Source organism: Vicia villosa, linkage group LG6 (genome assembly GCF_029867415.1).
Source record: "Vicia villosa cultivar HV-30 ecotype Madison, WI linkage group LG6, Vvil1.0, whole genome shotgun sequence".
Classification (NCBI taxonomy): domain Eukaryota; kingdom Viridiplantae; phylum Streptophyta; class Magnoliopsida; order Fabales; family Fabaceae; genus Vicia; species Vicia villosa.
In genome coordinates, this window is record NC_081185.1 from 18,551,507 (window position 1) to 18,675,280 (window position 123,774).

The window sequence follows — 123,774 nt, forward strand, 5'->3', positions numbered from 1 at the left end:
GGATCATGATGTGACTGTTGACCATTTTGATGGGATAATAGCCAACATAACAGCTTGCAACAATTTAAGCTTCTGTGATGAAGAACTCCCCGAGGAGGGCAGAAATCACAACCTTGCTCTACACATTTCTATGAACTGTCAGTCAAACTCTTTGTCCAATGTGTTGGTAGACACTGGATCTTCCTTGAATGTGATGCCAAAGACGACTCTTGCTCGCTTGTCTTACCAAGGAATGCCTATGAAGTTCAGTGGTGTAGTTGTCAAAGCATTTGATGGATCGCGAAAATCCGTCACTGGTGAAGTCAACCTTCCCATGATAATTGGTCCACATACATTTCAAATCACCTTCCAAGTCATGGACATTCAAGCTGCTTATAGCTGTCTGTTAGGATGACCATGGATCCATGAAGCAGGGGCAGTAACTTCTACGCTTCATCAAAAGTTAAAATTAATAACAAATGGAAAATTGGTAACAATAAGTGGAGAACAAGCCTTGATGGTGAGCCACTTATCCACTTTCTCTTTCATTAGTGCTGATAATGTGGAAGGAACGCAATTCCAATGTCTCTCTTTAGAAGACGAATCTTCCAAAAAGAAAGCATCAATCTCTTCTTACAAAGAGGCAGTAAAAGTAGTAAAAGATGGAACTACCACTGGCTGGGGGCAAGTTGTGATCCCTACCAAGAATGAAACTAGAGCAGGGCTCGAATGTTCACCAACATTCTCAAACTGCATCAAGAAGGATGAAACCCTTCGTCCGATCAAAGAAACATTCATTAGTGGAGGATTCCTTAACCCAATTCCTCAAGAGGTTAATGTCCTTATCGAAGAATGCATCGAAGAAGGTCTACCTAATCCTGAGGAAGAATGGAAATGTTATCTCAATGACTCGGGATACATATCTCAGGAAGAACCGTATGCACCGTTCTATCCTCCTTCAGAGAAATCCAAAGGCAAAGAAACTGAGTCTATTCCTGCAGAGATCTGGGACACCTTGGGACAACCAAGTGGCAAATATGATTATATGGTGAAGTACACTGCACCTGAAAGTTCAAAGATTGCGATTGAAGATATCCAACCAACTGGATAGGGAGATTCCTTTGAATATAATAGTCAACCAGAAGAGGTTTATCAGCCCTCTCAATTTTCTCAGCAGCCTGAAATTACTGAAGGTTTCGGCTTCAATGCATCTACCAAGATCTATAATCCTGATGATGGTTATCACATAAATGCCATTTTTGAAGATGAAGGGGAAGATGGCCCCGCAGTTGACTCGGAAAGTGTCTCTGACAATGAGTCTGTTCATCCTGAAGACTGGGAATTACATCCTGAACATTCTGAAGATTGTGACTCATCTTATGCTCTTCAAGAAGTAGAAGAAGACCATTTCAACTCTACAAAGAACAAGAGTGACAAACCAGGACCTTCAAATCCTGCTCGACCAGCGGTCAATGTCAATACTGAAAATAATTCTGAGGGGAATTTTCCTGAATACATAATACACAGAGGAGTTCGTTGCTACTGGAAAGCTGTCGACGTTCCGAATGTTGTTCGCCGCTCAAAGTAATCACCTCGCTGTTATTTTGACCTCCTGCCTTGCCCAAAGCAGAGAGATGTTTTATAGGGCTTTGCTTTTAAATGTTCTGCCCAAATAAGTTTGTGTATAGGGCTTTGTTTTAAAAGTTTCCCTCTTTGTCCTGCCCAAGACAAATGAGTTTGTCTTTAGGGCTTTGTTTTAAAAATGAATCATAAATAAAGTGTCATTTTGAATTTCTTACATTATATGTTTTATTTTTGCTTTTTTCTGGAAATGGTAATCCTAAAAAACCCAAAATAAAAAAAAAACTTTTTCAAAAAAAATCTGCATACACTTTTGCATTCATAAATTTTCTGAAATAAATATAAATCACATGTGCAGATTTACTATTGATAAATCCATTGAATGCAATAACCCTATGCCCTCTCCCAACTTTGAGTTTCCTGTGTTCGAAGCCGAAGAAGAGGAAGAAGAGGAGATCCCGGACGAGATCCCTCGATTACTTAAGCACGAGGAAAGATCCATTTTGCCTCACAAAGAGCCTCTAGAAAAGATCAACTTGGGTTCTGAAGAAGACAAAAAAGAAGTGACCATTGGATCGCTGCTTGATGCTGATATCAAGAGTAAGTTGACGGACCTTCTCAAAGAATATGTTGATGTGTTTGCCTGGTCCTACCAAGACATGCCTGGGTTGGATACCAATATCGTTCAGCATTACTTACCATTAAAGCCAGAATGTCCGCCAGTTAAGCAGAAATTGCGAAGGACTCACCCTGATATGGCTAACAAGATCAAAGTGGAAGTTCAAAAACAGCTCGACGCAGGTTTTCTAGTCACCTCAGAGTATCCTCAATGGTTGGCCAACATAGTGCTAGTTCCGAAGAAAGATGGCAAAGTCAGAATGTGTGTTGACTATCGTGACTTGAACAAGGCCAGTCCAAAAGATGACTTTCCATTACCACATATTGACATGCTGGTTGATAACACCGCTAAGTTCAATGTCTTTTCCTTCATGGACGGGTTCTCCGGTTATAATCAGATCAAGATGGCTCCTGAAGACATGGAGAAGACATCTTTCATCACCCCATGGGGTACCTTTTGCTACAAAGTGATGCCGTTTGGATTAAAGAATGCAGGCGCAACTTACCAAAGGGCAATGACTACTCTCTTTCATGACATGATGCATAAAGAAATTGAAGTTTATGTGGACGACATGATAGCCAAGTCCAGCACAGAAGAAGAACATATTGAATACCTTTTGAAGTTGTTTCAACGACTAAGGAAATATCAACTTCGCTTGAATCCTAACAAATGTACTTTTGGGGTTAGATCTGGAAAACTCTTGGGTTTCATTGTCAGCCAAAGAGGTATTGAAGTAGATCCCGACAAAGTCAGAGCTATTCAAGAGATGCCTGCACCAAAAACTGAAAAGCAAGTAAGAGGATTTCTCGGACGATTGAACTATATCTCCAGATTTATCTCTCAAATGACTGCTACTTGTGGGCCAATTTTCAAGCTTCTCCGCAAAGATCAAGGGGTTGTATGGACTGAAGATTGCTAGAAAGCGTTCGGCAGTATCAAAGAATACCTGTTAGAACCACCAATATTGATTCCTCTAGTTGAAGGAAGACCACTAATCATGTACCTTACCGTGTTGGAAGAATCCATGGGTTGTATGCTTGGACAGCAAGATGAAACCGGTAAGAAGGAGCATTCCATCTATTACTTGAGTAAGAAATTCATAGACTGTGAGTCTCGTTACTCCATGCTCGAAAAAACATGTTGTGCTTTGGCTTGGGCTTCAAAACGTCTCCGCCAATATATGATCAACAATACTACTTGGTTAATATCCAAAATGGATCCGATCAAGTACGTCTTTGAAAAGCCTGCCTTAACAGGAAGGATTTCCCGATGGCAAATGCTGTTATCCGAATATGACATCGAGTACCGTGCTCAAAAAGCGGTCAAAGGAAGCATTCTCGCCGATCACTTGGCGCATCAACCAATTAATGAATATCAATCTCTCAAGTTTGACTTTCCTGATGAAGATGTCTTGTACTTGAAGATGAAAGATTATGACGAACTGTTACCTGAAGAAGGTCCTGATCCTGGATCAAGATGGGGCCTAATTTTCGATGGAGCAGTAAACGCTTTTGGCAATGGAATTGGGGCAATCATCATCACTCCCAAGGGTACTCATATCCCATTCTCTGCCAGATTGCTATTTGATTGTACCAACAACATCGCAGAATATGAAGCTTGTATCATGGGTCTTGAAGAAGCCATTGACTTAAGGATCAAGATCCTCGACATATATGGAGATTCAACCTTTGTGATCAACCAAATCAAAGACAAATGGGAAACTTACCACCCTGGCTTGATTCCTTACAGAGATTATGCAAGACGTCTGTTGACTTTCTTTAACAAGGTTGAATTGCATCATATACCTCGAGATCAGAATCGAATGGCAGACGCCTTGGCTACTATATCTTCCATGTTCAAAGTCAGTCATTGGAACGATATGCCTAAAGTCAGAATTACACGCCTTGAAAGGCCCGCCTATGTGTTTGCAACTGAAGCAGTCATCGATGATAAACCGTGGTTCCACGACATCAAACGCTTCCTTCAAACTCAAGAGTACCCGCTTGGGGCATCAAGCAAATATAAGAAAACTCTAAGGAGGCTTTCTGGCAGTTTCTTCCTGAACGAAGATGTGCTATACAAAAGAAACTTCGACATGGTTTTGCTCAGATGCGTGGATAGACACGAAGCAAACATGTTAATGCATGAAGTGCATGAAGGGTCCTTTGGAACTCATTCAGATGGGCATGCAATGTCCAAGAAGATCTTAAGAGCAGGATACTATTGGTTGACAATGGAATCAGACTGTTACAAACACGTGAAGAGATGTCACAAGTTCCAGATCTACGCAGATAAGATCCATGTGCCACTGACTCTAGTCAACGTTCTCTCATCTCCGTGGCCTTTTTCCATGTGGGGTATCGACATGATTGGAATGATCGAACCAAAAGCTTCAAACGGTCATCGTTTCATCTTGGTAACTATTGATTACTTCACCAAATGGGTCGAAGCAGCATCTTACGCCAATGTTACAAGACAAGTGGTTGTGAGGTTTATCAAGAATAACATCATTTACCGATATGGTATTCCCAGCAAGATCATTACTAACAATCGTTCAAACTTGAACAACAAGATGATGAAAGAATTGTGTGAGGAATTCAAGATTGAGCATCATAACTCTTCTCCTTACAGACCAAAAATGAATGGCGCCATTGAAGCTGCTAACAAGAACATTAAGAAGATCGTCCAGAAAATGGTCGTCACTTACAAAGATTGGCACGAGATGCTGCCATTTGCTTTACATGGGTACCGTACTTCAGTGCGTACTTCAACAGGGGCAACCCCTTTCTCTCTAGTATACGGCATGGAAGTTGTGCTCCCCGTAGAAGTTGAAATCCCATAAACGAGAGTCCTCATGGAGACTAAGTTATCAGAGGCTGAATGGTGTCAAAGCAGATACGATTAGTTGAACTTAATCGAAGAAAAGCGTATGACTGCTCTATGCCATGGACAGTTATATCAAGCAAGGATGAAACAAGCATTCAACAAAAAGGTTCGACCTCGTGAATTTCGAGAAAGCGACATCGTGCTTAAAAAGATCTTGTCTTTTCAACCAGATTCTAGGGGAAAATGGTCTCCCAATTACGAAGGCCCGTATGTTGTCAAAAGAACATTTTCTGGCGGCGCCATGACTCTTGCAACCATGGATGGTGATGAACTCCCACATCCTGTGAATGCTGATGCAGTCAAGAAATACTTTGTCTAAAAAAGACAAAAGAAAAGCTCGGTAAGTCGAAAACCCGCAAAGGGCGACTTAGGCAAAAATGAGCGTCTCGGTGGACTGAAAACCCGAAAGGGCGGTCCAGGCAAGAATTAGAGACAATAAACAAAAAAATTCATCCTGGTAGATTGAAAACCTGAAAGGGAAATCTAGGAAAAAATTAAGGATTTATGACTAAGTAACTGCATCAGTCCATACTTCGTCACCTGAGGAGTCTTTTTCATCAAAGGATCTTCAATCAAATCATCGCCAATCTGAAGCGACAAGCACAGTTGGAACTCAAAGTTGTTAGGGGGAATAGTGGTTATTGCTTTCAATTAGCCTTTTCCGCATAATTACCATTTCCAACTTTTGTAAATACTCCATGGAATCACGCCTTTAGCTGATTTCCATCCTATTAAATAAATTTGAGCCTTGTGCCCATTTGTTTGCAATTATTGATCTTTTCTAGCTTGCAAAATGACGCTTTAATTATGTTATTCACTTTTGAAAGAAAAAAGAAAAAAGTTTTAAATGAATTTACTTTTCTTTTTCAAAATAAAAGCGAAACTTTCCTTTGAGTTGTGAACAACAGAAGGAACACCAACAACTATCTCCATAGGATGAACAAAAGGATCCTCCCTGAGAAGTTGCTCTCTTCCACAAAAGAGATGATGAGACAACGGTATTCTTGTCACAAGAAATTCCTGAACCAATTACCCCTCGTGGTAGAAAAGGTTCTTCTATCCCCAATGAAGAAGGTCTTTTATCCCCAGTGACGAAGATTTTCCATCTCCAGTGAAGAGGTTCTTCCATCTCAATAAGAAAAGATGCTTATCTTCCTCAGAGAAGTTTAAAGCATGCAACACCATTCATCACCCGTGTTATCTACACCGTGTTGAAAAAAACATTTGCCGAGTATCTGGTTACATTGCGACATCAGTCCCTCTCCAGTATATACTTCCCTGTCTATCAGTATCGTTAGCATGCATGCGACATTCATGACATTCATCATTCATACATATTTGCATCATTTATGCATTCTTGCATTTTTCAATGTTTGCTTCAAAATCACTTGTTTAGGATATATCTATCCCAAAAAAAAAACAAAGAGAAAAAAAAGAAGAAGAGGTATGGGCGTGTCATCTCTCCAAATAGATTGTCACCCGTAAGCAGAAAGAACATCTTCTTTCTCCAGTTCCCCACTGAGATCATTCCTCGTGGAAGAAGGTTGCTTTAGTTTCTCCTCTCAAAACGAAGGAGAAAATCCCGTTGAGTTCATTCCTCATGGGTACAAAGTCTTATTTGACTATTTCTTTCCAATTCATTCATGGATAGAACCTTGTCTTTACCAGAGATTCAAATTCCGACTCCTCAAATAGAGTCGAGAAAAGTTGAACCATAAACAATAGCCTCATCATCTGAGCAGTTTATGTTTCTTTCAAAAGATTTTTCCTCTCTAGGAAATCAATCATGAAGACCATGTGACAGTCAGGGCCTTATTACTGTTCATAAGGCTGAATAACCAGTAATTTCCCTAATTAAGTCTCCAGAGTCATTTTATCACTCGGCTGATAATTGATCATGTCTTCAAAACCGCTATCACGAGGCTGGTAGTCGGTAACCTTTTGTTCTGGTTATATTATTTAACATGTCTATCACAAGGCTGATAGTCGGTAATATTAACCAAACCTTTGAAACTCTTTTTACCATATCAAGTCTATCACCATGCTGATAGTCGGTAATACGGTTTCACACCTTTCACCTTCGCAATATTAACAAGTCTATCCCCATGCTGATAGTCGATAATGTCGATAGGTAAGCTTTTCTTACAAAGCTATCATTCCCCGGTGAAGCATACACTTGCTTTCCCGAAAAGAAAAACGGATTCTCTTCCTAAAAACGGATTGAGACATCCTTCCCAATCTCTTGTCCCCAGTGGAGTCGGTTTTGATATCCCTCGGTAAAGATATCCTTGCATCATTCACAATTTTGGTATCTTAGGTCCAAAATTTGCGTCTTCTGATATTTAAGTCTCTTCCACCCTATCAAAACGAAGATTTTCAATCTTCATGTCTCAGGTTGAAGAAACTTAAATAGGGGCATCTGTCATACCCCAATTTTTGACCTAAGATACCACCTCATATCATTGCGTATACATCATTTGTATCTCTAACAAACTGCATAGCTTGTGTTTGCTACTTGTGACTCAGCAGGGTTTAATCAAGAAGTCACTCATCAGTACAAGCAACAATCAATTAGGGTTTTGTTCTCCCTTCATCTCAAATGGACTATCTTCATCAACAATCAACATTTGATCCTCAAAGATTCATTTCAACAAGCTCAAAGGCTCTGAATCCACCAGATTAGGGTTTTAACTAAAGATAGCATACTCCTGACTTTTGCTCAGGATTTGGCCTAATGACTTGGGACATGACCTCAAGACCACAAGTACATCATTTTGACCTAATCCATTGGCTCTAGACATCTCCTACACCAAGATTGATCAACAGTGAAATTTCAAATCATCAGATTAGGGTTTTGAACTATCAGGGACTGAAATCAGGGATCACATTTGGGAAACCCTAAAAAGCTCCAGGGGACCACTCAAAGGTTTCAATCATCTTCAAATGATCCCTATGACAATATCCAATGGAAATTACATCTCAATTCAAGACCCACAGTCATCAATTTCATCAGGTCGACAATTAGGGTTTTTGACCTAATTCACTTGAACAACTGACTTTTTAATCAGAACATGATGCCACAACTTAAACTATGGCTCAAGATCCTCCAATAACTCAATATGATCCATTCATACCACTCATTTGGTGAGGATAGCCTGGTTCATTTGAAATCTCCAGAAACGCGATTCGTCTGAAAAAGTCAACTGTACAAGATCACCATTGACTTTTGGGGAATTTTGGTCAACCATGACTTTTGAAGTTTTGAATCATCAATATATGATATATGAAGTCATTTGATCAAGAAAAATCAAGAAAATCAATCAAGAATCAAAAAGTCAAAAGTTTGACTTTTATACTTAGAAAAATTTCTAAGTGTTTTTCAATGGTTTTTTCCAAACTTTGGAAGGGAATAACTCAAAATTTCACCTACAAACTGAAAAAAACTTCCAACATGAAAGTTGTAGATTTTGATCCAATAAACAACTTTGTCACATAAAATGATTTTCCAAAAGATCAACCATTTAAGAGATATGGAGCTCCAAAGTTGGTATCTTTTGAAAATTTCACTTAAAATCTCATTTTCTTCAAAGTTCATGGATCTTTTTCACCCATTTCCTTAAAGGTCTTGAAGAAACTTTCAACTAGGGTTTTGAAGTGTGTAACATGAGCTTTCCAAAATGTCCAAGAGCATGAAAAAATATGGAGCATGGCTATGGTTTTGAATTTTGTCATTAGAGGTCATTATGCATGAAATTCCAAGCCATTTTCACTAAGTTTCAACACTATATGGTCTATGATCCAAGTAATGATGCATAGAGGCAATAATTGAGAGATATTTTCTGATTTGAAGATCAGAATGGAAGGAGATAAGAAGCTTGGAAATTTAACCATGTTTTAGTCACTTTAACCATTATGCATTAAATGTAAAGATTCCATTTTATCTCCAAATGCCAAATCACCATTCTTTGATCAACTTGCAAAGCTCTGCATTCAGAATCCTTGGCCTATAAATAGAGATCATTTCCACTCTTCAAATTACACCAAAACCTCATAATCATAGGTTTTCTCTCTTCTTTCTTAAGTTGCAAGTTTCATGAGTTTCAAAGAGGAAGAATTGCAATTTCCATCTCTTGCAATTTCTGAGCAAAGTGTTGCTTGTAACACTTCCTAAACATCATATGGAAGTTGTTTGATCCACTCACATACCCCAAAAACACCTAAATCTCATAATCACTACCTCACTTCCCAAATATGCATAACACTAGCCTTATCATGCCAATTTTCATTCTAGCTCATTTCTGTCCAAGTTAATCATCCAAACACATCCCATATACCATATATGAGCTATCCCAATCATCATCCCTGACCTGTAACTCCAAAATCACCAAGCTCGATCCTCACTTGAGCCCTACTGCAGATCGGGTATCACCAATTGATCCAGAGATTTTCAATTCATTCCAAGAATCCAGACATGTTCCTTAAGGTCCATTGAAGCTGTTCAGATCAAGAAACAACATCTGGAACCTCTCATTTGCAGAATTCGATTCTCAGTTTTGGTATTATTAATGTAAGCTCTCTTGAACTTCAAACTCTATCATACACACATCATAAATGAAATATGGACATACCATCTTGTTTCTGCACCTATGAGGATCATTAACCCTCAATCAATTGCATCATATCATGATCATACACGATTTCACAATGATTTGTCATATTAGGGTTCTTCGTGTTCATCACAAAATTGATCACCTTAGGGCAAAAATAAATGAATTATGAGGGCACCATCATGATCCTTGTGAAAAACCGAGTGAGATAGACCATTCACTTGATCAATTTGGTCCAGTTTTCAGAAAATTCAAATTCAAATGGGGATGGTGTTCTTGGCGCCATTTTTTGCGAAGGAAATTTGAAAAATGAGTTTGTAATATAATTTGTTCATTGCAAATGATAAACAGACCACGCGCGTGGTCCAGTTGGCTAAGTTTTTGAGTGGTAAACCTCCAGGTCGTGGGTTCAACACCCTTAGGGACCAAAACCTCTTTTTATCACTATTTTTCTTCATTTTTCTTCACAACTTCTTCAATTATTTTGACCAATCAAATTAACTCATTTTCACTTCATTTTTTGTACACTTATTTTTTAACACATATATTTTATGAATATTCAAAAAAATCACAAAAATATATTTATTTAATACATTTTTAAATAGATTTAAAATGACATGTTTTTAAGTGTTTTAAAATACTTTAAAAATTGTTTTTCATTTGATTTTTTAAAAATTAACTACTTGTAATTATTTTGTGATCAAAACCCTAATCATTTAGGTATTAATTAAGTATAATCTTTGCTTTTATTAAATTGACTTCTTTCAAAATTTCAAAACTTCAAAACAAACGATCGTCGTTTTTCAAAACAAATCGCTTTCAAAAACCATTTCTTTTTGGTTCTCCTTTCAAAAACTCTTGATTAAATCTTTTTGGATTAATCAATTGATTTTCAAAACACTGGGCATCCCTTATGGTATAAGTCCCATTCCTTTGTATAAATTTAGGTTTTTCATTGTATATATACCTACCTTTTATACTTCGATCGAATTGATTTAAACCCTCGAATAACAAGATCAAAATTAGGGTTTTTTCTTCAAAATCAATTTGGGCCTCCATGTAGGTATAAGTCCCATTCCTTTACATGAAATTAGGTATTTCATTGTACATACACCTTTTTGTACATACCTCGATCAGTTTGTTTTTTAACTTCGAATAACAAATCAAAAATGAAGGTTTTCTTTAAATCTTCCCAAAAATACCATGGGCCTCCATGTAGGTATAAGTCCCAACCCCCTTTGTAAATATTTGTTTACATAGCTTTTGAATGAACTCAAGTGGGCCTCTCCCCGAGTATAAGTCCCGAGCCCCCGTGTATACAAATGGATCATGCTTACAGGTATATTTCCTTCATAAACTCCATTATATACACACACTTTGACATATAGATGTAATTGTTCATACTTGTTCATGTTTGTTCATATTTGTTCATACTTGTTCATACTTGTGATTGTGTTATATATACTTGTTCAACTTAGTACAACACTAGGTTCCCCATAGCCTCCTATTGGGCTTCGTGCAAAGAATCTCCCTAGTTTAGGTTAGGACATAGAGTATGGTTTCCCGGTGAAATCGCTCTAAGAGCTCAAACCAACTATACCATGCCTCCCCTTGGGCTTTGTACAAACGACTTGTCCCTCCCATAGCCTCCTCTTGGGCTTACAATGCAAGGACCCTCGATTGTCTCTCCCATAGCCTCCTCTTGGGCTTACAATGCAAGGACCCTCGGATAGCCTCATCTTGGGCTTCGTACAAGGACCCACGGGCTTCTTATAAGCATCCCCATAATCCAAATCAAATACCCTAGGATATTAGACATTTTTCATTTCTATGATCGGAGTATCTCTTCTATATCATCACAAACAATCAATCAATCAAACTTTTTTTGCCACAAGGCTGGCTAATCAATCAAACCGTTTTGCCACCATACTGGCTGATTAATCAAAGTTTTTGTCACAAGGCTGTCTTCATTGAAACTTTTGCCACAAGGCTGGCTGATTAATCAAAACTTTTTGTCACAAGGCTGACTTCATAGAAAGTTTTTGCCACAAGGCTGGTTAAACAAAAAAACATCTTTATCATTCTAAGCGCCATAAGTGGCACAACCCAGGGCTTATAATGAAAAGATTTTCAAACAAAAATCAAAGATGTATGTGATGATATAGATTAGATACATCGAACATTAAGATGACATTTGTCTCTTATCCTTTGCTTCCACTAGCATAAGTGGGAACTACGATTGCTCTGACTTTCTCAACATCCCTTTGAGAATACGTAGGCACAAGGTCGTATCCTTGGCGAGCAAAACTTCTCCCTCAAACCACTCAAACCTTAGCACCTATAGACCCCGAGCTACAGATGCTCTGATTCCCTCTAAGTGATATGTATGCAGAGGACTGCGATGATCTTTGCGAGCATAATCAAACAAACACCTTAGGTCCCACCTATTTCACAAGAACCTCCACCATAACATAGAATGAAATAAACAAAACAAAGAAACCTATAGAGTACTATAGATACGTTGGGTGCTAATACCTTCCCTTCGTATAAACAACCCTCTTACCCAGAATCTCTCCGCCACTTTTGCATTGCTTTTAGTTTTGGGCTTTGCATCTGTTTTTAGGTTATTGCAACTTTTTTCCTTTTCCTACTTTGGAAACAATACAAAGTTTGGTCGAAACAAAAGAAAAATCATTTTTTTAGCACTCGAGCCCAAAGAAGGCATCAGGTGTCTCATCCCGAAAAAGATACGATTTTTCCCCGCGACAGATGGCTAGGGAGTGGTATCAAAAAACTCATCATTGCATATGGATCTTTCTCACATTTCTTCATAGCCAAGAAGACAAGTTAACCTCATTAAGCAAAGCTCACTCTCTGAAAACACACTGAACTCTTTGCCTATAAATAAGAGAGCATACCTCAGTAATTAGACACACCAAAGCAACCGAATTCTTACTTTATCTTTTCTCTCTTCATACTTAGATTTTTCAAAGGTTCTTTGGCAAGAAGACTTGGATTCTTCAAACCAAGGCTCTTCCTTTGAAAGTAAGTATTCAAACACATCAAGAGAGGTATTTAGAGGTGATCCAAACCTCTGTAACACTTATGTACGTGGAGAATCATTATCTCCACCCCTCATTTGGAGCCATATCAGTTGGGGTCGAGCAAGGGGTTCTGGGCAGTTTCAATCCAAGTTTAACATCTCAACACCTTCCAAAGGGATCACTGAAGCTATCTGGATCATTGCAGCAACTCTGTAGCACACTTTGATCAGAGCTAAATCTCCATTTTTAAGGTAAGTTTTAAGATCTTCAAACTCCATAATTCACGCACGATGAATTAAAAATGAAGTTACCAGTTGGTTTCTGCATCTTCAAGGATCATTAACCCTCAATCGATTGCATCAAATCATGCATATACAGTATTTCATGTTTAATTTCAGTTTTAGAGTTCTTCGTGTTCATGCGTGTGAATTTTGAATCATACTAAAAATAAATAAAATCAAAGGATACCATCATGATCCTCGTCCAAAAATGAGCAAAATCCATTTTACATCTTTAAGTTTGGTTGAGAAACGAAGGAGATAGCAAATTCAAAAATTTGAAGCTTGAGGTTGAAGATGAAGATGGTGGCGCCATTTTTTCAAATTTCCCAGGAATGAGTTTATTTTATTTTGAATGATAGGAGTATCATTTACGAATTCATCGTAATGTCACAATGGCTACAACGCGCGTCCAAAGTCTCTTTCTCTCTTGCCTTAGGTCTGGGGTTCGATCCCCCCCCCCTCAGACCTTTTGTTCATTTTATTTCTCAAACCACTTTTATGTTTTGCTTTCAAATATAATCATATGGATGCCTTTCCTAAACAGGCCACGCGCGTGGCCCAGTTGGTATTTGTTTTGTTTGATAACCTATAGGGCGTGGGTTCAACCCTTGGCAAGACCGAACCTTTTTTTACCACTATTTTCTTCATTTTTATTTTACAAGCTTCATATAATTGATTTACTTATCAAATTAAATCATTTCCTCTTGATTTTTTTCTACACTTTCTTCATTTAATATATCTATTTTATGAATAATAAAAAAAAATCAGAAAAATACATATATTTTTAAATATATTTTATTTAGGTTTAAAATTATATGTTTTAAGTATGTTTGATACTTTTGAATATAGTTTTCTCTTGATTTTTCAAAACCTAATTTCTTGTAAATATCCTTGTGATGAAACCCTAATCATTTGGGACTTAATTAGGTATAGACTCTGTCTTTACCCTAATTAAGTTGACTGTTGGCAATATTTCAAACTGTTTTCTAACTCTGATTTAAATCGATGATCGAGGTTTTTAGACACCAAAACCTTGTATGACTTCAAATCGTTTTAAACAACTGTTTCTTATAAACAGTAAATATTTTTCTTTGGGCCTCTAATGGAGTGTAAGTCCCAACCCCTTTTCATTTCATACAGACAATAAAAACTGTTTTAACAACAGTATTTTAATCATTTTCAAAAAACTGTTTCTCTTGAACAGTAAATAAATCTTTGGGCCTCTAATAGAGTGTAAGTCCCAGCATCTTTTTCTTTTCATAGTTTGTTTTCAAAAACTGTATTTACAAAATCTTCTCTTTGTTTTCAAAATACTCTTCTGGTATTTGAAAGGCATTATTCCCGGTGAAACTCTTCACATACCTATGTGACATTTGTCCATCTTCACTTCTTCTGTTTTCCAAAACCCTTAACTGTTCATCATAAATATTCAAACTGTTATCAATAAAATTTCTGGTAAGGCTTTGTACATACATCTTCAAAGGCCTCCACTCCATCCAGGTTAGGCTTTACAAGCTTTCAATTTACCGTCTTTATTTAAATTACTGTCAAATATAGAACTGTTTATATATTGCTTAGAATTACATCAGAGTGTAAACCTTAGGACAATTAAACTATATATATATATTAGGAATATGGCCTGGGACTGAGAATGTCTTCCCGGTGAAGGCTCTTTCCTAATTAGAGATCTATAGTTCAAAACCCTCAAGATGAATTATTCCCGCTGAAACATCTTGAAAAAAACCTTAGAACCCAAACTAGGACACATCCATCCAAAGAGGAATTATTCTCGGTGAAACCTCTTACCCATTTGCTTAAAATCCAAAATAAGTTCAAAACCACATAGCTTTCTCTTGTGCTATAACAAGGACCCTCGATTAGCCTCCTCTTGGGCTTTGTACAAGGACCCACGGGCTTCTCAAAAGCATTTCTTGCTTACTCTTGAGCTTGTATACAAGGACCCGTCAGGTTTCTTATAAACATAGGAACAGGTCTTTAGTCACCTCCTAGCCTATCCTGGTGAGTTTCTTCCATTCTTTAAACTAGATTTCAAACAAGCTAAGATTGTCTCAATCTCATATTGAGTACACCTTTTGGAATGAGAGACATGGACGGTCTCTGTCACCCTGATCTTCATTAATTTCCTTAGCAGAATCTAGGACCCATAGTTATCTGTCCTCGGTCAGTGTCAGCCTTCATCTTGGGCTTTAAACAAGAAGTCTCTATTAGACAATATTTCTGCTATCATTCAAAATACCTAGAAAGGGTTAGCCTCCAAAAATCAGTCTTTTAATAGATAAATCCTCCAGTAGAGTAAAACTCCCCAAAAAGTCAGCCTTAACCTTGGGTCTCATACAAGGCATGAAATAAAAACTTCCCCAGTCAAGAGTTAGCCACAACCTTGGGCTTCATACAAGGCACAAAATAGAGTCTCCCTAAGTAGAGTCAGCCATAATTTTTTGCTTTGTACAAGACACTAAATAAAAATCCATCAAATAAATGCTCTCTAGCTAGAGTCAGCCACAATTCTGGGCTTTGTACAGAACACCATAACCTTTAAGTTAATCCCCAGTGGAGTCATCTCTCAGAGTCAATCATATCAATCAATCAAAAAGCCTCAAGCTTGGGCCTCATACAAGCCAGCTAAAGTCAAGTCTTTTATACAGTAGATAGATGTAGCTTATCTCTATAAAGAGATCTTTCTCCTATCTCACCACATTCAAACAAACAAACATTACATTACATTTCCATTTTTATCAAGTCTCCCATTTAGGATTTTGAAAGGAATGCTCTGGCAGTAAAACCCAAGCATGTGGTAACTTTCCCTAATTTGGATGAGCATTTTTCTTTCATTCAAGACGCAGTTGACTGGTATACTTGCACATACACAAGTAAGGTCCCCCTCTTGAATGAAATGAATTCAGTTATTCTGTCACTCTTTTTAATGTTTGTGGTGGAATAATAGAAATACCTCTCTGTAAAGATGATTTCATGTTTCTTTACTGTAAACATAGATTTAATTCAAGCTTCAACCTTGAGCTTTAAGCAAGACACCAAAAATAATTAATTTCCCTAATTAGTTCTCCGAACTACAAAAAGCTCCAACTTCCATTAGGGATATGTAGGCATGAGGTTCACAAGGAATCTCAGCGAGCTAATAAAATACCAAAAAATAGTCAGTCAGTCTGTCTTCTTTTCAATTCAATTCAATTCTCTCTCCTAACACAAAGGAGAAACTTTCCCAATAATAAGCAACAAACACAAACACATAGACACAGAGAAGGTTCCCGTAAAGTACTACGAATATGTAGGGTGCTTAAACTCTTTCCTATGTATAACCGACCCCCCGGACTCCAGAATTTCTAGTCTAGGTGAATCCCCACACTTAGCAAACTCCTAGGGTTTATTTGAGATCTTTTTCCCCTTTCCTACTCGTAGGACAATTAAAAAGTTCGTGTGATATCGTAGGAAGAACTGAAACAAAATTCCTCCCGCCTCGGGCGCTCCCTCCTTCCAAATTTCGCGTAAAGGGTCCAGCGTGCCGTCCTCCCAAGTGAAACGGGGAGGTAAACCAAACGACGTGCCACAGAAAAATGGCGACTCTTCTGGGGACCTGTTAAAAACCTTGGTTTTTCATCCAAACCAATGGTTGACCTGTGTTGGTCCAGCCCCCAATGAGGAATTAGGGATGCCAAATTCCCCCTCAAACAAGAGATGTCCTGCCTAACCTCTGTGTCGTTTCATGTGATTGTTGCATATATATTTGTTTATTTTGTTTTTTAAGTATCGGGAAAGGGCTTGATTCCCCCTTGTGGTGAGAAATCCTATACCCAAATTTGAGTGCAACATAAGATAGGATGGAGGATGTCTTCTCGGTGAAGGCCCTCTAATCTTGGTTCCCAAATCTACTCTTGGGATTTGCCTGGCTAGTTGTAATTAACTGGATCAATGCATTCCGAGACTGATTTGTACCAGGAGGACCTAGAAACACATTAACCCCTCTTAAAGCCTTTTTTAGGACGTAGGGCGGTGATTACGAAAATCCTTATCCTTAGTTTACCTTGGGGAGAGGTTTGCGTTGTGACTTCATGACCACTATACCCTTCTACGCCATGTTTGTTTAAAAACTCTTGTGTGTGCATTCATGCATTCATGCATTCATCATAATAATTAAAACCAAAAAGAGTCTTTTTCGAGTCGTTTTTCAAGGAAACTAAATAATGAACGTTTTGAAATTCATAGAAAGAGAGAAACGGAGAAAGGACTTAAGGATCTATACCATGGATTACGGAAGAAAGAGAGCTAGGAAATACACCTTCAAAATTCCTAAGGTCGAGGAATTGGAAAATCTCGGAAAACTGGTGGTCAACCCCCAGGCTTTCAAGGAGAATTATGGAAAACTTCTGCCTCTTCTCAGCACTAGCATTGTGGATGGGATCCTTCCCACATTGGTACTGTTTTACGATCCAACGTATCACTACTTCACCTTTCCAGATTATCAACTCATGCCTACGTTGGAGGAGTACTCTCGTCTGATTAGAATACCCGTGTACGCGCAAGATCCGTACTCCGGTTTGGAAAAGAATCCTGACGACATTATCATTGCTGCAACTACTCCTTTGAACGTAGTCGACATCAGAACTCATATGGGGAGTAAAGGAGGAATTCAAGGATTTCCCTCCAAGTTCTTGTTGGATCAAGCTCGGTATTTCGTCAGCATCCAAGATATGAGCGCATTTGAGGAAATCTTGGCCTTGCTTATCTACCGTGTTTTTGTTTCCTAACATTAACGACTTCGTCGACATCAATGCAATTAAGATCTTATTGATTGGAAATCCAGTTCCAACCTTGCTTGCAGATGCTTATCACTCTGCGCATTCAAGAAACCTGCAGCGAGGAGGATTAATCACATGTTGCGTACCGTTGCTATACGAATTGTTCGTCTCACACCTACCAAAGACTAGCACTTTCTAGAATATGAGGGATTGCCTTTACTGATCAGAGAAAATCATGTCTCTCACTCATTCAGGCATTGATTGGTGTAGTCCTGACAACAACGAAACCATGATCATTTTCAGTTGCGAAAATTATCCCAACGTACCCCTTATTGGAACTAAGGGAGGGATCAGTTATAATCCAGCTTTAGCCCGTCGTCAATACGGCTATCCCATGAAAAATATACCAAGTAATATTCAATTGGAGGGTCTGTTCTTTAAGAACATCGACGATCATGGTAACATGCTGAAGAAGGAAATTGTCCAAACCTGGCGTTTTGTTCACAGCAAAGGGAGAAGATTGTTAGGAAAACATCTTTGCATCTCCTTGGATCCTTACCTTCAGTGGGTACGTGTCAGGGCATTCAAGCTCAGGATGCCATATCAACATCAAGAACCTATTCCCCTAAGGGAACCAATATTCCTTTTCTCCACCGATGTTGAAAAACTGCAAGCAGCATTAACCAAAGTATGTGAAGAAAGGAATGCTTGGAAGAACAAGTATCGAATCGTCAACACGGAAAATGTTGAGATTCAGAACATCCTAAGAAGGAAGGATGAGTTAATTGAAGTACTTGATCGACGAGTGACACAATCATCACTTTCTCATCATATCCCTCCTGCTTTCTAGATCATTGATCAACTCACGTCAGAGAACGCTCAGCTCAAGAAACAGAAGAAGATGTTAGAATGTGAAGTCGGCTCTTCATCAAAGTTTTAGAGTCCTTTCTCTCAGTTTTCTCTGTATTTCCTTTTTTTTAAAGTGTGTAAAAGACGGCGTTTTCACTTAATTAATAAAATTTGATGTTTCATAACATAGTTATGGTGTTTCCTTGAAAAATATTAATTTAATTACACATCATGCATCACTTTAGTTATATGCACTGACACGAGAATTGTTGCGGATCTAATAGTCACTTTCCTTTCTCCAGAAAGAGAGGAGGAGAAGGAGGTGAACAAAGGCATTCAAGCTGTCTCATCCATACAACACTCGTTCAAGTCGCAAGAAAAGAATGGAAGACTTTGAGCAAGAGAATGGGGAACTCAGAGAAGAGGTTACTACTCTCAAAGACATTGTTGAAAGGCTCAGTAGTATGGTAGAAGCCCTGGTAGTTGCGCAGAATCGACCAACGCCAGAAGAACCACAAAGGACTGTGGTTTCCGAGATTGTTTCTACTCCTATTCTTTAGTATACCATGCCGCCCGACCGACCTTGGGGCATGCCGTATAACTTTACTCCAGAAGGGTACATACCTCCAACTTCTGAAGTTCTAAGAGCCACAATGGATATGTGTTAGGAGTGAATTAATGGTAATTTCATGTGTTAAATTAACTGCCTTTTGAGCTAAAAGCGAATAGATCTTGTGAATTTTACGGATTTTATAGTTAGAATTAAACTTTCAAGGTTCGAAGCTAATCTTAGAACAACTTGCATCACTTTGGGTGTTATTTGTGCTGATATTGAAGCTAAGAGGCAAAGACTAGGAAACACGCCGGCGTAGAGCTCTAGAGAGGAAGAATCACAAAGAAGAAAGAAGAATTAAAGGGCGAGCCGCGCCAATAAAGGGGCGAGACACGCGAAACCCCTCTGTTTGGGTTCGCGTCGCGCCATTGCGTGCCGAGGCGCGGTGGCTGCGTTACAAAGTTAAAATATTATAAATAGAAGCCCTAAGCCTCATAAGAAGGGATCCTTGGTGAACGAAATTAGGAGAGCACTCTGAGTTTGCAGCCAAGAACAATCAATTAAAGGCCAAATCTTTACCAATCGAAGACATTCCATTGATGAAGATGAATCCCTCTATTAATTCTTGTGTGTTCTTCATGTCTATGGAGAGCTAAATCCCTCGTGTTGAGTTTAAGGTAGTAATTAACCTATGAATATACAATATCATTGATTCTTTCCTATGAACAATTGTTTGAATTTATTATCAATAAGAAACCTTGCTTTTATATTAAATTATCGTGGAGTTTTTGATCGAAAGAAAAGATTCTAACTTTTGCCCTAGGTTACTATATTGATTCAATCTCAATTTGCAGAGATGGAATTGTGATTGAGTTTTCATAATTATCGTTCCTTATTACTATTATCGGTATTGATATTTGGAGAGATCGAATCTCATACCGGTAAAAGTCTATCTAATTTGATTTGCAGACATGGAATCATATTTGAGGATAAGTGAAGATAGTAATTCAAAAGATTGTTCAATTGTGAATTAATTGATAAATTGTATAGGAATAGGTTGATGAACCTAAAGCTCAACATATTTCCTTAATCGTTAACAAACGTTCAGTATTTGCATTTACATTATTGTTTACATTTGATAGTATTATAATCATAAAACAAATCCAATTAACTTTTCTCACTCAAAATAATCAACTATAGAACGACAGTGATATTAAACCAATCCCTGTGGATACGATATATTACCGAAAATATTTACCCACAAATACTTTCAACAATATGCGTCCCCCGGAGGGTTACAGACCTCTGGAAATTGAAGTTCCAAGAGCAACGACAATGGGTTTCACACAACAAAATGCTGAGATTCTAAGATCTGTTGTCATGGCTTCTCCACGACCATTTGTGCATACTTTTCCTCCACCGGGTGGACAAGTATATCATCACATTCCAAGCGAGGACGCTGGCGTATATGAAAGATTGGACGAGTTCCAGGAACAATTTCTGCAAATGCAGAAGGAACTCAAGAGTCTCCGAGGACAAGATCTATTTGGAAAGAATGTTGCAGACCTCTGTTTAGTTCCAAATGTTAAGATTCCTCACAAATTAAAAGTACCAGATTTCGAGAAGTACAAAGGGAATTCATGCCCACAAAGTCACCTCATGATGTACGCTCGAAGGATGTCAACTCAGACTGATAATCAACAATTGCTCATTCATTACTTTCAAGACAGCCTGACTGGTGCTGCACTCAAATTGTATATGAACTTGGATAGTTCGGAGATTCGTAATTTTCGAGACCTCGGAGAGGCCTTCATCAAATAGTATAAGTACAATCTGGATATGGCTCCCGACAGAGATCAACTTCGGGCCATGACTCAAAAGGATAGAGAAAGCTTCAAGGAATACGCTCAGAGATGGCGTGAAGTTGCTGCTTAAATATGTTCTCCACTTGAAGAAAAAGAAATGACAAAAATCTATCTCAAGACTTTGATTCCATTTTACTACGGACGAATGGTTGCAAGTGCACCAAGTGACTTTACCGAGATGGTAAACATAGGTGTACGTTTAGAAGAAGCAGTTCGAGAAGGATGTTTGAACAAAGAACCAGAATCTTTTATTGGTCCTAGGAAGTATGGAAGTTCTTTCCAGAAGAAAAAGGATCAAGATGTCTGCAATGTCTTGCACAAAGCAAAGAAGAAGTTTCCACCTCAAGTTGCTACAATAACTCCGGTTGTTAACTCAGCGCCAACTTATCAACCTCAGATTTCGCAACAACCATTTCAACAAAGGCCGCAGCAACCTCAGCAGCAGGTTCGACCTCCAAATTTCAACAACAATCGGGCACCGAGGTATTTTACCTTTGACCCCGTACCAATGCCGTATGCGGAATTGTTTTCAACTCTACTGGAAAAAGGACTCATTCAGACAAGGAGTCCTCCAAATCCGGCGAACAGTTCTTCACCATGGTTCAAGGCTGACCAATCTTGTCCCTATCATCAGGGGGCACCAGGTCACAACATTGAGAACTGTCTCCCTTTCAAGACCGACGTTCAAAGATTAGTGAAGAGCGGAATGCTATCCTTCAAAGATACTAATCCTAACGTCCAAGCAAATCCTTTTCCGCTGCACAAAAAAGCTTCAGTAAATCTGATAGATCAATACCCCAATGTCATTTAAATCTACGACATTCGTCAGATAGGGGAAAATCTTATAAAAATGCACGCTGATGTTTCACTGCCAGGGGACCAATGTTATGTTTCGTTGCCAGGGGACTAATGTGATGTTTCACTTCCAGGGGACTAATGTGATGGGAGTTTGATAGGAATGATTATAAGAACGAATCTTTGTCTGGATTGTTTTTGGAGAAGAAAACCTGCTCGTTAGAGTTGATAAGTTATTTGATGACATTCGTCCACTTAGGAACTTACTTGAAAAACAAAGTTAGCAGCATGCAATTGTCATGATGCGTGGTATGCAGTTATGTAATGATTGATTATGAATAATGTATTTATGCAACATGTTGTCAATGATGATAGTAGATCGTAGCATCGTCTGAAGTAAAAACAAATCCTCGACTGTTGTGCAGAATACAAAGTATAAGTCTTCTGTTTTCGTAGGAACTCCTGCTCCATGCTCGAGGATGCTCAGCTGGGGATTTATGATTTATGCTTGGGGATGAGAGCCATTTGAGTGATTGATCTTGATGTACCCTGATTGGGGATAAGAGAGTTGGATGATTCTGAAAAGAGAAGTGTTGGAGAATATATGATGTCAAATATATACACTCCGCTGGGGGACTAAAGATCCTGTTAGGGAGAGATCATTTGAATATATCTTCTCGAGGATTACTCTGTGGGGATATGATCTTGTGAAACCGGCTCTGTGGGAAACATGGATTCTTTGAACATTGCCCCCGATGGTTATAACAACTGTCATTCCTGAACTTGTATTGATTGGGACATAACAATGAGTATTGATCGAGGTGTCAAACAGGCTTTGCATAGCTTTTCCCCAGCTGGTAGGTACTCTGGAGAGATTCGCCTTGTGAAGACCTTATGAGATATATACTATGGGTGACCTGCCCCTAGTAATCATAAATTGAGGATGATGCCCCTGACTGATCAAAAGGTAGCTTCAGACCCACTTGGGTGCATGCCCCTGATTGTTTGACATTCTTGAGAGATTCTTGGAATCTTGACTTAATTGCCCCAGATTGATTGGACAAAGCATGTCATGCCCTTTGTATACATTGCTCAAGGAGTGATATTGTCTGCCGGGATAACTGTTAGTCATTAGTCGTGCCCTGTGCAGATTCTTCCTGTTGCTAACATTTGAAATTAAGTAGCACAATATGTTTAATAATGAATTCATGAGATGCAATGCATATGTCTGTCTTGATTTTTTGAAAAACATTAAAATAGGAGATGTAAAAGCGTGATACTTATAAAAATGTGATGTTTGTAAAAACAAAATATCAACTCAACATTTTTGGTAAACCTTAAGGAGTCGGGATACCCTTTTGGTGACAGTATGCTTTCGAACTAACCATGCTTCAGTTAGGACTTTCAAGGGTTGTAACGTTGCTTGGTTCACGGTTTAAGAAACAAAGGATAATGGCTCAAATTTTATTTGTAACCATCCCAATCTTCATGATGTTCTTCGATCCTACGCTCAGTTATCTTTGCATTTAATTTCTAGCAAGTCTTGAGGCTGTAACATTGACATTTGATGTTGTTTAAAGTACTGGAAGTTTATTTGGACAGGCGGTCATCCCTTTTTTTAATATTTTCTTTTGTCGAGGATTTGTATTGATCTCTTCTTTTGACTTTGTTATCCCTAACTTTTTCTTGAACTGTTTATTTTGAGATTACAGTCAGTGGGATGTTTTGATTTTTGATTAGTCTCCTTCATAGGTTTTGACTTAACATTTTTTCTTTTTGGTGGATATTGACTGCCTGACTTAATGGTTGCAGGGACCCATCATTATTTGTGTAAACAACGGCTAGTATAATTGAGTTAACTGAGTAACTATCCTGCCCCAAGTTATGATTAAAGGGTTTTAAATTGCATATGAAAGAAGACTTTTACTCCTTAGGCTCAAAAGGGTTTACGAGGGATTAACATCCTTATATCTCCACTGTTTAGGAATTTGAAACAATGCTTGTACATCGTCAGCATAGTCTGTTCAAAAGCATACTGTCTGTGTTCATGGTATCATTTTTGTCATCCTCCCTCAAAAGGCTTACAGCTTAGCAGAAGTCGAACATCACGAAACATAAATAAAGTAAAGACACAGTTTAAATGAGTGAAAGCGAAATGATTTATTCAAGACAAACATATGCAATACACTAATGATGATTATTAAAACAGACAATGTCTATCATAAGTCGAATGTTTAAACAAACAGAATAGATATTGCAAATGAAAGTAAAACTAATGATATGAAAGTCCATCCTTCTAGCCATCCACAACATTAGAAATCTTGTTGTGATTAGGAATGGGAGTAGTGATCACGTAAGGGGTCGCAGGAGGGTCGAACTCGATTTCACCAGCATCGATCATGTCTTGGATCTTAATCTTCAGTTCCTATAAGCTATTGGTATCGTGCCCAGGACTATTAGAATGATAGGCACATCGCATGTTTGGATTGTGCTTAGCAGAGGAAGTGTTGATGTGCTAAGGAGGATCCCTCACAATAATCATTCCTGCTTTCAACAGATATTGCAGTGCCTGATCTAATGACATGTTAATTTTGGTGAATTGACGCTTAGGTGCATCTGGCTTGCGTCGTTGTTATGGAACTGTCCCAACCGACAGGTTGCGTTCATAACTACTTTTCTGGTTGTACACAACATTGACTTCATTCTTCCCATTATATGGCTTTTTTGTAGCACTAGGGGAAGTATCCACTTGAATCTTACCACTTCGGATTCCTCTTTCTGTGCGCTCTCTAGTTAGTATCAGATCAGTGAAACCAGATGATGAACTTCCCAGCAGATGACTATAGAAAGGACAAGCCAGTGTACTCATATATATGTCGACCAACTCTCTGTTAGCTAACAGATGTTGCACTCTTCCAGCCAGGTCTCTCCATTTTTGAGCATATTCTTTGAAGCTTTCGTTAGAACCCATAGACATGCTTTGTAGTTGCATGCGGGTTAGCGCGAGATCAACATTGTACTGGTATTTCTTGTAGAAAGCACCGGCCAATTCTTCCCATGTATGAATGTTGGTACCCTCTAGTTGATAGTACCACTTGAATTGGGTTCCATATAAGCTCTCATGGAAAAAGTGGATCCACAGCTTCTTATCAGTAGTATGAGGCTGAATCTTCCTTACATAAGACTTCAAGTGCAGTTTCGGACAAGAGACCCCATCATATTTAGCAAAGGTGGGAGTCTTGAACTTCGGAGGGATAACAACTCTAGAGATGAGTCCTAGTTCCTCAAAATCTAGCCCAAGTACCTTCTGAATTTCCATGGCTTTCATTCGTTCTTCCACCAGCTTATATTTGTAATCAGGATGTTCGTCCTCATATTAATAGTCCTCTTCTTCCTTAGAGGGTTTGACATAATCGTGGCTGCTTTTTGCATAACTTTTGTATCATCGTCTTGTTCATTGTCGTCCTCTTTAGAAACCTTGACATCTTCAGCTTTCTTGAGTGGTCCTCGGAATCTTCTTCCCATGTTAAGGAAACCCACAGATCTTCTATGCTTTTTCTTCTTCTTGGTCAAGAGGGTTTTCAGCTCGTCTTGCCCCTTGGCCAAATTTGAAATCAAAGCTTGGAACTGGGTGTTCTGAGCCTGAAGGTCTTTGACTGATTGCTCGAGATCCATTTGTGCTGAAATAAACAGCGAGGAAGGATGAGAAACCCGTCATAGGAAACCTGTTATGCGATGTTATGAATGGAGATGCAATGCTTTCAAGAATCTTTAAGGAATTGAGTTAGCGACATTAGATTGTAGCTTTCTTGAAGAACTTTCATTTTTGGTCTTTGAACGCCCTTCTTTGAGAATCAAGCTCACCATATCCAGTAGATCATAGCCTTTGATTTGGGATACTGTGGTTGTCGTTTTTTTTACCTCCCCGTTTCACTTGGGAGGACGACACGCTAGACCCTTCACGCGAAATTTGGAAGGAGAATGCGCCCGGGATGGGATGAATTTTATTTCAGTTCTTCCTACGATATCACACGAACTTTCTTATTGTCCTACGAGTAGGAAAGGGAAAAAAAGATCTCAACTAAACCCTAAGAGTTTGCTAAGTGTGGGGATTTCACCTAGACTAGAAATTCTGGAGTCCGGGGGGTCGGTTATATATAGGGAAGTGTTTAAACACCCTACATATCTGTAGTACTCTACAAAAACCTTCTCTGTGTCATTGTGATTGTATTTGCTGCTAATGATTGGGAAAGTTTCTCCTTTGTGTTAGGAGAAGGAATTGAATTGAATAAAAGACAGACAGACAGACAAACTGACTATTTTTGGTATTTTATTAGCTCGCTGAGATTCCTTGTGAACCTCATGCCTAGATATCCCTAGTGGAAGTTAGAGCTTAATGTAGTTCGGGGAACTAACTAGGGAAATTAATTGTTTTTGGTACCTTGCTTGAAGCTCAAGGTTGAAGCTTGAATTAAATCTCTGTTTACAATAAAGAGACATGAAATCATCTTTACATAGAGGTATTTGTACTATTCTACCACAAACATTTTGAAAGAGTGACAGAATAACTGGATTCATTTCATTAAGAGAGTGACCTTACTTGTGTGTTTGCAAGTATGCTAGTATCTTTTGAATGAAAGAAAGATGCTCGTCCAAATTAGGGAAACTGTACAAGTCTGGGGATGTGCCAGAGCATGTCTTTCAGAGTCCTAAATGGGAGAATTTGATTGAAATTGAAATTGAAATTGAAATGTTGAAATGTCTGTTTGTTTGAATGTGGTAGAGTAGTAAAAATATCTCTCTATAGAGATAAGCTATGTCTGTCTACTGTATGAAAGATTTGACTTTAGCTGGCTTGCATGAGGCCCAAGCTTGAGGCTTTTTGATTTATTTATTGACGTATTGAAATGATAACTCTACTGGGGAGAAATTGAACTAAGGAGTTTTTTGGTGTTCTGTACAAAGCCCAGAATTGAGGCTGACTCTTTTTAGGGGTCTTGACTTAGCTGGAGAAATTGTCTATTAAAAGACTGATTTTTGTCATGTTTTTGGAGACTGACCCTTTCTAGGGATTTTTAATCTTTTGGGGAAATTATCTCCTAAGAGAATGAATCTTTGATTTTTGAAGGACTGATTTTGGAGGCTAACCCTTTCCAGGGGTTTTGTTAAAAAATGAAAGAATGAATTGGAAGCTAACCCTTTCCAGGGATTTTGTTAAAAATGATAGAATGTGTGGAGGCTAACCCTTTCCAGGGATTTTTATTAAAATGAAAGAATGAATTGGAGGCTAACCCTTTCCACGGATTTTTATTAAAATGAATGGCAGAAAGATTATCTAGTGGAGACTTCTTGTTTAAAGCCCAAGATGAAGGCTGACTCTTGCTGAGGATAAGCAAGCATGGATCCTAGACTCTGCTAAGGAAAATTGATGAAGATAAGGGTGACAGAGACTGTCCATGTCTCTCATTCCAAAAATGTACTCAATGTGAGATTGAGGCAATCTTAGCTTGTTTAAAGTCTGGTTTAAATTGGAAGAAACTCACCAGGGTAGGCTAAAAGGTGACTAAAGACCTGTTCCTATGTTTATAAGAAACCTGATGGGTCCTTGTATACAAGCTCAAGAGGAAGCTGGAAATGCTTTTAAGAAGCCTGTGGGTCCTTGTACAAAGCCCAAGAGGAGGCTAATCGAGGGTCCTTGTTATAGCACAAGAGAAAGCTATGTGGTTTTGAACTTATTTTGGCTCTAAGCAAATGGGTAAGAGGTTTCACCGGGAATAATTCCTCTTTGGGTGGATGTGTCCTATTTTTTGTTCTAAAGTTTTTGCCAAGATGTTTCACCGGGAATAATTCATCTTGGGGGTTTGAACTACAAATCTCTAATTAGGAAAGAGCCTTCACCGGGAAGACATTCTCAATCCTAGGCCATATTCCTATAATATATATATATATAGTTTAACTGTCCTAGGGTTTACACTCAAACGTAGTTCTAAACAAATATATGCACAATTTATATTTGACAGTAATTTAAACAAAGACTGTAAATTGAAAGCTTGTAAAGCCTAACCTGGATGGAGTGGAGGCCTTTGAAGAAGTATGTACAAAGCCTTACCAGTAATTTTTGTTGTTTTGTTGATAACAGTTGAATATTTATTATAAACAGTTAAAGGTTTTGAAAACAGAAGAAGTGAAGATGGACAAAGGTCACATAGGTATTTGAAGAGTTTCACCGGGAATAATGCCCTTCAAATACCAGAAGAATGTTTTGAAAACAGAAAGGAGATTTTGTAAATACAGTTTTGGAAAACAAACTATGAAAAGAAAGAAGGTGTTGGGTCTTACACTCTAATAGAGGCCCAGAGATTATTTACTGTTTGTGAAGCAGTGAAAATGAAGATTGGAATGATGTAAGTTTTTGTTGTTTGAAAACCTTAATCATCTTGTTTAATCGGAGATTGAAAACAATTTTGAAAATTGAAAAAAGTCAACTTAATTAAGGTAAAGATAAAGATCTTTACCTAATTAAGACCTAAATAATTAGGGTTTTATCATAAAATTATCCACAAAATAATTAGGTTAAAACAAAATGAGTATATACATTTAAAGTATTTAAGAAAACACTTAAAAAACATACTATTTTAAACCTAATAAAAATATATGAAATAAATAATATTTTTATGATTTTTTTGATTATTCACAAAATAGATATATTAAATAACAAGTGTGTGAAAAATGAAGTGAAAATGACTTAATTTGATAGGTGAATTAATTGTGTGAAGTTTGTGAGAAATATGAAAGAAAATGGGTGTTAAAAAATAGTTTTGGCCCTTGGAGGATTTGAACCCACGCCCTCTAGGTCACACACCCAAAACAAACATCACTGAGCCAACGCGCGTGTGGTGATAGTAAGCTGGTTTCAATGCAATTCATATAGTGTTCAAGTGTATAGAAGCAAAAAAGAAAATAAAATCAAAAGGTCTGAGGCGAGGGGGATTCGAACCTCAGACCTTGGGCATGAGGGAAATTTGCAAATATCTCTTATGCAATGATGAGAATTTTGATTCCATTTGATCAATCCCCTAGCCCTCGATTTTGCTTGATCTTAGGGGACAATTCTGAGACAGAAATGAGCTCTAATTGGTTGGTGAGAAGATTCCTTGGGTGATTCATCAATTTGCCATAAATTCCCAAATGTAATCATTACATAATCACATGTTCTTGTTTTGGGAATCTTCCTCAATTCTTATGCTATGGTGAAAATGAATGCATGGCATGTTTTCAGATGTGGTATGGGTCGTGTAGCATCCATAAGTGAGGTCATGTGCACAAAATTTCAAAGTTCCAAAATGAGGCATGACCTATAATTTCACTTCATGAGGCCAACTTTGAACAAGCATAACTCTTAGCTCAAAATGAATTTGGAGAAGGTTGAACACAATTTGGAAAGCCCTAAACATCTACTTCAAATCATTAGTTTATGGTTCCTTCAGAATCATTTGGGAAATTTGTGAAAAATGAGCCCAAAGTTGGATGAAAACTAGGTTAAAAACACTTAGAAAAATTTCTAAGTTTTTATAACCTAAAGCTTCAAAATTCCGAAACTCTTAAATGGTTGATCTTTTGAAAAAAGTTCCTATGTAAGATGTTGCTTTATTTTGCAAGATCTACAACTTTTATGTTGGAAGTTTTTTGAGTTGTGTAGGTGAAATTTTGAGTTCCCACAATGCCCTCAAAAACCCTAATTCCCGACTTTTTGCTCCTTGGTGAATCTCTTTGAATTTCTTTGGTCAAATGACTTTAATATCCATATATTGATGATATTGATCTTTGAAAGTCATGGTTTGACCAAAAATCTTAAAAGTCAAAGGTGAACCCATACAGTTGACTTTTCCCTAATAAAGTGAAAATTTTGACTTTTGTGTAGAATCAAGATCTTCTCCTCAAATGAGTGATGTAAATGGGTTATATTGAGGTAGTAGAGGTTCTTGAATCATGTCTTGAGTTTTGGATCCATGCCCTGATTAAAAGTCAACTATCCTGGTGAATTAGGTCAAAAACCCTAATTGTCGACCATATGAAAATAATGACTGTAGACTTTGAATTGAGGTGTGATGTCCAGTAGATCTTGTCATATGAGCTATTTGAAGATGATTGATGTCTTTGAATGATCCCCTGGGGCTTTTTAGGGTTTCCCAAAGGTGATCCCTGATTTTAGTCCTTGATAGGCTCAAAAACCCTAGTCTGGTGACCTGAGTAAACCTGTACTCAGATGACTGGGTGTCTAATCAATCATAGGTGAATATAAAAATGAAGTTCTTGAGTCCTATGATTGTGTTAGAGACTAATCCTTCTAATGATTGATCCTTTGCCTGAGTTTTCTTGTCTTTGAACATCCTCGATTAAATGCCAGATGAAGAAGGGACTGCTCTGGGTATTTGCTTTGACCTGATGAAAATCCTGAAGATATGTCATCTCAGGGGGGTCAAAAATTAGGGTATGACAGATACCTATGAATTTGAAGGTATATGGTTAGAGGAAAATAAATCCTCTTGCCCCTTGATAGGTATTGAGTCTCTGATTCGGAAGACATATGGTCAGAGGAAAATAAATCCTCTTGCCCCTTGATTAGGAATCTAGTCCTTGATAAGAGTACCTGAAATTGTACGCCCTAAATCCCTAATATCCTTGGAAGGGTTAGTTAACATGCAACGTTATGATGTTATGATGTCATGAAGATGTAATGCGTTAGGAAAAACGTAAGGTAATAAGGACAAACTAGTCCTACAAGGAAAACCTGCAAGGAAACCAAAGGGTTAGTAGCACACACAAACAAGTCACACAAGTGTCCTTAGGTTTAGAGGCTTGCATGAAGTTCGTAGGTAAGTACCCTCCCCACTGAAGTTTAGTTGGTTCAACCTGTTCTAGATAAAGATCGGGTTCTAGGGAATATCATCTCGACGATCGTTCTCGAAAGCATTATCTCAATCAGGGCTTAGGTGGCTAACCGAAAACATCTTGAAAGATTGATCACAATGAGTGTAGCTTCGAGTATCAACCAGCGTCAGTCAAGGTCCAAAGCCGGCCATCTCGCTACTTCTTAATAGGCCAAAGTCATGTTCAACTAGGGTTCTAAGGGCAAATTAGTGCTTCACGACACTACATGGTAGCCTAATGTCTCCTCGATCATGTTTAAGGGCCATCAGAACCTACCAAAGTGTCACACTAACGGTGGCCACCAGATCAACCATATCGGGACGAGCCGTACAGTCTCCTTGGTCTATTGCCACATACCTAAGGTACACTAGATCTAAGTGTAGGATCTTTCACACATCAGAATACCCAAAACAACCTTTAAAGATTAAGCCGACAAATCAAACAATTGAAAACATTTAAGTGAATCCTAAACTTTAAGGTAACCCCTCTTTTTTTAAGTATATTGATCGGTCACCAATTTTACTTACTTTCCATCGATTATTTGGTAAGAAATCGCTCATTCCGGTAACATCATGGTTTAGTTTTCAATCGCTTTATTTAGTTTTCTTCACATTTTGCAAATGAGTTCTTGTTTATTTTTATTGCTAATTAGATGCTTTTAAGACTTGTTTTGGTAGTGTTTATTGATTTCAGGAAATAGGAAAGTTTCTAAGAGAATTAGAACAAGAGTGGAAGACAATGTGGACAGCCAGTGTCGTTTGACGCAGCCAGTGTCATTTGACACGGGCAGAAGCTGAAGAAGAATGGCATGGGCAGAAGCTGACACGGGCAGCCAGTGTCATTTGACACGGCCAGTGTCATTTGACACAGCCAGTGTCATTTGACACGGGCAGAAACAGCAAGAGAAGGGCGTGGGCAGAAGCTGACACGGGCAGCCCGTGTCATTTGACACGGCCGTGTCAGCGTGGATTTGAGGCATTAGAGCCTTTTTTGCTGATTTTTACTTTGGACTCATTAAGGGCAATTTTGTCATTCTGCACCAGATGGAAACATAGTATCACTACTTAAACCTATTTTTCATGAGAAGAGGGCATCTTTTGGAAATTGAATTTTTATTTTCACGTACAATTTGGGAGAAGAGCAGATACATGCAATTGTTGGGAAAACGGAGATCTCTCAACCGCGGAAGCTATTGAAGATCAAAGTCATCCTAATTATATTGTAATGATTTTCTCTTTCACTATGTTTGTTTTTAATTTCATGAACATGAGAGGCTAAACCCCCCAATGCTAGGGGGGTGTCCCTGATTTCCTATTGTAATGACAATTTGCTTATTTTATAAGTAATTTCATAACTTTTTCATTATCATCTTTTTATATAGTGTTCTTAATGCAAACCATTATTGGAAAATAAGGTTTTGATTTATGGTTAATGTTAGGTTGGAAAACCAAGGTTAATGCTTTTGTATAAAAATATAAATCTGTATAATCAAGGAATTGAGATATAGATTTGTAACCGTAAGTTTTCTGTTGAAACAAAGAGATTAGTATTCTTATTATACCACAAAGGAATTTGGGTATAAAAGAAATATTAAATGATTTTCTTTAAAGGAATTTTGGAAAGTCTCACTCAAAATTTGGTGATGATATGAATTAGTGATGATCTGACTAATTTTAAGAGTATTGTTATTATAAGGAATTTCATACACAATCCCCTAGCATTACTTTACTATTTGTCTAATACAAGTTTATTTCGTTATTAATCTTTAATTCATATTTTATAATTTTGCAAACAACATTGAAACAAACCAAGGAGTTTTTGTTCAATTGAATTTGTTAAAACACTTAAGTTTCTGCGCAGTCCTCAAGAGATCGACACTGGGGATAACCCCAATTATTACTACATCGAGAAAATAGTGCACTTGCTATGATTTTCCGATCAAGTTTTTGGCGCCGTTGCCGGGGACTGCCAAAATACAAGTGATTAATTATTCAATTGAAATTTTGTTGCTCTACAACCAAAATTTTATTTTCTGCATTCCTATTTGTTGAAGTTTTGTTCCCAACTAACTATCGTCTAATCTTTTTATGCGAGGTAAGACCTCAGCTGAATTTCTTTTTGACGCAGAACCTAAAAGATCATTGCGAGCAAGACTCCGGAAGATTAGACAAGAAAGACTAGCGGCAAACGAAGAAATACCCATAGTTTCGGAATCTGAAAACGAAGAGACAAAATCTATTCCTTTTGAGCAGTCAGATTCAGAATCTGAAACTATGGCGGCTGACCCACCTCCCGTTGAAAGACTTTTAGGTGATTATGGAGGAGCGAATGCACCACTTGGCCGGATGACAATAGTTAATCAACCGGTCAACGTCGACCACTTTCAGTTGCATCCTTCAACTATCCCACAACTCGAAAGAAGACCTTTCTCTGGAAAAATCAATGAAGATGCAAATAAGCATCTACAGAGATTTCTGACCATGACTACGTCCCTAAAAATTGAGGGGCATTCTGAAGAAGCCAAAAAGTTAGTGATGTTTCCATTTACACTATCAGAGGATGCTGAAGAGTGGTTCTACTCTTTACCTGCTGGGAGCATTACTACTTGGCAGCAAATGGAGACTACTTTCCTCAACGAGTATTTTCCCGCTTCTGTGTACATCCGCAAGCGGTACGACATAGTTAATTTTAAACAGAAGGAAGGGGAGTCACTTGGGGACGCTTATAAAAGGTACAAAAGATTGTTGGTTGCGTGTCCTACACACAATATGGATGCAACTGAACAAATGCAAAATTTCGTGAATGGCCTAAGAATTAAGACTAAGCAACTCATCGACACAGCTGCTGGTGGCTCAACAAATTTTACAACAGCCACTGGTATTAAGAAGATTATAGAAGCCATTGCTGCAAATGAACACTTGGAGTTATATGACCGTAGTGTGAGCCAACCAGAAGGAATCATCGATCTGAAGTTGGCAAATCAAGTGGTTAAGATGGAGGATCAAATTACAGCTGAAGTAGAAAGAAGACTGAAGAAGATAGCCCTGGATACTCAAACGGTAGCACAGGTTCAACCAGTTCAACCGATTCAAGCAGTGAATTGTGATATTTGTGGGGGACCTCATTTTGCTATACATTGTGTTGCAACCGCACAACAAGTAGAAGAGATCAATTTTCTGAAGCAAAATAATCCTTACTCAAATACTTACAATCCGGGATGGAAAAATCACCCGAATTTTTCTTGGAAAGATCAACAAGGGAATGACCAAAAGCAAGGGATCGTACCATACCAACCTCAGCAACAACAGTATCGGCCACCACAACAGCAACCATATCAACAACCTCCACAACAACAATTCCAACAACAGGTACCCAGAAAAGCAGATTGGGAACTTGCCATTGAAAAGATGGCCGCTCAAAGCTCCCAATTCCAAGAAGAAACAAGGAGTAATTTTCGAAACACGGGTGCATCCATCAAAAATCTTGAGGTTCAGATGAGTCAGATAGCACAACAACTCGCCAATGCTCAACCACAAGGTGCCTTACCAAGTGCAACTGTTACAAACCCAAGGGAGCATCAGAATGTGAATGTCATCTCAACAAGAAGTCAGAGGAGATCAAAACCAGAAGAAAAAAATGAAATCGAGTATGATGATATCATCGAAGTAGATATTGAAGTGCATGAAAATAAGAAAGTGCCAGAGGAGGTGATACAACCTGTGAAGCCAACTGAAGAGAGAAGGAAAAAAGAGCCGACACCATTGATTAAGTTGCCGTATCCTTCTCGAGTAGCAAAGAAGGACCAAAAAGAGAAAGACTTGGAGAAGTTTGCCACATACTTCAAAAAGTTAGATATCAATACTCCATTCTTTGATGCACTCGAGAAGATGCCAATGTATAGGAAATTCATGAAGGAAGTGATATCTAAAAAGAAACCAACAAGGGGTGAAGGGGTAGTTAAGAAGGAGAAATGTTGTGCAATCTCACCAGAGAAGAGAATACCAATCAAGCAGAAAGATCCTGGATCAGTTGCAATACCGTGCACGATAAAAAACAGAACTTTCATGAAGGTTCTAATTGATTCGGGTGCTAGTGTGAGCTTAATGCCATTATCTATCTTCAAAAAGCTCGGTATTGAAAAGGTGAATGAAAGAGGAACAGAGTTGAAATTTGCAGATCACACCATGAAGAGGTCATATGGGGTGGCAGAAGATGTATTGGTAGAAATTGACAAATTTGTTTTTCCAGTTGATTTTGAAATAATGGATATCCCTGAAGATGAAGAGACCCCTATTATTCTGGGTCGACCTTTCTTGCGCACTAGTCGGTGCAATTTCGATATTGAAAAAGGTACTCTGACTTTGAAATCTTTTGATGAAGAAATAACTCTGAAAGTGTTAGACACCAAGAAGCAAGGTGAAAGTGGAGATAATCAATCTTCAGTTGGAATGATCCACATAGTAGGCAAAAGCAAAAGATCGGAACCAACCCCAAAAAGGGTCTCAAGCATAATCTCTCAGGTGGCAACATCTCATATAAAAACTCCAAAGTCCAATAAAGAAATCAAGGAAAGAAAGAAAAGGGAACATCAAGACAAGGAGATGGAAGTTGAAATGACTTGAGGCAAAAAGTGGCCCATCCTTTAAATCTAGATGAGTTCTGGGTTGCGGAAAGGACAAGCAACATGGTGTGGAAGAGGAAGTATCCCCCATAATAGAAGGGAATGGACCGTCGAGCCATGCGACGTTAAACGAAGCGCTTTGTGGGAGGCAACCCACGGTTTTAATAATGCGGTTTACTTTTTGTTTTGTTTTTCAGGAAATAAAGAAAAGTGGGTCTCTCTGGTGAAAGCTAGGAAGCGGAAGCTGGAGTCGCAGTACCCTCTGTGAGTTCACCCTTGCTATCTCGAATTGAAACATTGAGGTCAATGTTTCTTTCAAGTGTGGGGGGGTTTTATTGCGTTCTGTTTTTTTATTTTGAGTAGTTATTTTTCCTAGTATTTCTATGCTATTATGTTTACCAAGTGTTACAGATTGATGAGATTTACCGGATGGTTGATGGAGTGGTAGTAAAAGGATGAAAGATCCAACCCAAACTTGCATCCCAGGCATCCCTGGAAGTTGATTCAACCAAGAATTATTGTGGGACGCAACTTAACAACACCGGACTGAGATTGAAAGTTGGCATCCATGAACCGAAAAAGAAGCAACATTACACAAGAAGTATTGTGGATCCTGTAAGTTATGCCCAACATTGTGAGAGCACAGAAAGCCACAAATATATCATCATGAGAGAATAGTCAGGTATGACTTTACCACTTTGAATTTGCGTATGTTCTACTCATATGACACTACACATTGACACACACTGAGGCACGTTGTTTGTGTTAACATTGAGCCTTTCCAGCCACCCTGTATTATGTTTATCCTTTGCAAACCCCTTTGAGCCTGTATCCTTTGTTTGTGTTAACCACATCTATTAACCCTTGGCCAAAAAGAAAAAAATATATATCTTTAAATTCAATTTCTTTTCCTACCCTGCTCTGCATAAGTGTTTGATGTTGTTGTTAAATCAGTGCAAAATCATAAGTTTGGGGTAGTACGCCTAAAAGAAAGGCGAGTGCGAAAAAAAAAATATATGTGTTGAAAAAAAAAAGAGAAGAAAAAGAGTTGAGACATCAAAATGCATATGAAAAAAAAAGAGAGAGGAATTGGAATTAGCACTCGCCAAAGCATACGCTCAAAGCAACAATTGAGTGAAGAAAAAGAGTAGAAATGGTGTGATTGAATCCCATGATGCTAAACGAAGCACTAAAACAAGAACAACAACAACACGAATGTTGAGCCTACACCACTTGCATATCCTATTCCTTGTTTATCCCACCTGTCTTAAGCCCCGTTTCGACCCAAAGACCTCAAAAAGTGTGTGCAAAGTGTTTGTGTATGAAAGTAGAATGTATTCGAATTTAAAAGTTGGTATTGCATATTATGAACTTGTGAGTGAATTTTTATTCTGAACCCCGAGAGAATTGGTGAGATGTGTGATAAAGCTTACAGGTGAAGTGGTAATTTGATGTGATAGTGAAGCGGGCGATTCGGGTTGTGAAATCGACAAGATTGACCGGAATGGTGAAAGTTGAGTTGCGAAAAGCACGGTTGTATTGTGGTAAGCTTAATTCAGGGGTGACCTCAGTTTTGTCTATTCATGCATTGCGTGAGGACAAGCAATGAGATAAGTTTGGGGTTGTGATCGGTCACCAATTTTACTTACTTTCCATCGATTATTTGGTAAGAAATCGCTCATTCCGGTAACATCATGGTTTAGTTTTCAATCGCTTTATTTAGTTTTCTTCACATTTTGCAAATGAGTTCTTGTTTATTTTTATTGCTAATTAGATGCTTTTAAGACTTGTTTTGGTAGTGTTTATTGATTTCAGGAAATAGGAAAGTTTCTAAGAGAATTAGAACAAGAGTGGAAGACAATGTGGAAAGCCAGTGTCGTTTGACGCGGCCAGTGTCATTTGACACGGGCAGAAGCTGAAGAAGAATGGCATGGGCAGAAGCTGACACGGGCAGCCAGTGTCATTTGACACGGCCAGTGTCATTTGACACAGCCAGTGTCATTTGACACGGGCAGAAACAGCAAGAGAAGGGCGTGGGCAGAAGCTGACACGGGCAGCCCGTGTCATTTGACACGGCCGTGTCAGCGTGGATTTGAGGCATTAGAGCCTTTTTTGCTGATTTTTACTTTGGACTCATTAAGGGCAATTTTGTCATTCTGCACCAGATGGAAACATAGTATCACTACTTAAACCTATTTTTCATGAGAAGAGGGCATCTTTTGGAAATTGAATTTTTATTTTCACGTACAATTTGGGAGAAGAGCAGATACATGCAATTGTTGGGAAAACAGAGATCTCTCAACCGCGGAAGCTATTGAAGATCAAAGTCATCCTAATTATATTGTAATGATTTTCTCTTTCACTATGTTTGTTTTTAATTTCATGAACATGAGAGGCTAAACCCCCCAATGCTAGGGGGGTGTCCCTGATTTCCTATTGTAATGACAATTTGCTTATTTTATTAGTAATTTCATAACTTTTTCATTATCATCTTTTTATATAGTGTTCTTAATGCAAACCATTATTGGAAAATAAGGTTTTGATTTATGGTTAATGTTAGGTTGGAAAACCAAGGTTAATGCTTTTGTATAAAAATATAAATCTGTATAATCAAGGAATTGAGATATAGATTTGTAACCGTAAGTTTTCTGTTGAAACAAAGAGATTAGTATTCTTATTATACCACGAAGGAATTTGGGTATAAAAGAAATATTAAATGATTTTCTTTAAAGGAATTTTGGAAAGTCTCACTCAAAATTTGGTGATGATATGAATTAGTGATGATCTGACTAATTTTAAGAGTATTGTTATTATAAGGAATTTCATACACAATCCCCTAGCATTACTTTACTATTTGTCTAATACAAGTTTATTTCGTTATTAATCTTTAATTCATATTTTATAATTTTGCAAACAACATTGAAACAAACCAAGGAGTTTTTGTTCAATTGAATTTGTTAAAACACTTAAGTTTCTGCGCAGTCCTCAAGAGATCGACACTGGGGATAACCCCAATTATTACTACATCGAGAAAATAGTGCACTTGCTATAATTTTCCGATCATATATCCCTAGAAGAGTCGCCAGTTTTGTAATACAGTGGGAGAACTGACTTTTTTGAATGTTGCGGATAGCAAGATTCGCCACCGACTTTTATTTTATCCAATATATAGAAAGGCTAAAAGAACGGAAAAAAACCTTTTAAAAGAGATTGAGTTCGGGGGGTAAGTTATACAAAGGGAAGGTGTAAGCACCCTTTGTATCCATGGTTATCCATGGACTCTTAATTGCTTAGTTCGCTTGTTTGTTTGAATTATTTGAAAAGTGTCGTGTGTGAATTGAAAAGATTTTTGAATAAAGAATTTAGCTTGTAAATAAGCGTAGCCTTTTAGAAAGTAGTTTTGAAAAGAAGTGGGAAAAAAGAGTTTGAATTTAAATCAGAGCAAGCAATTAGTAGCAACTACCCTAATTTTTAGATTTTTGTTCTTTCAGCTTTTCAGTTTGAAAGGGCTATCCATACTATAGGAGGGCAGGTAGTCGTTTCATTGGATGTATCGGGTCATCGAGGATTATCGTTCGTCATAAGACTGACCCTGCCATAAAGAGGGCAGGTAGTCTTTACGGAAGGATAAAATAGTCATTTAGGCAATAAGCGAGGATACCTTAGCAATTGGGACGATCACCGTGTTTGTTTTCCGAGGCAGCATCGAGGAACTAGATCTCATATGATGATTTCAATGATTAAGGCAACCTTTGCTTTAGGTATCCTCAGAATCAATGGACTTGACTATCTTGTAATAATAATAAAAGGCAACAAAGTAATAAGGCAACAAGGCAACAAGAGAGGTTACCCTAAAGGTGTGGCACAATCACGTGGTTAAATTCATTTATTTTATCTTGTAATTAGTTATTCTAGGATAATTAAAGGCTTGCACTCCCTAAGATTACTAACCACGCAGTTTAAAAATACAGAAATTAAAGGCAGAATTAAAAAGTCCTATGCTATTATAATAAACACCTATGGGAAGAAAAAATAAAGGCAAGAATTATAAACCTAAACTGTTACAATAAACACCTGCAGGGAAATAGAGGCAAAATATAGAAGAAATAAAATAAGCCATTACAAGCTTTGGGGCAAATGCAAAATTAGGAAAATATAATAAAGGTAAACCCCAAATGGGGGAACAAGTTAACCAGGTTAATAGAATAAATAAAGGCAAGGCAAACAGTATAAGGTAAACAAAATGTTTTGAAAAGAGGGTAAACCCTGATTTTAAGAAAAGGTTTTCAGAGATGAAAAAGAAAAGATTAAAAAAAGGTTAAGGGCAAACCCTGATTTTTTAGGGAACAAGGTTTTATGAGAAAAATGACACATTAATTAATGGACAACACCTACCTAAAAATACCTAAGGCTACTAGGGTTTTAAATTAATCGAGGCTAACAAACCCTAAAAATTAATTACTGGTTTTTTAACCTAATTAATTTAAAAATCGGCTAATCCTGATTAAATTAACTCTAAGTTATTTAACCTAATCGCTTAACCTAATTCAAATTAATCATCTAATTATTTAACCTAACTTATTTAATTAAATTAATTAAGTCCTAAATTAAAATATTTAATTATTACCTAAAATCAATCACATATTTATTATTAAAAACTAAGTTAATTTTTAAGGTTAATTACTATTAAAAAAATAAATTATTTAAATAAACAAATTTTACTAAAAAAAAGGTTTGAAGTTATATAAAAAAATGTTTAGAAAAGAAAATAATAGGTTAAAAAGTTAATAAGAACATTAAAAGAAATAAAAATATAAAAGAACTAAAAAACCTGGCGCATATGATCTCATGTGGGCGGCTGGACGGTCCATGATATAGATGTGCGTTCCTGAATGTCTGATTTGGAGGAGATTCGATCCTATGGTCAGAATAAGGAGCGTATCATACGCGTGTGGGACTGAAGACACTGGATTCACATATTCAAAGAATCTTTCGCGCGCGTGAGTAGTCCAATGAGGAAGTGCCACGCCATCATCTTCTTTCCCCCACCGTCGTTTTAGACCTGTAACAACCCTGTAGCCACAGACAAACCAGTGCTATAGACTTTAGCAACGGTTTCCAAGTGTAGCCGTAGCACCTGCACTTCTCAAATTAAAATATATGCATAAAAAATTTACAAGGGGGCCATGGATCGACTGCAAATTTCCTTACGAATTCATTGGTGTTATTGGTTTGGGTCAATTTTTCCTGCAAATCGAAGCCCTAAAACGGAGCTTCTAAAACCTAACAATGGTAAAACACCATACATGCACTTGAACCACGATTAAAAAATCTAGAACGCATCATAACATCGTTGTAAACATAAATATGCTGTTAAATTACATTAATGGGGCGTGAATAATTGAAACCGAGTTTGAAATTTGGAGAACAAACCTTGGCTTAGTACTTACAATTCTGCACGCTGTAGACCTGGGGATTGATTCTGTAGCAACCTGCCCTAAAAATTAAGCTTTTAGAGTCGCCACCTATTCTGAAGGGAGAATAGGAAACCCTACGCAGTTTAGAGATCAGGGTAAGTTATTATAATCAGGTTGAGGGAAGGTGTTAGACACCCTCAACCCTTTCCTATTGGCTTTGAATCTAAGGGTCAAGTTTTATGGCTAAAAGTTAAGGTTAATAGCTAAGGAATTGAATAGGGGAAAAATTGAGATTTTAGGGAGGGGGACTCGCCTTGGTTATTGATAACACGATTTTATATCGTATATTTAGCTTGAAATCCGTAGATATTTATAGCATTTTCCGTTTATTATATTGTTTTATTATGATATAATGCGAGTATTTGCTTTGTTTCAGGTTTTACTCTCTTATTGAGACTATTTGTGAAAAGGAGAGGAAATGGAGCTAAAACGACTACTAATTGTGCCTAAAAGATGAAAAATGGGTGCTGAAGTGAAAAGGAGGTGCAAATAAGGCCCAAATGTGCAAAGTACAAGTCCAGCCCACGAAGATACAAATCTGCACGTGGCCCAAATCACACAAGCAAGAGGAGACGCACGTCTCCAACTACTTCCTGCCACGTCACCAAGTGGAGACGCACGTCTCCAATCCTCCTAAATCTTCTCCACTTGAGACGCACGTCTCAAGTCGTTCAAAGGAGTCCCTCAAAAAGTGGAGACTCACGTCTCCAAGTCCCAGTCAAGAAACGTCCCTCATTTCACGGACTCCAACTGCAAAGGCTCGCCTATAAATAGAGGCAGATACTTCACTTCAACCTGTCCGATTTTCTGCTAACGAAGTGCTGCCGAAATTGTTTCGCGATCACTATTTTCTTCCTGCTTTCAATTAAACATTCTTATTTTCTCACAGCAATTTCTACACCGGAAATTGTTGTGAACCTTTTATAAATCTAGCCTTACGTTAGATTTATCCTTTTATTTCCTTGTTTTAAATTTCTGTCCGTTTAATTCCGAAGAACGATCCAGCCAACCTGTGGTGGAAGTTCGGTACTTCAAGATTCAATTGCAATTTATTTTATTCAGGTTTATCATTTACCGCTTTATTTATTATCCTTATTGCATGATATATTATATGCCATTTAACATGCCTTTTATTATAAACCAAATTAATTTATGCATGCTTAACCGTATTAGTATGTCTGGCTAATTAACTAAGATATCGGTATGTAAAGTAAGTTAACCGTGGGATCCGAAATAAATTGGCTTAATTATATTTTATTAAATATCACTTGTTTTTGGTTTGTATGTCTAATTTAATTAGTAAGTCTTAAAACCAATAGAGCGAAAATTTGAGGGGTTAAGACGGTCAAAGGTTAAAATCAATAGAGCGAAAGTTTGAGATCTTTAACTGGATAGTAGACATAGGACATTAGTTTTAAGGATGGCGAAAGCGTATTAAAACTAATTAGAACTTATGTATTTTCAAAAAATGTTTTTACACCCGAGCGGGATGGCGAAAGCATACGTTAGGAATATTAGCATGTTCCGAGTCAATAGAGCGAAAGTTTGAGATTAGGGGATTTAAATAGATAACAACTTCATAAAGCAAGCATTTTATTAATTACGTTGTTTCCAAAAAGATTTTCTAAAATCTATTGGGATGGCGAAAGCGTACATTACGAGTTAGGATAGTAGTCTAAATCAACAGAGCGAAAGTTTGAGAGGAGGACTTTTAATCAATTGAATTAATAAAGATTTTTAATCGAATTATGCATTAGCCAATGGACCTTCGGATCACCTAAAGTTAAACGAAATACATACTGATATCCGTCTATTATTATATTTCTTAATATTCACAATCACTTTCCCTTAGGAACAATCAAAATATTAGCAGCCTTAGCTTTACATAGTAACCTTAGATAACGGTAGATCGATTCATAGTCCATGTGGATTCGATATCTTTTAAAAATACACGGCACGACTGTGCACTTGCAGTCATAAGATTAATAGACACGTAAAGTTGCGATCAAGTTTTTGGCGCCGTTGCCGGGGACTATTTAAGTCGATATCGTAACTCACTGTTACACCGTAGAGACTAGGGCAATTCTTTCCTTTCTTTCTGGACGATTGTATGCCAAATACTCGTTCACAAGGAGGAGATTTAATACATCGAATCAACGAGATCGAATGTTTCATTAACGTCAAACTTCGAGCTCGCAACCTTCCCGAAGTAGCACCAATTCCGATTAATCAGGAATTGACCTTTACTGATCAAATCAACCAAATTACCCCGAAGTTAGAGATGGCTGCTATTCGTCCTCTTAGAGACTATGCCGCTCCTTCACGCGTTGAACCGCAATCAAGTATCACACCACCTGCGATTGAGGCGAACAATTTCGAACCGAAACCTTCGTTGGTATAAGCTGTTCAACAGAATCAATTCTCTGGAAGCCCTGCAGACGACCCCAACCTCCATTTATCTGTGTTCGTGCAATATGCTGACACTGTCAAAGCTAACAACGTTAGTTCCGAAGCTATTCGATTACGTCTCTTTCCTTTCTCTTTGAGAGATAGAGCTAGAGCGTGGCTTCAATCCCTACCTTCTAATTCCATAACTACATGGGACGAATTGAAGAGAGTATTTTTAGCAAGATACTTTCCGCCTAGCAAAACTGCTATGCTAAGAGGTCAAATCAATGGATTTACCCAGAAAGATAACGAATCACTCTTCGAGGCTTGGGAACGATACAAGGACATGCTTAGACTATGCCCTCATCATGGACTCGAACCATGGCTGATCATCCATACTTTCTATGGTGGTCTCCTTTATAACACTAAAATGACTATAGATGCCGCTGCTGGCGGAGCACTAATGGACAAACCCCATGATGAAGCATACAACCTCATAGAGAACATGGCACAAAACCATTACCAATGGGGTGGAGAACGAGCCGCTCTACAGAAGACCCAAACCAAAGGAGGAATGTACGAAGTAAGTGGTATAGACCGCGTTAATGCTAAAGTAGACGCTTTAACTCAAAAGATCGAAAACTTAACCATCACTCCTTCAGCCACCGCTGCTGCCGTAGCACCTAACTGCGAGATTTGTGGATTAACTGGACACGCAGTTGCCGAATGTCAACTCTTGACTGGTATCCCATCTGATCAAGTAAATTATGCCCAAGGAAACCCTTATTCTAACACGTATAACCCTGGATGGAAAAACCACCCAAACTTTTCGTTTAAGAACAACAATGCGTTGTACGCGCCTGGACAAGCACCTGTTGTCCCTCCTGGCTAAAAAGCGCCTATAGCTGCTCAAAACGCCCCTAGGAAGTCGAATCTAGAAATCATGATGGAAAACTTTATAGCTTCCCAACAACAAACCAATAAGGACTTCCTAAATCAAAACATCCACAATAGCGAGCAACTAAAACAATTATCGAACAAAGTAGATGCCTTAGCTACGCATAACAAAATGTTAGAAACTCAAATTTCACAAGTAGCTCAACAACAAGCACCTACTACTGCCCCTGCTGGCATGTTTCCTGCTCAACCACAACCTAATCCTAAAGGGCATGTGAACGCGATAACACTACGAAGTGGAACGAACTACGATGGACCCATTGATCCTAGAACTCAAAACGCACTCATGTCACAACAAGAGCCAAAGGAAACCAAAAAGACGTCAATTGATGATCAAACTGCTAAGACCAATGAGAACAACAACGAAGTGGAACCTGAAAAAGAAAAACCTTACGTTCCACCACCACCTTATAAGCCACCAATTCCTTACCCTCAAAGATTAGCTAAATCCAAAACCGAAGCGCAATTTAAAAAAATTGTAGAACTTCTGAAACAATTAAACATAACCATACCGTTCACAGAAGCCATAACTGAAATGCCTTCGTACGCTAAATTCTTAAAAGAAATTCTATCGAACAAAAAGAAACTCGAGGATAACGAAACTGTAACACTTACCGCTGAATGTAGCGCTATCATCCAAAATAACATGCCTCCCAAACTGAAAGATCCTGGTAGCTTTTCTATACCCTGCGTAATAGGAAAGACTATTATAGAGAAAGCCTTGTGCGACTTAGGAGCCAGTGTTAGTTTGATGCCTCTCTCAACCTGTAAGAAACTAGATCTGGGTGAGCTTAAGGCAACGAGAATGTCTCTTCAACTAGCTGACCGTTCAATTAAATAACCTGTAGGAATGTTAGAAAATATCCCTGTTCCTGTAGGCCAATTCTACATCCCAAATGACTTCATCATAATGGATATCCAAGAAGATTCTAACATCCCGATCATATTAGGAAGACCATTCTTAGCAACCGCTGGTGCAATTATAGACGTCAAGCGAGGAAAGCTTACCTTCGAAGTAGGAGAAGAGGAAATCGAATTTATTCTTTCCCAATTCCTAAAAGCACCTTCTATAATTGACACATGCTGCTCTGCCGACATAATCGACGAGTGTGTGAATGAAATAAAATCCGAACCACATAAGGAATCCGAGATCTTAAGAATTCCTATACCGCCAATTTTTGAAGATGACAACTGGCGTAGGGAATATCAAGATAACCACCTGAGTGAATGTTTGGCATTAACTCCTGATCCTATACCTGGGCCTAAGAAACATGCTATAGAACTTAAAACACTACCTACCGATCTTAGGTACGAATTCCTAGACGAAGAACTTAATCGACCAATTATAGTTAACGCCAATTTAGGACAAACCGAGACTGAAAAACTACTTACCGTACTAAGAAAATACCCAACCGCTTTAGGATATAACATATTGGATCTGAAAGGAATAAGTCCTTCCCTCTGTATGCACCGCATTATGCTCGAAGAAGATTGTAAAACCTCTAGGGAACATCAAAGGCGAATAAATCCCATTATGAGCGATGTGGTTAAAAAGGAAATCCAAAAACTGCTAGAAGCCGAAATCATATATCCAATATCCGATAGTAAATGGGTTAGTCCTGTTCATGTCGTACCAAAGAAAGGAGGAGTTACTGTAATCACTAACGCAAAAGGAGAATCTGTAGCATAACGTACCCAAACTGGATGGAGAATATGCATTGACTATAGGAAGCTAAACAAAGCCACCCGAAAAAAGACCATTTCCTTTTACTATTCATAGATCAAATGCTCGAACACCTAGCTAAACACTCACATTTCTGTTATCTGGATGGATACTCCGGATTTTTCCAAATTCCTATCCACCCTGACGACCAAGAAAAGACCACGTTTACCTGTCCTTATGTTACATTCGCTTATAGACGAATGCCTTTCGGACTTTGCAATGCACCCGCAACCTTCCAAAGATGCATGATGGCAATATTTGCCGACTTCCTGGATGGAATAATGGAGGTCTTTATGGACGACTTCTCAGTCTGTGGAGGAAGTTTTGAAACATGTTTAGAGAACCTTGAATTGGTACTTAAACGATGCGTAAGCGTTAACCTAGTCCTTAATTGGGAAAAATGCCATTTCATGGTTCGACAAGGAATCGTACTTGGACACATCGTATCCGATAGAGGGATCAAAGTGGATAAAGCTAAAATCGAAATTATCGAAAACCTTCAACCTCCCAAAACAGTTAGAGAAATAAGGAGTTTTCTAGGACACGCTGGTTTTTACCGACGTTTCATTAAGGATTTCTCTAAAATAACCAAACCCTTAACCGAATTACTGATGAAAGACACCGAATTCATTTTTAACGATAAATGCACTGAAGCATTCCATACGCTTAAACAAGCATTAATCTCTGCGCCAATTATGCAACCTCCCGACTGGAATGAGCCTTTCGAAATAATGTGCGACGCAAGCGATTATGCTGTAGGAGCCGTTCCAGGGCAAAGAAAAGATAAGAAACTACATGTCATATACTATGCGAGTAGAACCCTAGACAAAGCTCAAATGAATTACGCCACGACAGAAAAAGAATTATTAGTTGTCGCATTCGCGTTAGATAAGTTTGGTTCTTACCTGGTAGGAGCCAAAATAATCATATACACTGACCATGCCGCCATTAGGTACCTCTTAACCAAGAAGGACGCCAAACCGAGACTGTTAAGATGGATCCTGTTATTACAAGAGTTCGACTTGGAAATTAAAGATAAAAAGGGAGCTGAAAATGTCGTAGAAGATCACCTCTCTCGACTGGAAAATCTGAAACCCGAACAAGTACCAATTGACGATGATTTCCCTTATGAAAGACTCATAGCTCAGTTAGAAGCTAACGAATTAGAACCATACCATCCAATCACTGAAACCAATAACTTCGCAGAAGTAGCTTTAGCCCGCTCTGACACACCTTGGTATGCAGACTTCGTAAATTACCTAGCTGCTGGTGTACTTCCTCCTGATCTAAGTTACCAACAGAAGAAGAAATTCTTCCATGACCTAAAACATTACTATTGGGACGACCCGCTCCTTTTCAAAAGAGGCCCCGATGGAATCTTTAGACGTTGTGTACCCGAGGAAGAAATAGGAAGCATAATAATACATTGTCATTCTGCACCATGTGGAGGACACCATAACACATCTAGAACCTGCGCCAAAATCCTTCAATCTGGACTCTTCTGGCCCAACCTGTGGAAAGACGTTTATTTTGCTGTATTAAACTGTGATAGATGCCAACGAACTGGAAATATTTCGAGACGTGACGAAATGCCTCAAAAGGGCATCCTAGAAGTAAAAATATTTGACGTCTGGGGAATAGACTTTATGGGTCTGTTTCCATCATCATTCGGAAATCAATATATACTCGTAGCTGTCGATTACGTTTCGAAATGGATAGAAGCTATCGCTTCTCCTACAAACGATACACTAGTAGTTATCAAACTCCTCAAAAACGTCATCTTTCCTAGGTTCGGTGTGCCAAGACTGGTAATTAGCGATGGTGGGTCCCATTTCATTTCAAGAATCCTTGAAAAAATCCTTCGAAAATATGGAGTAAATCATCGAATAGCTACACCATACCATCCACAAACAAGCGGACAGGTAGAAGTATCTAACCGCGAAATTAAGCAAATATTGGAGAAAACTGTTGCCATATCTAAAAAGGATTGGTCATCCAAGTTAAATGAAGCTTTATGGGCTTATAGAACAGCTTTCAAAACTCCAATTGGAAGTACCCCATTCAAACTCGTTTATGGAAAATCATGCCACCTTCTGGTAGAGTTAGAACATAAAGCCTATTGGGACATTAAAAATTTAAATTTAAACTACACTACCGCTGATGAGAAACGACTTCTGGACATAAACGAATTAGACGAACTAAGACAAGACGCTTACGAAAACGCCAAAATCTATAAAGAGAGAACGAAAAAATGGCATGACAAGCGTATATCTAGGAAAATTTTTAGCATAGGCGATAAAGTACTTCTATTTAATTCTAGATTAAAATTATTTCCTGGAAAGTTACGACCTAGGTGGTCTGGCCCTTTCGAAATCACTAACATATTTCCGACCGGAGCGATAGAAATCAAAGGAGAAACGTCAAACCTTTTGTCGTAAATGGGCAACGTCTTAAGTATTACCATCATCTCGAACACGATGAAAACATTCCAATTTTTAAACTTGACGAGCTGCCCGCTCATTCGGATAAATAATTTTCTATTTTAAAATCATCGAGCTTACGACATAAAACAAAGCGCTTGGTGGGAGACAACTGTTAGACGATAGGACTGGTCTAGAGGGGGTGAATAGACCACCTTTTTCGACCTAAGAAAATTTTATCTATTTGAAACGTGACTTCCCTGAATCACTTAATCGTCTAAGATGATTATGTTATCGGGGACCGGATATGTGCTATAAACCAAACGGATGAGAATGACAAGTGATGAATTATGTTTTAACGAAAATCTCGATTGTCTCAATTACACACTATATGGTATATTACTCACAATGAACGTTTTCACTAAAATATGAACAAAAATGTGATTGAGTAATTTTATCGAACACTTGGTGATCGATATTTTACTTAACTTTAGTTGTTGTTCAATAATGGAAATAAACGAAAACAAGTGAAAATGCGATAAAGTAAAAGCGATAAGGAACACAGTATTTGTTTAGGCAGTTCCTCTATCGTCCTCGCAGGAGTACGTCAGCCCGTAATTTCAATTGAAATTAGGAAAGTTTTTATTTAATTGCAAAATGTTTAACAAGGAAAGAAAGTACCAATCACCAACTACAACAATGCAGTAAAATTGAAATACACTTCGATCCTTCCCTTGATTCGAGTCGAATCAAGTCGATGTCCAATCTTCACGATTAAGACCTCGATCTTTTCTTTCTCAATCCTCCGGTTGTAGCAAGTTTGTTGAGTAGATCTTCAATCTCTCAAACCCTTATGCACGGCTGAATTGTTACCAAAGCAAATCGATCGTCAAAAACCTTCAAACCCAAAATCTTTGATGAGGAAGGAAAAACCCTAAGGTTTTATACAAGAAACACCCTCAACACTCTTCACTCGAACAAGATGAATGTCTACCGTCGAATCTCGAACAAGGCAAACTCTATCGTCGAACCTTATCAACACACGTTCCTTACTTCGATCGAGAAAGATGATTATGTGTGATTCTCGATCAATAAGCGAAAGGTTGAAGATGAGAAGATGCTGAGTCTATATTTCACGTTTCTTGTTATTTTTTCCATAGAATGATCACTTGAGTATTTATACCACACTTAATGCATAATCAATTTGAACACAGCAGAAAAACCAATTTAAGAAGCGACAGGTCTACCTGCTCTCTGCATAGGTCAACCTATTGAGTTTGTTGCACTTGAAAATGAGGGATGTGATACACTTGCGTCGACCTGAAGGGTCGGCGTGCGCATACCCGAGATTTCCCAAAGTTGCATGCGTCGACCTAATCCTTCCATGCGTCGACGCATTCCCCTTTTTCACCTGAGGTTGCAAAAGCTGAATGAGTCGACCTGAAGGGTCAGCGTGCGCATACCCGAGATTTCCCCAAAGTTCCATGCGTCGACCTATGCATGTAATGCGTCGACGCATTCACTCCTTACTTGGAATTTTTCAGAATCTGCTTGCAATAGGTCGACCTATTGCATGTATAACTATATATTAAGAATGGGTATAAGGTATTAGTAGAGAAGTCCAAAGGATTAGTTGAGTCAAAGTAATAATAAATTTGAAAAAAAATATATCAATAATATATAACATCTTAATAAAATTTAATTTTTAAAAAATTGTTGATTTATAAATATCAACAACTTGTTTACATTAATATATAAATATGAATAAATTTTTGGATCAACAATTTACACTCATTTAACTCAACTAGCACTTAATAGTTGAGCTACCTCACCCGTCCCAATATATTTAATTTTAGGTGGAAATATAGACTTTAAATATTATAATTTATTTTCAAAAATATTTTTGGTTGGAGAATGTTCGACGCACTTAAAATGCTTGTAAAAAAAATTGAAGTTATTGCCGATAATAAAAAAACTAGTTATATAGTGATCCTAAAATAGTTTATTTTTACAAATAAAAAACATTAATAATTAAGAGATACTTTAGGTTAAAAATTAGAGTTATATTAGTTTTAAAAAGGGATTGGCTTGTATCTTTTGAAAAATAAATATTACTCCATTATAAAAAAGAATAAAATATTACTTAAGAAAATTTTAATAATAAAATTTACAAGTTCAAGGTTGGCCCAAAGTAATAGTAATAGATATGTAGTCAATTATTTTCTTCTTCTTTATATTATAAAGAGTAGACGTTGAGAATAAAATAGGCTTTTAAGCTTCTCCGAGAATAGGAAATGTATCCCATATTATTATTTGTAGTGAGAATAAAGTTAAAAAAAATATTCATTTTTTGAGATATTTGTACCAAATTCATACGACACAGAAAAAGATCTGACAATATTTTTCTAAGTATAATAAGATTAAAGTGGAAATTCATAGCTTGCCGATAAAATCAATGCCAAACTTTGTTTCTCCCGTAGAGAAATTACAAAAGCTTATAACAATGTAAATTATCTTCTCTAAATAGGAATGAGTTATTTCATTTCTATTGTAGATCACCATCTTTAAGAAAAAACATTGATGTATTTTACTTTCTTTATGAAAATAGAAATACTCACCATAGAAATTTGAAATTACAAAATAATCATTTATGTGATTCAAAACTAAAAGGATAAAGAGCAGTAGAGCAAAAGACGAGTAAATTAATAAACATGATTTTATTGATATGCAATTCTTACACAAATCAAACATAGAATATAAATTTTCATTATTTATTCCTCTTCAATGTGTGTACTAATTCAAGCAGACGAAGATCAAAATGCGGAAGGGGTTGGGGCTGGTGGGTGATGATGGTGATGCTTCTTGGGTTTTTTGTGATGACGATCCAAATCAAGAGAATCAATAGAGGAGGAAGATTGTGATCGAGCTGGGGAAGGGGTTGGGGCTGATGGGTGGTGGCGATGATGTTTCTTGTGGTGATGATCCACATCAAAGGAATCATTAATTAAAGAAGATGGTGATTGAATAGGGGAATGGATAGGGGCTGATGGATGATGATGATGATGATGTTTCTTGCCATGATGCTCTAGATCAACGGAATCAATATGGACGGAAGATGGTGACTGAACAGGAGAAGGGCTTGGGGTTGATGGATGATGACGATGATGTCTCTTGTGATGACGATCTATATCTATAGAATCAATAGAGGAGGTATAGGTTGATTGACTAGGAGAAGGGGATGGGGATGATGGGTGATGTCTAGGATGTTTTTTGTGATGATGATCCAAATCAAGAGAATCAAAAGAGTAAGAAGATTGTGAATGAACAGGGGATGGAGTTGGAGCTGATGGGTGATGTTTTGCGTGTTTTTTGTGAGTATAAACCCCTTTAGCAAAGCCCATGAAAGAGCTCACTTGAAGTAAGACTACTACTAAGATTAAAATTTTGGCCATGTCTCTATGCAAGATACAATAACCAAAAGTGATGGTGAAGCAATATTGATATGTTGTGAGCTCCTGAAAGATGTTATTTATAGGAGCTTATGTCAAGAATATGTGTTAAAATACACTATGTACCTGGTCAAAAAAACTTAACGTCTAGAAATTTTAAAATAGGTTAGTTGAAAACTTTATTTTTAATTATTAAAAGTGTTCAAGAAAGATATTAATAAATACACATTATAATATGATGACGATTTTTACGAAAATTTATATTTATTCTTTGAATATTTTAAGAAATACTCCCTTTTGACCTATAAATAATAAATAGTTTTTGTTTTAGAAGCATTGAATAATCCATTTATTTTCTCTATATAACATTGTCACGTTTCTCTAATAATTCTGACCAAAGACACAATTTTTTTTAATCATATCGAGTATTAATAAATAATACTCCCTCTGGTCCTATTTATTAGAAAATATTCCCTTTTTAAATACATTGAATAAATAATGTATCTGGACAATATATTGTCCAGATACATTATTTATTCAATGTATCTAAAAAATGAATCTTCTCTTATAATTAGGACCGGAGGTAGTAATACATTTTGTCATTTATTCCTATAAACCATGTATATATTCATAATACTTTAAAATAGATATATATTATTATATTATAAAGAAAAAAAAAGAGAAACTTTATTTGAATTTTTAAAAACTTTAATTATTATATTATTAATAATTTTAATATATATATATATATTTTTTTTTTTTGTTTTTATAACACATTTTTTAAAAAAATAAATACTATTTTTGATGTACTTTACCCTTATTCAAAACATATTTAGTATTGAGTCAAAGTAATAATAAATTTGATGAAATTTATATCAATAATATATAACATCTGAATACAATTTAATTTTTAAAAAATTGTTGATTTATAAATATCAACAACTTGTTTACATTAATATACAAATATGAATAAATTTACAGTTAGAGATTGAACTTTGGATCAACAATTTACACTCATTTAACTCAACTAGCAATTAATAGTTGAGCTACCTCACCCGTCCCAATATATTTAATTTTAGGTGGAAATATAGACTTTAAATATTAAAATTTATTTTCAAAAATATTTTTGGTTGGAGAATGTTCGACGCACTTAAAATGCTTGTAAAAAAATTGAAGTTATTGTCGATAATAAAAAAACTAGTTATATAGTGATCCTAAAATAATTTATTTTTACAAATAAAAAAACATTAATAATTAAGAGATACTTTAGGTTAAAAATTAGAGTTATATTAGTTTTAAAAAGGGATTGGCTTGTATCTTTTGAAAAATAAATATTACTCCATTATAAAAAAGAATAAAATATTACTTAAGAAAATTTTAATAATAAAAGTTACAAGTTCAAGGTTGGCCCAAAGTAATAGTAATAGATATGTAGTCAATTATTTTCTTCTTCTTTATATTATAAAGAATAGACGTTGAGAATAAAATAGGCTTTTAAGCTTCTCCGAGAATAGGAAATATATCCCATATTATTATTTGTAGTGAGAATAAATATAAAAAAAATTTCATTTTTTGAGATATTTGTACCAAATTCATGCGACACAGAAAAAGATTTGACAATATTTTTCTAAGTATAATAAGATTAAAGTGGAAATTCACAGCTTGCCGATAAAATCAATGCCAAACTTTGTTTCTCCCGTAGAGAAATTACAAAAGCTTATAACAATGTAAATTATCTTCTCTAAATAGGAATGAGTTATTTCATTTCTATTGTAGATCACCATCTTTAAGAAAAAACATTGATGTATTTTACTTTCTTTATAAAAATAGAAATACTCACCATAGAAATTTGAAATTACAAAATAATCATTTATGTGATTCAAAACTAAAAGGATAAAGAGCAGTAGAGCAAAAGACGAGTAAATTAATAAACATGATTTTATTGATATGCAATTCTTACACAAATCAAACATAGAATATAAATTTTCATTATTTAATCCTCTTCAATGTGTGTACTAATTCAAGCAGACGAAGATCAAAATGCGGAAGGGGTTGGGGCTGGTGGGTGATGATGGTGATGCTTCTTGGCTTTTTTGTGATGACGATCCAAATCAAGAGAATCAATAGAGGAGGAAGATTGTGATCGAGCTGGGGAAGGGGTTGGGGCTGATGGGTGGTGGCGATGATGTTTCTTGTGGTGATGATCCACATCAAAGGAATCATTAATTAAAGAAGATGGTGATTGAATAGGGGAATGGATAGGGGCTGATGGATGATGATGATGATGATGTTTCTTGCCATGATGCTCTAGATCAACGGAATCAATATGGACGGAAGATGGTGACTGAACAGGAGAAGGGCTTGGGGTTGATGGATGATGACGATGATGTCTCTTGTGATGACGATCTATATCTATAGAATCAATAGAGGAGGTATAGGTTGATTGACTAGGAGAAGGGGATGGGGATGATGGGTGATGTCTAGGATGTTTTTTGTGATGATGATCCAAATCAAGAGAATCAAAAGAGTAAGAAGATTGTGAATGAACAGGGGATGGAGTTGGAGCTGATGGGTGATGTTTTGCGTGTTTTTTGTGAGTATAAACCCCTTTAGCAAAGCCCATGAAAGAGCTCACTTGAAGTAAGACTACTACTAAGATTAAAATTTTGGCCATGTCTCTATGCAAGATACAATAACCAAAAGTGATGGTGAAGCAATATTGATATGTTGTGAGCTCCTGAAAGATGTTATTTATAGGAGCTTATGTCAAGAATATGTGTTAAAATACACTATGTACCTGGTCAAAAAAACTTAACGTCTAGAAATTTTAAAATAGGTTAGTTGAAAACTTTATTTTTAATTATTAAAAGTGTTCAAGAAAGATATTAATAAATACACATTATAATATGATGACGATTTTTACGAAAAGTTATATTTATTCTTTGAATATTTTAAGAAATACTCCCTTTTGACCTATAAATAATAAATAGTTTTTGTTTTAGAAGCATTGAATAATCCATTTATTTTCTCTATATAACATTGTCACGTTTCTCTAATAATTCTGACCAAAGACACAATTTTTTTTAATCATATCGAGTATTAATAAATAATACTCCCTCTGGTCCTATTTATTAGAAAATATTCCCTTTTTAAATACATTGAATAAATAATGTATCTGGACAATATATTGTCCAGATACATTATTTATTCAATGTATCTAAAAAATGAATCTTCTCTTATAATTAGGACCGGAGGTAGTAATACATTTTGTCATTTATTCCTATAAACCATGTATATATTCATAATACTTTAAAATAGATATATATTACTACCTCCGTTCCTTTTTATAAGAGACAAGTCATTTTTTAGGTTCATTGAATAACTAATGTACTTGGTCTCCTTATAGACTAGATACATTGATTATTCAATGAATCTAAAAAGTGAATTTTCTCTTATAAAAAGGAACGGAGGTAGTATTATATTATAAAGAAAAAAAAAGAGAAACTTTATTTGAATTTTTAAAAACTTTAATTATTATATTATTAATAATTTTAATATATATATATTTTTTTTTGTTTTTTATAACACATTTTTTAAAAAAATAAATACTATTTTTGATGTACTTTACCCTTATTCAAAACATATTTAGTATTGAGTCAAAGTAATAATAAATTTGATGAAATGTATATCAATAATATATAACATTTTAATACAATTTAATTTTTAAAAAATTGTTGATTTATAAAAATCAACAACTTGTTTACATTAATATACAAATATGAATAAATTTAGAGTTAGAGATTGAACTTTGGATCAACAATTTACACTCATTTAACTCAACTAGCACTTAATAGTTGAGCTACCTCACCCGTCCCAATATATTTAATTTTAGGTGGAAATATAGACTTTAAATATTATAATTTATTTTCAAAAATATTTTTGGTTGGAGAATGTTCGACGCACTTAAAATGCTTGTAAATAAATTGAAGTTATTGCCGATAATAAAAAAACTAGTTATATAGTGATCCTAAAATAATTTATTTTTACAAATAAAAAAACATTAATAATTAAGAGATACTTTAGGTTAAAAATTAGAGTTATATTAGTTTTAAAAAGGGATTGGCTTGTATCTTTTGAAAAATAAATATTACTCCATTTTAAAAAAAGAATAAAATATTACTTAAGAAAATTTTAATAATAAAAGTTACAAGTTAAAGGTTGGCTAAAGTAATAGTAATAGATATGTAGTCAATTATTTTCTTCTTTTTTATATTATAAAGAATAGACGTTGAGAATAAAATAGGCTTTTAAGCTTCTCCGAGAATAGGAAATGTATCCCATATTATTATTTGTAGTGAGAATAAATTTTAAAAAAATATTCATTTTTTGAGATATTTGTACCAAATTCATGCGACACAGAAAAAGATCTGACAATATTTTTCTAAGTATAATAAGATTAAAGTGGAAATTCATAGCTTGCCGATAAAATCAATGCCAAACTTTGTTTCTCCCGTAGAGAAATTACAAAAGCTTATAACAATGTAAATTATCTTCTCTAAATAGGAATGAGTTATTTCATTTCTATTGTAGATCACCATCTTCAAGAAAAAACATTGATGTATTTTACTTTCTTTATAAAAATAGAAATACTCACCATAGAAATTTGAAATTACAAAATAATCATTTATGTGATTCAAAACTAAAAGGATAAAGAGCAGTAGAGCAAAAGACGAGTAAATTAATAAACATGATTTTATTGATATGCAATTCTTACACAAATCAAACATAGAATATAAATTTTCATTATTTAATCCTCTTCAATGTGTGTACTAATTCAAGCAGACGAAGATCAAAATGCGGAAGGGGTTGGGGCTGGTGGGTGATGATGGTGATGCTTCTTGGCTTTTTTGTGATGACGATCCAAATCAAGAGAATCAATAGAGGAGGAAGATTGTGATCGAGCTGGGGAAGGGGTTGGGGCTGATGGGTGGTGGCGATGATGTTTCTTGTGGTGATGATCCACATCAAAGGAATCATTAATTAAAGAAGATGGTGATTGAATAGGGGAATGGATAGGGGCTGATGGATGATGATGATGATGATGTTTCTTGCCATGATGCTCTAGATCAACGGAATCAATATGGACGGAAGATGGTGACTGAACAGGAGAAGGGCTTGGGGTTGATGGATGATGACGATGATGTCTCTTGTGATGACGATCTATATCTATAGAATCAATAGAGGAGGTATAGGTTGATTGACTAGGAGAAGGGGATGGGGATGATGGGTGATGTCTAGGATGTTTTTTGTGATGATGATCCAAATCAAGAGAATCAAAAGAGTAAGAAGATTGTGAATGAACAGGGGATGGAGTTGGAGCTGATGGGTGATGTTTTGCGTGTTTTTTGTGAGTATAAACCCCTTTAGCAAAGCCCATGAAAGAGCTCACTTGAAGTAAGACTACTACTAAGATTAAAATTTTGGCCATGTCTCTATGCAAGATACAATAACCAAAAGTGATGGTGAAGCAATATTGATATGTTGTGAGCTCCTGAAAGATGTTATTTATAGGAGCTTATGTCAAGAATATGTGTTAAAATACACTATGTACCTGGTCAAAAAAACTTAACGTCTAGAAATTTTAAAATAGGTTAGTTGAAAACTTTATTTTTAATTATTAAAAGTGTTCAAGAAAGATATTAATAAATACACATTATAATATGATGACGATTTTTACGAAAAGTTATATTTATTCTTTGAATATTTTAAGAAATACTCCCTTTTGACCTATAAATAATAAATAGTTTTTGTTTTAGAAGCATTGAATAATCCATTTATTTTCTCTATATAACATTGTCACGTTTCTCTAATAATTCTGACCAAAGACACAATTTTTTTTAATCATATCGAGTATTAATAAATAATACTCCCTCTGGTCCTATTTATTAGAAAATATTCCCTTTTTAAATACATTGAATAAATAATGTATCTGGACAATATATTGTCCAGATACATTATTTATTCAATGTATCTAAAAAATGAATCTTCTCTTATAATTAGGACCGGAGGTAGTAATACATTTTGTCATTTATTCCTATAAACCATGTATATATTCATAATACTTTAAAATAGATATATATTATTATATTATAAAGAAAAAAAAAGAGAAACTTTATTTGAATTTTTAAAAACTTTAATTATTATATTATTAATAATTTTAATATATATATTTTTTTTTTGTTTTTTATAACACATTTTTTAAAAAAATAAATACTATTTTTGATGTACTTTACCCTTATTCAAAACATATTTAGTATTGAGTCAAAGTAATAATAAATTTGATGAAATGTATATCAATAATATATAACATTTTAATACAATTTAATTTTTAAAAAATTGTTGATTTATAAAAATCAACAACTTGTTTACATTAATATACAAATATGAATAAATTTAGAGTTAGAGATTGAACTTTGGATCAACAATTTACACTCATTTAACTCAACTAGCACTTAATAGTTGAGCTACCTCACCCGTCCCAATATATTTAATTTTAGGTGGAAATATAGACTTTAAATATTATAATTTATTTTCAAAAATATTTTTGGTTGGAGAATGTTCGACGCACTTAAAATGCTTGTAAATAAATTGAAGTTATTGCCGATAATAAAAAAACTAGTTATATAGTGATCCTAAAATAATTTATTTTTACAAATAAAAAAACATTAATAATTAAGAGATACTTTAGGTTAAAAATTAGAGTTATATTAGTTTTAAAAAGGGATTGGCTTGTATCTTTTGAAAAATAAATATTACTCCATTTTAAAAAAAGAATAAAATATTACTTAAGAAAATTTTAATAATAAAAGTTACAAGTTAAAGGTTGGCCCAAAGTAATAGTAATAGATATGTAGTCAATTATTTTCTTCTTTTTTATATTATAAAGAATAGACGTTGAGAATAAAATAGGCTTTTAAGCTTCTCCGAGAATAGGAAATGTATCCCATATTATTATTTGTAGTGAGAATAAATTTTAAAAAAATATTCATTTTTTGAGATATTTGTACCAAATTCATGCGACACAGAAAAAGATCTGACAATATTTTTCTAAGTATAATAAGATTAAAGTGGAAATTCATAGCTTGTCGATAAAATCAATGTCAAACTTTGTTTCTCCCGTAGAGAAATTACAAAAGCTTATAACAATGTAAATTATCTTCTCTAAATAGGAATGAGTTATTTCATTTCTATTGTAGATCACCATCTTTAAGAAAAAACATTGATGTATTTTACTTTCTTTATAAAAATAGAAATACTCAACATAGAAATTTGAAATTACAAAATAATCATTTATGTTATTCAAAACTAAAAGGATAAAGAGCAGTAGAGCAAAAGACGAGTAAATTAATAAACATGATTTGATTGATATGCAATTCTTACACAAATTAAACATAGAATATAAATTTTCATTATTTAATCCTCTTCAATGTGTGTACTAATTCAAGCAGACGAAGATCAAAATGCGGAAGGGGTTGCGGCTGGTGGGTGATGATGGTGATGCTTCTTGGGTTTTTTGTGATGACGATCCAAATCAAGAGAATCAATAGAGGAGGAAGATTGTGATCGAGCTGGGGAAGGGGTTGGGGCTGATGGGTGGTGGCGATGATGTTTCTTGTGGTGATGATCCACATCAAAGGAATCATTAATTAAAGAAGATGGTGATTTAATAGGGGAATGGATAGGGGCTGATGGATGATGATGATGATGATGTTTCTTGCCATGATGGTCTAGATCAACGGAATCAATATGGACGGAAGATGGTGACTGAATAGGAGAAGGGCTTGGGGTTGATGGATGATGACGATGATGTCTCTTGTGATGACGATCTAAATCTATAGAATCAATAGAGGAGGTATAGGTTGATTGACTAGGAGAAGGGGATGGGGATGATGGGTGATGTCTAGGATGTTTTTTGTGATGATGATCCAAATCAAGAGAATCAAAAGAGTAAGAAGATTGTGAATGAACAGGGGATGGAGTTGGAGCTGATAGGTGATGTTTTGCGTGTTTTTTGTGAGTATAAACCCCTTTAGCAAAGCCCATGAAAGAGCTCACTTGAAGTAAGACTACTACTAAGATTAAAATTTTGGCCATGTCTCTATGCAAGATACAATAACCAAAAGTGATGGTGAAGCAATATTGATATGTTGTGAGCTCCTGAAAGATGTTATTTATAGGAGCTTATGTCAAGAATATGTGTCACAATACACTATGTACCTGGTCAAAAAAACTTAACGTCTAGAAATTTTAAAATAGGTTAGTTGAAAACTTTATTTTTAATTATTAAAAGTGTTTCAAGAAAGATATTAATAAATACACATTATAATATGATGACGATTTTTACGAAAAGTTATATTTATTCTTTGAATATTTTAAGAAATACTCCCTTTTGACCTATAAATAATAAATAGTTTTTGTTTTAGAAACAATGAATAATCCATTTATTTTCTCTATATAACATTGTCACGTTTCTCTAATAATTCTGACCAAAGACACAATTTTTTTTAATCATATTGAGTATTAATAAATCATACTCCCTCTCGTCCTATTTATAATAAAATATTTCCTTTTTAGATACATTGAATAAATAATGTATATGGACAATATATTGTCCAGATACATTATTTATTCAATGTATCTAAAAAAGGAATCTTCTCTTATAAATGGGACCGGAGGTAGTAATACATTTTTTGTCATTTATTCCTATAAACCATTTATATATTCTTAATACTTTAAAATAGACATATATTACTACCTCCGGTCTCAATTATAAGAGAAGATTCATTTTTTAAACATGCAATTCACAAAACTCCAATTCCTACCCCAAGTTCTAACTATGGAACTCACCTTGGATCAAATGGAGGTTAACACAACATTCATGCTGCCATGGTACTCTCCTTTTGCCCAAAAAATCATCTTCTTCTTCATCAAATCCGTAACTCTCTTATAACCTATTTCAGCATGCATCATCTGACTTCAAATCCGCTTATTTCCATCAATACAGCACCTATGAACGCAAACCATATATGCAAATTGAAGAGAATTTCGTTATCTTTCCAACAAAACCAGAATCGTTACAATCGGGGTTATGAGCATAAAGTTGTTACCTTTTTAGTGCAACTGTACCATGGAATACGAAAATGGAACTTGAGTTAGGAGTTCTTCTTTTCTTCTTAGCTCTAATCTCTTTATTCTCCAAAATAAATGATTCTATAATAAGGACACATATTCCTTCATTCCAAACAAGTCTTTATGGCTCATGCATAATGTTTAATGTCTAATTTGCCCTTTAACCAAGTGGTAATTACAACCTTGCCACTTAGTTCAATCCCAATACTAAATATGTTTTGAATAAGGGTAAAGTACATCAAAAATAGTATTTATTTTTTAAAAAAATGTGTTATAAAAAACCAAACAAAAATTATATATATTAAAATTATTAATAATATAATAATTAAAGTTTTTAAAAATTCAAATAAAGTTTCTCTTATTTATTTCTTTATAATATTATAATATATATCTATTTTAAAGTATTATGAATATATAAATGGTTTATAGGAATAAATGACAAAAAATGTATTACTACCTCCGGTCCCAATTATAAGAGAAGATTCATTTTTTAGATACATTGAATAAATAATGTATCTGGACAATATATTGTCCAGATACATTATTTATTCAATGTATCTAAAAAGGGAATATTTTCTAATAAATAGGACCAGAGGGAGTATTATTTATTAATACTCAATATGATTAAAAAAATTGTGTCTTTGGTCAGAATTATTAGAGAAACGTGACAATGTTATATAGAGAAAATAAATGGATTATTCAATGCTTCTAAAACAAAAACTATTTATTATTTATAGGTCAAAAGGGAGTATTCCTTAAAATATTCAAAGAATAAATATAACTTTTCGTAAAAATCGTCATCATATTATAATGTGTATTTATTAATATCTTTCTTGAAACACTTTTAATAATTAAAAATAAAGTTTTCAACTAACCTATTTTAAAATTTCTAGACGTTAAGTTTTTTTGACCAGGTACATAGTGTATTTTGACACATATTCTTGACATAAGCTCTTATAAATAACATCTTTCAGGAGCTCACAACATATCAATATTGCTTCACCATCACTTTTGGTTATTGTATCTTGCATAGAGACATGGCCAAAATTTTAATCTTAGTAGTAGTCTTACTTCAAGTGAGCTCTTTCATGGGCTTTGCTAAAGGGGTTTATACTCACAAAAAACACGCAAAACATCACCCATCAGCTCCAACTCCATCCCCTGTTCATTCACAATCTTCTTACTCTTTTGATTCTCTTGATTTAGATCATCATCACAAAAAACATCCTAGACATCACCCATCATCCCCATCCCCTTCTCCTAGTCAATCAACCTATACCTCCTCTATTGATTCTATAGATTTAGATCGTCATCACAAGAGACATCATCGTCATCATCCATCAACCCCAAGCCCTTCTCCTGTTCAGTCACCATCTTCCGTCCATATTGATTCCGTTGATCTAGACCATCATGGCAAGAAACATCATCATCATCATCCATCAGCCCCTATCCATTCCCCTGTTCAATCACCATCTTCTTTAATTAATGATTCCTTTGATGTGGATCATCACCACAAGAAACATCATCGCCACCACCCATCAGCCCCAACCCCTTCCCCAGCTTGATCACAATCTTCCTCCTCTATTGATTCTCTTGATTTGGATCGTCATCACAAAAAACCCAAGAAGCATCACCATCATCACCCACCAGCCCCAACCCCTTCCGCATTTTGATCTTCGTCTGCTTGAATTAGTACACACATTGAAGAGGATTAAATAATGAAAATTTATATTCTATGTTTGATTTGTGTAAGAATTGCATATCAATAAAATCATGTTTATTAATTTACTCGTCTTTTGCTCTACTGCTCTTTATCCTTTTAGTTTTGAATCACATAAATGATTATTTTGTAATTTCAAATTTCTATGGTGAGTATTTCTATTTTTATAAAGAAAGTAAAATACATCAATGTTTTTTCTTAAAGATGGTGATCTACAATAGAAATGAAATAACTCATTCCTATTTAGAGAAGATAATTTACATTGTTATAAGCTTTTGTAATTTCTCTACGGGAGAAACAAAGTTTGGCATTGATTTTATCGGCAAGCTATGAATTTCCACTTTAATCTTATTATACTTAGAAAAATATTGTCAGATCTTTTTCTGTGTCGCATGAATTTGGTACAAATATCTCAAAAAATGAATATTTTTTTTTAAAGTTATTCTCACTACAAATAATAATATGGGATACATTTCCTATTCTCGGAGAAGCTTAAAAGCCTATTTTGTTCTCAACGTCTACTCTTTATAATATAAAGAAGAAGAAAATAATTGACTACATATCTATTACTATTACTTTGGGCAAACCTTGAACTTGTAACTTTTATTATTAAAATTTTCTTAAGTAATATTTTATTCTTTTTTATAATGGAGTAATATTTATTTTTCAAAAGATACAAGCCAATCCCTTTTTAAAACTAATATAACTCTAATTTTTAACCTAAAGTATCTGTTAATTATTAATGTTTTTTTATTTGTAAAAATAAATTATTTTAGGATCACTATATAACTAGTTTTTTTATTATCGGCAATAACTGGTGCCTTCGTCTCCGATGCCGCAACCTACGCCGGCGTCGTCTGTGGCGGCGGCGGACCACCCCGAGCTGATCGATGTAATCACAGAGATACCGGAAGCAATCACACAACTAGAGAAAGAGGTACCTCTGCCAGAGGTAGTGGAAACCCTAATTTCGGAAGAGGAACGAAAATTGAAGGAGGTGAAGACGACGCAGTTAGAGCGAAAACTGTGGGTCGATGTGCTGACTGAGAATCGTAACCCTGCAAAAGGTCTGTCTATTCAATTTCTGGCTCCAACGCTTGTTGATGGGGAAATTGAAATTGAGATTGAAGAGGAAGATGTCCAATCGGAGATGAAATTCTGGGAGAACGCTCTTGTTCTATATGCGTTGGGGGAGAATTTCAGTATGCATATGATCAAGAATTTCATGGTGAAAACGTGGAACTTCATCAAGGTCCCTGATTTTTATTACAATGATGATGGCTACTTTTTACTCAGATTCCATTCTCATGAGGATATGGAGACTGTGCTAATGAAAGGCCCTTACACGTTACGAAACGTTCCTCTACTGATCCAAGAATGGCGTCCAGATTTCAATTTGAAGAGAGATATGCTGAGAACATTGCCTATATGGATCAAACTTCCACAACTGCCATTGTATCTCTGGGGGGCAAAGAGCTTGAGAAAGATAGGTAGTGCATTGGGAGTTCCTCTTGTCACTGATGAATGCACTACTAGTAAACATAGAGTCTCCTATGCTAGAATTCTGGTGGAAGTTGATGTCACTAAAGAAATGGTTAAAGAAATTGTAATCAAGGATAATGAGGGCAGGAAATTCACACAATTTGTGGAGTATGAGTGGAGGCCCTTGTTCTGTGATAAATGCAAGAAAGTGGGACATCAATGCAAGGAACAAATGAAGAAGGTTGAAAGAAAATGGCAACCTAAACCAAAGGAGAAGAAGGCTGAAGCTCAGGAGAGTATACCTCCCCTAGCCAAAGAGGATTTTCCTTCAGTTGAGGTAACCTCCACACCTAAGCAAACTGAGGAGACTAAAGTTGATGAAGGAGATATTTGGACCATGGTGACTTCCAATCGTGACAGGGGTAAGAAAATAATTTTTGCTGACTCTCCTAGCTTAGTAAACTGTCTTAATGGATTTGAAGCTCTAGGTATTTCGAAAGATGCACTAGAGTCTTTGGAGGGTGATCCATGTTAGCTTCATGGAATGTAAGGGGGTTTAATAATTCAGGTAAACTGCGAGAGATTGGCTCCCGTCTCCATAAAATTCAACCTGATATTATGATCTATATAGAAACTCGTGTAAAAGAGAATAAAGCTAAGGCTATTAGAGAGCAGCTTAAGCTTCATGATAGTTATATTGACAATTACAATAAGCATGCCAATGGGAGGTTGTGGATCTCTTGGAATGCAACAAAGAATGATATTAAGATGATTAGTAGTACTGATCAAGCTATTCACTGTAGAGTCTATGATAATAAAGGTGTTTTCATGCATTATCTTACTGCTGTTTATGCTCAAAATTTGCTGGCTCAGAGGAAACATCTTTGGAAAACCATTGAGAAGATTCATCCTACCATACAGGGTCCTTGGTGTATTCTTGGAGATTTCAACAACGTTATGACTCCTCATGATAGGATGGGAGGGAGGATTGTTACTGAGGCTGAGTATAAAGATCTTCATGATATGATGCTTCATACTGGTCTTAGTGAGGTGAGTAGTAGTGGTGATCATTTTACTTGGAGTAACAAGCAAGCCAATGGGACAATCTACTCCAGAATTGACAGAATGTTGGGAAATACTGAATGGTTCCATTATAGTGATGGTAAAATCTTGAAGTGTCTGCCCCCCAATGTGTCGGATCATGCATTGTTGTGTTTTGAGTTGAAGATGTGTAGGCAGAGCAAGGTGAGAAGGTTTAAGTTCTATAACTGCATAACTGAATTACCTGGATTTCAGGATGTAGTTAAACAGTGTTGGAACCAACCCATCTCTGGAAATGCAATGTTTGTGCTATGGAATAAATTACAAAGATTGAAGCCTGTTCTGTCTCAATTCAGTAAAAATGTGACCAACCTGAGCACTCAGTTGAGGGATGCCAGGAATGACCTTAAGAGGGCTCAAGTGGATCTCAGTCAGCATAAAATGGATGTTGTATGCATTAACAAAGTCAAGGAGCTTACTGATAAAGTTGTTCATCTGAATAACTTGGAGGATAGTATGTTAAAGCAAAGATCCAAAGTGGACTGGATGGCTAAAGGAGATAGTAGCACTGCCTATTTCTATGCTACTATTAAGGCTAAGCATCAACAAAGTAGTATGGATGTTCTGCATAAGGAGGATGGGACTGTCCTTACTGAGCAGAGTGACATTCATAATGAAGTTATCAGATTCTATAGAGGTCTTATGGGTAGCAAAGCAAAGAATTTGAAGGGTGTGGACATAGAAGCCCTGAGGAAAGCAAGTAAGTTAGTAATTACCAAAGAGATCAACTGGTGGCCCCTGTTACTGAGCATGAAATTGAGGAAGCACTGAAGGGCATTGGTGACTTGAAGGCCCCAGGCATTGATGGATATGGGGCAAGATTCTTTAAGGAGTGCTGGTGCATTGTCAAAAAGGATGTCATAGAGGCTGTCCAGGAATACTTTACTCAAGGTAAACTGTTTAGAGCTTTTAATAGTACCATTGTTACCCTGATTCCTAAACATGCTAGAGCTAATACTGTTAGAGATTTCAGGCCTATAGCTGGGTGCACCACCTTTTACAAGATAATTTCTAAAATTCTGACTAACACATTGGGTAAGGTGTTGAGAGATATTATCCATACTAGCCAAGCAGCTTTTGTTCCAGGGCAACAGATTCATCATCATATTCTTTTGGCTACTGAATTATTGAAAGGATATGGTAGGAAAAATGGAGCTCCTAACTGTATGATGCAGCTTGACCTTCAGAAGGCCTATGATATGGTGGATTGGCATTCTCTTGAGAGTATTCTCCATGAAATAGGTATGCCTAAAAGATTCATAGACTGGATAATGTTAAGCACTACTACTGTCACATATAGATTTAAGATAAATGGAGAGTATTCTGAAATCCTGGCAGCTAAAAGGGGGCTTAGGCAAGGAGATCCTATCTCCCCTTTATTGTTTGTCATCATTATGGAATATCTGCAAAGAATTATGGTGAAGATGACTGCTAACAATGCCTTCAAGTTCCATAGTAGGTGTGCTAGTCTTGGTATTACTCATCTTGCTTTTTCTGATGATGTTCTTTTGTTTAGTAGAGGAGACATTACTTCTATTCAGCTCATGATGGATGCCTTCCAACAATTTTCTGATTCAACTGGCCTCAGTGTGAATCCTCAGAAGTGCAAAGTTTTTTGCAGTGGTATGGAGGAAGAGAGTATAGAGAAAGTCCATGAGATCACTGATTTTGGGAGGGGTACTCTGCCAGTTAGATATCTGGGAGTACCTTTAGCAAGCAAAAAATTGGGCATGGTTCACTATCTCCCATTGATTGAAAAAATCCTGAACAGAATTAGACATTGGTCTTCAAAATTACTGAGTATAGCTGGTAGAGTCCTGTTGGTGAAGAGTATTTTCCTGGCAATTACACAGTACTGGATGATGTGCTTCCCTATTCCCAAATCTGTTATTCATAAAAAAGAAGCTATTTGTAGAGCGTTTGTGTGGACTGGGACTGAAAAGAGTAAGAAGAGCCCGATTGCTTGGAAACGGGTGTGTAACCCAATCAAGAATGGTGGGTTGAACCTCACTGACATGGAGGTTTGGAATAGAGTTACTATGCTTAGATGCTTGTGGAATATCAGTTTGAAGATGGATTCTCTTTGGGTTAAGTGGGTGCATACGGTTTATTTGAAAAATGAATCTGTGTGGACTGCCAAAATACCTAGTACTGCTACTTGGATATTCAAGGAAATCATGGCAAGAAGGGAAGACATGAATCAGATTGGTAATATATGGAATACTATGAAGAGTAGAGGAAAATTTACTATGAAGCTCATCTATGATAAGCTGTCCAAGGATGCTGACACAGTGGATTGGAGCCATATTATTCAACATAATGTTGCGCATCCTAGAGCAGTGATCTGTCTCTGGCTTGTGTATCATAGTAGGCTGGCAACAAAGAGTAGGCTCAAACGGCTAGGACTGCTACAGGAGGATCTGTGCAGTTTGTGTAATGAGCACGTGGAGGACATTGACCACCTGTTGGTTAAATGCAGCGTTACAAAGCATGTCTGGAAGGAGGTTTTAGACTGGATTGAAGTGAAGCATCAGCCGGGTCAGTGGCAAGAGGAGAAAAAGTGGATTGTTCAAAATACTAAAGGGAAAGGATTCCATCCTCACATGCTGAAAATCGCTATCGCCGAGACTGTGTATGGCATATGGATGTATCGCAACAAGAGTGTATTTGATTCAGTTGCTAATGAAGATGCAAATAGAATTGTTCCCAAGATCATAGATTCAATTGTTTATAGAGGTTGGTTAAAAGCCAAATATAGGAAAAGAATTGGTTTGCTTATGATGTAAGGCATAGTAGATGTCTGTGTAGTTCTTGTACATAATTCTTTGATATATATATATATATATATATATATATATATATATATATATATATATATATATATATATATATATATATATATATATATATATATATATATATATTCTTTTTTCTCAAAAAAAAAAAAAATAACTTCAATTTTTTTAAAAGCATTTTAAGTGCGTCGAACATTCTCCAACCAAAAATAATTTTGAAAATAAACTATAATATTTAAAGTCTATATTTCAACCTAAAATTAAATATATTGGGACGGGTGAGGTAGCTCAACTATTAAGTGCTAGTTGAGTTAAATGAGTGTAAATTATTGATCCAAAGTTCAATCTCTAACTGTAAATTTATTCATATTTGTATATTAATGCAAACAAGTTGTTGATATTTATAAATCAACAATTTTTTAAAAATTAAATTGTATTAAGATGTTATATATTATTGATATACATTTCTTCAAATTTATTATTACTATGACTCAATACTAAATATGTTTTGAATAAGGGTAAAGTACATCAAAAATAGTATTTATTTTTTTAAAAAATGTGTTATAAAAAACAAAACAAAAATTATATATATATTAAAATTATTAATAATATAATAATTAAAGTTTTTAAAAATTCAAATAAAGTTTCTCTTTTTTTTTTTCTTTATAATATTATAATATATATCTATTTTAAAGTATTATGGATATATAAATGGTTTATAGGAATAAATGACAAAAAATGTATTACTACCTCCGGTCCCAATTATAAGAGAAGATTCATTTTTTAGATACATTGAATAAATAATGTATCTGGACAATATATTGTCCAGATACATTATTTATTCAATGTATCTAAAAAGGGAATATTTTCTAATAAATAGGACCAGAGGGAGTATTATTTATTAATACTCAATATGATTTAAAAAAATTGTGTCTTTGGTCAGAATTATTAGAGAAACGTGACAATGTTATATAGAGAAAATAAATGGATTATTCAATGCTTCTAAAACAAAAACTATTTATTATTTATAGGTCAAAAGGGAGTATTCCTTAAAATATTCAAAGAATAAATATAATTTTCGTAAAAATCGTCTTCATATTATAATGTGTATTTATTAATATCTTTCTTGAAACACTTTTAATAATTAAAAATAAAGTTTTCAACTAACCTATTTTAAAATTTCTAGACGTTAAGTTTTTTTGACCAGGTACATAGTGTATTTTGACACATATTCTTGACATAAGCTCCTATAAATAACATCTTTCAGGAGCTTACAACATATCAATCTTGCTTCACCATCACTTTTGGTTATTGTATCTTGCATAGAGACATGGCCAAAATTTTAATCTTAGTAGTAGTCTTACTTCAAGTGAGCTCTTTCATGGGCTTTGCTAAAGGGGTTTATACTCACAAAAAACACGCAAAACATCACCCATCAGCTCCAACTCCATCCCGTGTTCATTCACAATCTTCTTACTCTTTTGATTCTCTTGATTTGGATCATCATCACAAAAAACATCCTAGACATCACCCATCATCCCCATCCCCTTCTCCTAGTCAATCAACCTATACCTCCTCTATTGATTCTATAGATTTAGATCGTCATCACAAGAGACATCATCGTCATCATCCATCAACCCCAAGCCCTTCTCCTGTTCAGTCACCATCTTCCGTCCATATTGATTCCGTTGATCTAGACCATCATGGCAAGAAACATCATCATCATCATCCATCAGCCCCTATCCATTCCCCTATTCAATCACCATCTTCTTTAATTAATGATTCCTTTGATGTGGATCATCACCACAAGAAACATCATCGCCACCACCCATCAGCCCCAACCCCTTCCCCAGCTCGATCACAATCTTCCTCCTCTATTGATTCTCTTGATTTGGATCGTCATCACAAAAAACCCAAGAAGCATCACCATCATCACCCACCAGCCCCAACCCCTTCCGCATTTTGATCTTCGTCTGCTTGAATTAGTACACACATTGAAGAGGATTAAATAATGAAAATTTATATTCTATGTTTGATTTGTGTAAGAATTGCATATCAATAAAATCATGTTTATTTATTTACTCGTCTTTTGCTCTACTGCTCTTTATCCTTTTAGTTTTGAATCACATAAATGATTATTTTGTAATTTCAAATTTCTATGGTGAGTATTTCTATTTTTATAAAGAAAGTAAAATACATCAATGTTTTTTCTTAAAGATGGTGATCTACAATAGAAATGAAATAACTCATTCCTATTTAGAGAAGATAATTTACATTGTTATAAGCTTTTTTAATATCTCTACGGGAGAAACAAAGTTTGGCATTGATTTTATCGGCAAGCTATGAATTTCCACTTTAATCTTATTATACTTAGAAAAATATTGTCAGATCTTTTTCTGTGTCGCATGAATTTGGTACAAATATCTCAAAAAATGAATATTTTTTTTAAATTTATTCTCACTACAAATAATAATATGGGATACATTTCCTATTCTTGGAGAAGCTTAAAAGCCTATTTTATTCTCAACGTCTATTCTTTATAATATAAAGAAGAAAAAAATAATTGACTACATATCTATTACTATTACTTTGGGCCAACCTTGAACTTGTAACTTTTATTATTAAAATTTTCTTATGTAATATTTTATTCTTTTTTATAATGGAGTAATATTTATTTTTCAAAAGATCCAAGCCAATCCCTTTTTAAAACTAATATAACTCTAATTTTTAACCTAAAGTATCTGTTAATTATTAATGTTTTTTTATTTGTAAAAATAAATTATTTTAGGATCACTATATAACTAGTTTTTTTTATTATCGGCAATAACTTCAATTTTTTTAAAAGCATTTTAAGTGCGTCGAACATTCTCCAACCAAAAATATTTTTGAAAATAAATTATAATATTTAAAGTCTATATTTCCACCTAAAATTAAATATATTGGGACGGGTGAGGTAGCTCAACTATTAAGTGCTAGTTGAGTTAAATGAGTGTAAATTGTTGATCCAAAGTTCAATCTCTAACTGTAAATTTATTCATATTTGTATATTAATGCAAACAAGTTGTTGATATTTATAAATCAACAATTTTTTAAAAATTAAATTGTATTAAGATGTTATATATTATTGATATACATTTCTTCAAATTTATTATTACTATGACTCAATACTAAATATGTTTTGAATAAGGGTAAAGTACAACAAAAATAGTATTTATTTTTTTAAAAAATGTGTTATAAAAAACAAAACAAAAATTATATATATATATATATTAAAATTATTAATAATATAATAATTAAAGTTTTTAAAAATTCAAATAAAGTTTCTCTTTTTTTTTTCTTTATAATATTATAATATATATCTCTATTTTAAAGTATTATGAATATATAAATGGTTTATAGGAATAAATGACAAAAAAATGTATTACTACCTCCGGTCTCAATTATAAGAGAAGATTCAATTTTTAGATACATTGAATAAATAATGTATCTGGACAATATATTGTCCAAATACATTATTTATTCAATGTATCTAAAAAGGGAATATTTTCTAATAAATAGGACCAGAGGGAGTATTATTTATTAATACTCAATATGATTAAAAAAAATTGTGTCTTTGGTCAGAATTATTAGAGAAACGTGACAATGTTATATAGAGAAAATAAATGGATTATTCAATGCTTCTAAAACAAAAACTATTTATTATTTATAGGTCAAAAGGGAGTATTTCTTAAAATATTCAAAGAATAAATATAACTTTTCGTAAAAATCGTCATCATATTATAATGAGTATTTATTAATATCTTTCTTGAACACTTTTAATAATTAAAAATAAAGTTTTCAACTAACCTATTTTAAAATTTCTAGACGTTAAGTTTTTTTGACCAGGTACATAGTGTATTTCAACACATATTCTTGACATAAGCTCCTATAAATAACATCTTTCAGGAGATCACAACATATCAATATTGCTTCACCATCACTTTTGGTTATTGTATCTTGCATAGAGACATGGCCAAAATTTTAATCTTAGTAGTAGTCTTACTTCAAGTGAGCTCTTTCATGGGCTTTGCTAAAGGGGTTTATACTCACAAAAAACACGCAAAACATCACCCATCAGTTCCAACTCCATCCCCTGTTCATTCACAATCTTCTTACTCTTTTGATTCTCTTGATTTGGATCATCATCACAAAAAACATCCTAGACATCACCCATCATCCCCATCCCCTTCTCCTAGTCAATCAACCTATACCTCCTCTATTGATTCTATAGATTTAGATCGTCATCACAAGAGACATCATCATCATTATCCATCAACCCCAAGCCCTTCTCCTGTTCAGTCCCCATCTTCCGTCCATATTGATTCCGTTGATCTAGACCATCATGGCAAGAAACATCATCATCATCATGCATCAGCCCCTATCCATTCCCCTATTCAATCACCATCTTCTTTAATTAATGATTCCTTTGATGTGGATCATCACCACAAGAAACATCATCGACACCACCCATTAGCCCCAACCCCTTCCCCGGCTCGATCACAATCTTCCTCCTCTATTGATTCTCTTGATTTGGATCATCATCACAAAAAACCCAAGAAGCATCACCAACATCACCCACCAGCCCCAACCCCTTCCGCATTTTGATCTTCGTCTGCTTGAATTAGTACACACATTGAAGAGGATTAAATAATGAAAATTTCTATTCTATGTTTGATTTGTGTAAGAATTGCATATCAATAAAATCATGTTTATTAATTTACTCGTCTTTTCTCTACTGCTCTTTATCCTTTTAGTTTTGAATCACATAAATGATTATTTTGTAATTTCAAATTTCTATGGTGAGTATTTCTATTTTTATAAAGAAAGTAAAATACATCAATGTTTTTTCTTGAAGATGGTGATCTACAATAGAAATGAAATAACTCATTCCTATTTAGAGAAGATAATTTACATTGTTATAAGCTTTTGTAATTTCTCTACGGGAGAAACAAAGTTTGGCATTGATTTTATCGGCAAGCTATGAAATTCCACTTTAATCTTATTATACTTAGAAAAATATTGTCAGATCTTTTTCTGTGTCGCATGAATTTGGTACAAATATCTCAAAATATGAATATTTTTTTTATATTTATTATCACTACAAATAATAATATGGGATACATTTTCTATTCTCGGAGAAGCTTAAAAGCCTATTTTATTCTCAACGTCTATTCTTTATAATATAAAGAAGAAAAAAAGAATTGACTACATATCTATTACTATTACTTTGGGCCAACCTTGAACTTGTAACTTTTATTATTAAAATTTTCTTAAGTAATATTTTATTCTTTTTTATAATGGAGTAATATTTATTTTTCAAAAGATACAAGCCAATCCCTTTTTAAAACTAATATAACTCTAATTTTTAACCTAAAGTATCTGTTAATTATTAATGTTTTTTTATTTGTAAAAATAAATTATTTTAGGATCACTATATAACTAGTTTTTTTATTATCGGCAATCACTTCAATTTTTTACTAGCATTTTAAGTGCGTCGAACATTCTCCAACCAAAAATATTTTTGAAAATAAATTATAATATTTAAAGTCTATATTTCCACCTAAAATTAAATATATTGGGACGGGTGAGGTAGCTCAACTATTAAGTGCTAGTTGAGTTAAATGAGTGTAAATTGTTGATCCAAAGTTCAATCTCTAACTGTAAATTTATTCATATTTGTATATTAATGTAAATAAGTTGTTGATATTTATAAATCAACAATTTTTTTAAAATTAAATTGTATTAAGATGTTATATATTATTGATATAAATTTCTTTAAATTTATTATTACTTTGACTCAATACTAAATATGTTTTGAATAAGGATAAAGTACATCAAAAATAGTATTTATTTTTTAAAAAAATGTGTTATAAAAAACAAAACAAAAATTATATATATTAAAATTATTAATAATATAATAATTAAAGTTTTTAAAAATTCAAATAAAGTTTCTCTTTTTTTTTTTCTTTATAATATAATAATATATATCTATTTTAAAGTATTATGAATATATAAATGGTTTATAGGAATAAATGACAAAAAATGTATTACTACCTCTGGTCCTAATTATAAGAGAAGATTCATTTTTTAGATAAATTGAATAAATAATGTATCTGGACAATATATTGTCCAGATACATTATTTATTCAATGTATCTAAAAATGGAATATTTTCTAATAAATAGGACCAGAGGGAGTATTATTTATTAATACTCAATATGATTAAAAAAAATTGTGTCTTTGGTCAGAATTATTAGAGAAACGTGACAATGTTATATAGAGAAAATAAATAGATTATTCAATGCTTCTAAAACAAAAACTATTTATTATTTATAGGTCAGAAGGGAGTATTTCTTAAAATATTCAAAGAATAAATATAACTTTTCGTAAAAATCATCATCATATTATAATGTGTATTTATTAATATCTTTCTTGAACACTTTTAATAATTAAAAATAAAGTTTTCAACTAACCTATTTTAAAATTTCTAGACGTTAAGTTTTTTTGACCAGGTACATAGTGTATTTTAACACATATTCTTGACATAAGCTCCTATAAATAACATCTTTCAGGAGCTCACAACATATCAATATTGCTTCACCATCACTTTTGGTTATTGTATCTTGCATAGAGACATGGCCAAAATTTTAATCTTAGTAGTAGTCTTACTTCAAGTGAGCTCTTTCATGGGCTTTGCTAAAGGGGTTTATACTCGAAAAAAACACGCAAAACATCTCCCATCAGCTCCAACTCCATCCCCTGTTCATTCACAATCTTCTTACTCTTTTGATTCTCTTGATTTGGATCATCATCACAAAAAACATCCTAGACATCACCCATCATCCCCATCCCCTTCTCCTAGTCAATCAACCTATACCTCCTCTATTGATTCTATAGATTTAGATCGTCATCACAAGAGACATCATCATCATCATCATCCATCAACCCCAAGCCCTTCTCCTGTTCAGTCACCATCTTCCGTCCATATTGATTCCGTTGATCTAGACCATCATGGCAAGAAACATCATCATCATCATGCATCAGCCCCTATCCATTCCCCTATTCAATCACCATCTTCTTTAATTAATGATTCCTTTGATGTGGATCATCACCACAAGAAACATCATCGACACCACCCATCAGCCCCAACCCCTTCCCCAGCTCGATCACAATCTTCCTCCTCTATTGATTCTCTTGATTTGGATCGTCATCACAAAAAACCCAAGAAGCATCACCAACATCACCCACCAGCCCCAACCCCTTCCGCATTTTGATCTTCGTCTGCTTGAATTAGTACACACATTGAAGAGGATTAAATAATGAAAATTTCTATTCTATGTTTGATTTGTGTAAGAATTGCATATCAATAAAATCATGTTTATTAATTTACTCGTCTTTTGCTCTACTGCTCTTTATCCTTTTAGTTTTGAATCACATAAATGATTATTTTGTAATTTCAAATTTCTATGGTGAGTATTTCTATTTTTATAAAGAAAGTAAAATACATCAATGTTTTTTCTTGAAGATGGTGATCTACAATAGAAATGAAATAACTCATTCCTATTTAGAGAAGATAATTTACATTGTTATAAGCTTTTGTAATTTCTCTACGGGAGAAACAAAGTTTGGCATTGATTTTATCGGCAAGCTATGAAATTCCACTTTAATCTTATTATACTTAGAAAAATATTGTCAGATCTTTTTCTGTGTCGCATGAATTTGGTACAAATATCTCAAAATATGAATATTTTTTTTATATTTATTATCACTACAAATAATAATATGGGATACATTTTCTATTCTCGGAGAAGCTTAAAAGCCTATTTTATTCTCAACGTCTATTCTTTATAATATAAAGAAGAAAAAAAGAATTGACTACATATCTATTACTATTACTTTGGGCCAACCTTGAACTTGTAACTTTTATTATTAAAATTTTCTTAAGTAATATTTTATTCTTTTTTATAATGGAGTAATATTTATTTTTCAAAAGATACAAGCCAATCCCTTTTTAAAACTAATATAACTCTAATTTTTAACCTAAAGTATCTGTTAATTATTAATGTTTTTTTATTTGTAAAAATAAATTATTTTAGGATCACTATATAACTAGTTTTTTTATTATCGGCAATCACTTCAATTTTTTACTAGCATTTTAAGTGCGTCGAACATTCTCCAACCAAAAATATTTTTGAAAATAAATTATAATATTTAAAGTCTATATTTCCACCTAAAATTAAATATATTGGGACGGGTGAGGTAGCTCAACTATTAAGTGCTAGTTGAGTTAAATGAGTGTAAATTGTTGATCCAAAGTTCAATCTCTAACTGTAAATTTATTCATATTTGTATATTAATGTAAATAAGTTGTTGATATTTATAAATCAACAATTTTTTTAAAATTAAATTGTATTAAGATGTTATATATTATTGATATAAATTTCTTTAAATTTATTATTACTTTGACTCAATACTAAATATGTTTTGAATAAGGATAAAGTACATCAAAAATAGTATTTATTTTTTAAAAAAATGTGTTATAAAAAACAAAACAAAAATTATATATATTAAAATTATTAATAATATAATAATTAAAGTTTTTAAAAATAATATATATCTATTTTAAAGTATTATGAATATATAAATGGTTTACAGGAATAAATGACAAAAAATGTATTACTACCTCCGGTCCTAATTATAAGAGAAGATTCATTTTTTAGATACATTGAATAAATAATGTATCTGGACAATATATTGTCCAGATACATTATTTATTCAATGTATCTAAAAATGGAATATTTTCTAATAAATAGGACCAGAGGGAGTATTATTTATTAATACTCAATATGATTAAAAAAAATTGTGTCTTTGGTCAGAATTATTAGAGAAACGTGACAATGTTATATAGAGAAAATAAATAGATTATTCAATGCTTCTAAAACAAAAACTATTTATTATTTATAGGTCAAAAGGGAGTATTTCTTAAAATATTCAAAGAAAAATATAACTTTTCGTAAAAATCGTCATCATATTATAATGTGTATTTATTAATATCTTTCTTGAACACTTTTAATAATTAAAAATAAAGTTTTCAACTAACCTATTTTAAAATTTCTAGACGTTAAGTTTTTTTGACCAGGTACATAGTGTATTTTAACACATATTCTTGACATAAGCTCCTATAAATAACATCTTTCAGGAGCTCACAACATATCAATATTGCTTCACCATCACTTTTGGTTATTGTATCTTGCATAGAGAGATGGCCAAAATTTTAATCTTAGTAGTAGTCTTACTTCAAGTGAGCTCTTTCATGGGCTTTGCTAAAGGGGTTTATACTCACAAAAAACACGCAAAACATCACCCATCAGCTCCAACTCCATCCCCTGTTCATTCACAATCTTCTTACTCTTTTGATTCTCTTGATTTGGATCATCATCACAAAAAACATCCTAGACATCACCCATCATCCCCATCCCCTTCTCCTAGTCAATCAACCTATACCTCCTCTATTGATTCTATAGATTTAGATCGTCATCACAAGAGACATCATCGTCATCATCCATCAACCCCAAGCCCTTCTCCTGTTCAGTCCCCATCTTCCGTCCATATTGATTCCGTTAATCTAGACCATCATGGCAAGAAACATCATCATCATCATGCATCAGCCACTATCCATTCCCCTATTCAATCACCATCTTCTTTAATTAATGATTCCTTTAATGTGGATCATCACCACAAGAAACATCATCGACACCACCCATTAGCCCCAACCCCTTCCCCGGCTCGATCACAATCTTCCTCCTCTATTGATTCTCTTGATTTGGATCATCATCACAAAAAACCCAAGAAGCATCACCAACATCACCCACCAGCCCCAACCCCTTCCGCATTTTGATCTTCGTCTGCTTGAATTAGTACACACATTGAAGAGGATTAAATAATGAAAATTTCTATTCTATGTTTGATTTGTGTAAGAATTGCATATCAATAAAATCATGTTTATTAATTTACTCGTCTTTTGCTCTACTGCTCTTTATCCTTTTAGTTTTGAATCACATAAATGATTATTTTGTAATTTCAAATTTCTATGGTGAGTATTTCTATTTTTATAAAGAAAGTAAAATACATCAATGTTTTTTCTTGAAGATGGTGATCTACAATAGAAATGAAATAACTCATTCCTATTTAGAGAAGATAATTTACATTGTTATAAGCTTTTGTAATTTCTCTACGGGAGAAACAAAGTTTGGCATTGATTTTATCGGCAAGCTATGAAATTCCACTTTAATCTTATTATACTTAGAAAAATATTGTCAGATCTTTTTCTGTGTCGCATGAATTTGGTACAAATATCTCAAAATATGAATATTTTTTTTATATTTATTATCACTACAAATAATAATATGGGATACATTTTCTATTCTCGGAGAAGCTTAAAAGCCTATTTTATTCTCAACGTCTATTCTTTATAATATAAAGAAGAAAAAAAGAATTGACTACATATCTATTACTATTACTTTGGGCCAACCTTGAACTTGTAACTTTTATTATTAAAATTTTCTTAAGTAATATTTTATTCTTTTTTATAATGGAGTAATATTTATTTTTCAAAAGATACAAGCCAATCCCTTTTTAAAACTAATATAACTCTAATTTTTAACCTAAAGTATCTGTTAATTATTAATGTTTTTTTATTTGTAAAAATAAATTATTTTAGGATCACTATATAACTAGTTTTTTTATTATCGGCAATCACTTCAATTTTTTTACAAGCATTTTAAGTGCGTCGAACATTCTCCAACCAAAAATATTTTTGAAAATAAATTATAATATTTAAAGTCTATATTTCCACCTAAAATTAAATATATTGGGACGGGTGAGGTAGCTCAACTATTAAGTGCTAGTTGAGTTAAATGAGTGTAAATTGTTGATCCAAAGTTCAATCTCTAACTGTAAATTTATCCATATTTATATATTAATGTAAATAAGTTGTTGATATTTATAAATCAACAATTTTTTAAAAATTAAATTGTATTAAGATGTTATATATTATTGATATAAATTTCTTTAAATTTATTATTACTTTGACTCAATACTAAATATGTTTTGAATAAGGATAAAGTACATCAAAAATAGTATTTATTTTTTTAAAAAATGTGTTATAAAAAACAAAACAAAAATTATATATATTAAAATTATTAATAATATAATAATTAAAGTTTTTAAAAATTCATATAAAGTTTCTCTTTTTTTTTTCTTTATAATATAATAATATATATCTATTTTAAAGTATTATGAATATATAAATGGTTTACAGGAATAAATGACAAAAAATGTATTACTACCTCCGGTCCTAATTATAAGAGAAGATTCATTTTTTAGATACATTGAATAAATAATGTATCTGGACAATATATTGTCCAGATACATTATTTATTCAATGTATCTAAAAATGGAATATTTTCTAATAAATAGGACCAGAGGGAGTATTATTTATTAATACTCAATATGATTAAAAAAAATTGTGTCTTTGGTCAGAATTATTAGAGAAACGTGACAATGTTATATAGAGAAAATAAATAGATTATTCAATGCTTCTAAAACAAAAACTATTTATTATTTATAGGTCAAAAGGGAGTATTTCTTAAAATATTCAAAGAAAAATATAACTTTTCGTAAAAATCGTCATCATATTATAATGTGTATTTATTAATATCTTTCTTGAACACTTTTAATAATTAAAAATAAAGTTTTCAACTAACCTATTTTAAAATTTCTAGACGTTAAGTTTTTTTGACCAGGTACATAGTGTATTTTAACACATATTCTTGACATAAGCTCCTATAAATAACATCTTTCAGGAGCTCACAACATATCAATATTGCTTCACCATCACTTTTGGTTATTGTATCTTGCATAGAGAGATGGCCAAAATTTTAATCTTAGTAGTAGTCTTACTTCAAGTGAGCTCTTTCATGGGCTTTGCTAAAGGGGTTTATACTCACAAAAAACACGCAAAACATCACCCATCAGCTCCAACTCCATCCCCTGTTCATTCACAATCTTCTTACTCTTTTGATTCTCTTGATTTGGATCATCATCACAAAAAACATCCTAGACATCACCCATCATCCCCATCCCCTTCTCCTAGTCAATCAACCTATACCTCCTCTATTGATTCTATAGATTTAGATCGTCATCACAAGAGACATCATCGTCATCATCCATCAACCCCAAGCCCTTCTCCTGTTCAGTCCCCATCTTCCGTCCATATTGATTCCGTTAATCTAGACCATCATGGCAAGAAACATCATCATCATCATGCATCAGCCACTATCCATTCCCCTATTCAATCACCATCTTCTTTAATTAATGATTCCTTTAATGTGGATCATCACCACAAGAAACATCATCGACACCACCCATTAGCCCCAACCCCTTCCCCGGCTCGATCACAATCTTCCTCCTCTATTGATTCTCTTGATTTGGATCATCATCACAAAAAACCCAAGAAGCATCACCAACATCACCCACCAGCCCCAACCCCTTCCGCATTTTGATCTTCGTCTGCTTGAATTAGTACACACATTGAAGAGGATTAAATAATGAAAATTTCTATTCTATGTTTGATTTGTGTAAGAATTGCATATCAATAAAATCATGTTTATTAATTTACTCGTCTTTTGCTCTACTGCTCTTTATCCTTTTAGTTTTGAATCACATAAATGATTATTTTGTAATTTCAAATTTCTATGGTGAGTATTTCTATTTTTATAAAGAAAGTAAAATACATCAATGTTTTTTCTTGAAGATGGTGATCTACAATAGAAATGAAATAACTCATTCCTATTTAGAGAAGATAATTTACATTGTTATAAGCTTTTGTAATTTCTCTACGGGAGAAACAAAGTTTGGCATTGATTTTATCGGCAAGCTATGAAATTCCACTTTAATCTTATTATACTTAGAAAAATATTGTCAGATCTTTTTCTGTGTCGCATGAATTTGGTACAAATATCTCAAAATATGAATATTTTTTTTATATTTATTATCACTACAAATAATAATATGGGATACATTTTCTATTCTCGGAGAAGCTTAAAAGCCTATTTTATTCTCAACGTCTATTCTTTATAATATAAAGAAGAAAAAAAGAATTGACTACATATCTATTACTATTACTTTGGGCCAACCTTGAACTTGTAACTTTTATTATTAAAATTTTCTTAAGTAATATTTTATTCTTTTTTATAATGGAGTAATATTAATTTTTCAAAAGATACAAGCCAATCCCTTTTTAAAACTAATATAACTCTAATTTTTAACCTAAAGTATCTGTTAATTATTAATGTTTTTTTATTTGTAAAAATAAATTATTTTAGGATCACTATATAACTAGTTTTTTTATTATCGGCAATCACTTCAATTTTTTTACAAGCATTTTAAGTGCGTCGAACATTCTCCAACCAAAAATATTTTTGAAAATAAATTATAATATTTAAAGTCTATATTTCCACCTAAAATTAAATATATTGGGACGGGTGAGGTAGCTCAACTATTAAGTGCTAGTTGAGTTAAATGAGTGTAAATTGTTGATCCAAAGTTCAATCTCTAACTGTAAATTTATTCATATTTGTATATTAATGTAAATAAGTTGTTGATATTTATAAATCAACAATTTTTTAAAAATTAAATTGTATTAAGATGTTATATATTATTGATATACATTTCTTCAAATTTATTATTACTTTGACTCAATACTAAATATGTTTTGAATAAGGATAAAGTACATCAAAAATAGTATTTATTTTTTTTTAAAAATGTGTTATAAAAAACAAAACAAAAATTATATATATTAAAATTATTAATAATATAATAATTAAAGTTTTTAAAAATTCAAATAAAGTTTCTCTTTTTTTTTCTTTATAATATAATAATATATATCTATTTTAAAGTATTATGAATATATAAATGGTTTATAGGAATAAATGACAAAAAATGTATTACTACCTCCGGTCCTAATTATAAGAGAAGATTCATTTTTTAGATACATTGAATAAATAATGTATCTGGACAATATATTGTCCAGATACATTATTTATTCAATGTATCTAAAAATGGAATATTTTCTAATAAATAGGACCAGAGGGAGTATTATTTATTAATACTCAATATGATTAAAAAAAATTGTGTCTTTGGTCAGAATTATTAGAGAAACGTGACAATGTTATATAGAGAAAATAAATGGATTATTCAATGCTTCTAAAACAAAAACTATTTATTATTTATAGGTCAAAAGGGAGTATTTCTTAAAATATTCAAAGAATAAATATAACTTTTCTTAAAAATCGTCATCATATTATAATGTGTATTTATTAATATCTTTCTTGAAACACTTTTAATAATTAAAAATAAAGTTTTCATCTAACCTATTTTAAAATTTCTAGACGTTAAGTTTTTTTGACCAGGTACATAGTGTATTTTGACACATATTCTTGACATAAGCACCTATAAATAACATCTTTCAGGAGCTCACAACATATCAATATTGCTTCACCATCACTTTTGGTTATTGTATCTTGCATAGAGACATGGCCAAAATTTTAATCTTAGTAGTAGTCTGTCGACCTCGGTTTTTTACCATACCTCTCGCGGAGAGATACGCGAACTGACTCTTTTTTGTTTCTGCTTTTGTGTTTTTGAAAATCAGAGAGTCGCCACCGACTTTTATTTTATCCAATTAAGGAAAGGTTTATAAAAGAAACAGAATAAAGACCTTTAAGAAATTCTGGGTAAGGGGGTAGGTTATACAAAGGGAAGGTTTTAGCACCCTTTGTATCCATGGTTATCCATGGGCTCTTTAATTTGCTTAGCTCACTTGTTTTCAATTACTTTTCTATTGCCTTGAAATGCTCGTATGTGGTTTCAAATACCTTTGTAAATTGACTTTGTAATGATCCTTGTGCGGATGTATACAAAGTGTTTTTATCTTTCAAAAGATGTTTTTGAAAAAAGAACGTTAACTTCGTAATGATCCTTGTTTGGATATATACAAAGCATTGTCTTTTTGAAAGTTTTTTATTTTGAAAAAACAATGATATATGAGAAATTTGTTTGTTTTGATTTGAGCAAGCAAATTAGGAGGTCTACCCTAAGTTATAAGGTCTTTATCCTATTTCCTTTAGAAAACTATCCTTTCACCGGATGTAAACAAAAGTTCGGTTTTGCATTTGAATTTGATTTTTGATTTTGAAAAGAGTGAGAAGAGGGATTACCTTAAGAGGTGCAAGTGTGATTGTGTTTTGATTCAGTTATTTTATCTTTGAAGTTAGTGATCTAACGATTCAATTTTTATCTTTGGCATACACGCAGTTTTATATGTGCTGGAATTTAAAATGCGGAAATGTAAAATGCGGAAAGTAAATCTACGCTATTACATCGATTTTGCAGGAAATGTAAACTACGCTATTTACATGAATTTGACAACCTATACACTTGATCTATGAATTTAAATTTGCAAGAAAATAAAGAAATATTTTTGGTTTTTTTGATGGTTGATTTTAATTATAATTAATGCATGATTAATTTAATTAAAATGAGAAAAAGATGGAAATAAAATTTAAACCTAAAAATTAAGTTTAAAATATGTTCAAAATGCTTGTCAATTGATTTTAAAACAAAACTAATTTTTTTTGGAATTTTTGAAATTGTTTTGAAATTATTAAGTCAAATAATCATATAATTATACAAATAATTACACAAATAATTAAAACTTAAAGAGAAAATTATTCTAAATATGTACAAAATTAGCCCATAATATATAAACTATATTTAATAGAGAGAACAATTTTTTTTATGATTTTTTGATTGGTTGAAATAATTAAAGATGAATATATGCATATTATCTAATTAATTATACAAAATATTTAAATATTTGAAGAAAAGTAAAATATTTTTTGTCAAAAATTAAAATATTATTTTAGAAGCCTAAAAATATTTTAATTTTATTTTTTTAATTATTAAAACTATTTTTAATTAATTTTACAAAGAAATTAAAATAAAAATAGAAAATAAAATAAGGCTATGATCATGTGTGATTAATCTGAGAGTTTATGATATGGGGAGTGTGTTTTGGTGCGTTGGATGGAGAATTAGTGGAGATCTATGGCTCAGATTGATGGACACATGGTACACGTGGATAGAGATGCAACATGTGATCATGTTGAATTTGAGAGTCCAACGTGGGACCCACGAAAGCTAACTGGCGAATGAATGGGAGAGAAATTTCCATGCGTGCTGGTCAACTTTTCCACTCTACTATTCATCATCTTCTTCCTTGGTACCTGCGGATTTTCCTGCAAACTTACCTGCAGATTTTCTTTCAGATTTCCATGCTTTTAAAAACCTACAAAAACGGCCATGAACAAAAACAAGGGGCACCCAGGTCGACTTAAAATGACCTCCTGAACACGATGGTGTCATTAGTTTTGGCTAAAAACGCTTGTAACATGGTATTCGAATGTTCACATACTTGAAACTTCAAGAATGGTACATGTGTATTCTCACGTGGAAACTTGCATGTAAGTGTTCAAACCTTCCCTAAACCATCTTAGCAACTTGTTAGAAGTGTTAGTTGGCATTAAAACATGTTTGGTGTTGAGATTCGAAAATTAGAAAAAATGCATGAATATGTAACTTTCAAAGCATGAGTTTTATGGACATGTAGCCATGAGTAATGATCCCATCTTACTATATTAGATCCCAGGAGATGATTAGAGTGCTTAGTTTTGTATTGATAATGGCTAAAAACCAAGAAATGAAAATTACAAAGTTATGATATTTTTGTGAGAATTTTGTGAAGTTTATGGCTATGCTCTTGCTATTTTCGTGTCTCTCTTGATTGATGAAGTATGCTAGCCTTTATATAAGCCAAGAGGTGCTTAAAAACTAAGCTAGAAGCATTGATTGCTTTGTTGAAACTTTGATTTTTAAATATTAAAAATCTTTGAATATTTGACTAAGTCTTGCTCTTCTTCACTTCTCTTGCCTTGTACTTCATTTTGCTACAGAAAATTGAAGATTCCTTGATGAGTCATGCTTAAGATTTAAGCTATGCATTATCCTTCCATTTTCCTTTTTCAATTTAGTCTTAAATATGATAAAATTAAATCAAAAATGGAACAAAAATGATGTGGGCTTTGTCTTGGTCGTGGGAGGCCCATTATATCATGGTAGACATGTTTGGATCATGAAAACTTGGCCCCATTTGGAAAAAATACATTTTTGATCAATGTTGGTTTCATGCATTTTCCCAAAATTTAGCCAACTTCAACAAGGTGTAAATCCCTCAATATTTATCATATGAAGGAGATCTTGTACTTTTTGGAAACCAAAAAGAGTCCTATAACCAATTTCTTTGGTCTCATGTCAAAATGATTTTCCATGCTCCTTGTGTGTCCTTTTGAAAAAAGTGTCTTTTTGTTGACTTTGAAAATGACCTGTAATGTCTTGGTTCATATTTTTCAAATGGTGAACCTAATGACCATGGGAACAATTGCATTTGAAAGATAATTGAATTTCCTTCAAAATGAGCTTTGGTTTGAATTTTTTGGATGAAGGATGAGAGAGTTATGACCAGTCAAAGTTCAGTTGACTTTTTAGGAGAAAACCTTAATTTTGAATCTTAGGGTTTTGTTGATTTTTGATCTTTCCTTGATGAATTATGATCATCCAATGATCAAATGATGAATCCTTTGACAAAATATGGATGTTGACAAAAAAATTCATTTTTGACTGTCTGTTGACTTTTTGGTCAAACGGGTCGTCTGTTGACTATTTGAGCTGCTGACATTGCGTCTGAGTGAATTGAAGTTTGAAAATTTGTATGGTGGTACTTTGAGATATATGGAGGTCCATGAAATCCATTTAAGGTCTCAAAAACTTGTTTCTTCTGAAAAAACAATAAACCCTAATTAGGGACTGTTTGTGTAGGAGACAGTTAAGCGTACCTGATTTTTATGCAGTGTTGAGTCTCTGCTAATCATGTGATATTCAGAAGACTTCTAGAACAAAAATCTTGGAGTTTTGAATTGCAAAAGATTGATTTTATTGATGGTACAAAACACGGAGAATTGCACTGTCAGCGGTTTGACTGTCAACTGACTGTTCAGGTATTAATGTAGCAATTAGAGTGAAAAATCAACAGTCAAAGTTAATTTTCTTTTTTTGTTGTTGTTGTTTTTTTTTGTTTTTGTTAATGTTGAAAATTTATTTACATGACTTGTTAGAAAAACACAGACATAATAAATAAATAATATATACTGTATGCGAGCATAATTACCGATAATAACCCTGAAAAACATTTAATGCACAGAAAAATAAATATTTAACTGGCAGAAAACACACAAAATATTATATGAATAATTAAGCAACAGTATGACAAATAGTACGACATTTAATATGGACAGTACAAATATTACATACTATAATGAACGGTACGACAAGTAAACGGTACATTAAGCAAATAAGAGATACGGCAAACTTTAAGAATGACGATTGATAACCCATGCTACAAACAATAACATGTAGATGATTGGGAGTGTCAACATCCCAGGTCCACATTTTTCCGGGCTATGTAGACAGAAGAAAGACATGACTATCACCACGACGGTGATGATCATAAGAAGACACGTCTCTATCCTCTTCGCCATTTTTGCCGGGGGATGCAGAGAGAATGAATATGAAGTAGAAGTTTGAGAGATGAGTTAGAATTTGATGTGAGATTTTATGGAAAAAATGAGAGGTATTTATAGAATGGAAAGAAGGATAGAGACGTTGGGGAATGAAGTGATTCCGTACAAAAGGAAAATTTGAGTGGAAGTAAGATTTGAAAGAAAGTGTATGATAATGTTGGGAAAAAGAGAGATGTATAGAATAAAGTTAGGATTTGATTTTTGAAAGAAAAAGATTTTGAAAATAATGGAATATAGTACAAAAGTTAGTGGGAAACAAAAGTTATAATAATTTACTTGTTACCAGTACAGTCTGAACCCCGGACTCTGCGCCTGCAAAAGATTTAGTTCTGTACCAATTGTGTCAGTATTACTTATTTGTAAATAAATAGCGTGTGTGAAGTAATAAACAGTAACTGGCGTTTGCGTAAGAATAAATCCAACAGCGAGCCAAAATACCGTATAAGAAAAATTCTAAAAACCAAGTATTCATAAATCAGGATATAAAAATCCAAGATTATACGAAACTCTTAATTTTTAGATTGAAGTTTTCTTGAAAAAAGATGCGGGCAAATTTTGGGATATAACAGTTGCCCCTATTAAATCTTCTTAAACCTGAAGAGATTGTCTGAAATCTGAAAGTAGAAGATGATTGAAAATATTATATGCCCTGAAAATTTGCACTTACCTCGATTGGAAGAGATGTTGTAAGTTGCATTTGAATGTTGTCTGAGAAATGTTGTTGGCAGATCGAAACATTACCTGAGATGGGCCTTCAGATGCCATCTGGAAATTGTGTTGATGGTTTGTTCACCAGAATGAATCCATTGATTATATCTTGATGAAGGATTTGAAAACCTCTGCGTTGACTGTTTCGGAACCGTCCAAGGTTACCTCTTTTAAGTCTAGGAGGATGATCGTTACGGAACTGTCCAAAGTTTTTCCGCTTTAGATTTTGAAAGTCGATCGTTGTGGAACCGTTTGAGGTATCAGCTTTAGATCTTTGATGGTAGATCGTTCTGGAACCGTCTGAGGTATCAGCTTTAGATCTTCGATGGTAGATCGTTCTGGAACCGTCTGAGGTATCAGCTTTAGATCTTCGATGGTAGATCGTTCTGGAACCGTCTGAGGTATCAAATTTAGATCTTCAATGGTAGATCGTTCTGGAACCGTCTGAGGTATCAGCTTTAGATCTGTGTTAGTATGTTCTTGAGTTGATAGGTGATTTGGAAAGAGAGGTATCTTCAGAATGAATCTTCGGCTTGATTATATCTGAGAGGGCTGCTTATAGAATTCAGGGGAACATTGCATGTGTTTGAGAACATCTTTGCTGAAGACATCCGTCTGCCTGAAAAAATCAAGTTAATGATATGCAGTGTTTATGATGCATGTAATGTAGGAGATTCTCAAACTAAAGGAGAAATATGGATGTTATGTTGTGTATGAATATGTGTATGTATGATGTCTGATGTATGATGTGTGATGTATGACTTGAGCGTGTCAAGCTTCTGATTAGGAAAATAAATCCATGCTAGCCATCTAGAAATGAAGGCATTGTGCCCGTTAATGTTTTTTTCGTCTTGCTTGAGTACCCTCGGCTGGGGACCTTCTTTGAGAACCATGGTACTCTGTTGAAGGATCTTTGACTACCGCTCGGGGATGAAAGGTAATTGGAATGTTCTGATTTTGATGCCCTTTTAAAGTGGGAATGAGGAAGATGCATAATCCTCCGATGCACTATCTGACCAAGTCCTGGTGTGGAGATCACACCTTCTGGGGATAGTAATTTGGAACAGCCCTGCTGGGGGAATAAGATTTCTCGAATCACTTGGTCTGGAGAGAAAATCTTATTGAGGAATTTGCTGAGAAATGCACTTCTCTTGGGGATTTTTCTTCTGATGCTGGTTTCAGGATGATGTCCAAATGATTGGGACATTACCTGAATGCTATTCCTGTTTTTCCTGGTAAACATCAATCATATTCAAATGCACATGTTCATTCAAAATTATCATTGGGACGTTTACGTATTCAAAACAGAAAAAAATGAAAATGTTGATTTTTGAGCATAAGCTGCATTTATTTTTGAAAAAGAGCCATGATAAGCTGATTAGTACAGGGAGACAACAATCCTAGTAGTAGGAAATTGTCATAAAGCTTTGAAAAGTGTTTATAAAGATAAATAGCTATGTGAAAACAATCAAGTCAAGTTTCAATTCTGCTATTGCCAATCTGTCTTCAAGCATCTCATCCCTCACTTGTTGGAAGAAAGTAATTGGACTGATCGGTGTCTTTGATGTATTGAATCTTGACGGTGAGTAGGCAGTTGAACGGAACATAGTTGTACGCTTTATTCCCTAACTTTTGCCTAGGCTTCCTTTTCAGGTTTTCAGCCTACCGGGATAGTATTATTTAGTCTCTAATTTTTGCCTGGATCGCCTTTCGAGTTTTCAATCCACCGAGACGCTCATTTTTTTTTGCCTAAGTTGCCCTTTCAGGTTTTCAACTTAGCGAGCTTTTCTTCAAGCGTAGTACTTTTTGACTATGTCCGCATTTACAGGGTGTGGGAAATCCTCGCCATCCATAGTGGTAAGCAACATGGCACCGCCGGAGAATATTTTCTTGATTACAAATGGTCCCTCATAAGTGGGAGTCCACTTGCCTCTGGGATCACCTTGTGGTAAGATGATGCGTTTGACAACCAAGCCACCAGTTTGGTATGCCTGACTTTTGACTTTCTTGTTGAAGGCTTTAATCATGCGCTTTTGGTACAACTGACCATGACAAATAGCTGCAAGCCTCTTCTCATCAATCAAGTTTACCTGGTCCAACCGAGTCTGAATCCAATCGTCTTCGTCTAGATCAGCTTCTTTCATAATCCTTGGGGAAGGGATTTGAATTTCAATTGGAAGAACTGCCTCCATACCATAGACTAAGGAGAATGGAGTTGCCCCTGTTGAAGTACGCGCAGATGTGCAATAACCATGAAGAGCAAAAGGTAACATCTTATGTCAGTCTTTGTAGGTTACTGTCATCTTTTGTATGATTTTCTTGATGTTTTTATTGGCAGCTTCCACTGCGCCATTCATCTTTGGCCGATATGGAGAAGAATTATGATGTTTGATCTTGAACTGTGTGCAGAGCTCAATAATCATTCAGTTGTTTAAATTTGTACCATTGTCTGTGATGATCCTTTCAGGGATGCCATACCGACAAATGAGATTGTGCTTGATAAATCGAGCCACAACATTTTTGGTGACAGAAGCAAATGAAGCTGCTTCTACCCACTTTGTGAAGTAATCAATAGCGACCAGGATAAAGCGATGTCCGTTGGAGGCAGTAAGCTTGATTTCTCCAATCATATCAATACCCCACATTGCAAAAGGCCAAGGAGCCGTCAGGACGTTTAACGGGACTGGAGGTACATGTACCTTGTCGGCATATATTTGGCATTTGTGACAGGTTCTGGAATGATGATGGCAGTCTGTCTCCATGGTAGACCAGTAATAACCTGCTCTGAGGATCTTTTTAGCCATTGTATGTCCACTTGAATGAGTACCAAAGGAACCATCATGTATGTCTTCCATAATCTGTTCTGCTTCCTTCTTGTTTACACAACAAAGTAAAGTCGAGTCATGATTGCGCTTGTATAGGGTTCCATTACTTAGAAAGAATTTGGCAGCAAACCTCCTTAGAAACTTTCTGTCGTTAATGGATGCCCCTTCAAGGTACTCCTGAGCTTTGAGGTATCTTTTTACTTCATGGAACCATGGTTTTTCTTTCGTTCCTTCGGTATCGACCTCGTTGCAATAGGCTGGTTCGTCTTCTCTGTAAATGGTGATCATTGGCGCCTCGTTGTCCCACCTGACTTTGAACATGGATGACATGGTAGCTAAGGCATCAACTAGTTTATTTTCTTCGCGCGGGATGTGTTCAAAAGTGATTTCTTCGAAATAAGGAATCAGACTCAGCACATATTCTTTGTAAGGAATTAGATTCGGGTGCTTCGTGTCCCATTCCCCTTTGACTTGATAAATCACAAGCGCTGAGTCTCCGTAGACCTCCAGGAACTTGATTCTTAGATCAATTGCAGCTTTGAGACCTAGAATACATGCTTCGTACTCGGCTATATTGTTAGTGCAATTGAAGCATAATCTGGCAGTGAATGGTGTATAACCTCCTGCAGGGGAGATGATCACAGCTCCGATGCCATTTCCAAGTGCATTAGAAGCTCCATCAAAAACCATAGTCCATCGGGATCCTGGCTCGGGTCCTTCTTCCGGTCCTGGTTGTTTGTAGTTAGTGACTAGCATAATATCTTCATCTGGGAAGTCAAAGTTCAATGCTTGATAATCATCCACTGCTTGATGAGCCAGATGATCAGCTACCACACTTCCTTTGATTGCTTTTTGTGAAGTGTACTGAATGTCATATTCTGTTAAGATCATTTGCCATCTTGCTATTCTTCCAGAGAGAGCAGGTTTTTCGAACACGTACTTGATAGGATCCATTTTGGAGATTAGGAAAGTGGTGTGATTTAGCATATACTGTCTTAGTCGGCGAGCCGCCCATGCTAAGGCACAACAAGTTTTTTCGAGTAGTGAGTATCTTGTTTCACAATCAATAAACTTTTTGCTAAGATAGTAGATTGCATGCTCCTTTCGGTCGGACTCGTCATGTTGCCCCAGTACACACCCCATTGAATCTTCTAACACAGTTAGGTACATTATCAGAGGTCTTCCTTCCACTGGTGGTAACAATATTGGCGGTTTTTGGAGATATTCTTTGATTTTGTCAAAGGCTAATTGGCATTTGTCATTCCACCTTTCCACTTGATCTTTCTTCAACAGTTTGAAGATCAACACACAAGTAGTAGTCATATGGGCAATAAATCGGGCGATGTAATTCAGACGTCCCAAGAATCCTCTGACTTATTTCTCGGTACGGGGTATAGGCATTTCTTGAATGGCTTTGACCTTGGCAGGATCAACCTCAATACCCTTGCTGCTGACGATGAAACCTAAGAGTTTGCCGAATCTTACTCCAAAGGTACACTTATTTGGATTCAGTCGCAACCTGTATTTCTTGAGTCTGTCAAACAGCTTGTGTAGATGACCCAGATGTTCTTCTTCGGTGTTGGACTTTGCAATCATATCATCGACATAAACCTCTATCTCCTGATGAATCATATCATGAAACAGAGCTACCATTGCACGTTGATATGTTGCTCCTGCATTCTTTAAACCAAAGGGCATTACTTTGTAACAAAAGGTTCCCCAGGGTGTTGTGAAGGTTGTTTTTTCCATGTCTTCGGGTGCCATCTTGATTTGATTGTACCCTAAGAATCCATCCATAAAGGAGAATACCTTGCATTGTGCGGTATTGTCAACCAGTACATCGATGTGAGGTAAAGGGAAATCATCTTTGGGGCTTGCCCGGTTCAGATCTCTGTAGTCTACACACATTCTGACTTTCCCGTCTTTTTTAGGCACAGGCACAATGTTAGCTATCCAAGGAGGATAACTCACAACTTTCAGAAAACCGGCATTGAATTGCTTTTCAACTTCGTCTTTGATCTTTTTTGACATATCAGGCCTACTCCTCCGTAGTTTCTGCTTGACTGGAGTGCTACCTTCTTTGATTGGCAGGCGATGAACCACAATGTCCGTGTCAAGGCCAGGCATATCTTCATAGGACCAGGCGAATATCTCGACGTAGTCTTGCAACATTTGAATTAGTCTTTGCTTGACACTGTTTTCTAGATCAGCCCCTATCTTGACTTCTTTCTTTTCTTCGTCACTACCCAAGTTGATGACCTCAATTGGTTCTTCATGCGGCTGTATAGTCTTTTCTTCTTGTTCTAGCAGCCTTGCCAACTCTCTTGGTACCTCACAATCTTCCTCACTTTCGTCCTCAGTTTGGTAGATCGGATTTTCAAAGTCATGACGGGCAATAGAAGAATCGTTATCGACGAGATCCAAAGTGAATGTGAATCTGCATTTATTTATGTGGGTGTGTGTATGAAAACATAGCTATTTGAGAAGCATAGAAAGAAAAAGGATCACAAAATTTGAATATGCAAACGTCCCATGATTTTATTGAATGAACATGATCATTGTTGCACCCCAAAATTTTCCCTCTTTATTTGAGCTATAAGTTAATGTTGACGTTTATTTCGTCATCCAAAAATCAAGAAAAATAATAAAGAGTCCTTGAGGTGTTAAGGAAGATAAGGTGTGAAAAATGGTTTAAACAGTGAAAGTACGAGAAAATTCATAAGTCCAATTTGGAAGATTATATGAGCTAAGTTCCCGCGTTGTCCCCACTGTTTCGACGATATTTACAACTTTCGTGTTCGGCTCGGAAGCCAATTCTTTGAGGAAGGTCGTCAAATTTGCAAATTACTTGAGGTTTCGCAGTGAAAAACAGTGCTGAATGTAGGGTTTTATGCCTCGGAAAATTCATATCTCCTAATCCGCTCGTCGGATTTGCTTGAAAATTTAACTGGAGCTCCGTACCATCATTACCCTGATTTCATATGTTCGGACCGAAGGTCAATTATGCATGGAGAATTCCCAGCATTTTAAGGATCGTCGTGTTGTTTCGGTAAAAAGTGTGTTTTCGAGTATGTCGCGCCGAGTTCGAAAATTCATAACTTCTTCGATTTTTATCGTATGAAGTCCATTCCAGCGGCATTCTCTCAGAAATTTCGTTAGCTTCGATTCTTCGTCACACATGCCTGTTCAGATTCCGAGCCGAAGTTGGAGTTTTATCGAGTTCTTTGAGCGGTACTCACAAAATTCTGCACGGTCGCGCCAGATGAATCGACGTTTCTCGTCATTCAAACAGGCGTATTTTCTTCATCGCTTATCGGATTAAGGTGATTCTCGCGGCGACGGATCACAAATTTGGTCATCTTCGCAGTTGCATTGGTTTCGTTCCGGAATTCAGAGCCGAACCGAGTTTCCTTAAAAACGAGCCAAAATAAGGGCAATTTGGACATTTCGTGTTGACAATATATAAACATTTTGCTCTTCACAAATCAAGAAAAACTCTCATAATTTCAATTCACAAAAAAGATCACAAACACTTTCTCTCGATTTTCTCTCAATTCTCATAGATCAAAACCACAAATCACATAAAACTTTCATCAAGATTCATCAATTTCCACCAAGATCAAGAACATGGATTGAAGAATCAAGATCGAAGTTCGAATTTCTCATCTTCTTCTCCTTGCATCTCGCGCGCCCTCACTCTCTCTCCCTCCGGATTTCGTTCGAGTTCGCGTCGCATTTGTGTCGTGTTCGCGTTCGTATCGTGTTCGTGTTCGCGCTTCGGTTAGATCTTCGTTCGGTAAGCTTTCGGATCTTGAATTAAGTGCTTAATTGTCGATTATTATGTGAATTCGAATCCCGATCTACCTCTTGTTCTTGATTAATGAATGATTGATCGGTGAATTTGCTCATCTTTTGCTCGAATTAGTCGTATTCATGTGAATTGTGGTTGGATTTAATGTTGATTGCATGTAATTGTTGCTCATTGATGAGGAATTGTGATATTCGTGTTCGGATCCGTGATTAATGAATGATTTTGTGTGCTTAATTGTTGATGTTCATGTATGTTACTTGTGTTGCACTCAAAGTGTTCGTACAAATGCATGCGGAGCACTTTTGCTTGATATTTGCTTGGCTCGACGCGTCGCACTTTGCATAATTAGGATAATTTTACTTGTGGACTTGTGCTTGATTCGTAATTTGAGGTTGCTTGTGATAATTGCTTATGGAACGATTTTGGATTGAGTGCGAACGGCTCCGAGGTCCTAAAAATGCTTAAAAATTGGTTTTGCTACGCCAGGAACCGGGTTGTCCCAGGCGGGAACCGGTTCCCACTCAATCCAAAATTGTTGATTCTCTGTGATTTTGTACCAGGAACCGGGTTGTCCCTAGGTGGGAACCGGTTCTTGCGTTGTTTTTGCCTCTGTGATTTTGTACCAGGAACCGGGTTGTCCCTAGGTGGGAACCGGTTCCAAGCAGTTTGAAAGGTGCTTGCCTCTGTGATTTTGTACCAGGAACCGGGTTGTCCCTAGGTGGGAACCGGTTCCAAGCAGTTTGAAAGGTGCTTGCCTCTGTGATTTTGTACCAGGAACCGGGTTGTCCCTAGGTGGGAACCGGTTCCCAGTTTTCTGAAATGTTGCCTCTCTGGTTTTTAGTACCAGGAACCGGGTTGTCCCTAGGTGGGAACCAGTTCCTGTGTGTAATTTTTGTGTTTTTCCTTTTAACTTCAAACTTGCATAACTTTTCGCTCGTAACTCCGATTTGCACGTTCTTTATATCGTCGGAAAGCTTATGAAGTGTACTATATTACTAAATGCTTGATTTTCATTAATTTGTAGATCATTCATGTTTGTTTTCTCTTTGATTTTTCATTGTCCATTTCATGTTTACCTTACTTGTCGATTTCCTTTCGTTTTATGGTAATAACGCAATTCCGATTGCGATGTTTGTTATCTCTAACTTGTGTGCTAGTGTGCAAGGCTCTTGGATAGTCACCGATCAGCACTTGTTACTTGTGTGTTCCGTTTCACTTGCGGGACACAATCCTATTCACTCATATCGTGTTCTCATCTCGGAGACACGATCCCTATTACTTTATATCTGCTTGTTTGGTTTGCTTGTTCCTCTTGCAGGTGTATTGTGGTTGTGCTCGACACGCGAGTCGACATTTGTGCGCTTTATGGCTAATCGGTGTGCTGACTATTTGCTTTTGCTTTGCTAGCTCACTCGCGGGATTCTACTTTCTTCGCTTTGCCTCACTTAGTTTACGGATCATCATCCGTTTGGTATTGATCCCGTTTCATTTTATTTCTCTCGCACTTTATCGCTTTATCGCATCATCCTATAACATGAGAAGTAGGACTTAGACATGCATATGGCCAAGCCCTCGAAAGAGGCTCTGTTTTTGTTGGTGTGTTTAGATTTGTGCTTTGCGGCAGGGAGTCACGGTTTAATAAGTCCTATATGGCACTCCGTTAAGTCCTCATGGAAGGCACGCGGAAAGGGTTAGCAATCAACCCCCGCCTAGTCTCACCGAGTCCGTTTGGTATGCGCATGCTACGCGTTGCCTGCTTCTGAACCTGCACAAGATCTTGTTATCGAGTATGTCAGGAAAAGGGTTCATGTAGCCGGACCCCCGCCTTTCCTATAGCTCGCGTCGCTCGACGTTGATGCTCGGCGTACGCATGCACCGTTTTCCTTTACGATCCGTGACGGCTTGGTTGCTGAGAGGGGTCCGCCCTCTTGTCTATGGCCCGATCATTTTCACGAGGTCTAATGCTTGGTTGACTTGGGTTGAGTTGCTCCCCTTAGCTAAGGCGGGACCGCTTTTCTACCATTCGGTCAGTACCGTTGGTTTGTTTGCTTTACGAGTGGATGCTCGTTTGTGTGCTCATTGTGTGCTTTTGCCTTTTCCCCCTGTAGGTTGCTAGTTTAGCTTAGACTTGTACCCTTTGTATGATAACATTAGGTAGCAAGCTTTCCCCCTTAGCTTAGGTCTTCCTCATGCATTCTTTAAAACACAAACCACACTCTTTGATTTTCTTTTCCTAAGAACTTGTTATTTCCGCTCGATTCCCAGCATAAGTCTCCAAAGGTCGAGCAGCGGAGTGTGAATGTAACTCGTTCACCTAAAAAACACAAAACAAACAGAAATTAGTTAGCCGAGCTACGGTAGCTCTGATTCTGCAAAACAGATACGTAGGCAGCGGGGTAGGGCCCGTGCGAGCACAATCCTTTCTTTTCCCTACATTTTGCATTCATTTTAGTCCAGATTAGCGTAGATTTGTTACACACCCATAGTTTTAGACACAAGCATGGATACCATCGAGTACGATGGGCGTGAGGGGTGCTCATACCTTCCCCTCGCGTAACCGACTCCCTTACCCTGTTTCTCTGGTCGTGAGACCGTTGTTTTGTTTTGTGGTTTGTTGGCATTCCCTTCCTTTTCAGGATAAATATGTTAGTGGCGACTCTGTTAATTTTCGCGGTAGCGACAGCTGGCGACTCTGCTGGGGACGTCTCGACCTGTTGCTGGTCCGGACCTAGCGAGTCGATCCTAGCGCTTGTGTGTTTATCATTGGGTGTTTTTATTGCTTTGCATATTTTACCTGTTTGCATTGCATTCTATGTGCGCTTTTACTTTTCTGCATCATATTCTGGACTGGCTGGATCTCTGTTTGTTGGGTGGGTGTTTCAAGAGGTAAAAGGCCCAATACCCAGGCTATGAGTGATACCATAGGAACTAGGACTAGAGTGGCCGTGACGGACAGAAGGCGTATGCCTGATTGATCTGATCATGTATCCACGGGCAGAGCTTGGTGGAATGAGGCAATATCGTATGATAACGCCTACATTCGATCCTCTGTTGGCTTTTTGACCTACCCTGGCCTAGATTTACCCGTGAGTGGGGCGGGAATCAATCATTGCTTAACAGGTACATTGATGGTGACTTTGGTTCTCGTTCGTGGGTTACCGTGGTTCTTGTTCGAGGGTTACTTTGGTTCTTGCTCGAGTGGTTCCATTTCCGTGATGGTGACTATGGTTCTGGTTATATTGATTATGTCCCATGATCTACGGGGAGTTCCGAATTGGTGCCGAACCTTTGAACATGTGTCGTGTGATTTCTCGGCATCATCAGATATATCCAGTATTGTGGTTCCAACCACTTTGCATCATTGCATATTTACTTTCCAAAAAATGATGTACAAAAAATAACTAGCATACATGTTCCTTCCATTTTCAAGGAATCATATCTTTAAGCCTCGTGTCGAGCTTTTCCATCTCTTGCTTTCTAAAAAAAAACGCGAGGATTCCTTGGAAAACGAATGAACATGGCATTTCACGCATATCATGCATCTCATATATTTCATGCATAACAGGTGTTCAGGATCGAGGATTTCTTATTCAGACTTGGTACTCTCTTCAGACTCGCACACTTGACTTGCCATTGTTATGGGCTCAAATATTGATCATGGAACAACTTTGTGGAGTGAACAAGAGGAATGCTCAGTTGAGGTTCTTTTTGAAGACTTGTCTTGTGCTCACTTTCTTCCATGCTTGCTTTATTTGCAACTGGTTAAGCTCTGTATTGTGTGGATGTCTACAGATTCTATGCTTGATGTCGATGACACTAGGTGAGAGTTCTATTCTGGGGCACCTGGTCGTGATGTTATGATATTCAAGGCGTTGAAGTTGCTTGGGGCTCCCGAACGAGGGATAAGCAAGACATTGTCTATCTTGAGCCTTGCACCATTCGCATTGCTCGAATCCCTTAAGAACTTACAAAATTCCATGTGATGCCAGAATTCTCCGGTTCAGAGTGGGGCACCTGATAATGTTGTATCTTCCAAGGATGTGGAAGAATTGTTGAGGATCATCAGGAAATCTGATTACAAAGTTGTTGAGCAGTTGGGTCAGACCCAGTCAAAGATTTCTATCTTGCAACTATTGATGTGTTCAGAAGGTCATAGAGATGCTCTCTTGAGAATTCTGAATGGTGCTTACGTTCCGCATGAAATATCTGTGAATCAGCTAGAGGCGGTAGCTAATAATATCTCCGCTGGGAACGGTTTGGGATTTACAGATCGTGATCTTCCTCCAGAAGGGAGAAACCATAACAAGGCTTTGCATATTTCGATTGAATGTAAGGGGACGACTTTGTCCCGTGTTTTGGTTGATACTGGGTCTTCTTTAAATGTACTTCCCAAGTCGGCCCTCATGTGAATTGACTATGCCGGTGTCGAGTTGAGGCCAAGTGAATTGGTTGTGCGCGCCTTTGACGGTTCAAGAAGGTCTGTGTTTGGGGAGGTAGACCTACCCATCCAAGTGGGTCCTCAGATATTTACTGTAACCTTTTACGTGATGGATATTCAACCCGCTTACTGTTGTTTGTTGGGACGACCGTGGATTCACAAGGCTGGCGCTGTGACATCCACTCTTCATCAGAAGTTGAAGTATCCGGTTGACGGTAAAGTGGTGACGGTTTGTGGTGAAGAAGATTATATTGTGAGTCACTTGTCCTCTTTCCGATATGTAGAGATCGAAGGTGAAATACATGAGACGCCATTCCAAGCGTTTGAAACTGTGAACGCTGTGAGAACCCCTTCTTATGAGATAACAAAGCCAGAAACGATTATGTCCTCTTTGAAAGATGCTCAAGTTGTTGTTGAGACTGGAAGAGTGGAAGGCTGGGGGCAAGTAATTGATGTGCGTCCCAAATTTGACAAGAATGGTCTCGGTTTCAATCCTGGAAAGCAGAATACATCGCCCAAGTCTGGTGTCCTCAGCCCGATCAAGTTTGTGAGTGGGGGTGTCATTCAAGATGGTCAGGTGAATGCCATTGTCGATGGTGAAGAGGTGGATAGTGATTGTGATTTTGATAGCTGGATTCGTCCAAGTATTCCTGGGGAGACGCCTAGCAACTAGACAATTGAAGATGTCATCCAAGTTACACAAGCTCAGGAGTAAATTCCTTGTTTTTACTTTTCTTAACATGCCATAATTCCTACGCTCTGCCCAAGGCGTAGTGAATCATTTGTAGGGCCATGCAGTTCGCATTTTCAAAGTTAATCATAAAAGGACGTTTCTTGCATTCAAATGTTTTGCTCTTTGTCTTTCTTTTAACTTTTTCCTTTAAATGGCAATGTTTTTGCACACACTTGCACATAGCTTAATAAAAAATAAAACTAAAATAAAAACATCAATCATGCAGATGTTCCACCACCCTGGATTCCATTGGTAACAGTTCCGCTATTGCCTATTATGATTTTGACAATCCGATCTACCAAGCCGAGGAGGAAGCTTATGAAGATTGTGATCTCCCCGATGAGTTGGCCAGATTATTGAAACAGGAAAAGAAAGCGATTCAGCCGCATCAGGAGGAAATTGAGATGGTAAATGTTAGCACTGAAGAGCAAGTCCGAGAAGTCAAGATAGGGGCTGCACTTGAGAATAGTGTGAAGCAGAGGCTTATTGCTATGTTGAAAGAGTATGCGGATATCTTTGCTTGGTCCTATGAGGATATGCCTGGTCTTGATACAGATATTGTGGTACACCAACTACCTCTCAAGGAAGATTGTCCTCCTGTCAAGCAGAAGCTTCGAAGGACTCGCCCAGATATGTCTGAAAAGATTAAGAAAGAAGTTGAGAAGCAGTTTGATGCTGGCTTTCTGCAAGTTGTGAATTACCCTCCGTGGGTTGCTAATATTGTTCCTGTACCTAAGAAGGACGGAAAGGTCAGGATGTGTGTCGATTACAGAGATTTGAATAGGGCGAGTCCGAAAGATGATTTTCCTCTTCCTCATATTGATGTGTTGGTGGATAACACTGCTCCTTTCAAAGTGTTTTCCTTCATGGATGGCCTCTCTGGGTATAATCAGATCAAGATGGCACCATAAGACATGGAGAAAACAACGTTTATCACACCGTGGGGAACTTTTTGCTATAAAGTCATGCCTTTTGGGTTGAAAAACGCAGGGGCAACGTATCAGCGTGCCATGGTGACTCTTTTTCACGACATGATTCACAAAGAGATTGAAGTGTATGTTGATGACATGATTGCAAAATCTCATACTGAAGAAGAGCACTTGGTTCACTTGCAGAAGTTGTTTGAAAGGCTTCGGGAATTCAGGCTGAGGTTGAATCCAAATAAGTGCACTTTCGGAGTGCGATCCGGAAAGTTGTTGGGCTTTGTTGTTAGTGGAAAAGGTATTGAGGTTGATCCTGCCAAAATAAAATCCATACAAGAGATGCCTGAGCCGAGAACAGAAAAAGAGGTTCGTGGTTTCTTAGGGAGGTTGAACTACATTGCTAGATTCATCTCTCATCTTACGGCCACTTGTGAACCAATATTCAAGTTGCTAAGAAAAGATCGGACGACCGGGTGGAACAGTGATTGTCAAAAAGCATTTGAAAAAGTGAAAGATTATCTGCAAGAACCTCCGATACTAATGCCTCCAGTTCCAGGAAGGCCTTTGATTATGTACCTCACAGTTCTTGAAAATTCAATGGGATGTGTGTTGGGTCAACATGACGAGTATGGCCGAAAAGAGCATGCAATATACTACCTTAGCAAAAAGTTTACCGACTGTGAATCCCGATACTCACTGCTCGAGAAAACTTGCTGTGCTTTGGTGTGGGCTGCTCGCCGGCTGAGGCAGTATATGTTGGTTCACACCACCTTGTTGATTTCCAAGATGGATCCTATCAAGTATGTTTTTGAAAAGCCCGCTCTTTCCGGAAGAGTAGCCAGGTGGCAAATGATCTTGACTGAATATGATATCCAATATACTACTCAGAAAGCCATCAAAGGTAGTGTGTTGGCAGATTATCTTGCGCATCAGCCGGTCGAAGATTATGAACCGATGAAGTTTGAATTCCCCGATGAGGATGTCCTGTATATCAGAGATTGTAACATTCCCAGACCGGAGGAAGGACCCGAACCAGGATCGCGATGGACGCTCGTGTTCGATGGTGCCTCTAATGCACTTGGGAATGGTGTGGGAGCTGTAATTACTTCTCCATCAGGTTTTTGTCATACCCCAAAATTTGCCCGATCCAATCTGTATCTTTTAATTCATCAGGGGTCAAAATTAAGAGCCATGGGGTTTGACATTCCTATTGTCAAACCCGCCCTCTTATAAAATATCCTTAGAAATAAATGGGGTGCGATTAACAGGTGTTTCAAGGGTTTCATCATTTGTTAATATTATTTTCCTTTTACTAACATTTGCATTTTTTGGATCATTATTAATAATTTTTATTACTTCTAACTATTAATATTTAATATTACTAATTTGATTATTAATATTAATATTAATATTAGGTGATATTATTATTAATATTATCTAAGGTTATTATTATAGAATTTGTATATATTAACTATTACTATTATTAATTTTATTATTAACTATTATTATTAGAATTAGTTTTAGGATTATTAGGTTTAGTTTTAGTAGGCCCATTAGGCATAGAAAACCCTAACTTTGACTAATATAAATAGGATTGATTTTAACAATTAGGAGAGGCCAACTCCACCCACTAACCCTCACGTACATATTTTGCTACTAACAACTAACCCTTATTACACAGCCGTCGTACACGTAGAAACTGACCTTCTTCCACCTTTCTCACGTGCAATTACAGACACATTTTTCATTCCAAAAAAAAGAGTCTCACTTTTGTTTAACCATGTACCATTCCCATGCTGAAAAAATAAAACACCTTGATAGCATATCTCCCGGACATTGTCTCTCCCACTCTGAACCCACACTTTTTATCATAATTAACCTCACCATTTTATTCTTCATGTAAATAAAACCACCATAAAAAATGTCAGGTCCAAAAAACAACAACAGCATCCTCATCGTGTGACTATACAGATCGCGACATCCACGCGAACAACTGCGCGACGGCGCCGAAAGTTCTCCACCCACGCACACAAACAGATCCCATTGTTCACGTTTTTGTTTCAAAATGTTTTAGTCAAATTCGATCATACGTACATCACAAATCGATTTCGGATATAGGATTGTGTTTAGAATCTTGTTTAAAACATCCCTGGACCGTTTGATTTGAGCTTTCTTGCAGGTTTTGTGAATCACCAAAGCTAGGTTTCACATATTATGAAATTGGGATTCGTTCATAGAGATAAAATTAGTCCGAATCAAGGGTACCAGTGGATTCATGGTGGATTTTCGGTTTAAATCGTATATTTACTTGTGATTTATGTTCAGGTTCTATGGAATGGAGATGCTGCAGGTAATAGCCATGGTGTTGTTCGCACACAGCCGCAACGAAGAAGATACAGTCCGCACGGGTTTCATCTTAAAATTTAGTTCGCGTTTCTTTTTGTATATAATAATTTGGAGCCATGTTTTTAACATCAATTGGATGCAGCGCAAATGGCAAGCAGGGGAGGAGGATGTCTCACGAAACCTGGGTTCGAATCCCACCCAAGGTTTTATTTTCTAATCAAATTATTCTTTGAGATCCAATACGCGCGCGCACGTCAGGGCCTGCTATGCACCCGCGCTCTCCATCGCTGGATTCTCACATGGGCAGATCTGAAGGTATGACAGAAGAAGCTCACCATAGGCACAAAGGGGCGCACCACACAGGATCTTGCCACCAGGTTTTTTTTGTATTTTTTTTCTTATTTATTCTTTTGTTTTTATTAGTTAGATTAAGTGATAATTGTTTACATTTGATTTAATTAATTTATTTAATTTAGGTTTTAAATGATTAAAAAAATTAGGATTAGACTAGGGTCTAGGATTTCATCCCGATTTACTCGATTATTTGATTTAATTAATTTAATCAATATAAATTGGTAAATCACAAAAACCCTATAAAGGTTAATAAGTATTAGGGTTTGCCTGATCCCATTGCCCATTTAGTGAAACTGTAATATTCAATCTAATTCTCTCCTCGACCCGACTAAACCTATTAGTCGCATTAGACGAGAGATGAAAATAATAAAGACAATCAATTCTAACTTCCCCTTTAACAGATAAATGGCGGATGAATATCTATTTCATCCCGCCTTCGAATTAGTCGACTCTCTATGTCGTACTGATCAAACATCTGAATAAAGCGATAAAATAATTTAATGAATCCTTTATTTAAATTCTCTCCTCGACCCGACTAAATCTATTAGTCGCTGTAGACGAGAGATAAAAAATACACAAAATCAAAATCCATTTAATTTGCTGCCCGCGACGATCATTCTATCGATCTGAGTAACCAGCAATGCCCCATAATCCGTTAGCTATACTGACCAAATCTATTGGTCACCGCATCTAACGGTGCCATATCAAATCAGGGTTGTACGCCCAAAAAATCTCAAAATACACTAAACCACGATACTGCGAATTTTTATCCATTTCAATCAGGCAATTCAAAATGCCTTTCAAATCACAACTTCCAAAACTATAACAGGCCATTCAAAAAGCCTTCAAACACTTCCATAATCAATTCTAAGGCGTACAACCTTGTCCCCGAACTACGTTGACTCTGATCCTCCATAAGGAGGTACGTAGGCACTTGGCAACAAGGCGAGTCTCCCCCCTTCAAATTTCAATTCAGTTCTAAATCTCAATTTTCACCCTACTCACTTCCTTAGCTATTAAACCTCTATAATTTTGCTATAAACCTTTACCTTAGATTCAAAGCCGATAGGAAAGGGTTGAGGGTGCCTAACACCTTCCCTCGACCTGATTATAATAACTTACCCCGATCTCTAAACTGCGTAGGGTTTCCTATTCGCCCTTCAGAATAGGTGGCGACTCTAAAAGTCTAATTTTAGGGCAGGTTGCTACAGCTGGCGACTCTGCTAGGGACACACTATAGGTGAATTATTATGCTCCTAGGTTTTGGCAGGGTTTAGGTTTTTGGCAAACTTTTTTAGGTTTTTGGCGAACTTTTTTTAGGGTTTGGCAAATTTGCCAAAATTAGGGTTTCGGAGTAGGATTTAGGTTTTTTTCATTTTTATTTAAATATTTATTTATTTATTTAAAATTTCTATTTACGGTCATTATTTACAACAATTTAAATGAATATTTGTTCACTTTAATATCTGTTGTTGTGCTGCATTTTTGGAGTTATAAATAACAGGATTTGGGGATCAGGTATTTTTTAAATATTTAATTTTATTTATTTATTTACGATTTTTTACAGTAATGTTTATAGTAATTCAAATAAATGTTTATTTAATTGCTGCTTTACTGTATATTCGGGATATATAAATTGCGTTAAACCTAAGCGTGGGAATTATAATAATGACCAGAGGGGAATTACATCGCCTACGAGTCTTATTATAATTCCACTCAGAGTGGGTTGAATATCCGGAAATGTCTGATACGAGGCTTGACCTTGTTGAGGGCTGGACTTGGTATTTGGCTGATCTCTCTGGGAACCTACCCCTAAAACTCGAACCTCATGGATAAATGAGTTGTTCTAAAATCCAAAGAGACAAAAAGTCTCGGCGGCTACGAACGACCCCATGAGACCTTCTAGAACATACCAATGGGAAGGGTAGGCACCCTAAGCCGCTACGTCAAACCTATGAACCTAGGGCTTATGTGCTTACATGCTTATTATACATATGTAATTTATATATTACGAACACCTTGCATTTTAATTTTTGCAGGTATCCCTACGTGTTCCCTAGCCTGTAGGGATACTAATTCCAAGTCCACGTCCTTCCCACGAAGGACATCTACCTTTATGCACGTTGATTGGCCTCTCGATGGCCATGAGACCTAGTGACTGTCATGAACGGTCACTATACGCCTGTATCTACGCACTCCCTAACCTGTGGGGAGTTTTCCTTTTATATCCGTGCATTTTACAGCTACGTGTCCTACCCACGAAGGACATCTTCGTTTACGCACGTCGATTGGCCTCTCGATGGCCATGCGATCCAGTGACTGCTTTGAACGGTCACCCAGTGCTTACAACTACGTATCCCCTAGCCTGTAGGGATGCTACTTCAAAAAAATCGCGTCCTTCCCCGAAGGACAACTTCATTAGCATGCGTTTGATTGGCCTCTCGATGGCTATAAGATCTAGTGACTGTCCTGAACGGTCACTCCATGCTTATTCCCGCGCACCCTCTAACTTGTAGGGTTTGTATTTCCATTCACACCTCCCATCCCTAGCCTGTAGGGATTTCACTTCATTCGATATCATCCTTAAATAGGTTGTGTTCCGCATAGAGAACCTTCCCACCAAGGACAACTTCATTGGTACACGTCGATTGGCCTCTCGATGGCCATGAGATTTGATGACTGTCTTGAACGGTCACCAACCGCTACCTTCTACATACTCCCTAATCTAAGGAATCTCCATTGGCGTGTCGTATAATCTATCTCGCAAGGATTTCACTAGGGTCTAATGTCGCCTCCAAGGCTATCCCTAGGATTATACGTCACACGTCTGCATTGCATACACGGAGTTACAATACAAGGAGTCTCTCGCATACGCATGCATTTGCATTTTCATGCATTCATTCATACATTTACATTCTACCTTCGCCCGCATCCACACCTACCGCGCTAGCCGATTTCCCGAGGCTCACAAAGAAAAGAAATCAGGGGATCATAAAACTATGGAGAAAGGAGGAATGAGCCTTACTAAGAAAAAAAGAGGATGCCTTTCGCCACGCCACCCGCATGTCCATACCTTGTCATAACAGGATTGTAAATACAACTGAGGTCATCGTCGAGCAAGGATTAGTTCAACAAAAGAGTTCCCTCATAGATACACTCAAGATGTATCTAGTCGTAAAGGGGTTCATCTTAGAACATATCAAACTTACAAGGATGCTATACGATAACCTGGAGGCAAGGATTAGTCCAACTGGGGCAATACCCTGAACAAAGATGCATGACTACGATGGAGGGAATGCAACATATGTCAACCCCACACCAAGGGAAAAAGGGTCATAGATGATACTATCCTTAGGAAAAGCAAAAGAGGTTCAGTCAAAGGAAACTCATGAAGTTCCGATACGACGAAAACCCACCGCTAACGATTTATTCCCAACAAGTTTGACATGTCCAAGGAGAATTCAAGATTACCCTCACTTCTACAAGTTCATTAACTAAGGAGTAAAACGAGGTCGATGGATATACAAAGGAGGTTGTCCCTAGGATCAATAGGTGTTTACCATGCTCAGAATTTCAACCCCTACGATCGCTAAGTGTTTCTTAGGATAAAAGTTGTACCTTCGGATTAGCAATTCTAATGGGATGACCATGCAGGTTTTGGAGTCAATTCATTCGCTCACTACTACGAATTTCAATTTCAAATTTAGGGTTATTAACAAACTTGAGGGAGAATGAAGAATACAAATAACTAAGTCCAGCTAAACATATGCTTTCAAGGTAAGACCGAGCCGAGGATGTACAGGCATTGCTTCAATTCCTAAAACAGTGGAGATATAAGGATGATAATCCCTCGTTACCCCCCTCGAGCCAGGAGTTGGAGTTTGCTTCTACTTTTCCAAATAAACCTTGATTTCAACCAGGGGCAGGGTAGATTTCGGTTAATCCAATGGTGTATTTTGGTTGTCAAGAGAATCAGTCAATCCAAGAAAGGATTCAAGCAAAGGATCAAGCAAAGCAAAGGTTCAAGCACATCTTCTTCCTCGTATTCAGCCAAGAATGAGGAAGTAATGGAAATAACATTCACAACAATCTTTTTCCTCATTACATCATTCAAGATCAAGGAAGTATCAAAGGTGAAGCTTACGAATCAAAGTCAACAGGGCAGTCACGACATTCAATATCCAAGGATCAAATCGCAAAAGGAGCCTTCAAAAGAAAAATGCCCGCTAAGTCAAAACAGAAAATTCCATGAAAAGAAAACAAAATGACTTAGGCAAAAATTAGGGCATCCCGATGAATCAAATCCAAAAAGAATTGGTTCATGCAAAACAAGGGATAAAAACAAAACAAAGGCGAAATACAAAGGATAATCTTGTGACTGCTAAATCATCAAAGCTTCACATCAATGCTTGGATCTTCACTAAAAGCTTCTGCTCAACTGAAACGATTCTCTTGCAAACAAAGCACACCCATTGGATTAAGCGAATTTTTAGGATTTGGAGAACATCAAGGAGAAAGGGGTGGGACAAATAAAATTTTGAGCCTTATATCCATTGTTTCTTAAAACATGAACCAGGCCAAGTTACAACAGTTAAAAGTCCTAATTGAGGCAAGGTTAACCACGAAAGCATACTAAGCAGGATTTTGTTATACTGACTCCTAAAGTTTGTTAAAACTACTTCTAATCACTGCGCTTCTTCAAGCATTCACTTCTAATCATCTAGTCCTAATTCATAACGGACTTCGATTTCAAAACTTGCATACGCATCGCATTGGAGTTACTCCTCGAAAGGTACAACGTCATCTACAAGTATACACTTAGCGTCGAGGAGACCTCGAAATTGGTTTAATCAAAGGCGATCTTTCTAAAAAAGACTCTGGAATGAGGGGAATCACATCTAGGGGGTTCCCCTTAACAGGGGCAAAACTCGAGGATCGCAGGGGCATACGAGCAAAAATCCTATTAACTAGGGGCAATCCTCCTAAAGGTTCAATCGACTTGGGGCACACCTCAGAGCAATCACAAACAGGGGCATGTCAAACATGGGAAGAATTCAAATGCAAAGGATAGAACACTAGGGATAGTCCTCCATATCCTGGAGATCAAGGGCATACCCTCCCATCTAAACGTCGAAGCATACGACAAAGTTATTTCTTGGGGAACTTCCTTCACGGCTTGGAGATCATAGGCATATTTTTCCACTAAACATTGGGGCATTGGATATCAAATCCATAAAGTAAACAATTCGAAAGGTTAAAGGCGTGGAGTAATCCAAAGGGGAAAACTGGGGCAAGGCACACAACAAAAGAAAAAGGTGTTCCCACACTTTACATATCTTTCTCCTAACTATGATCTTCAAAAACAGGTATCGGGGAATCGCGCTAGCATCACACCCCATCTTATTAAACAAACCTGCAACTCCAGCGAACTATATACGCTTTGGTTATTAATAACCTACCATTGAAGCATCATACAAATACATACAAATCATGCATTACATACATTGGTTGATACATTACACTGTAACTCTTTTATGTAGTCTTCTTTAAGACAAATATCACGATCCTTTCTAGGAGTTTCCTCAAGCAGTCTTATTCAAGAAGAATTGTCATCCTTTTCAGGAATCTCTTCAGGTAGTCTTTTTCAAAGACATTCTTTTCTAAAAACCTTTCTAGGTAGTCTTCTCTAAGACAATCATCGTCATTTCCAAAAAAAACCTTTTTAGGTAGTCCTCTTCAGGACATTCTTTTTCTAAGTACCTTTTCAGGTAGTCTTCTTCAAGCCATTCCTTTTCTAAGTACCTTTTGAGGTAGTCTTCTTCAAGGCGTTCTTTTTCTACGTACCTTTTCAGGTAATCTTCTTCAAAACATTTCTTTTTCTAAGTTCCTTTTCAGGTAGTCTTCTTCAGGACATTCCTTTTCTAAGCACCTTTTGAGGTAGACTTCTTCGAGACATTCTTGTCCTAAGTACCTTTTGAGGTAGTCTCCTTCATGACATTCTTTCTCTAAGTAGCTTTTAAGGTAGTCCTCTTCGAGACATTCTTGTTCTAAGTACCTTTTCAGGTAGTCTTTTTCAAAACGATTTGGCATCCTTTTCAGTCTTCTTTAAGACATTCTACGAACCTTTTTGGGTGGTCTTTTTAAAGACATTCCTCATTTCTTTGCTAAGAACCTTTTTAGATGGTCTTCTTTAAGACAAATATTCATATTCATCTCGGAAAACCTTTTCAGGTAGTCTTATAGAAGACATTGCTTCAATCCACACATTACATCAATAAACATATGCATAAGCATAAGCATTATCCCATACATCCAAACATCCAATTTAAAACTCTGGTGCTAAGCTACATTGTCCACCTGCTTCCCGGTAACCTTACCGATGCCAGTAACCTTACTGAGATATTCTTCCCAATCACTTGATTGATGTTTCTGGTAACCTTACCGATGCCAGTAACCTTACTGAATGTTTATTCTCCAATCACCTGATTGACGCTTTCTGGTAACCTTACCGATGATAACAACCGTGCTGTTCATTTCACTCATAAAACATATACATACGCATTAGCATATACATATCATATGGGGCATTCACACATTACATATCACAAAGGTCCAATTTTCATTAGCATTTCAAATCCTTACAAAGTCCAGTTCTTGTAACACCCCGTTAATTCTTGTTTATTAATTTAATTATTTTATTAATTAAATTATTAGAATTAATAATTTATGGGAATTATTTGGAAAAAATGATAAAATATGGTGTTGGGCTGAGTGTGATAGTTAGTAGAAGGGGGGTGTTAACTAGGTAAGCCCATTAAGAATATTTTATTTTATTTTTCATAAAATAAAGGAATTGGGGGAAAGAGAAGCAGAAGCAGAAGAAGCAGATTTTGGAACTGAAGAACACGTGAAAGTGAGAAGAGCCAAAGGGGGAGAAGAACTTCGAAGATCCGACTCTAAGGTAAGGGGGGATTCTTCGGGTTAGTGATCCTTATGCGATTGTAGGTAGTAGGATTGATTAGGATTATCGTTTAGTTCAATCGTACGTGTCGGGTTGGGAATTTTGTTAGGTTTTGATAATCTTGTATGAATTGACATGATTCTGTTGATACTTGTGATATATGATGTTAATACATGTCAATAACTTGTTTGAAATGTGTAATTGTGTGAAAATCAATGATAATTGTGTGTATGTTCGTATGTACCTGAAATTGGGGTTATGGGATAGGTAAAAGCTGTCAAAATGGTGATTTTTGCTGTGCAGGTACGTAGGAACCGGTTCCCCCTTGTAAAAACAGAGAGTATGGATTCTGGGCAGCTGGGAACCGGTTCCCATGTAGGGACAACCCGGTTCCCCATAGTAAAAACCAGAGACGTGATTTTTGAAGCTGCCAGGAACCGGTTCCCACGTAGGGACAACCCGGGTTCTGCAGCATTTTTCCTGAAAATGTTTTATCTTTGAAAACCCATAACTTTTGATCCGAGTATCCGATTTATGTGCCGTTTTGGGCGTTGCAAAGCTAATGAGATGCTTTATCTGATGAAGTAATAATACGGGCAGTGGCCGACTTGTTTATTTATTCAATTAAATTATTGTTGAATTGGATTATGATGGCAATTAACATTAATGTGATGTGTATGTTATTGTGATGATGTGGTGTATGTATGTGAATGATTGAATGATGTTTATACATGTACATACTTGTTGTGACGTTATTGGAAAGAGGTAATAAGCGATGTTAAGCATCGGGATGATGATGATGTAAGTATGTGTCATGTGTGCATTATTCATAAATCATTTGCATTGGAAGGCTAATTCCCATTGTGCGGAGATTAGCGGGAAGTCATCGTGTGCCCATGTGGGGTGTGAGCGATGAGGCAGTAGTCGTGTGCCCATGTGGGGTGTGAGCGACTAGAGGGCAGTATCAAAGAGAGAAGTCTTGTGATATGATTCACGAATTTTGGTACCACATGCATGAGTGTCATTCCATTCATTGCATTATAACATGATATAATTGGATGATTGTGTGGTGTGATAGATGATGTTTATGCACTGACGCTTGCTTGTTATAATAATTCCGATTATATGTATGTTGAATTGATGATAGTTGCTATGAGATTTTATTGCATATGATTGTATAATGGTTATTAATTCGAATGAAACTCACCCTTACTTTGATGATTTCAGATTAAGGATGTAGCGGCGTTTTGATTGGGTGAAGATAGCTTATAGGCTAGCCCGTAGTTCGTGTCGAGTCATGCTCTGATTGTAACACTGGGATCGACTAGTCTTAGCGTTACTTGTTATATTTTGTTGCCATTTGGCTATGGATTTATGTATGGAGTATTTATGTGGAGATGTTCCTAATACTGTTGAATTAAGTTCCGCTGTGCTAAACACTTGTCTGTTATTGGTTAAGTTTTAATAAAAGCATGACAATCGACTTTGATGTTTTATTTATTTTAATAATTGTAGCATCCTTGCTGTTTAATTACTCTGATTATCGTATATTTCCGCGGGGGTTTAGAAGGGTGTTACAATAGTGGTATCAGAGCATAGTCGGTCGTTAGAGTCAGAGTCTTAGTGTCAGTGTTCCCTTGTATGCGACTAGTGTAAGGTAAACACTGTCGATACTTTTATTTTGATGAGATTGTTTTGTGATTTAGCAGAACAATGGCTGGAAGAGGTGGAAGGAACGATGACGCTATTGCAGAGGCTCTAGGCATGATTGCTGGTGTACTAGGAGGGAATGCTAATGGGGCTGTGATTGGTGCTGACAGACAGTTGAACAGCTTTCAGAGGAACAACCCTCCACTGTTCAAAGGCACTCATGACCCTGATGGTGCTCAGAAATGGTTGAAAGAGATCGAGAGGATCTTCCGAGTGATCGATTGTGCAGAGAATCTGAAGGTGAGGTACGGTACTCACATGCTATCAGAAGAAGCTGATGACTGGTGGGTTACTACTAGGACTGAGTTGGATTCAGATGGGATTGCGATTACTTGGGCCATATTCAAGAGAGAATTTCTGAGGAAGTACTTTCCTGAAGATGTTCGGGGAAAGAAGGAGATTGAGTTCTTGGAACTGAAACAGGGTAGTATGACTGTGCCGGAATATGCTTCCAAATTTGTGGAATTGGCTAAGCACTACGTGCAATACACCAATGATGCAGCTGGAGAATTCTCTAAGTGTATCAAGTTTGAGAATGGTCTTCGTGATGAGATCAAGCAGGGTATCAGGTATCAAAGGATTCGCCAATTTGCTGATTTAGTGGACTGTAGCAGAATCTTTGAGGAAGACAGTCTTAAGCTGAAATCATCTCACTCTCGCGAGTTAGTTGATAAGAAGGGGAAGAAGCCTATGGACAGAGGTACACCATATGGTAGGGGAAACCCAAGAGCTGGTAATTGGAAAAGACCTAGTGGGGGAGATTCTGGTGCTCCCTTTAGGTGCTTCAACTGTGGTGAAACAGGACATAAGAGGAATGAGTGCAAGAAAGAAGAGAAGAAGTGCTTCAAGTGTAACAGAATGGGTCATATTGCTGCCGACTGCAAAATGAGAACAGTGACTTTCTATAACTGTGGAGAAGAGGGTCATATCAGGCCGCAGTGCACCAAGCCAAAGAAGGACCAAGCTGGAGGGAAAGTCTTTGCTTTGTCCGGATCAGAAACCACTCCAGAGGATAGATTGATTAAAGGTACGTGTTTCATACATAACACACCTTTAATTGCGATTATTGATACTGGTGCGACTCACTCGTTTATTTCACTGGATTGTGCTAAGAGGCTAAATGTAGAGATATCAAAGATTAGTGGAAGTATGGTTATTGACACTCCTGCATCGGGTTCAGTGACCACTTCATCTGCATGTTTGAATTGTCCTGTTGATATATTTGGTAGGAAGTTTGGAATGGACTTAGTGTGCCTTCCACTCAAACAACTTGACGTTATTTTGGGGATGAACTGGTTGCAATTTAACCGAGTTCATATCAACTGTTTTACGAAGACGGTCATCTTTCCTGAAGAAGTTAATGTCGATGAGTTAGCAATGACTGCAAGACAAGTAGGTGAAGCAATTCAAGACGGGGCAGCCGTGTTTATGCTCTTTGCATCGATGGAGGTGAAAGGAAGAGTGGGGAGTAATGAATTACCGGTGGTACGAGAATTTCCAGAAGTTTTTCCAGAAGATGTTAGAGAGCTACCACCTGAAAGGGAAGTAGAGTTTGCCATTGAGTTAGTTCCTGGAACCAGTCCTATATCGATGGCACCTTATAGAATGTCGGCATCTGAATTGACCGAATTGAAAAGTCAATTAGAAGAATTGCTGGAGAAGGAGTTCATTCGTCCAAGTGTATCACCGTGGGGTGCACCGGTGTTATTGGTAAAGAAGAAGGAAGGATCTATGAGGTTGTGTGTAGACTACAGACAACTGAATAAAGTTACTATCAAGAATCGGTATCCATTGCCGAGGATTGATGATTTGATGGATCAGTTGGTTGGAGCTAGTATATTCAGTAAAATTGATTTGAGGTCTGGGTATCATCAGATTCGTGTGAAGACGGACGATATTCAGAAGACTGCGTTCAGGACGAGGTATGGTCATTATGAGTACACCGTGATGCCGTTTGGAGTTACTAACGCACCTGGTGTTTTCATGGAATATATGAATAGGATTTTTCATCCTTATCTTGATAAGTTTGTTGTGGTGTTCATTGACGACATTCTGATATATTCCAAAAGTGAAGAAGAACATGCAGAGCACCTCAGAATTGTGCTGGGAGTGTTGAAAGAGAAGAAGCTTTATGCCAAACTGTCGAAATGTGATTTCTGGTTAAGTGAAGTGAGTTTCCTGGGTCATGTAATTTCCAAGAACGGTATTGCCGTAGATCCAGCAAAGGTAGAAGCCGTGTCTCAGTGGGAAGCTCCGAAGTCCGTGACCGAAATTCGTAGCTTTCTGGGTCTTGCAGGTTACTATCGGAAGTTTATAGAAGGATTTTCAAAGTTAGCTCTACCGTTGACGAAGTTGACTAGGAAGGGTCAAGCGTTCGTTTGGGACTCGAAATGCGAAGAAGGATTCCAAGAATTGAAGAAGAGGCTGACTAGTGCTCCTATTCTAATTTTGCCAAATCCGGCAGAATCTTTTGTTGTGTATTGTGACGCTTCATTGATGGGACTTGGAGGTGTACTAATGCAGAACCAACAGGTAGTCGCTTATGCGTCGAGACAACTTAAAGTGCATGAGAAGAATTACCCGACTCGTGACTTAGAGTTGGCTGCGGTGGTGTTTGTGTTGAAATTGTGGAGACATTACCTTTATGGTTCACGATTCGAGGTGTTTAGTGACCATAAGAGTCTGAAGTACCTATTTGATCAGAAAGAGCTCAATATGAGTCAGAGGAGGTGGTTGGAGTTCCTTAAAGATTATGACTTTGAACTGAATTATCATCCGGGTAAGGCGAATGTCGTTGCTGACGCTTTGAGTAGGAAGTCCTTGCATATGTCGATGTTGATGGTGCGAGAACTAGATTTGATTGAACAATTCCGGGATTTAAGTTTGGTTTGTGAAGGCACTTCGAATAGCATCAAGTTAGGTATGTTAAAGCTGACAAGTGGAATTCTTAATGAGATTAGAGAAAGGCAAAAAGAGGATATGGAACTAGTTGACAGGTTGACTTTGATTAACCAAGGAAAAGGAGATGAGTTCAGAATTGATGAGAATGGCATCTTGAGATTTGGCGACCGTGTTTGTGTTCCTGACGTTACTGAACTGAAGAAGAGTATCTTGGAAGAGGGACATCGTAGTGGATTGAGTATTCACCCTGGTGCTACTAAGATGTACCATGATTTGAAGAAGTTATTCTGGTGGCCTGGAATGAAAAAGGACATAGCTGAATTTGTTTATTCTTGTTTGACTTGTCAGAAGTCAAAGATCGAACATCAGAAGCCGTATGGAACTATGCAGCCTTTGTTTATTCCTGAATGGAAGTGGGATAGCATATCCATGGACTTTGTATCTCGATTGCCAAGAACGGCTAAGAACTATGAAGCCATCTGGGTTATTGTGGATAGACTGACGAAGTCTGCTCACTTTATACCGATGAGAATGGATTATTCTATGGAAAGGTTGGCACAGTTGTACATTGAGAAAATTGTAAGTTTGCATGGTATTCCTTCGAGCATAGTATCAGATAGAGATCCAAGATTTACGTCCAGATTTTGGGAAGGGTTACAGAAGGCCTTGGGTACTAAATTGAGGTTGAGTTCTGCTTATCATCCATAGACGGATGGTCAGACTGAAAGGACGATTCAATCATTGGAAGATCTATTGCGTGCTTGTGTATTGGAAAAAGGTGGTACATGGGATAGTTACTTGTCGTTGATTGAATTTACTTACAACAATAGCTACCATTCGAGTATTGGTATGGCTCCATTTGAAACTTTGTATGGTAGAAGGTGTAGGACACCACTGTGTTGGTATGAATCTAGTGAAAGTGCAGTGATTAGACCAGAAATTGTTCAAGAAACGATAGAAAAGATTAAGATGATTCAGGAGAAGATGAAAGCTTCTCAAAGTCGTCAGAAGAGTTATCATGACAAGAGGCGAAGAACACTTGAATTTCAAGAAGGAGATCATGTGTTTCTGAGAGTAACTCCTACGACGGGTGTTGGTCGAGCACTGAAGTCAAAGAAGTTGACGCCGCATTTTATTGGTCCGTTTCAGATTACGGAAAGAGTAGGAGAGGTGGCTTATCGTATTGCTTTACCAACAACACTTGCAAACCTACATGACGTATTCCATGTATCTCAATTGAGGAAATATATAGCGGATCCGTCTCATGTAATCCAAGTGGATGATGTGCAAGTAAGAGATAATATGACGGTTGAGGCGTTGCCAATGAGAATTGAAGATCGGAGGTTAAAGCAACTACGTGGTAAAGAGATAGCTTTAGTCCGAGTGGCTTGGGGAGGAGCTGTAAGTGGAAATGTTACGTGGGAACTAGAGAGTCAGATGAAGGACTCCTATCCCGAACTCTTCGTTGAGGTATGTTTTCGAGGACGAAAACTCTTTTAGTGGGGGAGAGTTGTAACACCCCGTTAATTCTTGTTTATTAATTTAATTATTTTATTAATTAAATTATTAGAATTAATAATTTATGGGAATTATTTGGAAAAAATGATAAAATATGGTGTTGGGCTGAGTGTGATAGTTAGTAGAAGGGGGGGTGTTAACTAGGTAAGCCCATTAAGAATATTTTATTTTATTTTTCATAAAATAAAGGAATTGGGGGAAAGAGAAGCAGAAGCAGAAGAAGCAGATTTTGGAACTGAAGAACACGTGAAAGTGAGAAGAGCCAAAGGGGGAGAAGAACTTCGAAGATCCGACTCTAAGGTAAGGGGGGATTCTTCGGGTTAGTGATCCTTATGCGATTGTAGGTAGTAGGATTGATTAGGATTATCGTTTAGTTCAATCGTACGTGTCGGGTTGGGAATTTTGTTAGGTTTTGAACCACATGTATGAATTGACATGATTCTATTGATACTTGTGATATATGATGTTAATACATGTCAATAACTTGTTTGAAATGTGTAATTGTGTGAAAATCAATGATAATTGTGTGTATGTTCGTATGTACCTGAAATTGGGGTTATGGGATAGGGTAAAAGCTGTCAAAATGGTGATTTTTGCTGTGCAGGTACGTAGGAACCGGTTCCCATGTGGGACGAACCGGTTCCCCCTTGTAAAAACAGAGAGTATGGATTCTGGGCAGCTGGGAACCGGTTCCCATGTAGGGACAACCCGGTTCCCCATAGTAAAAACCAGAGACGTGATTTTTGAAGCTGCCAGGAACCGGTTCCCACGTAGGGACAACCCGGGTTCTGCAGCATTTTTCCTGAAAATGTTTTATCTTTGAAAACCCATAACTTTTGATCCGAGTATCCGATTTATGTGCCGTTTTGGGCGTTGCAAAGCTAATGAGATGCTTTATCTGATGAAGTAATAATACGGGCAATGGCCGACTTGTTTATTTATTCAATTAAATTATTGTTGAATTGGATTATGATGGCAATTAACATTAATGTGATGTGTATGTTATTGTGATGATGTGGTGTATGTATGTGAATGATTGAATGATGTTTATACATGTACATACTTGTTGTGACGTTATTGGAAAGAGGTAATAAGCGATGTTAAGCATCGGGATGATGATGATGTATGATGATGTAAGTATGTGTCATGTGTGCATTATTCATAAATCATTTGCATTGGAAGGCTAATTCCCATTGTGCGGAGATTAGAGGGAAGTCATCGTGTGCCCATGTGGGGTGTGAGCGATGAGGCAGTAGTCGTGTGCCCATGTGGGGTGTGAGCGACTAGAGGGCAGTATCAAAGAGAGAAGTCCTGTGATATGATTCACGAATTTTGGTACCACATGCATGAGTGTCAGTCCATTCATTGCATTATAACATGATATAATTGGATGATTGTGTGGTGTGATAGATGATGTTTATGCACTGACGCTTGCTTGTTATAATAATTCCGATTATATGTATGTTGAATTGATGATAGTTGCTATGAGATTTTATTGCTTATGATTGTATAATGGTTATTAATTCGAATGAAACTCACCCTTACTTTGATGATTTCAGATTAAGGATGTAGCGGCGTTTTGATTGGGTGAAGATAGCTTATAGGCTAGCCCGTAGTTCGTGTCGAGTCATGCTCTGATTGTAACACTGGGATCGACTAGTCTTAGCGTTACTTGTTATATTTTGTTGCCATTTGGCTATGGATTTATGTATGGAGTATTTATGTGGAGATGTTCCTAATACTGTTGAATTAAGTTCCGCTGTGCTAAACACTTGTCTGTTATTGGTTAAGTTTTAATAAAAGCATGACAATCGACTTTGATGTTTTATTTATTTTAATAATTGTAGCATCCTTGCTGTTTAATTACTCTGATTATCGTATATTTCCGCGGGGGTTTAGAAGGGTGTTACAGTTCTCGTCCTGGAAAATCATTGCAAAGTCAGTTCTCGTCTGACGGTTACATTAAATCCAGTTCCCGTCTGGTAGTCAGTTCCCGTCTGACTGTTACATTAAATCCAGTTCCCGTCTGGTAGTCAGTTCCTGTCTGACTGTCACGTTAAATCCAGTTCTCGCCTGGTAGTCAGTTCCCGTCTGACTGTTACATCATAATCCAGTTCCCGTCTGATAGTCAGTTCCCGTCTGACTGTTACATCATAATCCAAATCCCATTTCAATTCTAATTTCAAACCAAATCGTAACCCTCGCGTTACGTCTTATCACGGCAGTGATAATGGCAATTTCAAACCAAATCGTAGCCCTCGCGTTACGTCTTATCACGGCAGTGATAATGGCAATTTCAAACTAAATCGTAACCCTCGCGTTACGTCTTATCACGGCAGTGATAATGACAATTTCAAACCAAATCGTAACCCTCGCGTTACGTCTTATCACGGCAGTGATAATGGCAATTTCAAACCAAATCGTAACCCTCGCGTTACGTCTTATCACGGCAGTGATAATGGCAATTTCAAACTAAATTGTAACCCTCGCGTTACGTCTTATCACGGCAGTGATAATGGCAATTTCAAATTAAATCGTAACCCTCGCGTTACGTCTTATCACGTTAGTCCCTTGGCAGTGATAATGGCACCTTCAATTTCAAACTTAATCGTAACCCTCGCGTTACGTCTTATCACGGCAGTGATAATGGCAATTTCAAACTTAATCGTAACCCTCGCGTTACGTCTTATCACGGCAGTGATAATGGCAATTTCAAACTAAATCGTAACCCTCGCGTTACGTCTTATCACGGCAGTGATAATGGCAATTTCAAACTAAATCGTAACCCTCGCGTTACGTCTTATCACGACAGTGATAACGGCAATTTCAAACCGAATCGTAACCATCGCGTTACGTCTTATCATGTTAGTCCGCTAGCAATGATATGGCACCGAGTTCTTTGGCAGTAACCAAGACTCATTTCAATTTCAATTTCAAATTCAACCCCAACCATGACTTATTGCGTTAGTCCCTGAGCAGCAGTAAGATTATGTCTTATCACGTTAGTCCCTTGGCAGTGGTACAAAGCTACGTCTCTTTGCAAGTAGGGATTTATTTTCCCTGATCACAAGGTTTCTCGAACAGTTCTTCAAATTGGGTTTATCACGTTAGTCCCTCGGCAGTGATCTTCTTCAAAACTTCACCCAACAATCAAAGGTGTTATCTTTCTTTTCAGAGCTACTAACATACTTCAACTAACATAACTAACAATCATGCATCATTCAATTGCATATCTCATTCATACATAATGCATATACAAACATCGTTCTCATTTATTTTGAGAAGCTTACTGCATCATACATCGCATGCATCATACCATTGCATAATATTCAGGTTGCCTTTTTAGGCTATGCTACAATCAAAGCACCCAGTTCCTCCCGAAAAGCATTTGCTTCGCATTCTGAAAAGGGTATTTACCCTGGATGGCATCTTTAAAGCCCATCTCCCATGGAATTTCTTCCCAACAAAGGCAAATTTCAGGGCATTTCAGTGTTCAATCATCTTTTACCTTTAGATTACGATAGGCAGACGTGCCTATCCAACTCTTCAGGTTTAAGAAGATTGAACAGGGGCAGCTGTCATACCCCAAAATTTGCCCGATCCAATCTGTATCTTTTAATTCATCAGGGGTCAAAATTAAGAGCCATGGGGTTTGACATTCCTATTGTCAAACCCGCCCTCTTATAAAATATCCTGAGAAATAAATGGGGTGCGATTAACAGGTGTTTCAAGGGTTTCATCATTTGTTAATATTATTTTCCTTTTACTAACATTTGCATTTTTTGGATCATTATTAATAATTTTTATTACTTCTAACTATTAATATTTAATATTACTAATTTGATTATTAATATTAATATTAATATTAGGTGATATTATTATTAATATTATCTAAGGTTATTATTATAGAATTTGTATATATTAACTATTACTATTATTAATTTTATTATTAACTATTATTATTAGAATTAGTTTTAGGATTATTAGGTTTAGTTTTAGTAGGCCCATTAGGCATAGAAAACCCTAACTTTGACTAATATAAATAGGATTGATTTTAACAATTAGGAGAGGCCAACTCCACCCACTAACCCTCACGTACATATTTTGCTACTAACAACTAACCCTTATTACACAGCCGTCGTACACGTAGAAACTGACCTTCTTCCACCTTTCTCACGTGCAATTACAGACACATTTTTCATTCCAAAAAAAAGAGTCTCACTTTTGTTTAACCATGTACCATTCCCATGCTGAAAAAATAAAACACCTTGATAGCATATCTCCCGGACATTGTCTCTCCCACTCTGAACCCACACTTTTTATCATAATTAACCTCACCATTTTATTCTTCATGTAAATAAAACCACCATAAAAAATGTCAGGTCCAAAAAACAACAACAGCATCCTCATCGTGTGACTATACAGATCGCGACATCCACGCGAACAACTGCGCGACGGCGCCGAAAGTTCTCCGCCCACGCACACAAACAGATCCCATTGTTCACGTTTTTGTTTCAAAATGTTTTAGTCAAATTCGATCATACGTACATCACAAATCGATTTCGGATATAGGATTGTGTTTAGAATCTTGTTTAAAACATCCCTGGACCGTTTGATTTGAGCTTTCTTGCAGGTTTTGTGAATCACCAAAGCTAGGTTTCACATATTATGAAATTGGGATTCGTTCATAGAGATAAAATTAGTCCGAATCAAGGGTACCAGTGGATTCATGGTGGATTTTCGGTTTAAATCGTACATTTACTTGTGATTTATGTTCAGGTTCTATGGAATGGAGATGCTGCAGGTAATAGCCATGGTGTTGTTCGCACACAGCCGCAACGAAGAAGATACAGTCCGCACGGGTTTCATCTTAAAATTTAGTTCGCGTTTCTTTTTGTATATAATAATTTGGAGCCATGTTTTTAACATCAATTGGATGCAGCGCAAATGGCAAGCAGGGGAGGAGGATGTCTCACGAAACCTGGGTTCGAATCCCACCCAAGGTTTTATTTTCTAATCAAATTATTCTTTGAGATCCAGTACGCGCGCGCACGTCAGGGCCTGCTATGCACCCGCGCTCTCCATCGCTGGATTCTCACATGGGCAGATCTGAAGGTATGACAGAAGAAGCTCACCATAGGCACAAAGGGGCGCACCACACAGGATCTTGCCACCAGGTTTTTTTTGTATTTTTTTTCTTATTTATTCTTTTGTTTTTATTAGTTAGATTAAGTGATAATTGTTTACATTTGATTTAATTAATTTATTTAATTTAGGTTTTAAATGATTAAAAAAATTAGGATTAGACTAGGGTCTAGGATTTCTTCCCGATTTACTCGATTATTTGATTTAATTAATTTAATCAATATTAATTGGTAAATCACAAAAACCCTATAAAGGTTAATAAGTATTAGGGTTTGCCTGATCCCAATGCCCATTTAGTGAAACTGTAATATTCTATCTAATTCTCTCCTCGACCCGACTAAACCTGTTAGTCGCATTAGACGAGAGATGAAAATAATAAAGACAATCAATTCTAACTTCCCCTTTAACAGATAAATGACGGATGAATATCTATTTCATCCCGCCTTCGAATTAGTCGACTCTCTATGTCGTACTGATCAAACATCTGAATAAAGCGATAAAATAATTTAATTAATCCTTTATTTAAATTCTCTCCTCGACCCGACTAAATCTATTAGTCGCTGTAGACGAGAGATAAAAAATACACAAAATCAAAATCCATTTAATTTGCTGCCCGCGACGATCATTCTATCGATCTGAGTAACCAGCAATGCCCCATAATCCGTTAGCTATACTGACCAAATCTATTGGTCACCGCATCTAACGGTGCCATATCAAATCAGGGTTGTACGCCCAAAAAATCTCAAAATACACTAAACCACGATACTGCGAATTTTTATCCATTTCAATCAGGCAATTCAAAATGCCTTTCAAATCACAACTTCCAAAACTATAACAGGCCATTCAAAAAGCCTTCAAACACTTCCATAATCAATTCTAAGGCGTACAACCTTGTCCCCGAACTACGTTGACTCTGATCCTCCATAAGGAGGTACGTAGGCACTTGGCAACAAGGCGAGTCTCCCCCCTTCAAATTTCAATTCAGTTCTAAATCTCAATTTTCACCCTATTAACTTCCTTAGCTATTAAACCTCTATAATTTTGCTATAAACCTTTACCTTAGATTCAAAGCCGATAGGAAAGGGTTGAGGGTGCCTAACACCTTCCCTCGACCTGATTATAATAACTTACCCCGATCTCTAAACTGCGTAGGGTTTCCTATTCGCCCTTCAGAATAGGTGGCGACTCTAAAAGTCTAATTTTAGGGCAGGTTGCTACAGTTTTCACATTCCGTTCACAGCCAGAATCTGTTTTGATTGCACTAATAACATGGCTGAGTATGAAGCCTGTATCTATGGCATCGAAGCTGCGATCGATTTGCGAATCAGGTACTTGAAAGTTTATGGGGATTCCAACCTTGTCATTAGCCAGATCAATGGAGATTGGGAAACTCGCCATCAGAAACTGATTCCATACAGGGAGCATGTTATGAGACTCATTCCGTACTTTGATGAGATCACATTCGAGCATATTTCTAGAAAAGAGAACAATCTTGCGGATACCCTTGCTACGTTGGCTTCCATGTTCAAAGTGAAATGGGCCAATGAGGCGCCTAACATTACCATCAACAGGTTGGATGAACTAGCGTTTTGCTTAGAGGCTGATGTTAAATTGGATGGTAATCCCTGGTATCATGATATCGAAAAGTTCCTCGAAACTCAAGAGTATCCTCCCGAAGCATCAGTGACTGATAAGAAGTTTCTGAGAAGGTTTGCAGCTAAGTTTTACCTCAACGGTGGGGTGTTGTACAAGAGGCATCATGACGGTGTGTTGCTCCGATGTGTTGTGAAGGAAGAAGCTTCGAAAATCATAGAGGAAATGCATGAAGGCGAGTTTGGTACCCATTCTAGTGGGCATACGATGGCTAAGAAGATCTTGAGGGCTGGTTACTATTGGTCCACTATGGAAACTGATTGTCATAACCATGTCAGAATTTGTCACAAGTGCCAGATCTATGCTGATAAAGTGCACGTGCCGCCTGTGCCTTTGAATGTCTTGACCTCTCCGTGGCCTTTCGCAATGTGGGGCATTGATATGATTGGAGAGATTAAGCCTACTGCTTCTAATGGACATCGCTTCATTTTGGTTGCCATCAATTACTTCACCAAGTGGGTCGAAGCCGCATCTTATGCGAATGTTACCAAACAAGTGATTACTCGCTTTATCAAACACAACATAATCTGTCATTATGGGATTCCTGAAAAGATCATTACTGATAATGGATCAAATCTCAATAACAAGTTGATGAAGGAGCTTTGTGAGTCCTTCAAAATCAAGCACCACAATTCTTCTCCGTATCGTCCGAAGATGAATGGCGTTGTTGAAGCGGCCAATAATAACATTAAGAAGATTGTGCAGAAGATGGTAGTGACCTATCGAGATTGGCACGAGATGCTCCCTTTTGCTTTGCATGGTTATCGCACCTCTGTGCGTACATCGACTGGGGCAACTCCTTTCTCACTTGTTTATGGTATGGAAGCAGTACTACCAGTTGAAGTTGAGATTCCTTCCCTGAGGATTA

General features: G+C 36.2%; 11 protein-coding genes and 1 non-coding gene across 12 annotated transcripts; 7 read left to right on the plus strand and 5 right to left on the minus strand.

The window, feature by feature from the left end:
* The first annotated feature begins 33,245 nt into the window (after positions 1–33,245).
* On the plus strand, positions 33,246–35,387 carry LOC131613290 (uncharacterized). The gene is made up of 3 exons (XM_058884973.1): positions 33,246–34,133; positions 34,260–34,896; positions 35,014–35,387. Exons 1-3 carry the CDS (start codon positions 33,246–33,248, stop codon positions 35,385–35,387), a joined length of 1,899 nt encoding a protein of 632 aa, XP_058740956.1.
* An 8,132-nt stretch (positions 35,388–43,519) lies between these two features.
* LOC131615344 (small nucleolar RNA R71) lies at positions 43,520–43,626 on the minus strand. Its single transcript, XR_009287764.1, has one exon. It is a non-coding gene; the product is annotated as a small nucleolar RNA R71 (small nucleolar RNA).
* A 7,538-nt stretch (positions 43,627–51,164) lies between these two features.
* LOC131613291 (uncharacterized) lies at positions 51,165–51,803 on the minus strand. The gene has a single exon (XM_058884974.1). The coding sequence runs from the start codon at positions 51,801–51,803 to the stop codon at positions 51,165–51,167; it is 639 nt and encodes a 212-aa protein (XP_058740957.1).
* Positions 51,804–53,835: 2,032 nt separating this feature from the next.
* LOC131613292 (uncharacterized) lies at positions 53,836–54,474 on the minus strand. The gene has a single exon (XM_058884975.1). The coding sequence runs from the start codon at positions 54,472–54,474 to the stop codon at positions 53,836–53,838; it is 639 nt and encodes a 212-aa protein (XP_058740958.1).
* A 2,175-nt stretch (positions 54,475–56,649) lies between these two features.
* LOC131613293 (uncharacterized) lies at positions 56,650–57,288 on the minus strand. The gene has a single exon (XM_058884976.1). It carries the CDS (start codon positions 57,286–57,288, stop codon positions 56,650–56,652), a length of 639 nt encoding a protein of 212 aa, XP_058740959.1.
* A 2,027-nt stretch (positions 57,289–59,315) lies between these two features.
* On the minus strand, positions 59,316–59,954 carry LOC131613294 (uncharacterized). Its single transcript, XM_058884977.1, has one exon. It carries the CDS (start codon positions 59,952–59,954, stop codon positions 59,316–59,318), a length of 639 nt encoding a protein of 212 aa, XP_058740960.1.
* A 2,072-nt stretch (positions 59,955–62,026) lies between these two features.
* LOC131613295 (uncharacterized) lies at positions 62,027–62,554 on the plus strand. The gene has a single exon (XM_058884978.1). It carries the CDS (start codon positions 62,027–62,029, stop codon positions 62,552–62,554), a length of 528 nt encoding a protein of 175 aa, XP_058740961.1.
* A 6,863-nt stretch (positions 62,555–69,417) lies between these two features.
* On the plus strand, positions 69,418–70,053 carry LOC131613296 (uncharacterized). The gene has a single exon (XM_058884979.1). It carries the CDS (start codon positions 69,418–69,420, stop codon positions 70,051–70,053), a length of 636 nt encoding a protein of 211 aa, XP_058740962.1.
* A 2,042-nt stretch (positions 70,054–72,095) lies between these two features.
* Positions 72,096–72,731, plus strand: LOC131613298 (uncharacterized). Its single transcript, XM_058884980.1, has one exon. The coding sequence runs from the start codon at positions 72,096–72,098 to the stop codon at positions 72,729–72,731; it is 636 nt and encodes a 211-aa protein (XP_058740963.1).
* A 2,029-nt stretch (positions 72,732–74,760) lies between these two features.
* On the plus strand, positions 74,761–75,399 carry LOC131613299 (uncharacterized). Its single transcript, XM_058884981.1, has one exon. It carries the CDS (start codon positions 74,761–74,763, stop codon positions 75,397–75,399), a length of 639 nt encoding a protein of 212 aa, XP_058740964.1.
* Positions 75,400–77,387: 1,988 nt separating this feature from the next.
* Positions 77,388–78,023, plus strand: LOC131613300 (uncharacterized). The gene has a single exon (XM_058884982.1). The coding sequence runs from the start codon at positions 77,388–77,390 to the stop codon at positions 78,021–78,023; it is 636 nt and encodes a 211-aa protein (XP_058740965.1).
* A 2,029-nt stretch (positions 78,024–80,052) lies between these two features.
* On the plus strand, positions 80,053–80,688 carry LOC131613301 (uncharacterized). Its single transcript, XM_058884983.1, has one exon. The coding sequence runs from the start codon at positions 80,053–80,055 to the stop codon at positions 80,686–80,688; it is 636 nt and encodes a 211-aa protein (XP_058740966.1).
* The last annotated feature ends 43,086 nt before the right edge of the window (positions 80,689–123,774 follow it).

What these genes read in the sequence shown, in the direction of transcription:
- LOC131613290 (XM_058884973.1), top strand. Translation starts at nt 33,246, where the DNA reads ATGACTACGTCCCTAAAAATTGAGGGGCATTCTGAAGAAGCCAAAAAG. An exon ending in AACAACAATTCCAACAACAG is followed by an intron (nt 34,134 to 34,259) that starts GTACCCAGAAAA and finishes CTTGAGGTTCAG; the next exon opens with ATGAGTCAGATAGCACAACA. An exon ending in ATCTATCTTCAAAAAGCTCG is followed by an intron (nt 34,897 to 35,013) that starts GTATTGAAAAGG and finishes TTGTTTTTCCAG; the next exon opens with TTGATTTTGAAATAATGGAT.
- LOC131613291 (XM_058884974.1), bottom strand. Translation starts at nt 51,803, where the DNA reads ATGGCCAAAATTTTAATCTTAGTAGTAGTCTTACTTCAAGTGAGCTCT.
- LOC131613292 (XM_058884975.1), bottom strand. Translation starts at nt 54,474, where the DNA reads ATGGCCAAAATTTTAATCTTAGTAGTAGTCTTACTTCAAGTGAGCTCT.
- LOC131613293 (XM_058884976.1), bottom strand. Translation starts at nt 57,288, where the DNA reads ATGGCCAAAATTTTAATCTTAGTAGTAGTCTTACTTCAAGTGAGCTCT.
- LOC131613294 (XM_058884977.1), bottom strand. Translation starts at nt 59,954, where the DNA reads ATGGCCAAAATTTTAATCTTAGTAGTAGTCTTACTTCAAGTGAGCTCT.
- LOC131613295 (XM_058884978.1), top strand. Translation starts at nt 62,027, where the DNA reads ATGGCCAAAATTTTAATCTTAGTAGTAGTCTTACTTCAAGTGAGCTCT.
- LOC131613296 (XM_058884979.1), top strand. Translation starts at nt 69,418, where the DNA reads ATGGCCAAAATTTTAATCTTAGTAGTAGTCTTACTTCAAGTGAGCTCT.
- LOC131613298 (XM_058884980.1), top strand. Translation starts at nt 72,096, where the DNA reads ATGGCCAAAATTTTAATCTTAGTAGTAGTCTTACTTCAAGTGAGCTCT.
- LOC131613299 (XM_058884981.1), top strand. Translation starts at nt 74,761, where the DNA reads ATGGCCAAAATTTTAATCTTAGTAGTAGTCTTACTTCAAGTGAGCTCT.
- LOC131613300 (XM_058884982.1), top strand. Translation starts at nt 77,388, where the DNA reads ATGGCCAAAATTTTAATCTTAGTAGTAGTCTTACTTCAAGTGAGCTCT.
- LOC131613301 (XM_058884983.1), top strand. Translation starts at nt 80,053, where the DNA reads ATGGCCAAAATTTTAATCTTAGTAGTAGTCTTACTTCAAGTGAGCTCT.